Here is a 142,677-nt window from a genome sequence, read left to right as displayed (position 1 = left end):
GGGGGCGCTGGATGCACATAAGCATCTGTGGGCAACTCAGAGGAGCTATTCCAGTCTTGGGGAGGTTTCAGGATGTTTCAAAATCCAGTCTCCCCTGAGGCATGTGTGGCACTTCACCTATAAAAGCCAGTCATGGTAACTGCCTCCCACAATTATTAGAAAGATCAAGGGTGATTACGTAGGCGAAACTAAGAAGAGTTATTTGGGAAAAAAGGGTGCCTGGAGCCAGGACAACCAGATGGCAAGGGGTCATTAGACACATTACTGTCCTGAGCCAGCCCTTGCCATGCAGGGGAAGGAGCATCTGGGGTCAGAGAACTGTGGTCTCAATCCTGTCTCTATCACTGTGGGGCTGTGTGACTTTAGGCGGACCACTGCTCCTCTCTGGGCATCAGTTTCCACATCTGTAAAATGGGCATAACACCTTCCTCAGTTGCTGTGAGAATTCAATGAGAAACGTGTTGGTGCATCCATGCTCCTGGAGTCCACCCGCGGGAGGGCTCAGTGAATGAAAATGAACGGAATAGGAAGGTGTATCAGCCTCCCAGTGTCAGCGTGAGGAGGCTGGGAGGAGCACCAGGCTTGGAGGTTCTGAGGTGACAGAGTGGCTGGAATCTGAACTTCACTGGTGGAACTGGGCCTTCTGAGGAGGACCCTGCCCAGGGTGGGGCCTCAAAAACCATGGGAGCACCTGTGCCCCTGTGCTGAGTATTTGGCCTTGGATCCACATCCTGGTCATGCTGCCTACAGATTAGGGGATACTAGTCAAGTGTCTTTACTTCTCTGTACCTCAGTCATCTCTTCTGTAAAGTGGGGCCATTATGCCTGCATCACATGGTGCAATGTGCGTGGCTGGGTCCAAAGTTAGCATGTTCCCAGCAGCCTCTCTCCAAGTCCAGCTTTGCCCTCAACTCCTCCATCCCAGGGACTATAGGGGAGCAGATGTGAAAGGCCAAAGAGAAAATAGAGGCCCTGCCTGACCAGGCCCAGAGAGGGGAAGGAGCCCATGCAAAGTCTCCCAGGAAATTAGAGATAGAGCCAGGCTGCTTCCTGGAGGGGGTGGCCTTCTGAAGGCTAAGAGCTTCCCTGAACTTATTAGGGTTGTGATGTCTGAATCCATGTCCCAGGCCCTCACTCTGTGACTTCCCAGGGCTTCCCTCACATTCACCAGGGAACCTGCATTTCCTGAGCACGGGGAGTGAGTATCTGTGTGGGCCTAGGGAACCTCAGCTGCAGACACTGTACAGTCCTGTTATCAAGAGACCAGAAAGAGAGGAGTTCCCATTGTGGCTCAGTGGGTAATGAACCTGACTAGCATCCACAAGGACACAAGTTCGATCCCTGGCCTTGCTCAGCGGGTTGGGGATCCGGCGTTGCCGTGAGCTGTGGTGTAGGTCACAGACGTGGCTCGGATCCAGCATTGCTGTGATGGTGGCGTAAGCCAGCAGCTACACCTCCAATTAGACTCCTAGGCTGGAAACCTCCATATGCCACAGGATCAGCCCTAGAAAACAAATTTAAAAAAAGAGAGAGAGAGAAAGAGAGAGACCAGAAAGAGCGACTTTGGGCAGGAGCTTCCAGTGGGGAGTCCACACCTATGTCCCAAGACCAAGTTCTGAGGAGCATCACGCTAGGAGTGCCTGCAGACAGGAGGGTGGAGACAGGAGACCTGAGGAGGAAAACACTAGAAAGCTGTAGGAGAGGTGGTCCTAAGACCTGGGAACTAACTGCCCAGCCATGGATTTCACAAGGTCAGGGGCCTCCTCTCTCTCAACAGCTGCTTAAACTCTGGAGGCAAATTCCTAGTGGCTTCTGCTTCAAAATACATCCAGGCCTTACCATTCAGTGATACATACTGACACATTTATGATTGAAATAATATGATATCTGGGATGTGTTTCAAAATAATCCAGTTGTCAAGAAGGGGGACAGGTTTCCACTACGGAAACAGAATTGGCTGTGAGCTGAAGGTTAAAATGGGCGATGGGGACATAGGAGTTCTTTGTATTATTCTTGCTACTGCTGTGCATGTTTGGCATGTTCCCTAACAAAAAGTTCCTACGGCCAGAATCAGCCATTTCTCTCCAGCGCCAAGCTCACTGCCCTGGCCCTCTGGCCTGGACGGCCCCTGCAGTCACCTCACAGGTCTGCCTACCCTGGCAGGCCCCTCCAGTCTATTCTCAACACCACCACCAGAGGGAGCCAGTTACAACTTGAGTCCCCTACTCAAACCCTCCCGTGGCCCCATTTCATTCAGAGATCCTCAGCCTTCAAGAGAGCACTCCATCTTGCCCCTGTCACCTCTTAGGCTCCTCTCCAGCCACACTGGCTTCTCTTCAGCCTCCCAGAGTCTCCTCCATGACCCCTTAGGGCGTTATGTGCCGAGGGGGATTTGTGGGAAGGTCTGATCTTCATTCACCCATGACACAGACATTACAATATTGCATTGGGACACAAATACACTTAAAAAAAAAAAAAGTGTAGTTGTTTATCTGAATTTCACATCCAACTGGGCATCCTGTATTATATCAAGCCACCCTATCCATAACAAACTATAAACCAGTCCTACCAAAAGAACCATGCTGTCACTTTAATGTCCCCAATGCTCAGCATGCAAAGGTGCCTCCTCCTAGCAAGACCTATGCAAAAAAAGCACCCTCTAGGCTGATATAGCTCCCTGCCCCGTTGCAAGGATTTCCAGTCCACTTGCTTCAGTGTCGAGGTTCTTTTGCAGAGCACAACCTGCCCAACTCTTCATAGCAGCCCTGCAGGAGGCCAGAGAAGCAGGTGCTTCCAGAATGGGAGAGGTTGAACCTGCCTTCCCAGCTCTTTCTCTCCCCAATAGTGGGTAGGGACTGAGAGGGAGTGGCAATGCCAGGGCCTAGACTGGTAGCCCCCTCTGAGCGCTTTTGGATTCGAGCCCATCTAGGGTGAGTCTGAACTCTGTGGTGGTGGGTAGAGGGGCCCCATGCCAGACACCACCAGCTGCCCCCGTGGCTGGAAGGTGCCCACTTGAACCATTCCAAGTAAACATTTGACCAGCTCGGCCCTGGCCATCATTCCACGCCAACACTTGGCCCTTGTTCCTGGACAGGCCCTTCTGTGTCCCGTTCTTTGTGGCTGACATTTCAGCCGGGCTCTTCAGGGGCCGGGGTGACCCGATGCCCCATTCCCATTCTGCAGACAGGCTCCAGGGAGGTGGTCCCTGCGGCAGCGGGCACTTGGCGGGGGAGTCCCAGCAGACGGGCCGTCGCCAGGCCGGGCCAGCCACCCCCCTGAACACCCCACGTGGGCCTCGGGGCTGCAAAGCCCACAGTCTAACAGTGGAGCCATGGGGCTGCCAGCTGACTCGGCTGCTTTGTTCCAGGCCTGGAGTGGTCTGAGGGTGGCTGAGGACTGTGGCTCCTTCTTTGCTGAGAAGCCACAGATAACGCCGGCGACAGGGCCTGATAAAGCGTCTGTCAGAGGCTCCCTCCCAGACAGGCCTTGCTGTTCCCGCCGGCCCCAAGGGCCCCTGCAGCCCAAGCCTGTCTCCAGAGGTCAGCCCCTCCCTGGGGTCTCAGCTCTTCTCTTCCAGAAGCTGAAGAACAGGCTGGTGGACCCCTCCCCACCCATATCTCCAGTCTGGCTCTCAGAAGTTCCTGAGGCCTCTGGGCCCAGGAGCAGAATAAACTAATCTTCTGATTTACTCCTATGAAGAAAATGTCAAGGCACACGCCTCTCTTGGTGGAATTCCAGACTGTGGCTTCTGGGGAGCTAGGGGGAAGGGAATCACGGGCCTGGAATGTCTTTCTAGAAGCCCTCAAATGATATTCTATGTCGCCTCTTTCATGTCACAAGAGCCCCCTCTATGCCAGGCTCTGGTGTGGATTCGGGGGCACAGGAACAAGTAAGATGTCATCCACGACCAGGGGAACTCCCAGGAAGAGGGCGCTGGAAGACCTAGCCTCCCACACCCCGCTCCCGACCTGACCCAGGCCTGCACCCCAGGCCTCCAGAGGGCTCTGGCCTGGAGTAGGAGGTGTGTGAGGGGACCTAGACAGCCTCGGGTGTCGTGGGATGAGACTCAGCGCAAAAGGGCTGGAGAGTGGAGACCAAAGAGTCCTGGAGCTGATGGAGGAGGCACAGCCTTCCCTCCCTTCCCACTTCTCCAGCCAGGAGTCAGAAGACACCTTTACAGCCCAGAAAACAGGCATTTCTGAAGTCAGCCCTCAGTGTCCTGAGCATGGCGCACGTGAGCAGAGGGTGGCTGCGGGCACAACCAGAGAAGATGCCCTCCGCAAGGCAGCGGCACTGATCCCCGAGATTGCCTGGGGACACTGGGCTTCCAGTTTAATTGCAGACAGAGTGTGGGATCCACGGTTGGGGCTGCCTGCTTCGTGCTGACCAACCTAACTAAGGCCCTCAAGCCTCACATGGTGGACGACGGGAGCTGGAGGCCTTGTGCCTGAAGCGAGTCCCAGCTCTGTGGCTCTGTGACCCAGGCAGGCCTCTGGCCCTCACTGGGGGTTAGGCTAGAGGCCTCTTGCCAGGGAGAGAAGCTCCAGGGGAGAGGCCCTGTCTAAGGGCCAGTGTGTCCAGAGGGAGAAGGCCTGGGCTGCCTCTCCTCCCGCAAGGGAAGGACCGTCTCTCCAGAGCCACTTGGAGTGCTGTGGAGGGTGGGAACCCAGGTTGCCTGCATCTGGGAATCCAGGCGCTGCCTTTCCAGATGCAGGGACCCCTGACCCCCACCCCACACAGCTTCCCAGGGGGCCTCTGGCTCATAAAGGAAGGACCTGAGTTTCAGGGTATCTTTCAGGAGAGGCCTCCTGCTCTCCCCCACCTAGAGCAGCTCCCTCTGAAACCTCTGCAACCACACCCACACACCAGAACAAACCCTTCCTTCCCCGCTGTAGTATCTACATCCCTGCCAGAGCAGTTCTGCCTCACGCATTTATTTATTCTTCCCTCAAACACCTACTGTTACATGTATGTGCCAGGCAGCAGGGCCCTGTGGGGAACAGACGGTCACAGCTCCTGCCCGGGAGGCGCTTACAGGCCTGTAAGGCAGGACAGACTGCTGAAGACAGAAGTACAGGTGAGTGATGATGGGGGCCCTGAAGAAAGAGCAGAGGCTGTGGGAGAGGATGGGGAGGAGGACATAAGGGCAGGTTGTGGGGCGGGGGGGGGCCCTTCTGATGAGGTGACATTGAAACTGACACCTGGAGGCAGTGAGAAGGGAGGTTCCTGCCCTGGTCCTGGCCTGGGTGACATTGACCTCTGGAATCTCCCTCCGGCTGCCCCCACCTCACACCTAACGAGGTGCCAGCGGAGTCAAAGGAAATTCACACAGGTTGAAAACAGGGCCAGTCTGTGACATTTCTGCCAGAAGCGAGGCATGGAGGGGGACCAGTGGGATTGAATTGTGACCCCAAGACAGGAAGGGCTGAGGAGCTGGCACTCACCCTCTACAATACCTGGCAGAGAAGTCCCCGCCCCCCATGCCAAGTACTCCCCCAATAATACAAGATGCACTCTCTCTGCAGAGCGGGAGGAACACCCCCCACCCCAGCCTTTGCTCAGGAGGGACCCTGCACCCCTGGGCAGGAGAGAAAAGCCTGGCTGGCAGCCCGAGCCTTCAGTCTCTCGCTCCTCACTCTGCCTGTGGCCTTGCCTAGCTCTGCGGCAGACATCCTGTGTGGCCTTGGGGATGTTACTCCCCTTTCTGGGCTTGGGACAGCAACTTTGGGACAGGGTGGAAGAGTGGAAGTGGTACAGTGGTCCCCAGCCAGTTGATCCTGGGGGCACTTTGGACATGGGCCAGTGAGAGGTGGGGTGGGGCCCTGCCACTCCATTGCTGGGTGAACCTGGGATCCTCAAAGCGCCCTCTGGGGCATCTTGCCCATCCGCAACTAGAGGGGCTGCTCTCACTGCCAGGAAAGCTGAGAGCTCCCCACTCCAGGGTCTCCACTGCACACCAGCTTTTGGAACCTGAACGCCAGCAAGTTACCACATTTAATGATAAAGACTATAATCTCATCACAAATCAAAGCACCAGGAAAAAAAAAAAAAAAAAGGACTCGGTCCCCTTCCATCCCTCAATTCCAACAGCACAGCATTATCTGATCCTAGCTAATGCTGGGTCCATGACAGGACCAGGGTGCTGGAAGGTACTCCTTGTCCCTCAGAGTGGCACATGGAAGCAGGGAATGTCCCCAGGTGCCAATTTTGAGACAGGATCAATGACATTCTCCACCTCACTTGCTCTTCACCAGCTCTCCAGGTAATGCATTTTTTCCTCTTACCTTTTTTTTATTTTTATTTTTTGGCTGCGCCTGCGGCACATGGAAGTTCCCAGGCCAGGGATCGAATCCAAGCCACAGATACAACTTACACCCCACAGCTGCTGCTTACATCACAGCTGTGGCAGTGCTGGATCCTTAACCCACTGCACCACAGTGGCAATTCCTCTTTTTACCATGTTTATTGAAATATACATAGCATGATGCACATGAATCTCAAATCGTGCATGAAGCTCAAGTTCAATGAACTCTGACATGGATATAAAGCTGTGTGACAACAGATCAGGACAAAAGAACAGTTCCAACATGCCAGAGGATGCCATCGAGCCCCCTCCCAGTCAGCACCACCCAGAGATAACCACTATCTGAGCTTTTCTTGATCTTGAACTTTTTTTGTTTTGTTTGTTTTTTAGGGCCGCACCTGAGGCATATGGAGGTTCCCAGCCTAGGGGTCGAATCGGACCTGTAGCCGCCAGCCTACACCACAGCCACAGCAAGGCGAGATCCTAGCCGCGTCTGCGAACTAGACCACAACTCATGGCAACACCGGATTCTTAACCCACTGGGTGAGGCCAGGGATCGAACCTGCAACCTCATTGTTCCCAGTCGGATTCATCTCCACTGTGCCACAATGGGAACTCCGTAACTTCTTATGAATGGAATAAAATGTAGCTATTCTTCGCACCTGGCTTCTTTCACTCACCAAGCCAGTTCCATTCACGCTGTTGCATTGATCTATCAGCAGTTTCTTTGTTTACGTTGTTGTGTATTATCCCACTGCATGGCAATACCATACCCCATTTAGCCATTATTCTGCTGATGAACATGAGTTGATTCCATTTGGGGCTATGCTGACCAACCCCCAGGACCATCATGCCCATGCTTTTTGGACATGCACTGTCATCTCCCTCGGTTAGGTACCTAGGAGTGCACCCACTAGGTCACAGGGTGGGTGGTTGCTTAGCTTTCATAGCTATTTAGGCAGTAGGTATGTTTAGCCCCACTTTACAGACATAAAGGCCAAGGTTCACAGAGTTTAAATCACTCACCAAGCTCACACAATTACTAAGTCATGGCATCTAGAGATTTCTGACTCCAATCCTTTTAAATCTGGCTCTTTAGAACAGGTGAAGGGGGTACAAGGATGGAGAGAGCCACAAGAGAGAGGAAGCATTGGGGTCTCAGCCTGCTCTGTGATCAGCTCCTGGGATGTCCAGGTCACCTTGGGAGGCCACAGTTCCACTGCCAGGCAGACATGGAATAAGTACGGCAGCTCAGAGCCGCAAAGAACACGAACAGTGGGGCCCCTCCACTCTCCTAATTCCCTCCCTCTCCCTCCTGAAAATGCCAGCCAGGTTCCTGCCCCAAACGCCCATGTGCTGCCCGCCCCCCCACCCCACCCGTTGTGACCTCTGCTTCATTTCTCAATTGAAAAAAACACCCCCACCATGCCCTGTCTCATCACCTTTTACCTTCATCTGACCTAATAATGTGTGCTTGTTTATCGCCTGTCCCCTACCCTAGAATGTGACCTCCAGAGGACCAGGCCTCACAATCTTGTTTGCTCCACCTTCAACATGTGGAGCAGTGCCTGGCGCCTGAGAGTCCCTACAGAAACATTTGTTGAATGAGTGAATGGATGAATGAATGGGTGGATGGATGAATGAAAAGCAACCCCTTGGAGCAGCTGGTGGCGACTCTCAAGCCAGAAGCTTTTGGTGCCAGACCTGGTTGCTATGCTGAAGATCTGAGATAAAGCTCCTGCAGGCCAGGGCACTGGTCTAGAGCCACTGGGTGGGACGAGGTGGTACCCAGCCTGACTGTGGTGACCTCCAGGCATTGTGGCAACTCAGCCATCACAGCTGGCTCTCAGTGGAGCCAGATGGACGAGGGCACCAATGTGCACCTGGGTACCTCCTGGGCTTGCCCTTCAGGATAGGGCGAATTTAGGATTCCTGGGTAAGAAGAGGGAGCCAATGGCCACGGCTTTCCCCAAATGACCTCTCCCTTAGGGGGTCTTAGATCATCTTCTTGTTTAGATGGGCCTGGAATTCCAACCATGGCTCAACTGTAACGAACCCTACTAGGATCCATGAGGATGTGGGTTCGATTCCTGGCCTCGCTCAGTGGGTTAAGGATCCAGCCTTGCCATGAGCTGTGGTGTAGTTTGCAGACACAGCTTGGATCCCAAGTTGTCGTGGCTGTGGTATAGGCCAGCAGCTGTAGTTCCGATTCAACCCCCTAGCCTGGAAACTTCCATATTGTGCAGGTATAGCCCTAAAAAGAAAAAAAAAAAAAAAAAGAAGATGGGTCTGGGAATAATTTGAGGAACAGGAAGGTGCCCCTCACCCTCCACACATGCCTGGAATACATTCTTCATTCCTCATTGCCATTTGCTGGCTTGGGAAGGCTTTGCTGCTTTACCTTACAACCCTGGGCCTCAGTTTCTTCCTCCTGTAAAATGGGTAGAATCTGGCCATGAAGTACAGTGAAGATATAACTCTAGATGAAAGGTCTGCAGGCCCAAATTCTCATACCCCAGGACTATTGCATGTTTTCTGGGAACATCCTGCCCTCTCTCGGCTTCCAGTTCCCATGTGTCAAATGAGGGAGTGTGGCAAAACTATCTCCAAAGACTGAAATCCTCCCTCAGGTAGGACTAACTCCTGTTCTTTCTCAAGGAAGGACAAATTCATGCAGGGATACAGGGAGAGGGAGCCAAGGGAAGAGGGTAATGACATTCAATGTAAACTTTGCCAGTGTCATAGTTTTACTCTGACCTGGGTTTACTGGAGGTTTTCCTCTCTGAACCCCACTGAATGGCTGGCGGGGCCTTAGATAGTCTGGCCAGGTAGGTGGGGGAATTGTGTCCTACTGCTTCTCTTGCTGTAAACAGGGCTCTGAGGCCCCGAGGTGACCAACATCAGACCACAGCTAGGAACTGTCTTGGAGAGTTTGCCCAAGCTGCTCATAATTCTACCACATGTCTGCCCATCACCATCAAGACTGGGAAAAAAATTAGCCCCCCCCCCCGCCTTTTTGCCTTTTTTCTCTTTAGGGCCACACCTGCAGCATATGGAAGTGCCCAGGCTAGGGATCAAATCAGAGATGTAGCTGCTGGCCTACACCATAGCCACAGCAATGCCAGAAATTTAACCCCACCGAGCCAGGGCAGGGATCAAACCTGTGTCCTCATGGATACTAGTCAGATTCGCTTCCCCTGAGCAACAACGGGAACTCCAAAGTTAGCCCACTTTTTACTCCAAATCAGAGAGAGACCCAATTTTCAGATGAAGAAAACTGAGGTCTTCCTAAGAACCCCACAGACTATTCGCTGGAGCACATATATACCCCCCCAAGTCTGGGCTTGCCACATGTCAGTTTTACCTCACTGACATCTCACGCCAGCCTGTAAGGAACACGCCCTTATTCTCTCCATTTGACAGATGGAAGAACTACCACTCAGAGAGGTTAGGTGACTTGTGTAAGGTCACACAGCTAATGAGTAGCAGAGCCAGGATTTACAACCAGGTCTGACTCAGATCGGCCCTTCAGGCTTCTTTCCTATGGTCTAAGGGAATAAAGGGAGTGGTTTTGCACTTTGGGAGCCCAGGAACCTAAAAGACGAATTCGGCCAGCAAGGGATTGGGAGGAAGGGAGGGCCAGGGCCTTTGCACCCGCTGTTTGCTTTACCAAAAAGCCTTCCCCAAGATAACTGCCTTGCTCACTCCCACACTTCACTCAGAACTCAGCTCAAAGGGCACTTGACCATGAAGACCTTCCTTCTTAAGACCACTGAGTCTAATAAATAGAACAACCCCTCCCACTCTCCTCAGCCCATTTTAATTAACACCTCTCACCACCTGAGCCACTATAATATCTGATGAGAATAGTCATTTATGGTTTGCTGGTTGGTTGTCTCCTCTGAGAATGTAAGATTTTTATCTGTCTTATTCCTCACTATAACCCCAAATCCTAACAGAGCACCTGGCACATAGTAGGTATTCTATTCGTTGTAGGAAGGCATGACAGACTGAGTACCTCTTCCCTTAATAAATACAAGAAAATGGAGCATCTGCTAGGTACAGAGGAGAGGGTGGGCCGACGCTCATCTCATTCATCCTTAACTGTTAACCCATTTTATGGACGCGGGGACTGAGGCTCCCTTCTCCAGCATTAAGGGCCCACCTGGGCAGACAGCGCGTGGCAGATGAAGCAGTCCATCAGGCTGGGGATGTGCGACCCCCACGGGTCTGGCTCCTAGCCCAGGGCTCCTTGCAAGAGTGGAGGCAGGGCCCAGAAAGGGGAAGGGGTACTGCAGACCCCCACCCCCCACCAGTGCTCGCAATGTGCTGTGGACTGTGCGGCCGCAGGGCCCTGGCCTCGCGCCGGGGCCGCACCCTGGGCAGAGCCGCCCGAATTCTTCCCCGCCCGCCCCCGCGCCGGCGCCTCCTGCGGCCCCTGCCGCCCAAGCCGGCCCCCGCGAGCCCCCAGCTCCTTCCCCTTCCCCGGCTCGGCCAGGCGGTGGGTGGCGAGGACAGGCCAACCCCGGCGCAAGCGCTGGTGCCCCGCGGGCTCCCCCGGCCCTCCCGCCCCGGGCCCCCAGACTCGGGGCGCCCGCAGGCCCCGCGGGTCAGCGGGAACCGGCAATTTCCCGGCCGCCCGCCCCGCCGCCCGCTCTGTACTTAGGCTGATGACGGGTTCCCGCGGCCCTGGTGGCGGGGCGGGCGGCGGATTCAGGGCGGGCGAAGCCGGCCCAGCCGGTCCCGTGCTCCGCTCTCAGGCGGCCGCCGGGCCTGTGTCATCCACCAGGAATTTCTGTTTTCCCCTCTGCGGGGCTGGAAGAAAAAACAATAATTAGGTCACTGGGCAGGCGGCAGAGAGGGTGTGGGACAGGCCAGTGGCGCCCTGTTGGGCAGGGAAAGGGTCTGGGAGGACGGCGGGAAGGAGAGGCCCCCGCAGTGCTCCCTGCCCCCTTCCTGCCCTCCCCAGAATGCTGGCTGATGGAGCCAAAGGCCTGTCTGACTAATGCCACTGTCCCCTCACGGGCCCATTCATTCCAAGAGCATCAGTTGGGCACCCTTTTGTGGGCCAAATTCTGTGCTAGGCGCTGGGGACAGAGCATTGAACTTGAAGGAGAAGGAAGGATTTGATTGAAAAGACCCACAAGCAGCCTTGCAAAAATATAGTCATTCCTCCCCTGTGGGGGTTGGAGGGACTGGTTCCAAGACCCCCGCTGATATGGAAATCCAGGGGTGCTCAAGTCCCTTATATCAAATGAGGTAGTAGTTACATATAGCATACACACATCCTCCATATACTTTAAATTATCTTTAGATTCCTTATAATACCTAATACAATGCCATGTAAATGCTATGTAAATAGTTGTAAATACAATGTAAATGCCATGTAAATAGTTGCCAGCCAGCAGCAAATTCAAGTTTTGCTTTTTAGAACTTTACGGATTTTTTTTCCCAACTATTTTCCATCCTAGGTCGGTTGAATTGCAGATCCAGATGCCATGGGGAGGGGGAGGGCTGATTGAATAGTGGGATGACCACTGCATAGAACTGAGGAGTTTCGGGGAGCTGTGTCTGCCTAGACAAAGGGGGTGGTCTTTAGTCCTTAGGAAAGGCTCCTCTGAGGAAGTGCCACCTGCACAGAGGCCTGAAAGAGGACCTAGGATTGGCCAGCCAAGTGGAGATGAGGCAGGAAGAGGGGGTGGGGAGGGATGGAAGGAAGAGCATGTGGAGAAACTTGGAGCTAAGAGGTAATGCATGATTCAAGGACTGAAAGCACACTAGAGAAGTATCAGTAAACTTTTTTTTTTTTTGGTCCCACCCACGGCATGTGGAAATCCTGGGACAGGGATGGAACCCACGTCAGCCACCCGAGCTGCTGCAGTGACAACACTGGATCCTTAACCAGCTCTGCCACAAGGGAACTCCTCGATGAACTTTGAATTCTGAATGTGATACTGATAAAAGACACATCGTTTTGGTCCCATGAGGCCCCTGAACACAAACCAGCTACTTTATCTGGTGCTCAACTGAAGATACAGCCACTTGTTTCTACACTGGAGGACAACTGTTTTGGATTTAACTCACTGAGGGGTACTAGGTCTTGATACTGTACCTGTGGGCAGTTTCAAAGGCTATTTGGACTTAGCACATTTCTCACCTTTTACTCTGACCTTAGGCCAAGTCCCCTAAGAAAGACTAGATGCCAGAGCAACTCTATTGGGCTGTATAGATGAGAGTATGAGCCATAAGACTAGGGAGGCAGTCAGGATTAGAGCATAAAGGGTCTTAGGGTCCATGGTAGGGAGGTTAAGTGTTATCTTAAGGTAATTCTTGGAGCAAGGGTTTCAAGCAGGGTGGGAGGGAAAAGGATCATATTTCTGAAAACTTACAGCGGATAATATCTACCATTTATTTTGCTCCTGTTATCTGGACAGAGCTAAGTGTTTTACACATATCATCTCACTAAGCTTGATGAGAGTCTTAGGAGAATGTTTTTTAAGCCCCATTTTATAGAAGAGGTCAGGGCGGTCATGTGCCTCAGGTCACCTACTACTAAGGGGCAGAAACAGAACTAAAATGTGCTAAACTCTAGAGTTCCCTTTGTGGCTCGGCAGTTAATGAACCTGACTAGGATCCATAAGGATGCGGGTTCAATCCGTGGCCCCATTCAGTGGGTTAAGGATCTGGCGTTGCCGTGAGCTGTGGTGTAGGTTGCAGATGCGGCTCGGATCCCGCCTTGCTGTGGCTGTGGTGGAGGCCGGTGGCTGTAGCTCTGATTTGACTCTCAGCCTGGGAACTTCCATATGCCACAGGTGTGGCCCTAAAAAAAAAAAAAAAAAAGGGCAAAAAATAATAATAAAATAAAATATGCTAGGCCCTATTCCCCATAAGCTGTCCAGGCACCCAGCTCCCTTCTCCCTATTGCTCTGCTATCTTGATATGTCCAGGTTGGTTCCCCTCCATATTCACATTTAGGGTAGAAGGAAGGAGGAGGAGGGAGGATGTCCTTTCCCCTAGGGAACATCACTGCTGCATCCCCATCTATATCTGTATAGATACACAGATGTGCAGCTGCATCTGTATTCACATCTAAAATCACATATAATCTATATCAATAGCTCCACCAGTTACCTGGTATCCAAAGCATCAGTTTTAAAGATAGACCCTTCAACTTTCCAACGAGGGACGGGAAAAATGGCTCCCACAAAGAAGGGTGGCAAGAAGAAGAAGGGCCAGTCCACCATCAATGAGGTGGTGACCAGGGAGTACACGATCAACACTGACACGCGCATCCACGGCGTGGGTTTTAAGAAGCGTGCCCCTTGGGCACTCAAAGAAATCCGGAAATTTGCCATAAAGGAGATGGGGACTCCGATGTGTGCATCGACATCAGGCTCAACAAAGCCATCTGGGCCAAAAGAATAAGGAATGTCCCATACCAGGTCCGTGTGCGGTTATCCAGAAAATGTAATGAAGATGAAGACTCGCCAAACAAGCTCGATACATTGGTCACCTATGTACCTGTCGCCACTTTCAAGAATCTACAGACAGTTAACGTGGATGAGAACTAACTGCTGACTGTCAAATAAAAGTTGGTTGTAGAGGCAAAAATAGATAAATAAACAAAAATAAAGACAGACGCCGCAGTGCCAACAAAATAAAATCCAGTGATGGATAAAGCCAGGCCCTAGTGGCAAAGCCTGGAAACAGGAAATACTACAGCAGAGTTACTTCACCTCCTATTGACATCCTACTGGTCATTTCCTTAAGAGAAATATTCCTGCATATAATACTTGATTCACCTGAACAAAATAAAATACTTTTGTTACGGCTTTTGATTAAAAAGAAATCAAATGTTTTTCAAAAAGACTACCTTATAAAAATGTGGAATGTCATGTGTATCTGTGGGTTTTATGGGTCAGCAAATAGTTGCAAAGATGAACAAGACAGGGCACTGCCCTCTGTGGTTCTCTCAACCACACCCCACTTCCTCAGAGGAGACTGGTCAAATTGCCCTTGGTCTGTGCTTTGGGGGCCCATTGGGAGAGTGATTCGGGAGACAGAGAGTCTAGAGCAGTGGCTCACAGTATGGTGCCTCCACTAGCCAGATCAGCACCACCTGGAACTCATCTGAAATGCAAGTTCTCAGGCCCTGCCCAGGCCTACAGAGTCAGAAACCTTGGGGGTGGGGTCCAGCTCTCTGTGTTTTCATAAGCCCTCGAGATGATTCTGGTGTAAACTGAAGTTTGAGAACCACTGGTCTAGGGCCCTGCACACTGGCCTGAGAGATTAAAGACCTCGGTTCTAGTCCTGATTCTGGCAGTCCCAGGCTCTGTGACCTTGGGCAAGTCAGTTTCTGAGGGTCAGGAATCTGGGCAGAGCCTAGCTGGCCCTCTGCCTCCTGGTCTCACGCAGGCTGCAGTCAAGCTGTCAGCCAGGCCTGCAGTCATCTGAGCTCAAGTGGTGATGGCTCTGCGTCCAAGCTCACTCACGTGACTGTTGGCAGGATCTGGGGTCTCGTGGGTTGCTGGACTGCAGACCTCTGTTCCTTGCTGGCCTCACTGGTCCCACTGGCTGTTGGCTGGAGCCCCGTTGCATGAGCCTCTCTGTTGGGCAGCTCACAACATGGCAGCTGGCTTCACTCAAAGAGAGCAAAAGCATGCCCCAGATGAAAGGCGTGGTCTTTTTGTAACCTAATATCAGAAGTGACATTCCATCCTTTTGCAGTATTCCGTCTGTCAGAAGTGGTCCCTGGGTCTAGCCCACACTGAAGGAGACGGGACTACACAAGGCCTTGATGCCAGGAGGCAGGGGTCATCCTTGAATCCCCACCTCACCTGCAAGCGCTTGTTCCAAGTGAACCCTAAGATGGAGGGAACTCCAAATGGAGGAGCTCCTGGGAGAGGCCAGAAAAATGTGCCTTTGGGGGCGGGGGGGTCCCAAGACAGGGTCCCCAGTGTCTGCCTACCCTGATTTTTATCTTCACTGCAGGCCTGTCTGATGGTGGGGGGTATTTGCAGCCAGCAGGAGCTGCATTCCAGGGCTGGGTACTTAACATTCCAGAGGAGCTCTCAGCTAATTATTGCCTTGCCCATCCCAGGCCTGGACCACCCAGCTCCCCTGAGCTCCCATGGCTTGGCCAGAGGACTCTGGTGGCTTTGTTCTTGGGTCATATTAAGAGGCCCAGAGATGGGCCAGACTTAACTGGGGTCACACAGCCATGAATCGGTAAGAACAGCGGGGCTGGAGCCCCAGGCCCTTTTACCCACCGTTTGCAGGTCAGGGGCACATGCAGCAGGAGTCTTGCAGCTGAGCCTCCTGGGGGTGAGGTGGACTAAAGCAGACCTCAGACAAATGACTGCTCTGCACCGCCATTTCCCCACCTGTGAAGATGTGAATTTCCGGAGTTCCCGTCGTGGCGCAGTGGTTAACGAATCCGACTAGGAACCATGAGGTTGCGGGTTCGATCCCTGCCCTTGCTCAGTGGGTTAAAGATCCGGCGTTGCCGTGAGCTGTGGTGTAGGTCGCAGACACGGCTCGGATCCCGCGTTGCTGTGGCTCTGGCGTAGGCCGGTGGCTACAGCTCCGATTCAACCCCTAGCCTGGGAACCTCCATATGCCGCGGGAGCGGCCCAAGAAATAGCAACAACAACAACAACAACAAAGACAAAAAGATTAAAAAAAAAAAAAAAAAGAAAAAAAAAAAGAAAAAAAGAAAATGTGAATTTCCCCAAGAACCCGTAACATGTGACAAAGACTCTCCTTGACCAAACTTCAGGACAGGCTCCTCTGAGCCCTCTTTTCAACTAGGCCTCATCCATGGGCCTTGTCTTTGGCCTGCCTAGCCCAGTTTTAGCAGGAATCCTGCTACATCGGTTTAGTGAGTGCCTCCCTGCCACCAGACACCTTGATAGCTGATCACGCTGGCCTGCCCTCAGCAAGAATCCTGTTCTCTTGGTTTATAAGAATGGTCCCTAAGCTGGATGTCTCCTCTCAGCAGTTGTCTATAAACCCCCGCTGGCTTTGCTGCATCCAGGGTTGGGCTTGATCTCGTTCCGATCTTGTTCGTCTTGACACCTTCTGCAATAATCCCGAATAAAGCCTTCCTTCCTTCCTGATTTAACCATTTTAACAAATGTCAGAGTAACTTTCCTATACCTATGCATCCTATTATATGCACATTCCAGGCCCATCCCTGTGTAAAGGGGTCCCAGAAGGCATGACATTCCCACAGCTCCTTGGGTAGTAAAAGGGGAAGGCAGGCTTGGGGCGGACAGCCCTTTGTCCCCACACAGGAACCAGCTAAGGGTGTGGGCAGCAGGAGGCCTTGGGCCTGAGCAAAGCCAGCAGGGCTGGAAATCTCTAGATGCCCTTCCCTCCTTCTCCTGCTTTCATAGTTGGGTCTGCTCAGCTCTGAGGCCTTTGGAGCTGCCACTGAGGGCTTCAGGGAGCAAGACGTCAAGACAAAGGGAGAAGCCTGGGGCAGAGGCGGGAACAGAGTGGATCCCTCAAGGTTGAGCAGGACTCAGCACACGAAAATAGAGGCAGGGTATATCCAGTGAAGTGGGTGCCATGAGATGCTGCAGGGCCCAGAGGATGGGACATCACTTAGGTGAGAGGTGCCTGTGGCGCTGAGGATTCTGGAAGGCCTCTGCACCCTGTGCTGCCACAGGCTCAAGGTCAGGGTCCTCCAGTAAGAGCCACAGACAGGCAGCCCAGGCTGCTCCTCCACTCAGAGGCAATGGTCACCTGCTTCTCCCCCTCTTTCCTCAGCGCCCAACTCCTGGGTTTCCCTCAACCACCAAGAGTGGGCGCTCTACTATAAATCTAAGTGTCATGATTTGTTAAAAAGGTTCACATCTTCAAGGCACAAACTCAAACACTCTCCTCCATGTCGCCCCAGCCCCCTGCTCCCCTCTCCTGAAGCAAACTGCTAGTCCAAGTATACATTCCTTTTCTCTGACACAAATACTAAGTAGCTCACTGCTTTCACTTACTGTTCAATCTTGGATTATTCCAATCCAAGTCACTCTGCAGAGTCCTCTGTCATATGAACATACCAGCATGTATTTAACGAGTCTCCAAAATGGCAGCAGATTTGTACTGGCACCTAAACTTTGGCCAATAAACACGTGTGGATGGTTCAGACACTCGATACATCGAGTGACATGGGGGTGGCTGCAACCTGATCTGTGCTGGACATTCTACTTCATTCAACTTTGCTACCTTTGCTGTATCTCTGAACCATAGTTGCAGACAGCATGGTATTCTGCCCTAAGTGTTTTAGCAAAACTCGCTCCGGAACGAGGCTGCTTCCTCCACCCTTCCTATACTGTGATGATGCTCAGGAAATTTAACACTGTCATACTGTTATCTAACGCACTCACCATACAAAAATCTGCCCACTTGTCTCAATAATGCGCTTCATAGCTTCCTCATCCTACTCAGGATTCAATCAAGGATCACCTTTTGCATCTCCTTTCATCTGGAATAGTTCTCCAGACTTTCTTTCATGCCATTGGCATTTCGTGAACAGTCCAGGCCAGTTGCCTTGCAGCACGTCGTGCTATTTGATTTGTCTGACATTTCCTCAAGACTCGATCCAGGGTCAGTGTTTTCAGCAGGAACCTTGGGGCTGTGTGCTTCTCAAGTGGGTTTGCCATTACAAGTAGTGCTAAATTTGATCACTGGCTGGGCTCCACCAAGATCTTCCATTGCAATAACTTAGGCTCTTAATGTTCAGTTCCACTTCATTTTGCAGATGAATAGCCTGAAGCTCAAGATGCCTGCCTCCTATTCTCTCTCCCTCCCTCCTTCTCCTTCTCTCTCTCTCTCTCTCTCTCACACACACACACACACACACACACACACACGCCACATAGCTGGAATGAGGGACGGCTAGGATGCGAACCCCATTCTGACTCTTAAACACTGAGCAGAGCCTCTTTGCCTGCCTGCTTGCATCTCTCACAAGCATCCTAATAAATGTATTTCTTGCCTAAATAAATAAATAAACACTGCACTGCTCTCTACCAGTAACACATAATGATGATAGAAAAAAACAGAAAATACAGAAAAGCAAAAAGAAAAGAAATCCTCTAGGATTCTATTACCTGAAAGTCACTTTTGTTAACTTTTTGGTGGATACCTTCCTAGATGTCCCCTCATGTGAATGTACACATATAAATACATATTTATTTTTACAAAAATGGGATCCTCTTGCTGTCCAAGCTGGTATTTTTGTTTAATACAATAGAGCCTGAGTGGAGAAGGCAGAAGGCCATGTGCATTCTGCTCTCCCTGTCAAGGATGCCCCAGAAGCATCAGAAACTCAACATGGAGAGTTCCCATCATGACTCAGTGGTAACCAACCATACTGGTATCCCTAAGGACACAGGTTTTATCCCTAGACTCGCTCAGTGGATTAAGGATCCAGTGTGGCTGTGGTGAAGGCCGGCAGCTGTAGCTCCAATTTGACCCCTAGCCTGGGAACCTCCATATGCCTTGGGTGTGGCCCTAAAAAGACAAACAAACAAAGAAATTCAACATGGCTTGAGGGACCTAGGGAGCGAGAGGACTCAGGGAACTAGCCTTGTCCAGCGGGTGGCTCTCAGGTCACTTGTCCCTAAGGGGCCAGCAGGTGGAGAGTCAGGAACATGGGTGCCAAACCCATAGGCCCATGCACTGGGTGGCCTGGGTATCTTCCCTCAGTTGGGTCTCCCTCCACTTACCCAAGGGCACAGCTCAACCTTCGTCATGCTTCCAGCACCTCTTGGATGTCATGAGGGCAAAACTGGGGCCAAGCTGGCGAGGTACGCAGGACCCCACAGAGGGCGAGTAGAGACATGGATTCTGGTCTCAGCTCTGCCACTGACGGCAGAGTGACCTTGGACAAGTCGCATCCTCTGCTTTCCTCTTTCATTCACTTGACAACCTGTTCTGCACTCCTGGCCAGGACAGGGCTGGCAACTGAGGATTCGAGGTGGCGTGGTAACTAAAATCCAGGGAGAAAGAGTTGAGTTGGAATCAGGAGAGGGTCCGGGTGTGGAAGCCAGAACTTTCTATAGCTCAAAGGCTGTTTTAAGAAAAAGATACCATGGAGTTCCCATCGTGGCGCAGTGGTTAACGAATCCGACTAGGAACCATGAGGTTGTGGGTTCGGTCCCTGCCCTTGCTCAGTGGGTTAACGATCCGGCGTTGCCGTGAGCTGTGGTGTAGGTTGCAGACGTGGCTCGGATCCCGCGTTGCTGTGGCTCTGGCGTAGGCTGGTGGCTACAGCTCTGATTAGACCCCTAGCCTGGGAACCTCCATATGCCGCGGGAGTGGCCCTAGAAATGGCAAAAAAGACAAAAAAAAAAAAAAAGATACCAAATTATGAATATAGAATTGGTTCCCGAGTCTTGGAAGGGCTACCACAAGTGAGCAGCCCTCAGTTTAAATGGCATTAGCTTTGGAGTAAATTCACCTCTGGCAGAAGGGACTCCAGAGAGAGGACAGACTCACCTGGAGGCTACCTGCACCTTCGCCACTACCCTAGGATCCCACTCCCCTCCACTCTACCTGGGCCTCTAGTTCGGACAAAGTGGAATAGTAATCCTGGGCTTCACCTTGAGCCTTGTTGCTCTGGACTTAATCAAGGATGTCTTTAAAACATCTGCCCCTCTCTTTGCTATTGGGGTTTGGCAAATACTTCTGGCATGTTTAGGATTCTTCCTCACTGCTTTTATCAGGAAGGGCTGCTGATCGGCGTGCAAACTTTTCTAGGATCTACTGAGAGGACGACGTGGTTTCCCTCCACTGTCCATCAGTGTAATGAATGCTGCTGGTGGAGTTTCCAATAGCAACCATCCTTGCATCCCTGAAAATAAACTCCTATTGGGTCACAAGGTAATTTACTATAGTGCTAGATTTCTTCTGCTAATATTTTACTTAGAATTCTTTTTTTTTTTTTTTTGTCTTTTTGTCTTTTGTTGTTGTTGCTATTTCTTGGGCCGCTCCCGCGGCATATGGAGGTTCCCAGGCTAGGGGTCAAATCGGAGCTGTAGCCACCAGCCTACGCCAGAGCCACAGCAACTCGGGATCCGAGCCGTGTCTGCGACCTACACCACAGCTCACGGCAACGCCGGATCGTTAACCCACTGAGCAAGGGCAGGGACCGAACCCACAACCTCATGGTTCCTAGTCGGATTCGTTAACCACTGCGCCACGACGGGAACTCCTTACTTAGAATTCTAATATTCACATTCACAATGAAACCAGTCCTAAGTGTTCATTCTATAGGCCATTAGGCAACTATTAACAAGAATGACATTGATCTCTGTCCATTTGGAAGGATGTCCATTGTCTATTTACAGATAAATATAGATAGATATAAAACATTTAGTATGATACTATTTATCTTGAAAACTATACATTTGTAGAATTTAAATGAGCAAATTTTAAAGTTGGTTTTAAAGTTGGTTTGTTTGTCTGTTTTGTCTTTTTAGGGCCATACCCAAGGTATATGGAAGTTCCCAGGCTAGGGGTCGAATTGGAGCTGTAGCTGCTGGCCTACACCACAGCTCACGGCAATGCCGGATCCTTAACCCAAGAGTGAGGCCAGGGATCCAACCTACGTCCTCATGGATACTAGTCAGATTCGTTTCCACTGAGCCACGACAGAAACTCCTTTAAAGATTTTTAAAGAGGAGGAGGCAGTTGGCCTCCATCTCTGGAGGACCTAACTGTCTGCGCAGAGCCAGGACTGTCCCTGAGTCCTCCCTGAGCTGCCAGGTCCCCTGCTATTTCCTCTGAGACCTCAGGGCTTTCCACAGTCCAGCCAGTGCTGGGTCTTCTCTCTCTGTCTCCAAGGACAGTCCTTGGACAAACCCCAGGGTGGGTGTGTGGAGCCAAGCTTGTCCCAAATGTCAGCTTTATCCTGCATGACCCTTCACCAGGAGAACAAGCTAAGGGCTCCAGAGTCCTGAGATGGGAGAGACCATGGCAAAGTGAGTGTCAGGATAAACAGAGGAAAGAAGGTCGCAGTCACCCAGATCCTGAAAGACCTCCTGGAGGGGGGTGGTTCAGATTTGGGGTCTGGACCATCTGCCCCAGGCTGGCTGGCCCGTGACTCAGATGCAGGCCTCAAAGCTGTGGCAGGACGTGATGTCAGCATCCTCAGCTGGCCTGGTCCGGGGGCTCAGCCAGGCTCTGGCTGGGCTCCCCAAGGAGGTCACCTCCAGCCTAGTACTGAAAACTTAAAGCCCAACCAGCTTGGCTCTTTCTCAGGATGTACAAACCAATTTAATAGGACAGAGTCAGATAAGCCCAGAGAATAGCGGGCTTTGCAAGAGGCCCAACGGAACCCCCAGGCCAGTGACTTTCAAATGCAACTGCCTCCCACAGGGAGGGTAAGTGCACCAGAAGACTCCTACTTGGCCTCTAGAAGGAGCCAGCCCAGACTTATTGCTGTTAGCTGTGTGACTCTGAGCACATTGCTTAGCTTCTCTGGGCCTCAGAGTTCTCATCTGCCAAAAGGAAATAATAACCAGGCCCACCTCACAGAGTCATCGTAAGGACTTAACGAAATAATGCAGGTGAAGCAGCTGGCTCAGTGAGTGGCAGTCATTGCAAAATAGATCTCACCATGCTTTTCTTGTCTTTTTTGTAGGGCTGCACCTGTGGCATATGGAGGTTCCCAGGCTAGGGGTCTAATCTCGGATGTAGCCGCTGGCCTACACCACAGCCACTGCAATGCCAGATCCGAGCCGCATCTGCGATCTACACCACAGCTCACAGCAACGCCTGTTCCTTAACCCACTGAGCGAGACCAGAAATTTAACAACTACCTCACGGTTCCTAGTCGGATTCGTTTCCACTGCGCCACGATGGGAACTCCTGCTTTTCTTACTATCAGGTGGGATTGTTTTAGTGGGAAACACAAACTCTCTTAAACTAGCTATGGCAAGAAAAAGAAGATATTGCCTGGGGAGGGGTATGGAAGTTACTGAAAGGAACCCAAGGTACCACCTAGAATCCCAGTCCAGGACCCAGTCAGCCTCTGGAAAGGGTGCAGTCAGGGCTGAGCGCCCAGTGGGTGCCCAGTGGGGCTCCCCGCCTTTTCTTACCTGCTGCTCTGTTGTCTCTTCATCTTCTTCACAGCCCCTGGCTCCGTCCACCCCTCCAGCCAGTAGTAGAAAGCACGGCAGTCAATAGCCCCAAAACCTCTACATGTGAAGACAGCCAGCCTTCGCTGAAGTCTTCTGGGTTCTGATTCCAAATTCTCTGAAGTCACAGATTGGCTCAGCATGGGTCATGTGCTCACCACCTGGAGAAAATCAGTACAGCAAATCCCACCTGAAACCTGTGGCCAGTGAGGATGGGGAGGAGCTCCCGCCAAGGGGTAGCACTAGGCAAGGAAAACCATAGATGTCTCTTGTTTGCTCTGGGTTATACCCCCCACCCCCCCGGCCCAGTCAGACCCAGGACCCCCACCCCGACCTCCAGCACAGAAGCGAGGCAGGTGGGCACTGCCCTCCTCCAGACTGGCTGATTTTATTGGTTTGTAAAACACACACACACACACGCACAAATGCCCTCCCTACCCCCTGACACACAGAGCAGAGCCTTGTGATTGAGAATCCAGATCACAAAGCCTCTGATCTGCAGTTCTGCCTTTCAGTGCAGGCGCTTTGAATACAGTGTATAAAAACACTGTGTTTGAGGAGTTCCCGTTGTGGTGCAGCGGAAACGAACCCGACTAGTATCCACGAGGACTCGGGTTTGATCCCTGACCTCGTGCTCGGTAGGGTTAAGGAGCTGGCATTGCCGTGAGCTGTGGTGTAAGTCTCAGATGCGGCTCGGATCCCATGCTGCTGTGGCTGCGGTGTAGGCCGGCAACTCCATTTCGACCCCTAGCCTGGGAACCTCCACATGCCGGGGTGGGGTGGGGTGCTAAAAAGCAAAAGAAAACAAAAAAGCAAAAACAAAACACCACTGCGTTTGAACTGGGTGGGCACACACACCCACAGTCTAAAACAGGCTGCCTGCTGCCCTCTGAGCCACCTTCCACATGGGGTGCCTGCTTGGTCCCTGTGGGCATGTGGGTGGGGAGCCTTCACCGGGTTCATCTTCACTCCAGCAGTGGGGCTTTCTAGCCACCATGTCACCTCTGCCTATCTCCAGGCTCCAGGAATACAGCCTGGTCGCAGGTGTGAGCTGCTGGCTGAGTCAGAGCCTATGAAAGGCAAGGAGGGGAGGGCAAGGGGGGCTCCCTGAGAAGCCAAGGCCCCTGCTGAGCCCTGGAGGCCAGGCAATCCTGCCTTGTTGAAAGCCCAGGGACGCGTGGGAGGCCCTGCTTTCAGACATCTCCACAGCACCTGAGCTCTTACGCAGGCCTTTCCCACCCTCATCATGCTCTTGAGAAGCATGGCCACATTAGAGACGGGAAAACTTGAGGCTTCAAGTCACCCAGCATGTCCAAGGCAGAACTGGAGTTCCACAGCAAGGCCTGTGCTGGGTGGATCTCCCACTCTGCCTCCAGACCCAGAGGGGGCTCAGAGTGGGGCCTTGCCTCCCTTTGCCCACTCCCAGGTCCCATCCTCTGTGGCTCCCATTCTTCTCCAACAGCACTGACTCCATGGCCCCCATGTGCTATGGCCATCCACCTGTGCCATGTGATCTGGGCACAGGGGTTCTCAGCCCTAGCATCTGGCCTGTCAGGCCTCAGACCCCCGGGACTAGCAGGACAGCTCTTCTCAAGGGCCCCCTAAGTGCCTTAAGAGCCACCTCCTGGCCTTGGTTTACAGCATTCCCCTGGTCTGGGGGCCCTCACAGCCTCCTGCTCTGCTGTCCAGGCCAAGGTCAGAAGTCCAAGAAGAGCCCCAGCACCCCCCCTGCGGCCTCTTCACTCACAGCTCCACCTCCTCAGGAACCACAAGCTCTTCGGTGGCATCTCGATTTCTCCCATGGACACATGGGGTAGGAGGGAACTCCAGAACCACAGAGAGCTGGAAGGGGGATGTGTCTGCTTGGCAAGAAGCTAGTCTAAAGGCGAGTCCATGGAAGCAGCCAGTCGAAGCAGTGAATGTGTCAGGGAAGGAAGAGAAAGATCCTCAAAGGCCCTGTGGGGACAGAACCAGCCATGTGCTTCTTGTACACAGGCCTTTGCATATGCTATTCCTTTCAGTGGGAACACATTTCCTATCGTCTGTCCTCTGTGTGGCAAACTTGGCCAGTTATGACTTCCAGTGCTTATTCCCCAAGTCCTCCTTAGTAATGAAGCCCCAAGTCTTAACTAGTGGGGCACATGGCCACCCACAATAAAGAATATGTTTCTTAGTCTCCCTTAAAGTTAGATTGGCCATAAGATGGAGCCTTGCAGTGGTTAATGAACTCCACTAGTATCCATGAGGACACAGGTTCAATCCCGGGCCTTGCTCAGTGGGTTAAGGATCTGGCATTGCCGTGAGCTGTGGTGTAGGTCGCAGATGTGGCTCAAATCCAGTGTTGCTGTGCCTGTGGTGTAGGCCAGCAGCTATAGCTCCAATTCAACCCCTAGCCTGGGAACCTCCAAATGCTTCTGGTGCGGCCCTAAAAATACAACAACAACAACAACAAAGGAGGAGTCTTGACAATGACTTCTAAGTGCAATGTATAACTTCCAGGAGTGTCCTTAAAGAAACACAGTTGCCGGAGCTCCAACAGCCAGCTGACACCAGGAGGACCGTGTGGGCCAGAGGCCAAGCACATGGAACAAGATAGGGGGAACCTGGGTGTCAGTCATCACAGAGCACCCTGTGAGCCCTGGACTTCCCACCACCTGATTTCTAGTCGAGTCAGAATAAGCTTCTGTCTTATTTAAGTCACTGTTGTTCTATGTTTTCATTAGGACCTAACTGATAAAGTCAGCAAACTCCTTATCCATCTTTCGAACCCAGCTCACTTGTCGCCTCCCCCAGGAAGACTTCCTAATTCCCAGGTAGAATAAAATCCCCCCAGACTTGACCATGCTCCTATTTTCATTTTTATGCCTTTACGTTACAACTTACCTGTTTAAGTGTGAGCTGTACTTCTCAAAAACACTGGAATATCTAGCTTGGAATCCCTGGACACTAGTAATCATAAAAGTAGTGAAACAATAATGTTTCCTGAGGACTTATACTGAGTCAGGCACTATTTTAAGAGTTTGTTTGTATTATTTAATTTACTCCTCATAGGAACTTAAAGAGCTGGGCTCAGTTTACAGATGAGAAGGCACAGAGAAGCTAAGTAAGTTGCCTAAGGTCACACAGCTAGAAATTGACAGAGCTGGGATTGAAATCCCAGGAGTCTGACAACAGAGTCCAAGTTCTTAGCTTATCATTCTTGTCATAGGAGCTCCATTAACTTGTCATCGGAAGAACTTCAAATGGGATATGGGGGAAACCACATAAATCCCCTCACTTTCCTTCAAAAGAGTAAAACAGGAGGAGAGCCCTCACCATCTGCCTGGGAACCATGGAAACCAGGACTCAGGGCTCTGAAAGGGGTTATAAGTCCTAGGAATCCATAGAAACCCATGCATATCTGTATCTGCCATGGATTGCCACAATAATGCTGTGTAACAAACAACCCGGAATTTCATTGGCAAACCTTCACTATGCTCATGAGTTGGTTCATTCATTTGGCTCCCCTAGCTGGGGTCAACTGCTGACTTACAATGGCCTTGACTGGGATTATGAGGTGACTTGTCCCAGCCATATGTCTAGCTGGCATGTCCTTGTGACCATGGCAGAAGAGAAAGAGAAAAAGAGGAAACTTGCAAGTATTTTGCCAACCCTCTGCCTGTACCAAGTGGCTAGCATCCTATCAGCCAAAGCAAGTCACAGAGCTGAGCCCATCACCATGGACTGGGTCAAACATTCGATCCTGGGTTGGAGGGCTTTGCAGAGTTACTGGATGAAAGATGTGGATACAGGGAGGGGCGAAGAATTGAATACAATTGATCTACAATGTCCATGTTCCTTACTAGACCATGGATTCATTCTTCGAGGGATAATTTCTCTTCACTGGGCTGAAAATTCTGTCCTAGGATGGTTAGAGTTTGGTAGGAGGAGAAGGACCAGAGAACTCAGCCATTCCTATCTATCTGTGACTTTGAGAAAAACATTTGACCTCTGCTCAGAGTCTCAGTCTCCTCATTTGTGGAAAAAGGAAGAGGGATGCCTGCCCTCCCAGGGCACAGAATTCAGGGGGACAATTGAGACCTGGGCTCTGCCCAGTTTTTTCTTCTGCAAAATGGAGGTAATGATGGCTCCCATCTGGTAAGGACGCGGCGAGGATCAGCGAGAATCCAGTGAGTCAACATCAAGGGCTTAGGGAGCTGTCAGGCTTGTAGCAAGTACTGGCCTTCAGGAAGAGTTGGCCCTTGTTATGCACTTGAAATATCCCTTCCTTCCTGGCTCCTGTTAAGTGTTGTAACTTTGTGCTGATGTGTGCGGCTCTTTGTTGAAGGTCTTTGTCCCCCGTGTGGAGTGGGAGATCCCTGAGGGCGGGCACCATACTCAACGCTGTATCCGCCGTGCAGGGCACAGAGAGAGGCTCCAAGAAGTGTTTATGGAATGAGCAGCTGCATGAAGGGGGGGATGGATGAGGACAAGGATCGGGGAGGGCGCGGTCTGGCAGGGGTAGAAAAGCCTTCATTATCCAATCAGGGTAGCCTAGTTCAAGGTCCATTACCAAATCCAATCTCTTTCCTTCCACAAATCTTAGATTTACTGAGAATCTGCCCCACATACTCCCAGATCCCATGCCAGCGGTGTACCCTCCTAGGAGAAGTTGGTCCCTGAGGGCAGCCACCTGCTCTGTATTCCCATTCCTTAGTGCCCTGAAACATGAGGTCTCTCCTGCATGGTGGGAAGGATCACAGAACAAAACCCGCTGACCATGCTCCCTACCGGACCCAACAGCTCGCTGAGGAACTGATGTGGCTGCTGGGCTCACTTCACAGAGGAGGAAACTGAGGTTGCTAAGTGACCTAGCAAGTCAGTTCTGCACTGCACAGAAAGAGCCAAGGGACCAGCCCAGAGCACCCCAGGGGAGTAGACACTGGGCAGAGCCAAAACCTGGGGATCCAGTGTCCTGCATGGGCCTCAAACCCTGGAGAAGAAGAACCTGAGGCTGCAAGGGCCGGCAGAGGCAGTCTCAGCCCTGGTTCACGCCAGCCAAGCATCAGCAGCATTCAAAGTGCCGCCCCAGAGGGTCACTCCAGCCGGGAGGTGATATACTCACAACTGCTGGCCAACTGGCCACCCCTACTAGGACCACTGTCACCCTAGGGGGTCTCACAGTTATTTTTTGCTGACCACAGTGCTGATGGGCAGTTCCGATGGTCCCGGATTATTTGAAATGAAAAATGAAGACTTAACGCCATGTGGGAGCAACACTAACCTGCCTCTATGAGCCTCTGCTAGGACCCTTCATGTACATCTTAGAGGACCCTTGAGGCGAGGCTCAATATTTCCAATGGGCAAATGGGAAGCTGAGGCTGGAGATATTAAATTATTGGCCCAAAGTTACCCAACTAGGCAGTGGGAGAAGCTGGGGTATCCTAGCGGGCAGTGACTTTGGAATCATCTCCCACTCATTCATACAAACTTTGTTGCTTGGTCTGCCCTAGGGGGAGGGGGAGGGAGGTCATTCCCTTTCATCAGTGGAATTTTTCTTCAACCATTTGTCTGGCAAACATAAAGCTTTCAAAATATTCGATCACACCAGGAAGGAAGAGGTAGCAGGGTTCCTTGGTGGACATACAGCTCGTGTGCAGGGCTCAAGTCCCCAACAGGACCATGGCCCTTGCTCCATCCTCTGGTAACAGGAAGCCCAATGCCTCCAGGGGAACATGTCCATCCTGGCCGAACACTTTGGACTTGCCCTTCCTGGGGCTTGCAGACACCGTCCTAGGCGTTCTCCAGAGCCAGCCGCCTCCAATGCGTCTCCTTTTCTGGGGCCAGTCGCCTCTCTTCTCCCAGGGAGATCATATGTGCTCACGTAATGGGGCTGTGGTTTCCACCCGGGCTCTGAAGCCAAACTTCATGGAGTTTCAAATATCCCCAAGGCCCGGGAGGAGGAAGGCCGCCGAGCAGGGAAAGGGCTGCATCTGGTCTGCGTTACCCAGTAGCTGCCACCGTCTCAAACCCTGTTGGGGAGCAGGGCAGGATGGGGTGCAGGAGCCCAAGGGGGAGGGCTGAGCTCCCTGCCAGCCTCCCTCCAGCCATCCCAGCCCTTCCCTTAGGACCTCAGGGCTGAGAAGGCCCTTCCCAACATCAAGGCCAGATGTCCCATTTCATAGGGGTGGGAGCTGAGGTCTGAGGTGGTACAGGCAGCTACACGGCAGGACCGTGAGGCATTCAGGGCTTCTGATCCAAATCAAGAGTTCTTTCCACTGGCCCACACCAGATACTTAAAACCTGGCAAGTCCAGGGCAAAGCCTTCTTGTGGGGGGGGACACTGCCTCCTCCTCCGACACTCACATGCCCTCAGGATGGCACAGACCAGTGGCTACTGGTGGCCAGCCCAGGGGGAGCAGAAAGTGGCGCTACAGACTCACGTGACTTCACCATGAGGTGAGGAAAACGCCGGTGCCACGAGAGTGATTCACAGAGGCTTGTGAGAGTGCCAAGCAGAGAATAGAATGGGGGTGGGGTGGGGGGAGGTTCTCAAAACACATGCTTTTTGACCAGCAAAAACTAGCCCCCACCCAGGCTCATCTTCACAGACTGGGTTCAGCTCTTGCTGCTTGAGCTCCTGGCCCAGCCTGGTCCTCCCTCCCGCTGGGCCCATGGGTCACCCACTGGGTTCTCACAACAGCCCCCGTTCATAGAGGAGGGAACTGCGCCCTCTCCTCTCTGAGCTTGGACCCTCTGCTGGGTTGCGGGGAGCCTAGCTCCTCACTCCAACCACTTCTCTCCACTTCAGAGCCTGAGTCAGGGCAGGTGGGGCCTCCCCCCACCGCAGGGGATGGCTTTGCTTCCTGGTGCCCCCCAGACCTTTGCCCTGGGCTCCACCCAGGGTCCAGCTGAGCAAGGGGCAGAGAGCAGAATGGTTATGACCTGATTTTGTTTCTGCTCTTGTTCTTTGGCCACAAGACGCCTACAGGATAAAGTTGCATATAAATAAGAAAAAAAGGAGATGTGTTTTCCTATCTCTGCATCCCCATCCCAACAACTTAATGATTAAACTTTTCTAAGCACAAAAAATTTGAGTCGTGCTAGAAAAATGTAAACAATGCTTATTCTTTATCCTTGCTTCCTGGCCAGAAAGAGAGAGAGAGAAAGGAAGGAAGGAAGAAAATTAAAGAAAGAAAGAGAAAGGGGGAAGGAAAAAGAGAGGAAAGGAGGGAGGGAGGAAGGAAAAAACGAATGAAAACTTCCCCCAATTCATGAGAACGCAGATTAGAGAATGAGGGATCAGGAGAGCTCAACATTACACGGTTCAGATCGCATCTCGGGAGTACAGCCTGATGTGGGTTGCCTGCTCCTCCACAGAATTTTTAAGAAAGTGAAGTCCTCAGGGCACATAGCCCAGCCTAACATTAATTCTCTAAACTTTTGGCTATTCCTTAAAATTTTTTCCCCATTATGCCTCTGAAACAAAGTTAGAAATATTGAGAACATTGGAAAGGTTGATTGCCAATATGCCTACCAGCATAGGTCAATTAAACACAAACATACACATGCTCCCATACACAATTACATATGTACAATTCAATATGTATCTTTTTTTCATCTTGCTAAAGACCTTGCATTTACCTCTCAGCTCTGGGCATGTCTGCGCCTCAGTTTCCTCATCTACAAAAAGAGAAGACTGGTGATACCACCGAGAGCACAGGTGGTAATGTGTGGGGAACATCCTGTTACTGTTGCTGATGTCCCAGGCTCATCCACATCTTCAAGGACCCTGTTCATTCCTGCCTCTGCTCTGCCATCTTCAGTGTATCAGACTTGTTCTCTCATGGACCCAAAGTGGCTGCCATAGTTCCAGCATCACATGTAGACACCATAATGTCCACAAGTGGAAGAGGAGCCGTCATATGTTCTGTGGGTCTCTCTTTCTCACATCCTTCTCTCTTACAATGAGGGAACTCCTTCCAGAATTCCCCTAACTTCCCTCCACTTCTAACAGACCAGGAGGCATTACATGCCCACCCCTGAACCAGCCTCTGGAAGGAGTGGACCATCACTGCTGGCTGAGACCAGTGAAGAGCCTCCCCTGAAGCCAGCGGCGGGACAGAGGAGTAGCGTGGCTGCTCAGCCAGCAAGGGAGAAATGCCAGAGTGGATGCGGATCAGGTGGGAAGTGGTGACTGCTAAAATTCCGAAAGCACTGAAGAGTCATTGATAACCTCTCTGTGTCTCAGCTTCCTCAACTATAAAAGGAAAATAATAGTTGCTACCTCTTAGGGTTACTTCAGTACCCTTATAGTAGTGCCTGATACATACTCCTCAGTCAATATATATCAGTGTGTTATCATCACTAAATCACTCCTTTCTAATCAAAACGCTCATTCTTGGAGTTCCCACTGTGGCACAGTGGGTTAAGGATCTGACTGCAGCGGCTTGAGTCCCTGAGGAGGCACAGGTTCATCCCTGGCCTGGTGCAGTGAGTTAAAAGATCCGAGAGCTGCGGCTCGGATTCAATCCCTGGCTCAGGCTCTTCCATACACTGTGGGTGTGACCATTAAAAACAAACAAGGAGTTCCTATCGTGGCGCAGTGGTTAACGAATCCGACTAGGAACCATGAGGTTGCAGGTTTGATCCCTGCCCTTGCTTAGCGGGTTAAGGATCCGGTGTTGCCGTGAGCTGTGGTGTAGGTCACAGACGCGGCTCGGATCCCGTGTTGCTGTGGCTGTGGTGTAGGCCGGTGGCTACAGCTCTGACTGGACCCCTAGCATGGGAACCTCCATATGCCTCGGGAGCGGCCCTAGAAAAGTCAAAAAGACAAAAACAAACAAACAAACTCTCGTTCTCTAATTAGTTCAATGAGGTCCCAGGAGGAAAGCAAATCTAGCAGTGGGACAATTGGGTGGTCTCTTCTTCTCACTCTGGGTCTCAGTTTCCTCATCTCTCTCCCATGACCAGCATTGGGGGGTACACAGCAGGGGTTCAGATTGTGTTCCTTTTCTCTTACTAACACCATGAGTGAGCAGGAAATGTTTATTGAGGTTTTTCTTACCGTAAGCCAGGGAGGTTTTAAATCACTTTCCATGGGATGTCTTATTTCATCCTTGTAACATCTTCCCATGAAGAAGTTACCAGTAGTGCCCCCACTCTACAGATGAACAGATTAAATATCTGGCCCAAGGGTCAACAGCTGGTAGGTGATGGGCCCAGGATTATACCCCATATCTGTCAGGCTTCAGAGGCCCTGTTCCCTAAAAAATAACTTGAGATCTTGGGAAATAGAACCAAATGGCCATCCCCCAGATATTGTTCTTTCCAATTTGTTAAGGTGGGTTATATGGCCCCCAATATGCGGTTGGTCTTGGTGAATGTTCCATGGGAACGTGAGGAGATGGTATATTCTGCTGTTGTTAGATGATGTATTCTCTAAGGTAGTTCTAGTTTGTTGTTGGTACTCTTTAATTCAATTGCATCCTTACTGATTTTCTGCCTACTGGATCTGTCCATTACTGATAGAGAGGTGTTGAAGATTCCAAAAATAATAATGATTTTGTCTGTGTCTCTGCAGTTCTGTCAGTATTTGGTCTGAGGTACTCTGATATTCTCTTGTTTGATGCATACACACCGAGGATTATTATACCTTCTTGGAAAATTCATAGCTTTATCATTATGAAATGCCCCACTTTATCCCTGATCACTTTCCTTGTTTTGAAATCTGCTTTGTCTGAAATTAGTGTAGCTACTCCAGCCTTTTCTGATTAGTGTTAGCATGGTATAGCTTTCTCTATCCTTTTACTTTTACTGTGTCTTTATTTTTAAAGAGGGCTTCCTGTAGACAACAGATAGTTGAGTCCTGTTTTGCTATGCCTCTGATAGTCTCTGTTTTTTAACTGGTATCAATTTACATCATTCATATATAAGGTAATTACTAATATATTTGGATTAATATTTACCATGTTTGTAATTGTCTTTTATTTGTTGCTCTTGTTTCTTTTTTTAATCTCCCCTTCCTCTCTTGCCTTATCTGAAGTTACATGATTTCACTTTCTTGGTTTTGGGACAAGATGGCAGAGCAGAAGTACTTAAACTCACCCTCTCGCGAAAACACCAAAATTACAACTAACCACTGAACAACCATCGATAAAATAGATTGAAAACTACCAAAAAAGATATCCTACCCAAAGACAAAGAAGAAGCCACATGGAGACGGTAGGAGGGGCAGTTATGTGATATAAGCAATCCTATACCCACTGGGTGGGTGGGCCACAGACTGGAAAGTAACTATATCACAGAAGCTCTCCCACAGGAGAGTTCCAAACCCCACATCAGGTTCCCCAGTCTGAGGCTCTGGCACTGGGAGGTGGAGCCCCCAGAACATCTGGCATTGAGGGCCAGCAGGGCATGTGCACAAGAGCTCCACAGGACTGGGGGAAACAGAGACTCCACTCTTGGAGAGTGCACACAGGGTTTTGTGTGCACTGGGTCCCAGGGAAAAGCGGGGATTCCATAAGACTCTGGATTAGACCTACCTGCAGGTCTTGGAGGACAGTCTGAGGAAGCAAGGAGCAGCTGTGGTTCCTTGTGGGGCAGGACACTGGAGGCAGAGGCCCCAGGAATGCTCATGAGTGTATGTTCCCCTTGAGGTGGCCATTTTGGAAAAATCTGGCCCCACCCATCAGGGCTGAGAAGCCCCAGGCCTAACAACAGACTGGGTGGGAACACAGCCCCACCCACCAGCATGCAGACTGCTGACGGGTCTTCCTAGGCACACCGCTGCCCCTAATCACACCCAGAGACAAAGCCCCACCCACCAGAGGGAGGAGAATCAGCTCCACCTACCAGGGGGCAGGCACCAGCCCCTCCCATCTGGAAGCCTGCAAAGAGCCCCTCTCTCAACTTCACCCGCAAGGGACAAACACCAGAAGAAAGAGAGGCTACAACTGTGTATCCTGCAAAAAGAGACCAGATGAAAAGCTATACAGAATGATCACTTTCTCCCCCCTTATTAGCACAACAATTAAATTTCTTCAAAAAAATTTTTGTAATTGTTGCCCTATTGTATAGTTTACAATATAGGACATTTACAACTAATTTAATCCACATTCAATAACTCTGTATTGCTTCATGGTAACTTACAGCAGAGTAGTCTCAATTTTTCTTCCCATCCTTTATAACATTGCTGGTATTCATTTCCCTTCCCATATGCTATAATCACCCAGTACTTATGTTACTTATTTTTGCTGTTTTCACTTTGAATAGTTGTCCATTAAATCAACTAAGAATAAGAAAAATAAAAGACGGAGTTCCCGTAGTGGCTCAGCCGTTAACAAACCCCAACTAGCATCCATGAGGACTTGGGTTCAATCCCTGGCCTTGCTCAATGGGTTAAGGATCTGGCGTTGCCAAGAGCTGAGGTGTAGGTCACAGAAGCAGCTTGGATCCCGCGTTGCTGTGGCTGTGGTGTAGGTTGGTGGCTATAGCTCCGATTTGACTCCTAGCCTGGGAACCTACACATGCCTCCTTTCAACCTTAAAAATACAAAAAAAAGGAAAGAACGAAAAAGATTTTATTTCCGTTACTACTTCTCTAATAGTCATCCTTTTCCTTTTTATTTTATTTCCATTACTCCTTCTCTGTTATTCTTGCTTTCCTTATGTAGAGCTGAGTTTTTGACCTTCATAAGTTTCTTTTTGTTTGTCTTTTTAGGGCCGCACCTGTGGCATGTGGAAGTTCCCAGGCTAGGGGTAGAATCGGAGCTGTAGCTGCCGGCCTATGCCACAGCCACAGCAACGCAGGATCTGAGCCACATCTGTGACCTACACCACAGCTCACGGAAATGCGGATCCTTAACCCACTAAGCGAGGTCAGGGATCAAACCTGAGTCCTCATGGATACTAGTTGAGTTCATTACCACTGAGCCACAACAGGAACTCCTGACCTACATAAGTTTCTTTCTCTCTGAAGAACTTCTAACATACTTTAGAGGGCAATTCCACTGGTGACAAATTCCCTCAGTTTTTGTTTGATAAAAGTTTTTACTTCTCTTTCACTTTTGAAGTATAATTTTGTTGAATACAGAATTCTAGGTTGTTTTTTTTCTTTCAATACTTTAAAATTTTCACTCCATTCTCTTCTTGTCTCCATGGTTTCTGGTAAGAAGCCTGATAGAATTCTTATCCTTATCCCTGTGTGGTAATGTGTATTTTTCCTCTGGCTTCTTTTGGGATTTTTTCTGTCATTGGTTTTCTGCAGTTTGAAAAGGATATACTTAGGTGTAGATATTTTTATATTTTGCTTACTTGGTATTCCCTAAGTTTCCTAGATCTATGGTTTGGTGTCTGCATTAATTTTGGAAAATTCCCAACCATTATTACTTCAAATATTTCTTCTGCTTCTCCCTCTCTTTCTTTTCCTTATGGTATTATGCATATATTACACCTTTTGTAATTGTCTGGCAGTTCTTTGTTGTTGTTATTGTTGTTGCTCTTTTTCCTCTTTTCATTTCAGTTTGGGAAGGTTTTTTTTGTTAGTTTTTTTGTTTTGTTTTGTTTTTGTCTTTTGTATTTTTAGGGCCATACCTGTGGCATATGGAGGTTTCCAGGCTAGGGGCCAAAGTGGAGCTGCAGCCACCAGCCTGCACCAGAGCCACAGCAATGCGGGATCTGAACCACATCTGAGGCCCATACCACAGCTCACGGCAAAGCCGGATCTTTAACCCATGGAGCGAGGCCAGGGGTCGAACCCACTTCCTCACGGATGCTAGTCAGATTCATTAACCACTGACCCACAACGGGAACTCCCAGTTCTAATGACACATCTTCATGCTCAGTGATTGTTACCTTGGCCATCCAGTCTACTGATGAGCTCATTGAAGACAGTCTTCATTTTGGTACAATGTTTTTGATTTCTCACATTTCCTTTTGATTTTTTTCTTAGAGTTTCCCTCTCTCTATTTACATCACCCATGTGTTCTTGCTTGCTATTTACTTTTTTCATTGGAATATTAACCATAGTTACTTAAAATCCCCTAATTCAGAGTTCCCACTGTGGCTCAGCAGGTTAAGAACCCAACCAGTATCCATGAGGATGTGGGTTTGATCCCTGGCCTCGCTCTGTGGGTTAAAGAATCAAGTGTTGCTGTGAGCTGAGGTGTAGGACGCAGGCATGGCTCAGATTCTGCCTTGCTATGGTGGTATAGGCTGTCAGCTTCAGCTCTGATTTCCCTAGCCTGGTAACTTCCATATATTGCAGGTGCAGCCCTAAAAAGACAAAAATAAGTAAATAAATACAATAAATTCTCCTAATCCCATAAATCTTTATGATATCTGAGTCTAGCTCTAAAGCTTACTTTGTCTCCTCAGGCTGCTTTTTCTTGTCTTTTAGCATGCCATTTAAGTTTTGGTTGAAAGCCAGACATGCTCTATGAGGTTATAGGAACTGAGGTAATTAGGCTTTTAGTGTGAGGTTTCATGGCAATCGGATTGGGAGCTGGCCCGTGGTTAAGGTTTGCTGTAGCTGTAGGTGCCAGAGGCTTCAGTTTCCTAGACTTTCCTTGTTTGTTTTTCCCTCCTGTTATCTTTGGGTTTCCCTAAGAACTCCTTCTTAAAAATAGTTTGTGTCTTGCAGCTGTTTCTATTGTAATCTACTGTTATTATACTGAAAACCTACTGTATTAGTAGTAAAATACTGGGGGCAGGAAGCATTCCATATTCTTATCATTAAATCTCAGATTTTTAGTTGGCATGAGTCCCTGGGCTGCAGCCTTTAGAAGCCTATCTTAGCCCTTATTTTTTCCTCCCCTTAAATGAGACAGACAGGAAGGCTCAAGAGGACTGGAGTTATTTAATTGCCCTTCTTGAGGTCAGACAAAGCTCTGTTAAAGCAGTTTCTCATGAGGCCTTTGTTATGGAAAACACTCTGAGCACATTTCAAAGTGTCATTTCTCCTGCTCCAAACAGAGGGAGTTATTCCCTGATCTTCACCATGTGAACCCATGAATATATGGTCAGCCTAAGGCTGTGCTCACATTAGTTTTTAACTATCAAGCTAGTCCACACTGAGCTTTCCGCAGTTCATCAAAATTACCACTTAAAAATAACAGCAATAATTAACAAAGAGGGAAGGAGGAAACTTTTGGAGGTGATGGATATGTTTATAGCATAGATTGTGGTGACGTTTTCATGGTTTTATACATATGTGCCAACTCATTGAGTTGTATACATTAAATATATACAGCTTTTTGTTTGTCAACCACACCCCAAAAAAGCAGTTTTAAAAATTAGCATTTAAGTGTTCCTACCAGTTACTGGCTTTGGTGGCTTCTCCTTTAAATAAGGCGATCTTGGCTGTGAGTCTCAATATTCACCTCTCTTCACAGATGTGAGAGTGGCAGTTTGCCCTGGGACTTTAATTCTCTGATGCAGGAGTTCCTGTCATGGCTCAGCGGTTAATGAACCTGACTAGCATCCATGAGGACAGGGGGTCAATCCCCAACCTCCCTCAGTGGGTTAAGGATCCAGCGTTGCTGTGAGCTGTGGCGTAGGTCACAGACGCGGCTTGGATCCCATGCTGCTGTGGCTGTGGTGTAGGCCAGCAGCTACAGCTCCAATTTGACTCCAGCCTGGGAACCTCCATATGCCAAGGGGGCAGCCCTAAAAAGACAGAAAAAAAAAAAAAAAAAAAAAAATTCTCCGATGGAGCTGAAAGTTGTTCATTTTCAGTTTGTTCGGCTTTTCCTGGTTGTAGGGATGGGAGTGACAATTTCCAAGTTCTTTATACATCAGTGCTATAACTGGAAGTCTCCTCGACGGGCTTCTAACATATCTACCCAATGGCCTGCCTTCCAGTCATGAGACAGAGGGACGAGCAAACTGTGTTGGGGGAGCAAAACCAAGAGCAGCTAATCTCACTGTAGTTCCACTCAGAAGAACTTCCCTGCTCCTTGCAAGAGTAAGGCACCACCTCACCTTTTTTGCTTTTTTAGGGCCACACCCACAGCATATGGAGGTTCCCAGGCTAGGGGCCGAAGCGGAGCTACAGTGGCCAGTCTATGCCACAGCCACAGTAACGCCAGGTCCAAGCAGCGTCTGTGACCTACACCACAGCTCGCAGCAACGTGGGGTCCTTAACCCACTAAGCAAGGCCAGGGAGCAAACTGCAACCTCACGGTTCCTAGTCAGATTTGTTTCCACTGCGCCACGATGGGAACTCCAGCACCACCTCACTCTAAAGTGAGGTTCTAAGGAAAGAGCCATGACCACATCCCTAGGACCCATCGGCATCCCCATTCCTCTGCCAGCTCTGACCCTTTGGATCCCCCTTTCTCCTCAAGGGACCAGCTTGAGCTCTGGTAGAGGTGGAAGCATGGAGTCCTGTCGAGTGGGTAGGACTGAGGTCAGGCTGGCCAGACAGATCCACCAAGTGCTAGCTCTGCCTTCATTAACCATTACGTTGGGTTGGTCACTGCACTTCTCGAGTCTCAATCCTTTCTATAAGCTCAGAAAATAACAGTACTTTCCTGGTACAACTGTAGAGATGAAGGAAATACCTGGCACTGAGACTGGCATATCACAGGTCTCCCACAAACATATTTCCTTCTTCCCCCCACAGGAGCCCCCGTCACCTCCGGAATCCAGTCCTGTAGCCCCTGCCTTGGCATTGATGCCACACAGGTCAGCACTGCCTCTCCTCCACCTGACCCGATCCCAAGGGCCAGTCAGAGGAGGGAAAGAAGGTAGGCTGAAAGCAAGCAGCTAATGTACATGTAGTTATGTGCCAGGCACCACTCTAATACTTTATGGGTATTCACAGATTTAATCTGTACACACACAAAATATATGGTCTAGGAAATACATACCCTATTTTACAGAAAAGGAAAATCAAGGCACTGAGATGTTTATAACAATAATCATAGTAAGTGGCAGGGCCTGGGTTTGAACCCAAAGTGCAAACCTCTTTTTTTTTTTTTTTTTCCAGGGCCATACCTGCAGCTCATGAACATTCCCAGGCTAGGGGTGGAATCAGAGCTGCAGCTGCCAGCTTACCCCACAGCCACAGCAGCGCAGGATCCAAGTCGCATCTGCAACATACAGCATAGATCTCGGCAATGCCAGATCCCCACTGGGTGAGGCCTGGATTCGAACTTGCATCCTCATGGGTACTAGTCAGGTTTGTTACCACTGAGTCACAATGGGAACTCTGCAAACCTCTTCAAAGAAGAGAGGGTAAGGGAGTGAATATTTTCGAGCTTGGGAAGAGAGGGCTTGGCAGAAGGAGAGTCTCTCCTGCTATGTTAGTTTAGCAGCGGGTTTTAAGGACTGGAGGCCCTGAGGGGATGCTTGTGCTAACACAGGAGCTGAAGCCCCTAGGGAGCTGGGCTGAAGCTGATGCAGGTCCCAGTTCCTGTTATCCTGTCCCCTTGGTGGCAGGAAGAGGCTGGGGGATGTGCCCATGTGCCCCAGCCTGTGCTTCTCCAAACTGGAAATGCACACAGCAAACCCTGAGGGATTTTATTAAAATGCAGATTTGGATTAGCAGGCCTGGAGCAGGGGGCTAAATTCTGAATCTCTAACAGTTTCCTGGGTAACGCTAATGCTGCAGGTCAGGTCCAAGGGCCGCGTTTGGAGAAACAAGATTCTACAGGACCCTGCATCTCAGGCCCAGCTTCTTTCATCACTTCTTGTTTCTCTTATTCCACCTGCCTGATCCCCCCTGTGTTCCCCAGTGCTGGAGTGAGGGATTTCCCCACCGCCACCTCTTAGGAGGCAGCGCAGCCTCTGGAGGGCATTTAAGAAAAGCCACCCAGGGAAAGGTCAGCCTCATAAACCATTTAACCAAGCTGGGCCAAATCTGAGTTGGGCCCAGCAGCTTCCATCACTTCCGAGGTCCCAGAACGCTTCTGGCCAAAAGGCAGTGCTCATGTCACCTGTAAAATGGAGAAATGATCACAGAACCTGACCTCACAGGGTTGATGTGGGGATTAGATGGGTTAGCACATGTAAAGCGATTAGCCTGGGATGTGGCACACAGGAAGCGCTCCTTAGGCGTTACCTCTTAATTTTGTGGCCACATGAACAATGGGCAGATGCGGGTTTGAAGCTGACTTGCAGACAAGGAAGAGCAGTGGTCCTCACATTTACGTGTGCAACAGAATCACCTGGAAGGCTTGTTAAACCCCGGATCGCTGGCCTCTACCCCTTGGTGTTTCTGATTCATGAAGGGAGCCTGAGAATCTGCATTTCTGACCAGTTCCCAAGTGATACTAATGCTGCTGATCCAGAGACCAATTTTGAGACCCATTGACCTAGGGGAACTCCTTCTGCCCCTGTCCCATGAGGAGGAGCCCCGAGGCCAGGCTGGAGCTGGCAGCGTTAGGGCAGGTCACACTGGGAAGTTAGGAGCCTTCCCAGCAGCCCAGGCTCTAAGGACGCCAGAGAGGGGCTCGTCTGAGGCCTGAGGCCCCTCTGCGGGCCTCTCCTCCGGGCCGGTTCCCTCCTGCCTGGCCCAGTGCCCTGGCCCTCAGAAGGCCCCTCCACCCAGCTTTGTTTGCATTCCTGGAGCCTGCGTCAGCCTGGGCAGCGGGCATGTCTATGCGGGCAGGCCTGGCGCAGTCCTGACGGCTGGCCCTGTGCTCCAGGCCTCCTGGGCAGGGGCTGCAGTGGCCACGCAGGGCTCACTTAGCAGGCTGGTGACTCACACTTCCTCCTGGATTCCGGGAAATGCTTTCCTCCTGTTGCTGCTGCTGCTGCTGCTGCTTTTTTCTTGTTTAATGAGAAGTTCTCTGCAGACTTCCATGGCAACCTCAGGATGAGGAGGCAGGGGGAGAAGGTGGACAAATCTATTCCCAAGAGGGGCCCTAAGAATTCCCACCACACACACACACACACACACACACACACACACACACACTCACACACTCATAATCTTGCCAGCTCCGGCCTGAGCCCCCAACCCACCATGGAGCTTTGGTTCAGGAGGGCCAGCCCCAGAAATGCTTGCTTTTATTAAAAAGGAATGGCCTCACAAAGGCACGACTGTAGGAAAGGTTGTAATTTGCCCAAATAAAACTTAATTTGATCCATGAAATAGCTGTGGTTTATTGTGTAATAGATGTGCTATGTATTTCAATTTAATAGAAGCCAATATAATAGGGGGCCAGCTGGGGCCTCCAGAGGCCAGCCTCTTTCCCACCATGCACAGTAGGGCCATGCAGCCCGCCCTGATGGCGGGACCCTCCACCAGGAGAGGATGGAGAAGGGCTGGCCACAGACTCCTGGCCCAGACCACGGAGGCCCGTGGGAGAGACAGCCCAGGGACAGGCGAGTAAGAGTGCTTGAAGGAAAAAAAAGGAAAAGGAAAAAAAAGGAAAGAAATGAAAACCACCCTTTTTCCAAAGCAATGCTGTGAGTGTGTGAGTCTGAGGAGGGGGTGTGGGGGCTGAGTCACTTTCCTGTCCCCTGCTGGAGTGGGAGGGCCTCCGCCAGGGGCTGTGGGAGAGAAAGAAGGATGGGTCTGTCACCTGGCATGTGCAGGGAAGGAACTTCTGGAGATGCCCTCAGGGACAGTCCCCGGGCCAGCGGTCAGCCGGCTCAGCTCCCAGAGCCTTTGCACAGGCTCAGCGCAAAGGTGGTACAGGCTGGGGGGGGGGGGGAGCTGGGGGTAAGGGGCTCGCTCAGGTACGGGGGGATCCCCCACCAGTGATGGTCCAGTCAGCACCCCCTGACCCCAGTCCACCCACCCTGGCAGCCCAGACTGAGGCCCAGAGAGGATAAATGAGCTGCACAAGGTCAAACAGCCAGGGAGCCGCTCAGCTGGCTCTCATTCCACAGACACCAACCACATCGGTGCTGGGTCAGGGTCAGCGGTAGGTAGGGTGCCATGCCAGGCTGCTCTCCCAGATGCCAGGAATGTGGACCAACTGACAGAGACCAGGAAAGAAGGGAAAGCGGGTAGGAGCAGAGGGATCTCCCATTTGTCAGGTGTTCCCTGTGACCTTGGCATTGCTCTAAATATGTCACATGCATTACCTCATTCAATCCTCTTGACTACCTATACAGTAGGTAAGGGTGGTCCCATTTGTCAGATGAGGAAATTGAGGCTGGGATGGCTTATCCAAAATCATCATTACCTCTGTAGCCTCTGCTGTCTCCTGTGGGTGGAGACAACATCCAATGAGCAGCCCCGCCTACTCCCTGGTCCTTTCTGGCTTCTGGGCTCTGATCCTGGGTCCAGGTTGCTCCTGATTCATTCTGCCCAGGAGAGCGTCCCAAAAAGGCCTTTATTTGGCTCAATGTGACCTTGGACAAACATCTGAGCCTCAGTTTTCTCATTTGTAAAATGAAAATAATTACACATACCTGACAAATGTTGTTCTGGAGATTAAATGAGATGCTGTATAAAAGCACCTAAGTCAGGGCTTGGCATTCAGGAGGTATTCCTTAAGTCCATCATTCAAACAATTGCCATTGAGAACACCATATGCCAGCTAAGTTCTGGACATTGGTTGAGGAGGCAGAACCACCTAGATCTGAATTCCCACTCTGACATTTACTTGCCGAGTATCTGGACAGGTTATTTTACCTTCCCGAGTCTCAGTTTCACCATCTGTAAACTGGACATAACATTACCTACTTCACAGGGACAATTAAATTGGGCAATAGATGGTGCATACTAGGTGTTCAGTGAACGATAGTTGGTATTTCACCATCAACCATATTATTATTATCTTTCTAAACTTTCTACTGTGGCGTGGCCTCCAGTGGGTAGGACCAACATGTCTAGTGCAAATCTGCCCCAGAGTCTTGCTTGTGCGGTGTCCCGCTCCCCCGAAGATTTCTCTGTAAACTGGGGTTTCTGCACTGAGGCTCAGAACCTCTGTATCTGGAGCAGCCCAGAAACAAAGCGCGCATGAATCCAAAGACTGAAAGAACACAAAGCAGTTACCTGGAAGCATCTGCAGGATATGGTCTTCTTTTCTTCCAAGGAAATGTCCCCTGGTTGCCACGTCCACTGTCGGGCTGAGAAGGTCAGGTCTGGGTGGCCTCTGGAGGGGGCAGGAACCTCATTCGTCAGGGTGGGTCCTCCAGGGACAGCAGCAAGGAGGTCTTCTCTGAAAGCCAAACAAGTGGGGAGGCGAACCCCGTCACCTCTTGAAATGAGAGCCGCTGTCTTCTTTTCTGGGGCTATGGGTATGCCCTTCTCCTCCCCCGCTGCCTTGCCAGCCCCCACCTGTGCCTGCCAGCCCAAGGTGAGGCCCGGAAGCCCAGTCAGAAAGCCATGCTGTGCCTGGTCATCTAAAGCCACAACATAGGACTTCTGTGGGATTGGTGCCCTGGAGACTGTGACTCACCCAAGGTCACAGCAGATGTGTGTGTGCACTTTCCCATTATGTCTTGTCGAGTTCCCTTAATCTCCGGAACTTGCAGGGGTGCTACCCGGGTCAAGGGAGGAAGTTAAGCGTGGAAATCCACTGTACGAACACGAGGTTCATTTATTGCTATTTAATACAGTCAAACTTCCACTAAGCAGAACCCTGGCAAATAGAAATGTTTAAGACTTAACACCAAATCCCTTTTGGTTCAATATTTATTGTGGAGAATCTGTTTTTATAATTACAATTTATAATAAAGTTGAAAATAATAAAGACAATACAGGCTCATTGTACAAATTTTGAAAAATGTGGGAACGTATACAAAAAAGAATACAAAAATCACCTCTAACTCCACAACCTGGAAATAGTCACTGGTTAGCTTTTGCGTACATGCATATGCATTAATATCATAATATTGATAGGTATGAATTATAGTTAGCACTTTATATGTGCCAGGGAGTGAATTCAGCACTTAGGACATCATCTATGTATATATGTAAATGAAGAAACATACATGTTCACTTATGTAGGTTTATCGCCTGCTTTTTTTTCATTTGGCATCACGTCATAATTTTTCCAAATAATTGACAATATTCTAAAACATAATATTTTTCTTTATAAAAAGAACACATCCCCATGGTAGGGTAAACAGTCCAGAAAAATAGAAAGTGGAAATAAAAAACTCCCCAGGCGTAATTTGATCTCCCTTCCCACTCTCCCAGGTACGACTGCTATCAGCAATTAAACATGATTTTAGAAGGGTGCATAATATTTTGTTACATAGACATGCCATCATTTCTGTAATTCCTTATTTTTGGACATTTAGACTGTTTTAGAACTTTTGCTGCCATGAAAAATGAATATTTCTCAGGAAAGATCCCCAGAGGCAGAATTGCTGGAACAGAGGGCATAAACAGTTTTAAGCCCCTTGATACATATTGAGAAACTGATTTCCTGAAAGCTGCCACATTGCAGGCGCATCAGCCTAGAGGACATTCATCTTATTCATCCTACTTCATCTCAGCCCCACTGAGCACTACTTTTTTTTCCCCTTTTTTGGCCACCCCTTGGCATATGGAGATAAGGAGTTCCTGGGCCAGGGATCAGCTCTGAGTCACAGTTGCCACCTATGCTGCAGCTGCAGTAATGCCAAATCCTTAACCCACTGTGCAGGGCCAGGGACCAAACTTATGTCCCAGTGCTCTAGAGACACTGCCAATACCATTGCACCACAGAGGGAACTCCAGCACTACCTTTTTTTTGTTGTTAATAGTCTGGCTGAAGTGATGAATGAAAAATAACACCTCTCAATTTTAACTGAGCTTTGTTTTCTTATGAGGTTAAATATATTCTTTGTCACTTACTTTTAAACATAACCTTAGTCACATGTTTTTCCTTTTGCTAATTTTCATTTTGTATCCACTGCCCATTTTTTTCCATTAAGGTTCTCAATTTTTTTCTTGTTGATTTCCAAGTGCTCTTTACATAGATGTTGTTATTTGAATTCTACTTATGGGATGTTTTGATGTACAGAAGGTTCCAATTTTAAGCACACAAACATACAAATCTTTTTCTTTATAATTTCTCCCATGACTGCTGTGCTTAGAGAGACCCTTCCTATCCAGAGATCAAAATCATGAGCATTTTATTCTAGTTACTGTATGGTTTTCATATTTTGCAGTTTCATCCATCTGGACTTTATTCTGCTCTATACAATAGTGTGAGGTGAAGAAGGACCTATTTGATATCTTCCTCTCCCTACTCCTCCAAATCCTCAGTTTCCCCAGCATCACTCATGAAGCAAACCTTCCTTTCTGGGGGACTTTGTGGCGTGTAGTAGCCCCAAGTACTGTGCCATCACCACCTAAAGATGCCCCCAGTCCTCCAGCAATACCTTTAACTTATATACCCCAGACTAAGACCCTCTGCCCTCTCCCTGGGGACACAAAAACCACCCTAGCACTGTTACCTCTCAAGCAGCTCCCAAGCCAGAGAGAACACAGGCCAGTCAACCAGCAAGGAGGGATACCTGGGTGCCGTGTGCATCTCAGTGGGCAGGGTTTACCTGGGCCAGGCGAAAGGATAGAAAATGATGGGTCCCAGAGGAGCCAATAGGTGAGCTGGAGTGTTGAAAAGCAAACATATTAAAGGATATAAAGACACCCAAGAAGCAGGGGACCTTAAGGGTGGGAGAAGACAATTCTCACCCTGCCTTTTTTACCATGGGCATGTGTCTCTTAAGCCATTAAATACTCATAAGGTCACTACTTTTTTTTAGGGCCATACCTGCGGTATATAGAAGTTCTCAGGCTAGGGGTCATATCGGAGCTGCAGTTGCTGGCCTACACCACAGCCAAAGCCACAGCAACACCAGATCTGAGCCACATCTGTGACCTGCACCACAGCTCACAGCGATGCTGCATCCTTAACCCACTGAGTGAGGCCAGGGACCGAACCCGTGTCCTCATGGATCATTTCCACTGAGCCACAATGGGAACGCCAAGGGTTGCTACTTTAAATGAAAGGAAAGGAGTTTGACAATTAAACACTGGAGTGGGTGAAAGGCATCCAGGAAGAGGGAATAGCATAAACACAGGCTGGGTGTCACAAATCAGTTGGGCCACAAATCAGTTGTTGGATCAGCCTGAGGAGCTGCAAGCCAAGGAGGGCCTGTCTGTCCCATAAGGGGCTTGGACATTGATGGGCAGCCCGCAGATGGCTAGATGCAGGGGAATGACCTGGCAGGGCTGCATTTTAGGAAGACCCATCTGGCTGCAGCACAGAGGAGGGAGAGAAGGAGTTCCTGAAAGCCTGTGGAGGGACCCATTCTGAGGCAGCCATGACGATGTCACAGAAAGATTATGACTTGCTCAGACCTCGGTGGCCTGGGGCTGCTCCTTCCAACCCATCCTTGAAGAAGTTCTGCCTGTGCACACCTGGCCTTCGGTCACTTTGGGATCCCACCCACGAGGGAGGATTCTGGGCCCCCTCTGCCCAGGCCCCAGCCTCAGAGTGTGCTTGGCTTCCCTGGGGGTAAGAGTCAAGGGTATAAAACCAAGGAGCTGGAAGGCAACCTGATTGTGAAGCAAGAGCCATCTCAGTCGAACCCTAGGCTTGTCTATCCCTTACCTCCCGTGAGACCTTAGCAGGTTCCTGAGCTCCTCCCAGGCTCACGCTCCCATATCTGTCAAATGGGACAGCCATGAAAAGACCTTGAGTGTGAGAGTCCAGTGTTAGTGTTCCGTTGGATTATGTATGTAAGGTCCCTGCCCTTGGGAGGGGCTCAGGAAATGTCAGCACAATACCCCGACCTTCAAGATGAGAGTTGAGGAGTTCCCGTCATGGCGCAGTGGTTAATGAATCCGAACCATGAGGTTGCAGGTTTGATCCCTGGCCTTGCTCAGTGGGTTAACGATCCAGTGTTGCCGTGAGCTGTGGTGTCGGTTGCACATGTGGCTCGGATCCCATGTTGCTGTGGCTCTGGCGTAGGTCTATGGCTGCAGCTCTGATTAGACCCCTAGCCTGGGAATCTCCATATGCCATGGGAGCAGCCCAAAAAAATGGCAAAAAGACAAAAAAAAAAAAAAAAAAAAAAAAAAAAAAAAGATGAGAGTTGAGAGTTTTAAAAGGAGGGTCTTGAAAAGGCCCAACTTAACCCAGGAATGTCCAGGATTTCAGGCACAGGAAGGTAGGTGGCATCGCCACTGACAAACAACAGCTTATAAAAGAAGGCTGGGGAGTTCCCGTCGTGGCGCAGTGGTTAACGAATCCCACTAGGAACCATGAGGTTTCGGGTTCGGTCCCTGCCCTTGCTCAGTGGGTTAACGATCTGGCATTGCCGTGAGCTGTGGTGTAGGTTGCAGACGCGGCTCAGATCCCATGTTGCTATGGCTCTGGTGTAGGCTGGTGGCTACAGCTCCGATTAGACCCCTAGCCTGAGAACCTCCATATGCTGCGGGAGCGGCCCAAAGAAATACCAAAAAGACCAAAAAAAAAAAAAAAAAAAAAAAAAAAAAAGAAGGCTGGAGTTCCTGTCATGGTTCAGAGGTTAATGAACCTGACAAGTAACCATGACATTGAGGGTTCAATTCCTGGCATCACTCAGGGGGTTAAGGATCTGGCATTGCCATGAGCTGTGGTGTAGGTTGCAGATGAGACTTGGAACCCAAGTTGCTGTGGCTGTGGCATAGGCTGGCGGCTACAGCTCCAACTCGACCCCTAACCTGGGATCCTCCATATGCTTTGGGTGTGACCCTAAAAAAAAAAAGAAGGCTGGCACCAGCTCTGTGTCAGACTGGCCCTTTCCACTCTGCTTTCTTTGCATCCCAGGACCTCTCTCAAGCCCTTATTCTCTCCTGGGCCGTGTCCAGGCCACATCAAGGCTCCCATCAGTACCTCCAGTTTTCCAAAGCACTTTCTTGCTCCTGAGTTCATTTGCGCCTTGCAACCACTCTGTCGAAGCGGGTCTTAGACCCATTTCACAGATGAAGAAGCTGAGGCTGTGCCCCTATGGGGAGGAAATGGTAGGGGGCCCCTTGGCCACTCCATTCTCCCCCAGGCCTCTCAGCCTCCCAACCATGATGTCCAAAGCCAGAGCACAGGCTAGAGGCATGAATTTCTATGAGTCAGGGTCTCTGAGGCATCTGAACGAATCCCAGCCCTTTGGATGAGGGAAAGCTAGTGAGCACTGGAACAAGAGTCGGATAGACTCTTACAACCCAGCACCACCACTTGGCTGTGTGACTTTCTGGTAAACGCTTAGACCTCTCAGAGCTTTGGCTTCCCATTCACAAAGCAGGCATCATCTCGCAGAGGCTAAAACATTGCTGTGAGCAGGGAATGAGAAAATTGGAGGATTTACTGCTGTGTCGCAAATTGCCTAGTTTTGTTGGTGTTCTTTTTAGGGCCACACCCACGGCATATGGAAGTTCCCAGGCTAGGGGTTGAATCGGAGCTGTAGCTGCCGCCCTACACCACAGCCACAGCCACACCAGATCTGAGCTGTGTCTGCGACCTACACTGCAGCTTGTGGCAACACCGGATCCTTCACCCACTGAGTGAGGCCAGGGATCGAACCTGCATCCTCACGGACACTATGTTGGGTTCTTAACCCGCTGAGGCACAACAGGAATGCCCAAATTGCCTTTTTTTTTTTTTTAGAGAGACGACTACCCCAAACTCATCAACCCACCTGGCCGTTTGTCAACACCCCCAGCTAGATGGCATTTATCAGCCTCACCAGAAGCCTGAGTGCTGGGAGTGGGGTGGGGCAGACAGACATTCATAGGTGCCCACAGGTATTCTGCATGGGAGGCGCGGGAGTGGGGCTCTCTCATGCTGTTTCTCCTAACGCCTCCATTTGGGACGATCAGGGAAATGGGGATAAACCCTGATCAGAGCTGTCTGGCAGGGGATGGCTCACCAAACAATCAGGAGATTTGAGGCATGTTGCCCAGGGTGGGAGGGCTGGGCAGGGCACTCTCTATTGTGCAGAAAGTCCTGAGGTCCGAGGTGTTCCATTTCCAGGTGCTGGGTTGTTGCCCTTCCACCACTGCCACAAAAGCTGTGTGTTCTCTCTCAGTGCCTATAACTTCAACTTTTCCTCATTCATCCCCTATTCATGCCCAGGCTTTCTGCCGGAAGAGCCAGGAACACAAATGACAGAGCTTTATAATAAAATTGGGCCAGAATTCCATTTGAATCCCCTGTTGGTCAGACTACCAAGCAGAGGTTGCATTAGCGAGGCTGGCCCTTCAGGACAGTAAGAAGCAGCTGGCCCAGGAATGTCCAGGGCAGAATCTCTACATAACCCCCCCACCCCTTTCATCCTGGTTATTACCTCGGAGGTGGCCCACAGTGGACGGTCTCTTTCTGGGGATAGTCACAATCAGTGACCAGACTGCCCTCCTCAGGTGTGTGGACCAAGAGGAGGCGAGGGAAATAGAGCTGAGAATATTTGTTGACTCAATAAGACCATCCTTGTGGATGGCCAGGAGCGGGGATGGGTATGAACACCTTGACGCAATCTGCGATAAAGGCGCGCCATAGTCAAATTGTAAATGGTCCCGAAAGCTGAAAACATGACCCTGATGAGTTTCAGGGGCCGTGACGCTGCAGCTGGGATCAGCCGATCAGACTGAAAGAGCAGCACCGTAACAGGAATGTACGTCAACAGCAGGAAGGTGCTCACCCACGGCCCCAAGATGGGTCAAAGGTCCAAGGTCGTCCATCTCCAAGCAGGCAGTGCTCGTGACCACTGCGAGAGAGCCAGTCAAGTGTGGGCAGTAGTTACAAGCCTGGTGTGCTCTGGTCTCTCAGGGTAGTCGCTCTGCTACGGGGATAGGTCCAGGCAGCAGTGGCGACAGGCAGGGCAGGGCAGGCACACCACTGGGTCTCATCAGAGAGCAGACCCTTCCCATCTGTTCAAGGAGACCCACACAGGGTCAGGAGTAACCCACGCAGTTTGATCAATAGCCTAAGCTTGTCCCCACAGTTTGTGACACTTCGGTGAGGTGTCTTTAATCTGCCTGAAGTTTACCAGGTGAAACAGCCAGGTCACTGGCTAGATCCAAGAGACAGTAAAAATGTAACAAATTCCATCAAGAATAGTGTTGGGAGGAACATTGGCATTGAGTTCTGCTCACTGAGCCGAGGGGCCGTGCCCATTCTCGGTCTGCAGAGCTGGCGTGGAGGCAGGGAAGCTGTAGCCGCCCACTGGACACCATTGGGACAAACTTTACCTGCAGCGGTAAGAGCCCTAATACCAGTCCATTCTCCACCAACTGTCTCCTCTGGGAGTGCGCCTATCTCGGGGAAATTCCCCAACATGGTCAAAATTCCCTGACAGCAGCCAGGACCCACTTATGGACCTCCAACTGTCGTCTCTGCATGGGTGGGAATTTGGTATGATAGACGGCATGAGAGGCTTAGCTACCATCCTCCCCAGAGGGTGTGACGTGATTTTGATGGGGAGGAATTGAGACTGGGATCAAACCCCATGCCTCTGCAGCAACCCAAGCCACTGCAGTTGGATTCTTTTTTTTTTTTTTGGTCTTTTTAGGGCCACACCCACAGCATATGGAGGTTCCCAGCTAGGGGTCCAATTGCAGCTGTAGCCGCTGCCCTATGCCAGAGCCACAGCAACTCAGGATCTGAGCCACATCTGCGACCTACACTGTAGCTCACGGCAATCCTGGATCCTTAACCCACTGAGCGAGGCCAGGGATCAAGCCCGTGTCCTCATGGACACTAGTCAGGCTCATTAACTGCTGATCCATGACGGGAACTCCCTGAGCATGAGATTGATGAGAAACTCCTACCACCTGGAGGAGAGTTAGCCTTACCGGGGCACTGTTTTGGCAGCTGTCTTTGAATCTGCATCCTAGTGCTCAGCCTGTAACCACCTCCCCAATTCCTCCTCATTAAAAGGCAATAAAGTAGAGGCCATCTGTTGCCTACTTGGCCAGACAACTTGGTCAACATCTTTGCTACTGATTTCCATGTAATTCCCTCAAAAATCCCATTAATTGGCTTGTAGAGGGCCTCCTTTTTTCCAGAAAGCCATGTCTCTCTGAGCATCCCATCCTCATCACTATCAAGAACTATGAGGGATCTGAGATTTTTACCCTGTTTGTAAGACAACAAGTTAGCTTGCCTGGTTTCCTGGATGCTGGCACAAGACACGAGACTCCTGGGTCAGAGACACGAGACTTCTGTTATTCCTGGTGCAGCTGGCAGCATCATGTCTGCAGTGGTTTGCTTGCAGTGCAAAGATAGACAAGTGACACTTGCACACCAGTGGGATGATTTATAGGAGAGGAATCCTGCACTTAGGGAACCCAAATCTTTTATAATGGGTAGTAAACATGCCTACGCTTTGCACCAGAGGGAGATATGATCTCTCTTTTTTTTTTTTCTTGTTTCTTGCTATTTTAGGGCTGCGCCCATGGCATATGGAGATTCCCAGGCTAGGGGTTGAATTGGAGCTGTAGCCACCGGCCTACGCCACAGCCACAGCAACGTCGGATCCAAGCCACGTCTGTGACCTACACCACAGCTCACGGCAACACCGGATCCTTAACCCACTGAACGAGGCCTGGGATCGAACCCGCATCCTTATGGATCCTAGTCAGGTTTGTTAACTGCTGAGCCACAAAGAGGACTCTGGATCTCTATCTTCTAAGGCTGTTGGTTATCATATATCCTTAAAGAGAGGATGTAGAAGACAGGCAGTCAGTACCTTCGCTTGCAAGATTCTCAGGGAGACCCATAGAGAATTGTCCCCCAACACTACAAGCTTTCTCATCTGGTCCCCACACGGTAGAGGAGATCATCCCCATTTTACGTATGAGAAAACCAAGGCCCAGAGGAAACATGTAGAAAATCCAGGCCCACAGAGACGGAAAATGGTGGAGCCAGGATTCCAATCTATATCCACAGCCTTTCACTTTTTTCCCAAGCTGGTCCTCCACCTTCAGCAGCAGCTCAGACAGGAGGCTTGATGGAGAAGGTGGTAAAATCGCTCTGTTCAAACATGGTTTTCAGTAGCTCAGTGTCCCCTCTCTCCTCAGCAAAGGCAAATTCAAGAACAGACTCATCTCAAAGGCCTTTGGCTTCTCCTGGTCATTTGGGAGCCCACCCTCGAGGACTAGAAACTGTCACAGGACATGTCTGAGGACATCACCTGCTTGGGCTGGGGGCTGGCCCAGCCAGAGCCCTCCCCTAACCGGATAACCCCGAGAATCTCCAGCCTCAGACTCAGAACGGGATCCCAAGGAGGCAGACGGACAAGTCCTCAATTTAAAACATCGTGTTGCTCAAGCTGGTTCTTCTTCCCTGTGAGTCACAGCAGGGACATCCCTCAGCACAGTCAGGGCCTGGCAGAGATCCTGGCTGTGGGCCTGCAGGGGACCAAGTGGCCCCAAGGGTCAGACCTCAGTCCCCTGGAGCTCCGGGGTGAGGAGAGCCCAGGATCCAGCCAAGGTCTGTCACCAAGGCGCCACTCGGCTTTCTGAGGATCGGATGTGGTTTTTGACGTGTACTGACATTTTATTTTGGGCAGGACAAAACAGGGGATTCTTGGGAGTCAAAATAGTTGTCCTCAGGACGAAGATAGGCAACCATGCTCATTCCATGGATGGACAAGGAGAGACAAGAGGGAGCAGGGGTGGGGATGGGGTTTCCATTTCCAAAGGATCTGCTTCCAATACACATACTTACAAAACAACAAAACACTGCCCGCTTTAGACAATTTAAGGAACTTGGCCAACATGCTATGGCTTACGGATGAGATTCCACCCCCCCTTTTCTACAAAAACTCATGAATAGATATATTTCCGTTAGAATGTTAAGGAAAATGCATCTTGGACTGCTCATGTGTATGCAAGTGTCATTTATGCGTGTTTTTCTAGGCATTCCTAAAGCTCCATTTTGTTCATTGCTCAATGATGAGGAATAGAAAGTGAAACTATTACAAATAAATATTACATTTTTAATTAATTTGTTGATTCAAACAGAACTCACCCCCCCCAAAGCCCACAATAAACATAGTACTTTACAAATTCAACAAATGCTAAATATTACTACAAGCAGGCCCTGTTCTAACTGCTTCACAAATATAAGGCCATCTAATTTCACTTTCCTAGCCATCCTAGGAGATGTCTCTTCTGACAAATGAGGAAACTGAGGCTCAGGGACCTTAAGTAACTTGCCCAAGGTCACTCAACTGGAGGCATAGCTGGGCCTGGAACCCTGGGAATTGCCTCCAAAGTTTGTGTGCTTGGCAGCCGTGGAAAGTCAAGTTCAGAAGTGCTGTCATTCACTAGCAGAGTGGGTGGGTAGGAAGGCCAGCTCCAGAACCAGAGAGATCTGGGTGGGTATCTTCCATCTGATACTTACTAGCTGTGTGACTGTGGGCAACCTGCTTAATTTCCCTGAGCCTCATCCAAAAAACAGGGATAAGGATTAAATGAGATGATACAAAGGGCCTGGTATCTAACAAGTCCCTGGGTAAATAACTCTTACTCTTATTGCTAAACGAAGTAAGGGTTCTTGTTCCTAACCATTACTCAGCTCTCAGAAGATCCAACAAAGTTCCCCCCAGCTGCCTTTCCTGGGACATACAATTTTGGGGTGAGCAGCAGAGGCTCTTTAGAGCTCCTGGGGTTCCCCAAAAGGTACCACAAAACATCTGGTTTGGACTTTTCATTCCTGAACGGAAATTACAACCTGATAAGGGAGGGGATCTCTCCCAGTATCACTCAGCCAGGTCGCCCACGGGCCCCCGCCCCCCCGGGAGTCCAAGGAGCTCACGTTAAAAACCATCTGTGTCCTCTGCTCGGCCCACGAGTTCCCAGTCTCACACTCAGAAATTCTAGGCATTTCATCTGCACAGCGAGGCTGTGAGGCTGCTCCAGTTGATCTCCCTGGTGACTAGGCATCCTATCAGCCTTGACTGGATACCCCATTCTGCAGTATCCTCTACCAAGCCCCGACCAGGCCAAGGTGACACACAGCTTCCTCTGGGTTATTCAGGCTGCTACAAGTCAGCAGAGGCCTCACAATCCCAGGGTGAAGAATTTTAGAACTTTGTCTTCATTTGCCTTTTATTTAAAAGCATAGGGGAGTTCCAGTTGTGGCACAGCGGAAACAAATCTGACTAGGAGCCATGGGGTTGCGGGTTCGATTCCTGGCCTTGCTCAGTGGGTTAAGGATCTGGCATTGCTGTGAGCTGTGGTGTAGGCCAGCAGCTATAGCCCCGATTTGACCCCTAGCCTGGGAACCTCCATATGCCATGGGTGCGGCCCTAAAAAGCAAAAAGCAAAAAAAAAAAAAAGCATAGGGAATGCAACAATGAGAATGTACTTAATGCTACTGAGTTGTACACTGAGAAATGGTTAAAAAGGCCAATTTTATGTTATGCATGTTTTACCACAATGACAACACCAACAACAAAAGCCTAGGGAAGATGAAAAAATTCTTAGGGATGGGTGGTGGTGATGATAGTTGTACCTCAATGCAAATGTCCTTCATGGCCTTGAGCTGTACAATTAAAGATGGTTAAACTGGTCAATTTGATACTATGTATGTTTTTCTTTTTTTTTAACCACAGTTAAAAACAAAACCAAACAATGATCTGCACCCGCACCCCCCCCCCTTCTTGCCTCCCTCTCCACTGCTTTGCTCAAGCTGATGCTGGCTTCCTAGAAGCCTTTGCTGCATCTCTGAGAGGTCATGAGAGGACAGCTCTGGAAGGAGACCCAAGTCATGGGTTTGGCCTTGCTGTGTGACACTTGTTAGCACCCTGACCTCTCTGAGCCTCAGTTTGGTGACAGTGATGGAAGTAGATGCCTTCTAATGGCCCATTGAGCTGAGATGTTCTCTGAGTCTGTGTTCTAAATCATCAAAGGAACACCACCCGCCACCTCCAACACCTGGAGTTCTGGCAACCATGACCCTAAGAGGGTAGATTAAGACTGTAGGGTCTGCAGAAGCTGGGGCCTGAGGATGGGGAAGGGGGGAGGGTTCTTAGGGCCTGTAAGGAGAAGCCAGCTGGGGTTGTCATGGAGACACATGATACTAATAAACACAGCCCCTTTGGATGCCTGCTTGTTCCTTTAAAGTTTATAAAACACACCCACATCCATTACCTCCATGACCCCTTCATTCCATAAACGTCCAGGGAGCCCATCCTCTGTGCTCCACACTGGGCTGGCCCAGGTCAGGGGGACCAGTGGGACATGAGACATCTCTGGCTTCTAGGAGGTGCCCAGGGAGGAGAGAGGGGACAGCAGCCTGTCAGCTCTTGGATTGGGCAGGCTGGGGCATGGTTGGGAACAGGGGATAGTTTGGGCAAAGGACTACGGAAGAAAGAGAGAGAAGCCTGGAATGTCATTTGAAGGGGCTTGGCCAGGTAGAGCTGGAGCAGGGCCAGATCCTCTCAAAGGGAGTTCTTTTTCCTGAGAGCACCGGCAATCATCAGAAAGGTCACTGTCACTTGGGAGTGGGGCACTGTCAGATTTGGGTGCAGACCGTGACTCTGGGTGAAGAGTGGATTGGAGGGGGCAGGAGAGGGAAGGAGGCCCAGTTAAGAGGCCATAGCAGCTGTTGGGGGTGGGGGGGGCCCTGGCCTCCCCGACTACAGATGTCCCAGTGGATCACTGACTCCGTTCCTGCTGGGGAAACTGAGGTTCATACAGGTCAGGTGACGGCCCCAAGCCTACAGCCTGTTTAGGAGATCTGGATTTGAAGCCTCATACTTGCTGAGACCCCAGCCCAGGCTTTACTCACCAACCTGAGCCACCTTCTAGGCTGCAAGATAACACTAGGGAGCCCCTGCTTAATACACACCAGTCGTGAGTGCCTAACAGGCATTCATTCATTAATTCATTTAATCCTCCTGAAACCTGAGGACATAAATACACTTACTGTTATCCTGATGACGAAACTCAGGCACCGAGAGGTTAAGGAACTTGCCTCAGATGACAGACCTGGTAAGTGGCAGAGTCTGGATTAGAACGACGCAGCTGCAGCCAGGAGCAGCCGGAACAATTAAGTCCCCTGAAATGTGAGTGCGGGATGGGAGCTTCCGGGATGGGGGAGGGGGCACAGGGGAATTTCCCAGAGGTGAACAGAGGTGTGCGCATGCCCTCGGAGCACCGAGAGCATCTGCGCCCAGACACAGAGGAAGCAGCCAGACCAGGAGTCTTGAGACGTGAGCTTTAAATTCAGCTCTGTCCTGAACTTGCTGTGTGACCTTGAGCTCCTCATAGCCCTCTCTGGGCTTTGGGTTTTCTCACTGAAAACATGAACACAAGATCTCAGGCCCCCCAGCCCTGCTTCTCTCACTCTGAGATCAATCCCTCCAGCCCCCGGCCCAGGACACTCTCAGAGTCAGAGGCAGGAAAGGGACTGGACATGGGGGTGACGATGGAGGGATTAACCCCTCTCTCACATCTACGTCCACTGCAGAAAAGTCATTCCCCTTCCGCCCCCACCCTGGGCCCGGGCTTGGGTTTGGGGGCAGTGAGCCCCACCCACCTCGCTTCCCAGGGCCTGCAGGGACCAGGCTCCCACCACACTCTCCAGAGACAGGGCCTTGTTTAGAAAGTGTCTTCTTTGGAGCCTGAGTCACCAGATCCCTGGGTGGTCTAGGGGAAACCACAGAGTTACCGCAGGCACCGTGATGGGGAGTGGGGGGTGGGGGGGAACAGCAGGTCCTGTCGCCGCTTGTGACCTCAGCAGCTCGGCCTCTTCTGCCTGGGACCCAGTTTTCCCACATGAATTGAGGGGCTAGAACTGGAGTCCCCATGAACACCCTCGAGGCCACCTGAGGACTTAGGGAAGTCCTCGGCCTCCAGATTGGGCAGGCCTGGGAGCAAGATCACTGCGAAGTTGAGGCCCCTGGGCCCTCAGAGTTCAGCCCTCCCAGCCTGCAGACTGTCCCCAAGGGGCAGGCCAGGCCACTTCGGCAAAGCTGATCACGGCCAGCACATGAGAGGGCTCCCAGCTGACATCTGAAACCAAGCCTTGGTCTTACCCCCAGGGAGTTCGGGCAAATGACAGCATTCGTGTGAGCATCCATTTCTCCATCTGGAGAAGGGAGCTGGCTGAGGACAACCCCACAGGGGTTCTTGTGGCGATTTGCTGCATGAAAGTCGCATTGTGTGGAGTAAGGACTCACCAACAGTGAGTTAGTGTCAGTAGTCATTGACTTGAAAAGCAGACAGATGCGGTGACTCCTAGCCCATCCTCACACAGCTCAGCCCGGGGAGGACTGCTCCCCAGGAGGACAAAGGCCTGGAGCATGGGGAGAGTGGAGGGAGTGGGGCATCCGAGGAAGCTCCGGCCTGAGGGTGGTGGACTGGGCTGGCTGGCCTGAGGCTTAGCTCTAGAGAGAATATCATCTAGAGAATGTCACTGGCCAGAGTGGGCACCCTCTGAGAATCTGGGAGATGGGGAGAGGATGCCACGGTTTGGGGTGCACGCAGTAGGTCTGATGGGAGGCAGGAAACCAGGTCCTATCTGAGCATCCGTGATGAGGTAAGCAGGTCCTTGCTCTGGGCCTGTTTCCTCATCTTTAAAATGGGAGTGTCACCCCCTGTCCTCTGGCTCCTTGATGAAGGAGCATTATGATCATCCTTCCACACCCAGGGATTGAGGGGTGACTGTCTGCTTCCTTTAAGGGTGAGGAGTCCCTCTCAGGAGACCGACACTGGTGGTCTATGCTCTGGGGAGCCAGGAAGGGCTCAGGGCCCAGTCGACCCGCTCCTGCCTGCAGCCTAGCCCTTCCGGGAAGCCCCTACAAGGAGTTTCTTAAAACCCAGTTCTGCTCACCTCCCTGACCCACCCCACTGCCTCCTGAATGTCACCCCAGCTCCTCATCTTAACATGAAGGGTCCCTCAGCCTCCCTTTCCAGCCCTGGCTTGTATAATAACAGCTGATATGCACTGATTGGTGGACTGGGTAGGGTGTGATGTGCTTAAGTCTCCCAATTTGTACCCACTTCTGAGGCAGGAAGTTTTATTCCCATCTTACAGATGGTAACACTGAGGCACACTGAGACGTCTCTGAAGTCACTCTATAAGTGGCAGAGCCAGGATTCCAACTCAGGCAACCTGGCTCCAGAGCTCAAGAATTTAAAGACTCCCCCTCCCGCTTCTTAGGTGTTCCAAGCAACGGATGCCACCTAGTTTCTGCTCCTCCCATGACATCAGCCCTTGGCTCCTGCTCTCTCAGCCACCCCAGCCTGTCAGCTGGCCACTTATTTGTCATGTGAGGACCAGAGCACTGAGCCCTCCTGGGAAGCCTGCCAGGTCCCCTCCTTGGAACCCCCATGGAACCTCCTCCTTGTGCTCCTCTAAGGCCTCCCATGCTGGCCCCACACCAGGAACACACCGTTGAAGAAAGCAACCCCAATGGGCATCTTCAAGGCCCAACAATCAGCAGTGGCCAGCCCTGTGCACCGCTGTGTCTTGGTATGAGAACAGGATTACCAGGGGTGGGGAAAGAGTCCACTGGCATATAACTTCGGGAAACAAAGTGAAATAGTATAGTCCTTGGAGGTCGCGGTGGCCATGACTCCCACCTCTAGGCATTCACACTCTTACATAGCCCCTCCACACTGTAGCAAGAATGGTTTGTATGATCGACAGAATATAGTCGAAGTTGCGGCCTGACACTTCTGAGACAAGGTTATGAAAGACGGCAACCCCACGCTTGGTCTCTCTCTTTTGAATCAGTTGCTCTAGGGGGAGCCACATCACGAGTAGCCCAATGGAGAGGCCTACGTGGCGAGGAACTGAGGCCTCCAGCCAACAGCCACGTGAGTGCGCTTGGAAGTGGGTTCTCCAGCCCCAGTGAAGCCTCAGATGACTGCAGCCCTGGCGGACAGCTTGACTGCATGCAGCCTCATGAGACCCTGAACTAGAACCACCCAGCTAAGCTGCTCCTGCATTCCTAAACACAGAAACTGTGTGATAATAAATGTGAGTTGTTTCAAGCTGCCAAAGTATTAGGATAATTTATTATGCAGCAATAGATAATACACAGGACTTCTCAGAGCATTTAATAAGCTAATGTAAATCTCCAAGAAAGAAGATACACAGTGTAACATTCCCCTTAGTTATCTGGCCAGGAAGGCTTCTTTTTTGGGTTTTCTCAGGAGAGAAAACAGATTTAATATGGCTCGGGTCCTACAATTAGATGTAATTTCTAACCTTGATCTGTCTCATGAACTAATCACTTACCCTTCCAGAACCTCAACTTTTCCCTTTTATAGAGTAGAGAGAAACCACCTGCCTTTGCATAAATCATGACTAAGTCCCCAGATAAGCAGGTTCTGAGCTACTTGGTGGCAGTGGGAGAGGAGGAGGGCAGCTCAGTTAGGTCCTAAAGGGAGTTTCGCCCTGGGGCTCAGGTGGGTTCTACAGGGTGGTAGGTGGGCCCAAAACCCACCACCTCAGTCTTTCTTCCTCAGGCCATTTCCCCAAAGTGGTGAGAATCAGTGTCTTCTTCTAGACTGTGGACAACTCAGAGATGGTAAGCATGGACTTGAGGCTTCTGCTTCAGCCTGAGAGTTCCTCTAGGCCAGAGCATGAGCTTTGGCCATCAGACTGGAAGCGCTTACCCAGGATGGATGGCCCATGTACTCTCCCTCCTCCCCTCTAAGTCCTGTGGACACATCACAGCCATGAGCAGGAAGGAACATCAGAACCTTCTCTGGTCTTAAGAGCAAGTCCTTCCTCCCTTTCCCTTTTTTTTTGGTTTGTTTTTTAGGGCCGTACCCGTAGCATATGGAGGTTCCCAGGCTAGGGGTTGAATAGGAGCTATAGCTACTGGCCTATACCACAGCCACAGCAATGTGGGATCCGAGCTGCGTCTGTGACCTACACCACAGTTCACAGCAACACCGGATCCTTAACCCACTGAATGAGGCCAGAGATGGAACGCACCATCTCATGGTTCCTAGTCAGATTCTTTTCTGCTGCACCACGACGGGAACTCCCTTCCTCCCTTTTCAATGTATATGCTCAACTCTTTATCTGGTAAAAGACTGATATCCAGTTTTAGGATGCCTGATGGTTTAGAAACCCGCACAAGCCTTGCACGTCCCTCTTTGTTAAAAAGAAGACAGTTAAAAAAAAAAAAAAAAAAAACTATAATGCGAATACTTTATTATCAACGAGTGACTGGTATTAGCTTTTTGTCTGGGCATTAATATTTCAAAAACCATACACCAAACCCAGGCTTTTCCACCTAGCTCTGCTGTATCATTCTCTTAAAAAAAAAGAGGAAGGAGGAAAAGAAAGAAAATATATCTGTATTATAAGCCAAAGTGCGTCTTTCTTGTTTTGTCCATATACACACATTGCACCATACATAAATAATTACATTGTAAAAATGACTCCATAATTACAAGTATAATATATATTTCCATATAATATATAAAACTTTATATTAAATCTAGGTAGATGATATCTGGGGGGGGGTTCTTCCGGTGGGGCTGTGTCTCTGGGCACCGGCCCGGCGGCGGGGCCGCTATCTGTGGTTGTTGAGAAGGATCTCGAGCCAGCAGGGGCAGGAGGTGATGAACTGCCGGGAGTAGCAGGGCCCCCAGCCCTTGGCGAAGCTGATGCGGACGCTGTTGGGGTCGTAGGGGCCGTCGGCGGCATCGGGCTCGGGCCCGTGCTGGAGGAGGCCGGAGCGCTCGAAGTCGAACACCTTGATGGAGTAGCCGGGGGGCACCTTGCGGACCACCAGGGCGCGGCCGCCGGGCGCATCCAGCGTGGGGGAGTTGACGAAGATGGGGTGCTCGCCGCGGTTATAGGCCCACACGCCGTCGGGCTCCTTGCTGAGCAGGATGCCAAAGCCGATCTTGCTGCGCGTGCGCCGCACCGACTCGCTGCGCTGCTCCAGGTTGAGCTGGCCCAGGCAGAAGCCGCTGCCCTGAGGTAGGTCGTAGAAGATGCTGACGGCCTGGTCGTACACCGCGTAGAGGCGGCCCACACGTGTCCGGTGCTCCCAGTAGGCCACGCTGCACCAATGGCTCGGCTTGGTGGCATCCGGAGACATGCTGGCGTCTGCAGGGCAAGCACAGGGCACGGGGATGTTATTCCGGGTGCGGAGCCCAGGTGGCACTGCTGCCTGGCTGCTGGGGCTGGGGGTGTGTGTCTGGCACTCCACACACACCGGAACACCTAATTCCTGCCAGGCTGTCCTCAAATTTGATCCACACACAGGCTACAAAGCTACAGAGAGCACAGCACCTACTGGGTGCCAGGTGCTGTGGGTACACAACCACAACCTATATCCGGCCTCCGCCCATGGAGTTTGACAAGCCAGCAGGAGACAGCCCAGCGCCCACACACCCAAAGGAGGGACTATGTGCAGCGGGCACCTACATCCTTCTAGGTGCTGTGCTCTGTGTGGCTCACTCTACACGTGACTCACTGGGTCCTCCCATCATTTTACAGATGAGGATCCATGACTTTGTAGCCACCGGCAGCCTACCCAAGGCCACCCAGCCAGTGAGTGGCACCTCCGGGATTTGAACCTGGTCTAAGCATCAACCTGAACAGCAAAGTTAAGCTATCAGGAGGCATAAATCACCCCTCCAAGGAGACTCAGGCATAGGAAGGTGGGGTGGGTGGGGGACAGAGCCCCCCAGGAGCCCTTCCAGCCTGGAGCTTTATGCCGAGTCTCCCAGCAACCCCCACGCCTCACCCCTCGAGTTGGCTCTCTTGGCAGGAAGTACAGGTTTTCACCAGAACTGCAGCCGCTTCTGAGACAGAGAAGCTGAGGATCTCAAAGTGCTAACGGAAATCGCTCCTCAAGGCCTCCAGTTTGCCAGCTCTCTCGGGTGTGTGCTGCTGCTCCTCCTCCAGCCTCAGTTTCCCCACAGACAGCAAAGGGGTGGCCAGGAATGATGACTTCAATCCCTTTTCACTCCAGCTTGGAGCATCTCTGCTTGTCTGGTTGAATTTAGCAATGCTCTGAGCCCAGACCTAAGACCACATGGAGGCTGGAGCCTGTCCCTCACTGCTCTCGTGTGTGGCCAGCTTCTCAGATTCTGAAGTGTTTTGACGCCCGGTCTCTCCTTTGAGCTCCTGGCTCTGAGAAGCAGGTGGGCACCCATGACTGCCCAGTGAGCTGATGTGTTCCCACACGGGCCCCTGGCTGGGCTTTCTGCAGAGGGAGAAAGCCTGCTGGGGGCCTGATGGGGACATGGCGAGGCCCTTTCTGGGTCAGCGCCTTCAAAAGAAACTGATCAAAGTCCAGTCAAAGCCAAGGGAGAAAGCACTGCTGACAGTTTCGTTCAGGAGCCTGGATGAGGTCGGCTCTGCCTGCCTTCAGCCCAGCCCTGCCTAGAAGCCCAGAGCAGCAGGGTGACAGGGCCCCTGACACCCTCTTATGTACTGGGAGGTCCGCCTGAGGGGCCTCCTGTAGGCTGCCCGCTCTGCTGTGGCCTCGGGCTGGGTATAGCCCCAAAGGGTGTCTGCCTTGTCCTCTGCCTGGCTTTAAGGTCCCAGTCACAGGTCCTCAGGCCAGCCTCTGGGGATGTATCATTTTGTCTCACAGCCCCCACCCAGGAGGCTCATGGTTCTAGTTAATGGTCAGGGTGGGGGAGAGGCCCTGCTCCCTGCCCTCAGCTGACTTACCCCTCAGCCAGCGGGCAGAGAGACAGCTCTAGCCTGTGGTGGGTGATGTGGCTGTGGGCACTAGGCCAGTCCCAGCAGGTGGGCAGCCAGGAACACCCCAGCCACTGCCCCTTTCTCCGTCCATCCATCTGGCACTGGTCTAAGTGTTCCCAAGAGCCGGGAAAGCAGCACCATCCCGGCCTGGCTGTGAAACTCCAGCACCAACCTTCTCACCCAGCAACAAGAATTCCATTAGGCACCGAGAGGTGGGGAAGCAAAGAAGCTGTGCCCGGAGAATGCTGGGTGAGAAGACAGGCAACAGGCAGCCCTGAGTGCCTTCCACGAGCCTGGTGCCGTCTTCACCACAGCCTTGGTGAACTTCTGTCATCACTTCAGTTCACAGGTGTGGAAACTGAGGCCCAGGGAGGGGCCGTAACTGATAAAGGACACACACTAGTGAGTGCTGGAGCCAGCATCAATGCCAGGCCATGCTTGGAGCCCTTCTCCATACTCTGGCAAGGCTCCCCCCAGAACCCATGCACCAAGTGAGTCCCTCCTGCTTCCTGAAGCCTGTTTCCCTACCTGTAACCATGAGGCTCTCGTGGTCTGTGAGTCCTAGATGTGCTAAGCTACAAGCCGGCGAGTCACCTCCTGCCACACAAACGAAAGGCCTCCCCTCCCTCAAGACCCACCCAGTCTCATGAGGCGAGGGATTACTGCTGTTCCCCTCTGCAGATGAGACCCAGAGAGGTCACCCTAGTCATAAAGTGGCCGCTCTGTCCCAGGGTGTGGCCACTCTGCTGTCAAAGGCAAAGAAGCAGTTTCACAGTCAGAGTGTGCGAGAGGGTGTGCAGCGCTAATGGGACTGAGGGGGTGGGGAACTTCCTACCTCCCAGCTCCTAAAAGGCTTTCAATTCGAGGCCAAGCGGGTCTTCCTGTCCCCCTCCCCTCGATATTTCCCAGCCCAGCCACGCCCAATGCGCCTTCATCATCCTTCCCCACCGCATCAAGACCTGTGTCCCTGACCTTCCCGGTCTGGCTCAGGGGCCAGGCGTCACCTCCTGCGGCCTACTGGGTTGAGTGGACTGGGTAACACCTCACTGGGCCTGGGCTCCCGGCCAAGCCTTCCAAATTCCAGGAGATGGACTGCCACCTCTGAGGAGCCCTCTCTGACCTCTCCCTCTTGTGCGCCTAGGGCCTGACATGCAGCCCCTCCCTTGGCCTGAGCAGGTGTCTGCGCTGTTGGTCAGTGCCCACCGCTGACCTCGACTCTCAAGCAGGAAGAGGTGGGTTTCGGTTCTTTCTGCGTCTGTCCCGAGTCTACATGTATCCCCAGGGTGCTCTTGGAACACCCTGCAAGGGAAGGAGGAAGGAAATAAAATATATCCCAAGTGTCGGCACACTGCCCTCACCCCTACCCTGCCTTGGAATCCTGCCCAGCACGTGCGGCTGATAGCTGCAGGCCCAAGGGCGAGCTGGGCAAAGACTAGGGTCTCAGGTCTGATCCCGAGAGAAGAGGCCAGTAGGTGAGCCTGTCACCATGCTTGGGCCTCCCCATCCTCAGGAAGGTCTTGGGGTCTCTAGGCTCTTGGGGTCTCCAGGCTCAAGATGGCATCATCTTGTCCAGGGGGCCCCAATGCTTTGGGCTTTCACAAGCCAATACACTGTTGAAGAGAGGACTTGAGAATGTCACAGGGTTACCATGATCTTATTTTGTCACATGCAGACTTATTAAAAACCCCAACACCATCTACGATCTCTAGCACAAAAGAATGTGTCATTTGATACTCACAAAATAGGTAGGACTTAAATCAGAAAATCTCAAGTTAATACATTTAGGTTATATGAAATTTTCTTCTTTCACCATGGGCCAATGAAAACTTAGTCCTGAGACTGGCCAACTGTGCCCTCAAGATGGCACCCTGGGGGGACTAGGGGACTTGCCCAAGAACACACAGCAGTGGGTGGCAGAACTGAGACCAGAACTGGAGACCCTGGCATTCTAATCGTATGCTTGTCACATGATCCAAAAGGTTTCCGAGTGAGACAGACCTAAGCTCTCACCACTGACTGGACGTGTGGCCATGAACCAGCCACTGACTGTCCCCAAATCTCAGTCTCCACATTGGTGAAATGGACTTATGCAAAATTGTGTCTCACTTATACAGCCCATCTTTGGATTTTCTGGCAACTCCAGCAGCAGATCAACTGGGAGCAGAAAGAAGCAGCTGTCGGTTTATCCATCCCAGCCTTGGCCTAACCCTTCCAAGGCTAGGGCTCCTTAGGGGTGTTGGGGGTCATGACCCAGGGTCACTACCATGGCAGGTTACCACAGGACAGTAGATGGCAATGCCCTTTGCAAACTGTGAAGCACTTGGCAAGTGTTAAGATTTAGCTCCCAGCCCAGTACCTGAGGTGTAGAGAGGGGCGCTCAGTAAGCAAAGGAAAGAAGGATGAAACAACGAAAAACTGAAGGTGGGAGACAGAGATGAGTGCTCCTGGGGCTCTATTTACACACACACACACACACACACACACACACACACACACGTATTCAGGTACCATGCCGAGTGTTCAACACAAGATGACACGTTCTTTGCAAGAAGGCAGGCACCCCCAAACCCAGGATCCCTCTCCACATCCCAGATACAGAGCCCCACCCCACCCACCACACCCCTTGTCTGCAGCCTGGGGTGCCATGCAGGTTGGGAGGGGACCGTCTCTTGCAGGAGATCTTTTTCTTCTCGTGGCTCCAAGGCTGTGGTCCTGCCATCAGTCTAATTAGGAACCAGCTCCTTAATTGCAAATAAATACCGGGGAGTCAGACCCGAGTGAACAACATCAAAGATGACCGTGCTCTGACCGAAACTCCTGCTCGCTACCCCCTGCTCAGGGCCTGGCCTAGTTCCCAGCCAGACTCTGGGTCCCGGCTGGGAGGGTTCTGGGGGGAGCAGGGGAGGAGAGGTGCGGTCTGGCATGATGTCTGGGGTAGATGTGGCAGGGCAGCACCAGGCCGGGAGTCAGGAGTCCTGCAGCCAGGTGTCCTGCCTCCTGGCCCTGATCAGGCAGGCTGGCTCCTTCTCCCAGCCTTGGTCTTTCCATCTCAACAATGAACTCTACATTTCTGTGACGTCCTGAATGTTCACAGCAGATCTACTGGTAATCACCCACACTTGGAAAGCAGCTCAGATGTCCATAAATAGGAGGAGGGATGTTATGGATCGAATATTTGTGTTTCTCTGCCCCAGATTCATGTTGCAAATCCTAATTCTGATATGACAGTATCAGAAGGTAGGGTCTTGGAGTTCCCTGGTGGCCAAGTGGTTAAGGATCTGGTATTGTCACTGGGGCAGCTTGGATCACTGCTGTGCAGGTTCGATCCCTGGCCCAGGTACTTTCACATGTTATGGGCCTGGCCCCCCCCAAAAAAAGTTAGTACTTTGGGAGGTAATTAAGTCATGAGGGTAGAACCTTCATAGATGGAATGAGTGCCCTTTAAGAGACCCCAGAGAGGAGTTCCTATCATGGCTCAGTGGTTAACGAATCCAACTAGGAACCATGAGGTTGGAGGTTCGATCCCTGGCCTGGCTCAGTGGATTGGGGCCCCGGCGTTGCTGTGAGCTGTGGTGTAGGTCACAGACATGGCTTGGATCCTGTATTGCTGTGGCGTAGGCCATCGGCTATAGCTCCGACTTGACCCCTAGCCTGGGAACCTCCATATGCCGCAGGAGTGGCCCAAGAAATGGCAAAAAGACAAAAAAAAAAAAAAAAAAAAAAAAAAGTTAGAGAGAGAGAGAGCTCCCTCACCCATGCTGCTATGTGACGGGATGGCAAGAATACAGCTATCTAGGAACCAGGAAATGGCTCTCATCAGACACCAAATCGACTGACACCTGGACTTCTTAGTCTCCAGAACTGTGAGAAATAAACAGTATTATTTAAGCCACCCAAATTATGACATCGCTGTTTTAGCAGCTCAAACCAACTAAAATAATGGATAAGCAAAAGGAAGGCACGTCCTTACAGTGGAACACGACTCACCAATAAAAAGGAACAAACTACTGACACACATCACATCTCAGATGCATCAGGCTGAGTGTGAGAAGCCAGACACAGAAGCACATGTGCTCTTTCCACTGATATGAAATTCTTCTTCTTTTTTTTTTTAGAGCCACACCTGCGGCATATGGAGGTTCCTAGGCTAGGGGCTGAATCAGAGCTGTAGCTGCTGGCCTACAGACACAGCCACTCAGAATCCAAGCTGCATCTTTGACCTACACCATGGCTCACTGCAACACTGGATCCTTAACCCCCTGAGCAAGGTCAGAGATCGAACCTGTGTCCTCACAGATGCTAGTCAGATTCGTTAACTGCTGAGCCACAGGGGGAACTCCTGACATGAAATTCTTGAGTAGACAAAACTAACTGACGGTGACGTTAACCTCCAAGGAGTGGGGATGAGGGAAGTTTCTGAAGTGCTGGAAACGTGTGATAGCTTGACTGGTACAATGGGGTCGCAGGTGTCCACCTTGTCAAAAATCACCACGGAGGCGCTAAAGAGCTGTGCATTTCATTGCAGGTATGATGCCTTGAAAGAATTACAGTGAAGAAACTGGAAATGTGCTGCTAGGCCAGCCCTCTGTGGCAGAGCTGGAATGGTCCCGGCAGGGTTCTGAGGTGGCCCAGGGGACAGCCCCTGTGTTTCCAGGCCCGGCCTCCCGGTGGTGCCCGCATTCCTGCCACCAGAGGGTGGTGGATGCCTGTGATGGGCAGGAGGAGACTGGCCGCAGGTCCTCTCCCCTGCGCGCGAGCCGGCCCCTCCAAAGGCCGGCAGTCCTTCCTCTTGGCCTCTATGCCCTGTGAGGGTGCCTCGAGCCCAACGTGTAATTTTGTGGGGGGTGCTGGGGCACCCAGGGGGCCGGCTGCAGTCTGGGGGAGGCGGAGAGAGCTGAAATCCTAAGAAAAGCCTTTAGCTTCGTCGCATCAGCAGTTTTCTGTCAAAACAAAGGGCAGGAACGTTCCTGTGTGGCTCCCTCGTGGGCCACACGCTCCAAAAGCCTGAGCACACGCAATGCAGCTTGTTTTCCTCACGATTCCCCCCTTTCCATTGGGCCAGACGGCCTTGGACTCGCCCATTTTGGGAGGCCAACCGGAGATGTGCCCAGATTCCAGTCTGTGGTCCATTAGACTCTAAGGAAGCCAGACCCGAAGGCTCAGAACATTCGAAGGAAGCTGGGCCCTGAGTCCCCCTGGTCTCCAGGACCTGGCTGGGCTGTGTATCCTCCTTCCCTGTTCAAAGCTTCTGTGGATGCCTCATACCCTTCTTGGGCCACAGCAGCCTCTCCTGGGGATGGATGGAAAGGGCTGGCCCAGCCACACCCCAGTGAGCAAGGAAGCAAGGGCAGACCCCACTGAGAGCTGGGGAAAGACTTGGAGACTCGGAGAACTTGAGCAATTTGCCCAGGGTCACCCGGCAAGTGGGTAGCAGAGCCAGAGAGGAGCCCAGGGCTGGCTTTTCCAATCCTCTTTGCACAGGGCCCCCGCTGGGGCCTCCTGCACCCCTGGAAAACTCCTTTCTTCTGTCCCAGGTCATGCTTATGGCTTTATGTTCCCGTCCGACCAGCAGCTTTTTCATCTGAGGCTCCCAGGCCTGGGAGTAATTACGTGGCCCTGCATCTGGTTAACCTAACACCCCTTTAAAAGCCTTGTTTGCCCATTAGATAAGTAGTTTTTGTTATCAAACTTAAGGGGGAAAGAGAAGTTTCCACTTAACCTTCCTTTGTCATTTTAAGCTGTAGAAATGGCTTCAGCTTTTGCAGCAAGTCCAGAGATGCAGCATTAATTAGAAGCTCTTTTTTTTTTTGTCCCCCTTTGTGAAGGGAGGGAGAGACCAGCCCTTTATCCACTGGGATCCGGCAGTAAAAGCAGAGAAGGAATGTGCACAGGGCCATGTTAATGGTCAACAGCTTAGAACGAGTGTCTCGCTGAACACTTTCCAAAAGCAGGGCCCAGCTGACACGAGTTTCCTCTTATTCCCTCCCACCCACCCCTCCCCACCCCCACCTCAGCTCCAGCACCTTTGGCCCCCAGAGGAAGCCAGGCTTCCAAAAGGAAGTTCCTAATCGGTCATTACATCACGGGCGGTCTGGCCACCGCTGCCGCCCACACAGGGTCCACCTCAGGGGCTCTTTCGGCCACGGGTCTCTGGGACCAAGGACTGGGCTTTACCATCATCCTCCAGATGGTCAACCAGCTGCTCTGCTGGGGGTGGTGGTAGTGTTACCCCCAAGACAGGGAGTGAATCAGGGGTGCAAAGGGAGAATGACAGCAAGGAGAGAAGGGACGCCAGGAAATGCGCAGTCCATGTGGCCAAAATTCATGATTCTGCAGAGGCAAAGACTAAGACCCAAAGCAGGAAAGTGAACTTGCCAGGGTTACAAGGGAAATTAGCAATACAGTGGCTAGGACCAGTTGGGAGTCCCCAGCAGAAGGCTGGATTAAGAAAGAGCATGGGCCGGTGGGCAAAGCTGTTTGTACCTGAATCTCAGCTCTGCCACTCACCAGCTGTGAAACCTTGAGTAAGGGACTTCACCCCCTGGGCTTCAGTTTCCTAATCTGTAAAATGGAGATACAACTGCCTCTGGCTGTTATGATTAATTTCAAGTGTATCAAATATACCTGGTTCAAAATAAGCACTCCATAAGTAACAGCTATCTTTTCTTTTTCTTTTTTTTTTTTCGGTCTTTTTAGGGCCACACCCACGGCATAAGGAGGTTCCCAGGCTAGGCGTCGATCGGAGCTGTAGCTGCCAGCCTATGCCACAGCCACAGCAACGCGGGCTCCGAACCGCATCTGTGACCCGCACCACAACTCATGGCAACACTGGATCATTAACCCACTGAGAGAGGCCAGGGATCGAACCTATATCCTCATGGATACTAGTCAGATTCATTTCCGCTGAGCCACGACAGGAACTCCAGTAAGAGCTATCATTTTTTAACTAATAGTATCTCTGGTGCACAGTCTTATCTCTCTCTGTTATTGGTATAAATTCTTTAATAGATTGACTCAGTCTGTATCATTCATAAGGGTATTCATTTTAGGTAATAATACCTGCAATGTGCCAATGGAATTGAGAATCAAGGGGAAATCATAAAAGCAAGAAAGGACCAGTAGTAATAGTAGTGGTAGTAGTAGTAATAGTAATAAACCAGCCAGTAGTAGTAGTAATATACCAGTCTACATTTAATGAGCCTTTAACAAATGCCAGAGTATGAAGTACTGTAAATGCACAGTCTCAACATACTGCTAATCCTCTCAGTAATTCCCATTTTAAGCTGCAGCTGAGTGCTGAAAGTCAGGTAGTGTGTCCATAGTCCTTGGCCAGGAAGTTGCAAAGCCGGGATTCCAGCTCACATCTAGCTAGAGACGGGGGACTTTGCATTACTCTCTCACGGTTGCAACCTACAGGCTGCAAAAGCCCAGAGGCCTGCAGGGTGATGGCACAGGGACTGTGCTATACTAACCCATCCAGGTCCATGCAAGCCAGCAGCTGGAGGCTGTATAAAGACCAGATGTTAAGTGGTCCTTGGATGTGGAAATGAGCGGACCCCACTACAAGCTACCCAACTTCTGGGAAGGCCTTGGGTTTTCAAAAACCATGCAGCTATCTATGGCTCCCCATGCAGCCCTGCAGACACATCTACTTTTTGTGTTTTAAGTACAGTTTCTCCTGAGCCCCACCCCACCCCCTGCAACACAAAGAGCACCTTCTCCATGTGCTACAATAACGCAAGGTGATCTGAGGAAAGGGCTGCTGATCCTGGCCGAGTCCCTGGAGGGTGGGAGGTGCCGGGTGCTCTGTGCTCCTCACCAAGTCCAGGAGGCAGAAGCGCCCCCATTCTCAGAGCACAGACTGGAAGTCACAGAGGCCACACAGCCATGAAGCATGAGGATCCTGACCAGATGGCCTAACTCTGAGCCCCCCTCCTCTCTGACGGGCCCTCCGTGCTGCCTCATCTGCTCCCTCTGCTCTTTTGGGGAGTCCTTGGAGCCCCTGCCGCAGAGGGGTTAAGAGGTATAGTCAGCAGCTGCCCAGCTGGGTCCGAACCAGTCCTCTCTAGGGAGAAGCCCGGCAGGAAGGCCCGGCAGGAAGGCCCTTCTTTTAGCCTTGGCACCCTGAACCTGCTCGGCCCCATATCTCTGGTGGAACTAAGTGGTGGCCTGGGCTGAGGTGGGTAAGGTTTCCATTTTCATCTCAGGCAGTATTCAAACAAATCCTGAAAAGATGAGCCTCTCTTGCAACCCTGACATAAAACAAGCTTTCGCCCAGGCCCTGACGCAGGTCTGCTCAGAGTCTCCTCCACAGGCAATTTCCCCAGCACCTACCAAAACCTACCACCTCCATCAGCATTCTTCTCATCCTACCAAGACTGTCCCAGGTTCTCTGGGCCCAGGGGGCTGTGGCTTTTCTCCCCAGGCCTTGGTGCTCTGTGGACCAAGCTCCCTTCTTCTTCTTCTTCTTTTTTTTTTTTTTTTTTTGCTTTTTAGGGCCGCATTGGCGGTATATAGAGGTTCCCAGGCTAGGGGTCGATTCAGAACTGCAGTTGCCAGCCTACACCAGTCTCAGCAACACCAGATCTGAGCCTCGTCTGCGACCTACACCACAGCTCACGGCAACACTGGATCTTAACCCACTGAGTGAGGTCAGGGAATCGAACCTGCATCCTCATGGATACCAGTCGGGCCCGAAACCTACTGAGTGACAATGGGAACTCCCAGGCCAAGCCCTCTTCTTAAAGACACTGAAGGCAGCTTCTGAGAGCCACAGAGGCTGCCATCAGATCCATCTCCATCGGAGGTGATCTTTCAGACTCTCCCCCTGAAACACTGGTGTGCCTGCCTGGCCCAGCCTGATCCTCCTCAATGAAGCCTGATGGCCTAGGCCAGCAAAGCAAAGACCTCAAAGAGGCAGGGCTGGGGAACCACTTAGACCTCTGGCAGGGAACTGAGTGAGGGTGGGAGAATTCTGGTTCCCTGTGCCCTGGAAGGAAGGACGGTGAAAAGCATCTGTCTGTGCAGGGGAGGGGAGAGCCGAAGATAAGCAGCTTATAAAATCAGCCTGCATTTTCTGAGAAGGAACCAGTTTCTGCAACAAAAGGTTTTGAACTTTGCTCCCCTTCTGAGTGCTCTTTTGTTTTATCACCACACCAAGTCAGACTCCGAGTGGGATGGGAAAGCTTGGCTTTTCATCTTGCCCCTGGAAAGATGCTAAAATAACACTGTTTGTGCAAGATAATGAAGCTGGGCTACCTTAATCCCCAGAAAAGAGGTGGCAGGTGGAAAGAGAGGGAACCCCCAAATCCTCCTGCCTGCGGGGCTGCACTGCTGATGGCCAAACTCCTGAATTCACATGAGCTGGGCCCCTGGCCTGTCTTCAGGGCTCCTGCCTTAGCGGAGGGCGGGTTTTCACCTCGGCCTTTAAGTGCCAGAGTTCGCTGACTCAACCCAACCTTGACTTCCCTGCTGAATATGAGACCACAAAGAACAAAATCGGCCCTTTGGGGGCTCAGATAGGGACAGCCTGGGCACACATCAGAGGTGCAGGGAGGCCAGTGTGTGGCAGTTGGCGCTGTGCTTCAAGGAAGCCCATCGAGGGGCACGTTCCTGCCCTGCAGGCTCCTGGGGCTGGGAGAATTCGGGGCACCTCCGTTTCTCTTTTATTTCCCAAGTACAATCTAAGTTTTATTGGTAAAGCTCCCACCTCAGACTTCTACTTGGACCCAATGTAAAGCCATAAAAGCAAAGTACCTTAAAATTGCCCTCAATCAGCCTGTTTCGGCAGCTCTCAGGGACAGGAACCCACAGAAACAGTGGTGCAGAAGCATTCCAGGAGGTAACCAGGGGAGGTTACCCACAGCCTGGGCCCCTCAAATCCCCGGCCCCACCCTCCCCTGCTACTGGGATCCCTTAGCTCTGTACCTTGAACACCTCACTCTGTGTGTATTTTGTCTATCCTACTCCCTTGATCTGGACGAGTCCCTGAGCCCACAGGCAGCAGGGAGGCGAACAGGTGCAGAGCCCAACAGCTGTGTTCCTGTGGGCAGGTGACTACATATCTGAGTGCAGGGCGGGACCAGCTACACACCTTCGAGGGCCCAGTGCAAAGTGAAAATACAGGGCTCCCTCTGCAAAAAGTATTCAGAATTTCAGTTGTGAAAGCAGAGCCTTAAACGGAGTGGAGGCCACTTCTGAGCACAGGCCCTGAGCGGGGCACACCTTGGCCACCCAGGAAGCCGGCGTAGGAACTCACCCAAAGGGTGGGGGTGGGGTTCATCATGGGCCTAACAACAGTAACTGGCACTTGATGAATAGGAGTTTCCTCCCCATTCCCCAAAAGTTTGTCAGATTCTTACTCAACCATCAAGACCCCAATGGTCACCTCCTTTGAAAAGCCTTCCTCAGTCCCTGCGTCTGAACCACCCGGTCCCTCCTCTGTGACACTCTTTGATGCTGTCATCAGGAGGGCATGAGAGAAGTGTCATGCACCTCCGCCCCTCCTCCCCTGGGACCTGGCACCCTGCCGCCTGACCAGGGTGCTCTCAACAATAGGAGCTGAATGGAATTTCACATCCGAGAAATGGGAGGGTACTTGGAAAATCACTGGGTTTTCCCCAGGTGTGAAAAAGACAAAAGCATTGCCGTTCCCATTGAACAGATGACACCACTGAGGCTCAAAGGCCAGCATATCGAGGTTGGGAGGGAGAAACAGCATCCTTACTTGCTGATCCTCATGATGCAGCCTGGATGATGGAATGACAGGTGAGCTCTATGTGTCAGGCTTGTTCAGTGACTCAAAAAGAAAACAAACAAACAAATCTCAAAACAAAACAAACAAACAAAAAAACTGCCTAAAGCCCACGGTCATTTCATCTGGCAATGGGGGTAGATTTAATTTCTCAGGCTTGCTAAGTCTGTGAGGGCGAACGGAACAGAGAGCATGGCTCTCAAAGGAAGAGCCAAAGAACAGGGTGGGGAGCTGGTTTTCTTATGTGCAAAAGCTCTCAAACACAAGCCTCTTCTAACACCAGCCTGTTGTTATTTACCACAGGGCCAGTACCAGAGACCTCTGCAAGTCAAATACGCCTGCCTTATTTACGTTAAAGACACACTTTGGGATAACCCCCCCCAAATTAAAGTCCCAGAGGTAGGGGTTTTCAATTTAAAAATAATCCCTGTATTAAATCCTTCCCTTTAAAATATTCTTTTGTAACTCAGAGGTCCAAAATCCACGCCTCTTTAGTGAATGTAAAGTCCTACATACTGGATTTTCTTAAAGTGAGGGCTGCCTACATGATTCTTATACATTTCTAGAACAAGCAGGATTGCTTTTACAAGAAGCTAAAAGCTAATATTGACTGGAGAGATCATTAAGCCACAATTAAATACTAATATTTGCTGTTAAGAACACAGTAACATGAGATTTAAGCTTTTCCTGCAAAAATGTTGCAGAATGACCCAGGGCTTAGCAGAAGATCACCCCTGCAAACCCTCCCTGTTTGTGGCTGTGCTACTGTGTGCGGCTGACTCTGAGCTGTCCATACCCAAGCTCCAAGAGGTCTGGAAAGGGCTGGCTTATTTGATATGGGGCTGCAGTCCATCCAACCCTTGAGGCTAGCAGGTGAACAAGCCCCACAGACCTGTGCCCCATGCCTCAACCCCAAGTCCAAGACTGGTTTCCAGAGCAGAAAGAAGCCAAGCTTGGGTCCAGATACACAGGGGCACACAGCGCACGACTCAAAGTTAACACAGCAATAATGTGAGAGCGATCATCACAACAGCCAACTGTGCTTCTGTTTGGTCTTCTAGTCTCAAGGCTAATGTTTCAGTCAAGAGGGGCACACGGCTTGTGTGCCATGATCCAGCTGGTAATCCTTCATGTCTTCTAGGAAAGACAAGGGGTCCAGGGAGACACCTGGGTTGAACCCAACTGGTGGCAGTGCCCAGATGCCTTGAGGGACTGCCTTCCCCTCTGGAGGGCTCTTTGCAGCCACAGGGACCTGTATGACATGGAGAGGAAGGAGCGCCTTTCCTGAATCATGGGGGAGCCTGAAGGGGCTCTTGGGGAGGGGGGCTAAATACGCATGTGTGTCTACCTGAGCAAGCAGCACACACCTGGCATGTGAGGGTCCAGCAAACCTTAGCAGAGCTTTGCTAAGTGATGATCCTGCGGTCACTGTCACCCTATGGGAATCTAGCTGCTATTGGGCACTGTCTAGCCACACACCCCATCTCATTTAACCCCAAGAACAATCCTAGGAGGTGGGTAGAATCTTAACAGAGGAGAAAATTCAGGGAGGTTAAGCCCCCTGCTCGAGGTCATACAGCCAATTAGCAGACTCCACTCCCACTCTTCTTTCCATCCCTCCCACAGAAAGTGACACGCTAGGCACCCAACTCCTAGCCTATACTAGTTCCACCAGGCGGTCGGTGCCGTCTCCCTGCCATCTCCTACCAGTGCGACTCGCACCGCACCTCCTCCACCAAGCTGGCGCCGGCCACACTGCCCCTCACCCCTGCCTCCTCCCTTCCCCATGGGCACAAATGGCCCTGCAGGCCGCCAGCGTCTGCATTCCTGGAGCACATGCCCAAGTTGGGCCCACTAAGGAGGATCCAAAGTAATGCAGCCCATAAATCATAGCCATTGTGAATTTCCCTTTTAGCCACAGGCAAAGTCAAACTTTTCCTTCCCCCACTGTAGTTAACCGCTCTTGGTTCACTGTATCTCTCGCGGCTCTGCCTGGCCGGGGGCCAGCGCTCAATTATTAATTAATCTGGGAGGTGCAGGTTGCATTCTTGGCCACCTAACCACTTCCTCCTCGGTCAGGAACTCACAGGCCAGGCCCTTTTCGTTACATCAAGCGTCTCACAACATCCCAGCCCGATCTTGTGGCCGTAGCTGCCAGAAAGGACGCTTAAAACCAGAGTTAAAAATAACAGCAGAAAACCCAAACCCCCAGAAGTGTCCTTTCCCAATTCCATCCTGCAGGGCCAACCCAACCTGCGTGCAACTGTCACGGTCAAAGCACCGCATGCCTCGGTTTCTCATCTATGAAATGGGGCTATATTCTCCTGAAACACAAGCTGCTCTGAGTGTATAGGAAGGGATGGCCGTGAGCCCTCCTCTCTCAGAATTCTCACTAGCCAGAAAAAGAGACACCAAGACTTAAAAGAGGCAATCCAGAGGCTGGGCCGGGAAAGGTGCTGCCTCTGATTTCATTTGCTCGCTTTGTCCTCACTGGCTGAAGAAGGATGACAGGCAGCTGGGTGAATGGACGACTGGCGAGGCTACAGTCAAGTTCAGGTTTATTCATGCGGTTTGGGCGACTCTGGGGGTGAGGAAGAGGATGGAAGGGTGAGCCCCTCTTTGTCTGGGTCACATCTTTGGGAGGGCTTTGCAGGGACAGACACGCCGAGAAATGTGGGGATCCAGAGAACAAGGTGACCAACCTTGGTGTGAAACACAGCCCCCGTGACAGTGAGGTCCAGTTGTGAAACCAGAGTACAGTTGTCCTGAGACCAGTGCCAAACCCTTGGGCCAAGCAGGACCATTCATTCCTGATTAGAAATAATGCTGAAGGGTTGATGCCAATGCTAGCGGCATGAATGTCAAAGGTCAGCTGTAAGATGGGTGAAGGACAAAAACAATAGAGGGAACCTATCAAGTCATAAAAAGGATAAACATCTGTTGTGGTCGGAATGCTATCAAGTAAGTATCCTTCGGACACCTTCTCTCCTCCATGCTCCACTGGCCCTGTACCTACCCCATGGTAGGCCAAGCTCCCTTGCAGTGGCCCTGTCAAGCTCTGGGGACTCAGCTCCTGAGGGTATAGTCTAGGAAAGCTCTTTGAAACCTCATGCTTTATCTACTCCATAACCTGTCTGCTTTTGATCAGATACAATCTGTCCCCCAAGTCCTCCTGTAACATCGACACTCTGTGGAGCAAGGGACACTTTTGGCTTCCCTTATCCTAAGTGCTGAGGCTCTTGGCTAAAACATGCGTACCGCCAAGATAAATGGTCGTGCATATACATAAAGTCCTATTCATTAGGACCCATAAATCCAGAGTTTGTAATAATTCCGAAAGCAGCTGGGTTGAAGTTAAGAAAAAAAGTTTTGATAAACAAATGCAAAATATAAATAAGGTTCAGGAGAACTGTTTATCCTACTAGCACTGTATAAACAACTGGCATACCAATTACAAATCGCTCTTATCTGTTCACTAAAGCAGAGCTCCGAATGACCTCTAACAGGAAACATTATCCATTAGCATCACAGTCCATGGAATTCGAAGATCACACAACTTGGTTTCTAGTAACCTTTCCCGACCGCCTGAATTGTTTGAGGCATCCCAGAGTTGTCCGTGTCCCCTTTCTGTGAATCTAGAAAGGAAGCCATTGGGCAGCTGTGCCCCCAGCACCCCCCTGCCCCCAGGTCCTTCGGTGGGCGCCCGGGGAAGGAGTGGTAGCCCTTGGTTCCATAACATGCCACCCAGTTATTTCTGTGCCCATGTGAAAGAAGCAGCGTTTCCTAGGGCGTTTGGCCAAGGGACCCAGCCAACTGGGGCATTTGCACATGGGAGCAGCTGAGGAGAGGCCCCACCCCGAGTGGAAACCCCTCAGGCATCAACTGCAGCAGGGGACCCCAGGATGTTTATGGCCTCCTTGGTGTATTTCTAAATGAGCCAGGCCCCATGTTTTCTCTCTCGGCGGAAGCGCATGTCACCTGGGGGGGCCCAGGGCACTGATGTTTTCTGAGAAGCAGGCAAGGTGAGGAGACCGCAGTCAGCGCGGGGACTATGGGGTGGCAGGAAGAGGCCCGGGCAAGGCTGGGAAGCCGTCAAGCTGAGAGGGTGTGTTGGTCCTGGCCCGAGAGGACAGACTGCGAGGCCCCAGAGAGGCGGGCAGAGGGCCAAGCTGGAAATACCGAGGGCTGCTCCAGCTCCAGGAGGTGGCCCTGCCAAATCGGGGAGGCGGCACTGACGGGGGAATGGCAGGTCCCGGCCGGGCGGGTCCCCAAGGCCACCGAGTCAGGAGCAACCGCCTGTGTCTCTGGGCACGTGGGGGCTGGAGCCCCGCCAGGGAGACCCAGAGCCGCCAGCTTCCCCGGGGTGCCCCTATCCTGGCGCTACCCTGTAGCCCACCTGCCTACGAACAGAGGAAGGCCGAGCCCCTCCAAGTGGCACTGACCTTGAGCAGGGAGTCAGGCTCAGCCTCCAGGCCGGAAGACCGTCCTCTTCCCTCCTCCTCCTGTCTCATGGTTCTGGAGTTGCCTGGCAGAGCCCTCTGAGACCACCGCCCTGTGGCTACCGCCCTCGGCGCATTCCAGGCATCTTCTGGCTCTCCAAGACACTGACAGCACCCACTGGGTGACAGAACCGGCCTCAGGGGGGCCTCCAAGGCTGGTAGGGGCTTCTCCGCTGTTTCCCCTGAGAAAGACTTAAGGGGCAGGGAAGCCAGGCGTGCTGGCGGATGCATCTGTTCCCTCTCCCTACCGATTTCTTCGTACCCCCCACCATGGGCTTCAAACACTGCGGTCAGGTATGACCAACAAAAACACAGAGGCTGGGGCTTGCCACGCTCTTGCATCCCGACCACAGATGGACGTCCTGGCACAGATACCATGGGTCCTGTCATTGACCCACAGTTTGACCAGAAGGATCTTCACCCCTTTGTTTGGAATCTGAGCATCCACTTGGTTTAACCCTCTCCTTCCTGACAGCCTTTACCATAAAACAGGCAGACCGACCCACATATAAAGAGCCACCAGGTCTAGGAAACCATAAGGTTGTGGGTTTCATCCCTGGCCTCATTCAGTGGGTTAAGGATCCGGCATCGCCGTGAAGCTTGGATCCTGTGTTGTTGGTGCCTGTGGCGTAGGCCAGCAGCTACAGCTCTGATTGGACCCCTAGCTTGGGAACCTCCATATGCCACAGGTGCGGCCCTAAAAAAGACAGAAAAAACAAACAAACAAACAAACAAAAAGAGCCACCAGGAACCACATCCTGGCAGGTCGCTCACGGCAGTCTGGCTATCTCTACCTTCCCAGAGCGCTACCTCCTGACTGTTCCCACCCAGCCACGAGAGCGGCTCTGCCTGGGCCTGGAACATGTAGGGCCCCACCCTGAAACCCTGAAAGCAAATTCCCTGAGGGGAAAGAGTGGGTAGGATGTTTTCAAGAACCACTCATTGTGGGTTTGGGGTCCAGCCAACAGAAGTGCCGCTGAGAAGCAAGAACAGTGTTTGCTTACGAGGTGAGGCTCCTCTCCCATGCTCACTAAATGCCTACTGTGTGCAAGGGTACACCAACCCAGGCTCCCCGGAAGAAGAAAGAATCCCATGGCGAGGGCCTCGCTGGAGGCTGAAGGGTGGGAGAGGGAACGGTGATGTCAAAGGAAATCAGAGGCTCTTGTTTCTGTAAACATCTTCCCTTCTGGTCAGTTCCAAGGTATTTCATGGGCTACACACACATATTTTTTTCCTCCAAACTGAAAGAGCCCTCCCTAAGACTTCCAGTCTGAGGGGAGTAAAAGAAATAGCATAAACATTCTTTGCAGCTGGCCTATAGGAGGTGAGCACTAGCCTGGGCCTGTAACTAACTGCAAGCCTGTAAAAAAGCCCTAATGCCCACCAGTTCCGAGGGCATTTCCCTGCTCCCAATTCAAAATGCAGCCTGGCACCTGGGAGATCCGCCCATCACCCCAGTGGGTCATGCGAATGTCTCAGAGTTGAGGGTGAGGGGGGCTACGCCAATCTGGATTGGTGGAAAGTCAGAAAATTACAGGATGCTGGAGAACATTCTAAGAGCAAGAGCAAGCTTATTTCAAAGACAGACTTGGGAGCTCCCTGGTGGCCTAGCAGTTAAGGATCTGGCACAGTTACTGCTGTGGCACCAGTTCAATCCCTGGCCAGGGAACTTTTGCATGCCAAAAAACCAAACCAAGCCAAACCGAACCAAAAAAGTTAGGGGAATCTAAGGGATTCTTGGGGAAGTGCTCAACATCAGACTCAGAGCTCATTTAGCCCAACCTCCTCCCTTTACAAAAGAGGAAACTGAGGCTCGGAGAGCAGAAATCACTTGCTGGAGGTCCAGCAGCCAGGCCCAGCCTCACAGTTAGGGCTCTGTCTCTCAGGAATGACTTGGTCTTCAAAACCACTGGGCTCAAGGAACAAATAATCCTGATGAGTCTGGCCCACATGAATTATTTTTGCAAAAGGGTCTGTTTGTTTGTTCTTGCGGGTAGCAGGGAGAGAGTCCTTCCTCGAATGGCTGTCAGAACGACTCCCCGCCTCTGCCTGAGAAGTGACCCGCCCCGGCTGGCCGGCACCACCACAGACTCTCAGGCAAAGGATGTGCGTTGCAAAAATGGGGCAAAGTTTCCTATTCTGAAGATAACATTGTAAGACACAGGAAGTCTCCGAGCAGAGCCTGCGTTTCCAGAAGGTCTCTGCACACCCATTCGCAACCACTTCCATTGTACCGGGTTCCTAGAGATTCAAGGCTGGGGGATGAGGATGGCGGTGGGGGGCGGGGTGGGGGGGTGGGGGAACAGTGCTGGGAAGGGACAGCAGCTGTGGCCCAGGAGGTAAGGGTCCAGAGAGGGCTTTCGAGGCCCCCAGGCTCACTGGGCCTCCCTGCAACACAGACCTCTCTCTGAAGCCTGCTTCCTCCACCAAAAAATAAAAGGGTTAAAAGAACTAGTGTTTCCCCTGCTTTGGGCCCTGGTGTCCTGATTCCCAGGCCCCGCCCCTGGAGATTCTGATTCATGGGTCCTGGGTGGAGCCCTGGAATCTATGTTTTTCACAAGATTTTAAGAGGCCCCTTTTCTGGCTGATATGTCACAATCCCACGAGTAGAGGGTTCAACAGCCTGGCACAGCAGTGAGTGAGCTGGCTTCCTCGAGGGAGAAATGACAGGGGCAGGAAGGAGACCAAACAAAATCGACTTCCTAGCATTAGACGGACGTGGCGGTCCCAGCCGGGAGACCGGCAGGGAAGGCGACACTCTGGAGCCACCGCGGATGGCCCTGACTCAGTGCGTCTGGGTGTGTTTGAGGACAGGCCCTTGGGACAGTGCGCACCTCCTCATGGGATCCAGTAACAAGGCCCTCAGCTCAAATTCCAGCTCTGCCACTTCCTAGCTGGGCATCGGGGACGAATGGCCTTAGCCTCCCTGGGCCTCAGGCTCCCCATCTGTGAAATGGGATCAAGAGCACCCAGGACAAAGGATCATGGGACAGGGAACTTACCGTACTAATAGCTGACATGTCCTGCAAGCTCACCATGTGCCAGGCACCTAGTGCCCACAACAGCTCTGGGGGGTAAACATTACTAACTGCCCGTTTGATGGACAAGGAGGAAACTGCGGCCTCCTAACACATCCAAGGTCACCCACTGGTGAAGGGGTGGTGCCAGGATTCACTAATACACAATCTGACCCCTCCACTCCTGGTGGGCGTGCAGCAGGCAGGGAGGCCCTCTCTCCCTGGATGCCGCCTTCCACGCAAGGTGCTACCCAGCACCTCCAGAGTGCACAACGCTGACCTTCTGCAGGGGCTAGGGGACTGGCCACAGGGTCTGCCCTCAGAGCTCCAAACCAGGGGAAGAGAGGCCACGACCACAAAGAATGTTATAAATGAGGGGCACCTAGGGGAGAAGGATGCTCAGTGCAACATCAGTGGAGGGATGGGATGAGGGGGAGGGAAAGTGGGGCTCCAAGGCTGAGGGATGGCCCAGGCAAAGGTGCATAGGCAGAAGTCAAAGTGGAAACAGTTCCCTGAGGCCAGATCACAGGTCATGGAAGAACTCATGGAGAAAAGATGGTCTCAGCGGGCAGCTAGGGTTGAGCCCTCAGGTGGGCTGTGGGCACAGGGAGCCACGGAAAGGTGGTAGGCAAGGAGGGTGAGGTCCAGACCAGTCCTCCCCTGTTTCATGGGGATATATATATATATATATGTATATATATATATATATATATATATATATATATATATATATATATCCCACACCTGACCTTGAGCTCGTTCGAGGAGGGGACCCTGCCTATACCTGGGTGTGATTAATACTGGGCCACAGGTGGACCTTCTAAGTGGGGACCCTAGAATTACAGCAGCACGCAATGCGGAAGAGGCAGAGCTTTTTTTTTAACCTCTTCATTTGTCAAGCCCATTTAGAGATAAGACAGACTAGTCTACTTAAATAAAAATCCAAGAGGTGAACAGGACCTGGCACACAGTGCAGCGGTTCAAGCATCTGTAAATAAATATACACATCTCGACATGTTTGCAGTGCTGTTCCTAATTGTCTGTCTATCGGATCTGCCAACTTCTGAAAACACTGCACCATAAACTCCCACTCTTTGGGGGGGCAGCTTGTCAAATTCCCTTTTTATTTCTATTCATCTTTGATTTAGAGATTTCAAAGCTATGCTGTGAGGATATAGCAAGGGTCTTTTTTTTTTTTTTTTTCTTTTTTTCTTTTTCAGGCCTCACATGCAACATATAGAAGTTCCCAGGCTAGGGGTTGAATCAGAGCTGCAGCTGTCAGCTACAGCCACAGCCACGCAGGATCGGAGCCACGTCCGCTGCCTATGCCACAGCTCCCGGCAACAGCAGATCCTTAACCCACCGAGTGAGGCCAGGAATCAAACTCAGATTCTCACGGATACTAGTCAGGTTTGTTACTGCTGCGCCACAACGGGAACTCCTCTATCAAGACTCTTGACTATTACATCCTCCTGACTACTTGAGCGTTGATCCATGTCAGGGGTCAGCCAGAGCCAAATTCAGCCTGCCACTTGTTCCGGTACCTAAAGTTTTACTGTGACTCAGTCACGCTGCCCTGTGTGACACGTTGTCTGTGGAGCAGTGGGACAGGGACTGAACAGCCTGCAAAGTGGAAAATGTTTATCTGGCTCTTTGCAGAAAAGTCTGCCAACCCTTGAGCTTTGTAAAATTTGCCTCTTTGTTCCTTGTAATGCTCTTTTGCCTGGAATTCTATTACCTCATGTTAATACTGTTGCACTTGCCTCGCTTTGTTGAGGATTGACTCAGTCTGTTCCCCCACCCCATGCTCTTTAGTTTCAACCTTCCTATATGGTTTTGTTTAGGTGTATCTCTCCTGGAAATCCAGCATATAACTAGATGTATTAAAACCGTCTGAGACATTGTGTGACATTTACTGTCACCAGCGTTCGGACCTGCTGTGTTATTTTTTAAATCTACCCTGTTTGTTTTCTTTCTCTTTAAATTATAGTTGATTTCATCAACCATGCTTTGTTGCTGTTTTCATCTTGCCCAGTTGAACAGTAGTTAATTCAGGAGGAAAGGGGGATGGGGTAGAAAGGGAGACTCCTGCTTTACCAGTATATTTGGAGTGTTATATGGAGCGGCTGTAACGATATTGCTTGTGTGACAACATACTACTTTATATGTAGCACTAAAAAGGAGAGTGTTAAAGAACCAAGGGTCATGAACATACAAGGATCCAGGCAATGAATTCCAGTTACGCTTTCCTTCCCATTACCTCCACCCGCAGACAGACACACAGACAACTTCACCTAAAGGGGGTTTATACAATGCGGCTTCAAGGAGGGTCCCCAGCCCTCTCAGGCAGCCTAACCAGAAGCCAGCCCCTCTGGGCCTTGGGACACTGCTCCCTGAGGTGAGCCAGCATGCAAGGTGGCCCCCCTCCCTCCCTGGCCATCTCTCTGTCTGCAGAGGGCCCGAGCCCCAGTGCCCCGGCCCATTGCGTTCCGCCCGCGGCTCTGTTGTCCTGCCAGCACTTCCTTCGCAGCTCAGTGGACATTCCGGCAGCCAGGGCGTGTGTGCGGAATGCGGTGATCAGGCCGGCCCAGTGCCCTCCAGCACTGAACCGCTGCCCCCGCACTCCCTGCTGGCCCCACCTCCAGAATTTCCTTTAGCCCGCTCCAGAGCTCAGAACTTTGGAGCCAGGCAAACCCTCCAAGAGACTGGGGGCGAGGCCCTGAAAGGGGCCAGGATCAAGATGCACCAGCCCCAACATGGGCAGTCAGGGACAGACTCACACTCGGGGGGGGCTGGACCCCCCCTGAGGAGCCACCTGGAGCCATGTCCCGGATTCAGGCTCTGCCCCTGGCAAGTGCCTGCCATCTCTGGGCCTCTGCCCTGCTCAGCAAAATAATCTGCCTGCTCTCTCCTGACTCCACCTGAGTCCCTGTCATTCTGGGTGACTCCTGGTTAAGGAAAGGGGGGCTGGAGAAGGTCCCCAGTGGAAGGGAAGGGGCGTGTCCTGCCCTGTCTGACACGGATCCTGGCACCCACAGACACCAGGTTCACTAGCATGTCACATCTCTCCTCCCGTGTCCTCCCGTGGGGACCGGAGTTGGCAGTGTGTGAGGATGTTATAAAAGCATTCCCTGGACACCTGCTGGGCTTCAGGCCAGACCTTCTCACACCAGCCTCCACCATTAGATCCTCACAGCAATTAGGAGACACGGACTCTCTGCGACGGTGTAACAGATGGGGAAACTGAGGCTCGGGGTGAAAAAGCAATTGCACCAGGTCACAGAAGCTAGTCAAGCAGCAGAAGCCCTTCCCCAGAACTTCAAGTCTCAGGACTCTCGGTGGGGTTTTCCTCTACTAGCCATGGCTGTCTCAGGTCGACAAGAAGTAGAACTTCCCTCCTTGTACATGAGAGTCAAACCCAAAGCTCGGGGGCGGGGTGGGGGGGGGGGAGGAGGAGAAAAGTCTCTTCCTGGGGTAAGCATCAGCTGAAACGGCCACAAGGCAAGACGCCCCCTGTCATTCCCTCTCACCTCTGTCCAGAGGACCCAGCTTATGCCTCAAGCCACTATGCTCCTAATCTGCTATGTGACTTTAGGCAAGTCACTTCCCCACTCCGAGCCTCTGTTCCCTCAAAACAAGGGGGCTGGACTCTTAAGAAATTCGGGTGTCCCTTCAGTCCAATTCTACCCATTACTAAACCTGACTGAGTCTCCTCTGGAAGAATCTGCTGTGTACAGGACCCCTCCCCTCTGTGGGTATGTGGGATGGAGGAGAGGGCAGACGGAGCAATGGAAAACAAATATTTTCAAGGGAAGGGAGTAAACACCACTGTTGGCATGGCAGGGCCAGTGGAGCTGCTGAACTAAAATCCTGAAACCGTTAAAAATAGGAAAAGAAACGGTACAGTTCACATATTTTGCAAAGCTAAGTTAAATCAACATCTGCAAAAAATATCCCTGTTAAACGGAATAGCAGGATTTCATTAAGTAAATTGCAAGTTGGCAAAAATTCTGAAAGAAAGGGGAAAAGCCACGGGCTGGCCTGTAATTTAAACCTTATTTTAACTGTGACAGCATGACTGCAAAGGGCTCCATTTCCAAACGAAAGGAAAAAATAAAATAAAACCTAAAAAAAAAAATTTTTTTTTTTTTTTTTAAAAAGGGCCTCCTGCACTCTCAGGCACAGCCCTCCCCCTAGCTTCCATGGACCCACAATATTTTCAGTAATTATAACGTTACCTAGTTTTCCCATGGATATAACAAATGAGGGACAGAGAGAGGGGGAGGTGTGGGGAAGAGGGAGGAAAAAGTGAGCACACAGACAAAGTCACCATTGTCACCTCTAATTAGGTTTTTTTTACCAAAATGGCTTGAAGCACAGAACTCTGGGAATCTTTTCCTTCCTCCAGGAGGCCTTTCTGTTTAACCCCACTGTGGGTTTCCCTGGCTGGAAGCCCCTTGCAGAGGTGGGGGCCAAGCCCAGCCCTGCACAGGGAGGGGGAGATTACTGCCAGGCCCCTGCTGCGAGGGCGCTGCTGCTCACCCAGCCCCTCACTGTGGGCAGGATCCTCCCACCACCCCGAGCCTCGAGCCTCAGTTCCTCATCCCGCAAAGGGGGTGATAACAGCAGCTGCCCTGCCCAGGCTAGTGCTGGGAGATTGGTGGTGAGCACCTTGCAAACCACAGAGCACCCCAAAGCACTGTGGGTTCTTCCACCTGGAGCCCAGGTAGAGCCATTTCTGCAGGTAAGCAGATGGCTGCAGTGGTGATTTCATGGACTGGTAGGCCATCGTGGGCACAGTCTTGAACACTCCGGACACTGCCCTGCATCCTCCATGTAGCACCCCATCCTCCCGCTTTGGGGTTCCCTGGGGCATCATCCAAGGATGACCTCAGCATAATAATATTCTCATCATAAGAGACTTGAACAGGAAGGAATCATCTGCTTGGTTCTTAACATTTGTTTTCCTATTTAGCAGGGGAACACTCACCGCCTCCTCCCACCCCCCGCCATATAGCATCTTACTGTTAATCCCAGGACCTGAAACAGGTAAAAGTACAGCTACTCCAGCCTCCGTGTTTTGGAGCAGCACCTGAAGGGTTTGAAAAGCAGAGATCCAAGCTGTCTCCTTTCCTCTCCTGATACAAAAGGGGGAAACTGAGGCCCGGCAATGGTGGTTTGTTGATTTTGGGGTGGGTGGGGACTCCGGGAAGTATGGCCTTGCATACTTGACACATTGACAGGGCCTGTGAATCCGCAAGGGCCTATCTGGCACCTTCCTCTGTGCAAACAAGAATTTCTGTTAAGCCTCCCAGGCTGGTGATGACTCCTCACTGTGAAGATCACCCTCAGAGCTGGGTCATGACCTCCACAGTCCTAGGGAGCTCTTGAAGAGTAAGGACATTGCTGGAACCAATAAAGAGAGCATCTTTCTGTACATGTTTGATCAGCTGCCAGAGTTTCAGGAAAATCCAAAGATAGACACAGTGTGCAGTCCTTATAGACCCAGAGAGGGAAAGGAGCTTGCCTAAGGTCACACAGCAAGCAAACAGCAGAGGGGGAATAAAGCAGCCCACCCCTAGCTCCAACTGAAGTTTTACTTCTTTGGTGAGACACACAGCACCCCTAAGCCACAGAACTGTCTCTGTCCCCCAGCTCCCCACTGTTGCCTCTGGGAGCCATAAGGAGTCTCATCTTGTCCTTTGTGCACTGCTGTCTTAAGTGGACTTTTTTTAAAACAATGAGATCTTTTTCTTTTCTTTCTTTCTTTTTTTGTCTTTTATCGTTTTAGGGCCTCACCTGTGGCATATGGAGGTTCTCAGGCTAGGGGTCTCATCAGAGCTGTTGCTGCTGGCCTACGCCACAACCATAGCAACGCAAGAACCAAGCCACGTCTGTGACCTACACCACAGCTCACGACAACACTAGATCCTTAACCCATTGAGCAAGGCCAGGGATCGAACCCCCAACCTCATGGTCCCTGGCTGGATTCGTTCCCTGCTGCACCACGATGGGAACTCTGAGACCTTTTCCTTTTTTAACGTAGGTTTTGTTTTGTTTTTTAAATTAAAGTATAGTTGATTTACAATGCTTCAGGTATACAGCAAAGTGATTCAGCTATCTATCTATCTATCCAGATATATTTTTTTTCAGGTTCTTTTCCATTATAGGTTAATACAAGATATTGAATATAGTTCCCTGTGCTATATAGTAGGTCTTTGTTAATTACATATTTTATATATAGTAGTGTGTATTTGCTAATCACAAATTCCCAATTTATCCCTTCCTCTGTGGTAACCATAAGTTTGTTTACTATGTCTGTGAGTCCATTTCCATTTTGTAAATAAGTTCATTCATATCCTTAAATGGACTTTTAACCTCTGCACCATTAAACCGACATGTGACTTTTCTCTGAGCTTCAGTGATCCCACTTGCAAAATGGGGATTATAATCAACTATACCCCCCCACCCACAGTAGTTATAAGTATTATAGGAGACACTTTATATAAAATGCCCAATGCTGTGCTGAACAGCTAGTAGGCACTTACTCTGAGCAACCAACTCTCTAATGCCTACCACAGAAGGTACACATCTGGTAACGTCATTGCTGTGGGACTAAAAATAAAGTGAGCACATGCACTTATTGAGCTCCTACCGAGTACTACTGGTTGAACTTCACATGAGGGATGTCAGTGAACCGCATGTGTGTGTTCGTGTGCCGGGGAAGCAGAGTGAACCCCTGCACATTGCAAACTGCAGCCAAGTCCTTTCAGCAGCGCAAGGCCTTTTTGCAAGTATGAGTTTGAGCGCCACCCCTGCCTTGATTAAGGAGAGTGTAAGCAAGAGGCCACTGAGGCCTCTCAGGAGGAGTGACTGAGTGAGTCCAGAGAACACGAGAGTCGGACGGGAAAGAGGAGGGATGAGAAATGTCCCCCATAACAATATTGCCCATTCATGAAGCACTTCCTACATGCATTTTTTTTTTTTTTTTTTTTTTTTTTGGCGTTTTAAGGGCTGCACCTGCAGCATATGGAGGTTCCCAGGCTAGGGATCAAATCAGAGCTACTAGCTGCCAGCCTATGCCACAGTCACAGCAACGTGGGATCTGAGCCACATCTGCAACCTATACCACAACTCACAGCAACTCTGGATCCTTCACTGAGCGAGGCCAGGGATCAAATCTGTGTCCTCATAGATACTAGTCAGGCTTGTTACTGCTGAGCCACAATGGGAACTTCCTACATGCATGTTATTAACTCAGGCCCCTGAGGTAGGACTCCTGTTATCCCCTCTTTTTACGGAGGGGGACAAATAAGCCTGTGACCACCCACAGTGTAGGTGACAGGGCTGACTTTGACCCCAGAGCTTGAACTCCCAGGAAGTTCCCCGACAGGTATCACCAGGCTCTCTGGCCCAGACCTGAAAGCGGTGTGACTGTGAGCAAGTGGCTTCCCTTCTCAGAGCCTTGGGCTTCCCATTGGTGCAACAAAATCTTGAGCTGAGTGACCCCGGGATGTTTTAGGCCCATGAGGCAGGACCCTTTAAAAAGGGCACCCAGAGAGCTGGGAGGGGAGCAGGCATGCAGAGGCCACTTTGGGCATACCTGCTTGGCCTGGGTGCATGTCGGAGGATCTCCGAAGGAGCCAAGGCAGGGGGAGAGCAGAGGTGGAGAGATGGTGCCCGAGGCTCTGGCAGCAGGGAAGAGCCCCTGGGACTCCTTGGAGAGGGTGGACCCCGCAGCTGGGGTGATACACGGGCAGGCTGCAGCTGGGGCTGCTGGCACCCAGGGGGGCAACTGAGATCACCAAGCCCTCCCCCCCATGGAAACATCATCTCACAGGATCACTCAGCTTCAACACCTTTTGCAGATCTCTCTCGGATCCTGAAAGTGCTGGGAAGGTCTGATCAGGCCTCCAAACCTTTGTGGCAGCAGCGTGGGAGGCTTCGGAGAGGCGGAAGGAAGACAAGGGTCTTTAAGACCTGCTTCAAGTGACCCCAAACACGTTATCTCCCCTCTGGGGCCCAGGGACCTCATCTGGAAAATGGCACTAAGTCAGTAACCTTCCCAGGGCTGCTGCTGTGAGAATTCAACAGGACGATACACACAAAGCAGGACTCACGTGGCACACGTTTCACATGCCACTGTCATTCCCCTGCACCTTTTCCCTGGAGTGTCCCTCACTGCCCCCTGCAGGGCGAAATGTCACCCCCTCCATGAAACTTTCCCATACTCACCTAGGCAACCCCTGCTGGAATCCCAGAACCACCCATTCAGATCTTTATAGTAAAGATTTCTGTAGGCAATTCTTTTTTTTTTTTTTTTTTTTTTTGTCTTTTGTCTTTTTGTTGTTGTTGTTGCTATTTCTTGGGCCGCTCCTGCGGCATATGGAGGTTCCCAGGCTAGGGGTCCAATCGGAGCTGTAGCCACCAGCCTACGCCAGAGCCACAGCAACACGGGATCCGAGCCGTGTCTGCAACCTACACCACAGCTCACGGCAACGCCGGATCGTTAACCCACTGAGCAAGGGCAGGGACCGAACCCGCAACCTCATGGTTCCTAGTCGGATTCGTTAACCACTGCGCCACGATGGGAACTCCTTTTTTTTTTTTTTTTTTTTTTTTAGGCAATTCTTTAAATAGATGTCTGCTTAATACCTAACTGTGAGCACTGAGGGAGGAAGCTAGGGCTGGAGGGGTGACAAACTCAAAGCACAGAGGTGATAGGACTCCTCGCAGTGACACAGCAAGCCGAAGCCAGAGGCAGTCTTGAAGCCCAGCCTCTGAGCACAAGTCTAGGACTCGCTCCCCAGAAGCCTTCCCCCTAGCAAGCAAGTCTGTAGCCTATCAAAAAGCAGGGAGGGGAGTTCCCATTGTGCCTCAAATCTGACTAGTATCCATGAGGATACAGGTTTGATCCCTGGCCTCCCTCAATGGGTTAAGGATCTGGCGTTGCCGTGACCTGTGGTATAGGTCGCAGACATGGCTCAGATCTGGAGTTGCTGTGGCTGTGGCATAGGCTGGCAGCTGCAGCTCTGATTTGACCCCCAGCCTGGAACCTAAAAGACAAAAAAAAAAAAGAAAGAAAGTGGGGAGGGTACCTCACAGCCAAGGCTTCCAACACTGCCTCTGGCCATCCTGGCCCACTCAAGTCCATGTACAGCAGAAAGATCACTGCCCTGGGCGTCTCAAGACCCCAGCAAGATTCCCCAGTCAGTTACTGCAGCTTGAAAATGGGTGATGCCTGTCTGCCCCTCAATGGATTTCCTAAGGAGCAAGTGAAAAGCTAAGTTATAAACCACCTTTTTTTTTAAAAAAAAAAAAAAGGCACCATTAAATGTAAGGGATTTTTACTATGTTTCTAAGCAACTATAATAAAACGTATTTCACATAGCAGCTTCCTACGGAAGGAGGAGGAAGAAAGCACGCTGGCTATCCGGGGCCTGGCTGCAGTTCTGGTTGTCAATAAGTCACTGTGACTTGGGGAAGTCACTGGTGTCTCTGAGACCGTTTCCTCTTCCCACCAAAACAAAGGTCTGGGCTGGCTGACCGCCAAAGCCCCTCCAGCACAACATCCCGCTCCACGCCCGGCATGGGCATGGTACTGAGGACACAGAGTGCTCGATCCTAGGGGACCTCAAGGCCTCGATGCAAGGACCTGCTGGAGACCCGTGAGTGCACAGCCAAAGCACATGGTCAGCCTGTCTCTCAGCCCCCATGCTGGCTCTGCGATTTGCTTTGACTTTGATACACACCTGTCACATCATGAAAGGGGTGTGGCCCAGGGGCTCAGGAGACCTGGGTTGGTGTTAGTTCCCATGCGCCTCAGTTTCCTATTGTGAAAGGGGCTGTGACAGACCCCTGCCACCAACCATCGCACAGCCTGGGGGAAGGGCTGCAGAAGGGCAGGTGCTATTGGCCTGTGCGAGACAGGGGTGGGAGTGAAAGTTTCTTGAGCATCTGTGTGCCAGGCAGCAGGCTGAGCACTGTACTCGGCTACCAATTAAGGCTCATGGTAAGCCAGCAAGGTGGGTTCAGTAGCTTCCTCAAGGCCACAGGCTACCGACTGGCCCCGTCTTCTGATTCTGGAGTAAGGTAGTCTGAACCCTCAGCGTAGAACTACAATTGCCACCTCTGACACACCCCAGAACAGAATTTAATAGTGTGCAAAGCACTTTGAGGCAGAGAACCTCAAATACAGGGCCCGTCTCAGCGTTTGCTCTTCAAAGGGCCGGGGCCCATCAGGCTCCCCTTCAGTGAGAACAAGGTTTGGCTCTAAGAGGCCAGGGGTAGGATCTTGGGGCCACCAGAGGCCTGGCACATGGTGGGTGCGCAATAAACACTGGGTGAGTGAACTGAACGAACACCTCGGTTGTGTGCCCTGCCCACATCCCCAGAGCCCACAGCCATTCGGTGCACGGCCCAGCTTCCGAATCCAGCACCTGCGCTCATCCCAGGACACGCCTGAAAGGTTGCTGGGGACTTGCGCTGCCTGAAAGCTGCGGGTGCTGGGCACGAACACCCCGGGAGGGGTGGAAAGGCACCCCGGCTCGCTCGCCCGCCCCTCAGCGGGGATAATTCTGAGGTGAGCTCCATGTTGTTTTCCAAAGTTCCCAGCAGGATTCCGTTGCAAGTGCCCACAGAAGGCTCCCTGCACCGGCATCCCTGCTTCCCTTCCCCACCCTCCACCGCTGCTTCCTGGGCACCCGCCCCAATCAACCGTGCACTTGAATTTCTGTCTCAGGGTCTGCTTCTAGGAACCCCCAAACCACAAAAACCTTGTGTCGGCACCAAGCAAATCGTAGCTACGAAACTCTTCCCAAGCCCCGGTTTCTAGAAAGATGGGGAGAGCTGTCAGAGCCAGGCCGGGTCTTCTCCCCCTTGTGCCCCTGCACCAGGCACAGGCCGGGCTCCTGGGAGCTGCTCGTAAATGGAGCAGGGTGCAGAGGAGATGGGTCACTCGCTGAGCAGTCACATGGAGGCGGCGCCGGTCTAGCCGGGAGCTAAGAAATAAAACCGTTCCTGAAGATGCTCACACAGGAAGAGGTACATGCTACCAGGGGGTTTCCTAGGCATCTAGATAAAGGTTATGAACCTCACCGAGAGCTGACTCACTCAAGGTCGTGCGGCCCTTCCGTCTTAGCGTGGAAACAGATTACAAGCTCAAGGGCAGGGCTGAGAGGAGCCCCACATGTCACCCACAGCAGCTCAGAGCGGGCCCTAGATGTGGCAGGAGGACCATAAAGGGCCACGGGTTGATCTCTGCGGAAAGACCGGGAGCCCTGGCCACGGTGAACATGCAAGGGACTGCTCTGTGCACCTGCTGCATGTACACATGAACCGCAAAGACAGCACCTGGCCAAGGTCGGAAGATGTGCTACAGGCCCATGATCTGGCCCCACTTTCTCTTGCGGGCCAAACCCAACCTGTCAGCAGGCACTGGCTATCTCTGCTGTCCTGGCATCTCAGAACCCACTCTCCAGGCACACAGACTCCACTGGAGGACACGGCCTGGGGCCAGGCCTCCTTGGGCAGCTATCAGCCTAGCCCACCTCCCACAGTTAAAATCGCAAAGACTCTAGACCCAAGAGGACTCACTGAGGCAGCAGGCACGGGGCACATGGCCAGGTCCCAAGAAGTGCCCAGTGGTCACAGTGTCCCTGCCCTCTGGTTTCCTAGACCCAGAAGCACCCTCTGGAGCGCCTATTTCAGTCATTTTTAACCAGGAAGGCACAATGGGAGCAGCTGGGGACCCCGCCGAGTCATTCTGGGCTCCAGGCACATGCACCGTGACCCGGTCCTCCAGAGGCTCTAATCCAAGCCCCTCTTTACACAGAAGGGAAACTGAGTCTCTGAGGGGAGCAGTGACAGGCCCCGGGTTCCAAAGCTAAGGCCAAGTCCCGGCAAAGAAAGCATTTGGAAAAGCACATCCCGTATGGGCCTCTCCCTATAGCTTTACAAAGAAATCCCCATCCAGTCTCCTTTTCCTGATGATCGTGGGCCAGAGTGAGTTAGGGCACAGCCAGGAAAGGGGAAAACCTGGGAAGGGGTGGGGCCGTGACCCCTCCCCTAAGGAGCCTTGCTCTCGAATGAAGTGAAGAGAAAGATTCAGGTGGCAGTTCAAACGCTCACGTTTTACAGATGAAAGCATGTGATTCAATTAAATGTGTAAGTGGTGTTTTCTCATACTAAATCACGGAATCGTTGGTGCATTCCTTGAATTTCTCAGGGCAATGTTCATTTTTATTTATTGTTGTAACCCAATGCCCTGAGCTGCGTGAATGGTGCTATTCGGAGGAAACTTGTTTTGCAACGGGGAAAGTTGTCCCAGGTCTCTTAAAAGGTTCATTATGTGCCTGGTAACTCCGTTCTATTAATAATCCCGGACTATATAGGCAGGGCTTATTTTCCATTTAGCATTATATTTTCCACAATTCTGTAAACAGCTCTGCTACATAAACCCTTTTGATATTCAATTCCTTTTTTTCCCCCCTAACCACTCTTCTCTCTGGGCCTACTCCTCATTTAAAAAAAAAAAAAAAAGAAAGAAAGAAAAAGAAAAAGAAATCACCAAGCACACATACTTTTTCAATTAAGCTATGCTTGGTGCCAAAATATATGGATCCCACTAATAGCCATAAGTAATCTTAAGGTTTTTTCCCCAAATATTTTGATTATTTTACAAATCCCCCAAGGAATGTGCTCTTAGGGTGATTTATGCAGCCCAGGCAGGACTCATGATTTGGGAAGGGGTCTAGCTGCAGTGGGGCAAGTGAGGATATGGAAGTGGCCATCTGTGCCCCCCGAAACACCCCCTTGGAGGTAGAGGAACCACAGGGCCTCTCAGGAGGAGCTTTAGGCCATCTCTGCAGGGCTGAGAAGAGTGAGTTTGTGGACAGATGGATGCAGTCAGTTCTCTGAGGAAACGGTGGCTGGACCAGAAGGGGCCGCCGCAGATAATCCGTGATGCTTGACGACCCCCAAGTCACCTGTGTTTGCCCTGCATTCTAAGGCGGGGTGTTCTGTTCAAACTCTAGCAAATTTCTGTCTTCCTGGCTGGATACTCTCGCGGAAGATCAACTGGATCAACTGGGTTGTTTTTTGTAGATTGAAAATCAGGCCAGAAGGAATTGAGTGTATTAGCAGTAAGAACAATAACGGACATACTCAAGTCCAAATGCAGAGCATTCCCCCAAAGTCGCTGAAATACACCTTCTCCTTACTTATGCTTAAAAACAAGGTTAACCCCACTGAGCCAAAGTCTGTGCATCCTGAGATCATCCTCCCAGCTCTGGAACATTCAATTCTTCACACTTAACTCTGACTCAATGTCCCATGAAGTCACCCTGGGGAGGACATGCTCGCCTCACTAGGAGGTGAACATGGCCCGTCACATCCGGAAGTGAGCCCCCTCTGCACCAGCTCCATCAGCTACTGTCGCACACAACCTCCTCCCTGACTGGCCCCCTGAGCAGTCTAATTACCACACCCACCAAGGGCACAAAATCAGTCACAGCCAGAAGTGGCCTCAGTTTGACAAAATTCAAGACACAAAAACCAGGCAGTCACTATCTTGGCCTCCCACACAGCAAGAGGGTGTCCCCAAGTGACGTTCTCCCTGAGCAAGCAAATGACTTCTCCTAAGCAGGTATGCACAGATCCCAACCCCCAGCCCCCCCACCGCTGACACCAGGAACCCCCACCCCAGCACAAACCCAGAGAGGAACTCGGAGCTTCTGTGTCAGCAGTGGGAACAATAGGCTGAAGTCAAGGTCCTTGAGGATGTGGAACAAAGAGCTGGCTCGCTGGGAAGGAGACCTTTAACTTCCAGAAACCACACACGTCCCATCCCACACGTTGTCCCACAGACCAGGAGAGCGCCTCAGGGTCACGTGGCCTTTTGAAGATCCCAGGTCTGCTGGGGCCAGAAAACTCCCAGGCTTGCAAACACGAAATAGGACAAGAGTCACCGAAGTTGCACAGCGGCTGGGGTCCCTTTCTCTCTGCATGTGTCCTGAGACCTGTCACCTGTACGAGGCCCCAGAGGGTGCGGGCAGAGGCTGGCGAAACTGGTGCCAGCCTGCCCCATCTCCCCCCACCCCCACCCTCAGCACCTCCAGCTGATTCATGGGGAGACTCGGCCTCTTATCAGGGCCCGCCAGTCAGGCACCAGCACACATCCCCACCGGCCGCACCTTCCGCCTGGAGCAGGCCTTTGTCTCTGGCTCCAAACAGGCTGCGGGAAGTGGGGCGCAAGGGAGGGGTAGGGGTGCCACAAGGCCCCAGAGGTACTGCAAGGGGCCTCCCCACCTGATGTCATATGATCCTCACCTGGAGACAGAGAAGCAGAGGTGGAGAGGAACTCAAGAGATCATCCACTTGCTCTGTGTATGAGCCAGCTGAGGCCCAGAGAGGGAATGAGACTTATCCAAGGTCAAACAGCAAGCTGGAGGCAGAGGCTGGGCTGGATCCCCAGCCTTCCCCTGCCCAACTCTGTCCTGTGCTAGACCGCTGGTGGGCTGTGTGCTCTGGGCAAGGGGCTTTGCTTTTCTGGTGCTTAGTGTCCTACCAGCAAAATGGATTCAACACTCAGAACTTGAAGATGTAAGTCCAAGATGGGAATGTGTTTTGCCACAATAAAAATGCTCTCCTGGAGAAGGAAGCCCTTCTCTCAGCCTGAGCAAAGGGTAGGTTTAGGGAAAGGAGTGGAGGGGAACAGAATAGGAGGAAAGAGGAGGGCCGTGAAGAGCTGGGGGGGGGTTGTTGGTTTTTTTTGGGGGGGTTGCTTTTTAGGGCCACACCCGAGGCATATGGAGGTTCCCAGGCTAGGGGTCCAATCGAAGCTACAGGTGCCTGCCTATGCCACAGCCACAGCAACGCCAGATCTGAGCGACGTCTGTGACCTACGGCAATGCCAGATCCTTAACCCACTGGCGAGGCCAGGGATTGAACCCACAACCTCATGGTTCCTAGTCGGATTTGTTTCCGCTGCACCATGATGGGAACTCCAAAGAGCTGTTTTATTGTGGGGCCCAGAAAGGGAGATGAGATGGGGTAGGGAGAGGATGGGGAAGTCAAGCTGAGCAACAGAGGCACACAGTGGCCAGCCTGGCCAGCCTGGCCAGCCTGGGTGCTGCAGAAGAGGGGCCTTCCAGGGTTGGGGGTGGGGGTGCTGAAGGACCTGGGGCAGCCTTTAAATGCAGGATGTTTGGCTGGGGCCTCTTCTCTCTCAAATAAACAATCCACAACCTTATTCAAAACAGAAGGGCACCTCGGGGGAAGGGCCAGATCATCTTATTTCCATATCCCCTCCCCAGGAGAGTGCCACCAGCTACCTCAAGGGCTGCCCTGTGGAGGTGGGGTGGGAGGCAGTGCAGGGATCAGGGTTAGACCGAAGCTCCCCTCTGCCCAGAGGTCATCTGAGGGACCCCCATCTTGCTGGATGTGTGGGGCCAGAGTCCTGCCAACTGACACCCTCCCTGCCTCTGTCCTGACCATGGGCACCCAGATTCCTGTCCTGGGAGCCAGACAGGGGCCCTGAGAACAAAGTCTCCCTGAAGAAACCAAGGCTTGGAGTTCCCGTCTTGGCTCAGCAGTTAACTAACCTGACTAGTATCCATGAGGACATGGGTTTGATCCCTGGCCTCGCTCAGTGGGCTAAGGATCCAGCATTGCCATGAGCTGTGGTGTAGGTCGCAGATATGGCTGGGATCCTGAGTTATTGTGGCTGTGGTACAGGCCAGCAGCTACAGCTCTGATTCGACCCCTAGCCTGGGAAGCTCCATATGCTGCGGGTACAGCCCTAAAAAGACAAAAGACAAAAAAAAGAAAAAGAAACCGAGGCTCAATCAGTGTGGCAATGGCCCCATCACACAGGAGCGGAGGCATAAAACTGGCACCCAGACTCCCTGCCCAGCTCTTTCCAGCACCTACGAGAGGGGCTGGGGGCTGTACGGGCCGCCTGATGCCTCATCTGCTTTCCGGCAGTGGTCAGGACCACTCCTCCACCTCCGCTGATCCCATGGAGCCTTCATTCACCAGGCCAGTGTTTCTGGAGAAGGGAGGTGGCTGTAGGCTTGGGCTGTAGCCAGCTGTGAACAAGTCTCAAACCCCACTTCAAAGAGCTCACATCAGCTTCCTCTGGTAACAAGCTGCTTTTTTGTTATTCGACAAACATTCACCACAGGTCTAGTCCGCGCGAGCCTGGAACCAGACACCTGGGACAAGCCAAGGCGCCGGGGCCCTGCCCTTGGCCTGAACTTGCCACACGTCCTGGCCCTACGCTCCTGGGGCCTTGCAGGTGCTCGTCGTCTTCCCCAGCCAGGTGGATGGGACGCCGCCTGAGACACGGACCAGGCCTTGGCCCCTCTCTCTCTGCTCCCGAATGGCCTGGCCAGAGGCGGGCTGCAGAGCATCCACTCAAAAACTGGGAGTGGACTATTTACCAAATGCCTCCCTTCCTCTGGCAGGAAGTCGCTCCCAGCACCGTGGTTCTTTTTTTTTTTTTTTTTTTTTTCCCAACTCTTTGGGCTCGTGGTTTGGAAATAGCAAAGGATTGTGAGTTACGAGATCCGGGCTCTCTCCTCCACGGCTGCTGGGAGAGAAAACGGATACAGCCTTTCCGGAGAGCACTCTGACCTTAAATGAGCATGGCCTTTGACCTAGCAGTCCCACTTCTAGGAATTTATCCTAAGGAAACAGCCAGTGATGCGTGCAAAGACGTACACACGAGGACACTCACCACACCACGAGGCAACGTTCACGAGAGTTTAAAAAAAAAAAAAAAAAAAAAAACAGCAACACTGCAACAACCTAAGAGTCCAGGCCTGGAGGATCAGTGAGTAAAAATGGCACATCCGCGGAATGGAATGCTAAGCAGACGTTAAAAAGCACAGAGGATATGTGTTAAATGAAGGAAACGTTCTCAATATTGCTAAGAGCAAAACAGGGCACTACACACAGCCCCATGAATTTTTCATAGCTCCCTTCTTTTTACCTAGCAATATGTCTAAAGCAAATTTCTCTTTCCCATTTTTTTGCTAAGAAAGAGGATGGCAAAAATAATATTCCAATCTAATGAAACAATAACAATGATTTCCTTTAAGGGTGGTAGAATTAGGGGTAATCTGTTTTTCCTTTGTGCTTTTCTTGGTTTCTGAATTTTTTTTTTTTTTTTAAAGGGCCGCGCCCATGGCACATGCAAGTTCCCAGGCTAGGTGTTGAATCAGAGCTGTAGTGGCTGGCCTACACCACAGCCAGAGAAATGCTGGATCTGAGCCACATTCTGCGACCTACACCACAGCTTACAGCAATGCCGGATCCTTAACCTACTTCCAGGGATTGAACCTACACCTCATGGATCCTAGTCGGGTTCATTACCACTGAGCCACGACGGAAACTCCTAAATGTTCTTTATTAACCCTGTATTACTCTGAAAAAGGAGGAAAGAGGATATGCTATTGGGGTGGGGCGGGGGCATGGCTCCTCCACCAATAAGCCATTGAACGCCTGTGGGAGCCTCCTTCCCTCGTCTAAGGAGGACATGGGTGATACTGATAGATATGAAGGTAACACCTGCACAGGTGCTAGTGTACATCATCCCACTCCACACCCACAAAAGCCCTTTTAAGCAGATACCCCTTTTACAGGTGCAGAAACTGACTCTGCAACAGCCCAGAGGCCTGGGCCACCCAAACCCTACCACCAGCCGCCCCTAGAGAACACAGCCCATGCCAACCTTGTAGGACTGGCTGGCAGTGGGGGGCTGGGTGGGAAACTGAAGGAAAGAACTAGAGAGCCACCAACGCTTCTAAGAAAGCAAACTCTCAGTTGCTACAGTTTCCCTGCACATGGCAGGGAACTCTGAGGATCCTGCAGGAACGGGCCCTGCAGGGTCTTTGGCTGTGGGCGCGTCCATCCATTCGCTCAGCCTTCCCTGGGCAGCTGCCACAGCCGGGGCAGGAGTGACTCATGGAAGGGCAGGGCATGGCTCCGTCCCGATGTGGAAACTGAGGCCCACAGAGGGAAAAGCTGCACAGTCAGGGTGTGGCCTACTGCACACTACCGTGGAGGGGCAGCCACTCTGGAATACAAGACCTCTAGGTACGGTGGGGGGACTCCAGGGAAAATAATTTCAGGGCTGAGGATTCAGACAAAAACTCAGTAAATGCACTTACCCAAGGCCAGAAGTAGAGCCAGGTCTTAGGCCAGAGAGCCAGGTGGGCACGTGCACCAACTCACTGGGCACCCTTAAGTTAGGCCGGGGGCTCTGGAAGGAGCACCGACTGTAGACAGGGTGAGAAATGCCAGGGGTGACCTGAGAACCACTAGCTGCATCAGGAGGGGCAGAGCCAACCAGCCACCCCTTCCCAGGTGAAGGGTCAACCAGCAAGAGCATTATGGCCGAGTCCCACTCTTGGGACTACCAATTACTGTCCAGGGGGCTGGCTGGACACCCTGTGGGACCCTAAGACCACAGACATTATGGCTGCAAAGGATGCTGTGTACTGCCTGGGGAGACCGTGCCGGGGTGGGAAGCAGGGGGGGGTGACCTTCCCAAGACCATCAGACATACTCTCAGCCAGGGCAGAACCTCCTGTGTCAGCTGCAGGCAGCTGAGGGCACACAGAGAAAGGAAAGAATTTATCCCTTGCACTGCCACGGTAGGACCTAAAGTAACATGCCCCTCACCCCAGGCTCTGTGACCCTCACAAAGGCCTGTCTGCTAAGGGGCAGGGGGAGTTTCCAGGTGGCCCAAGTTGCTCAGAGGGAAATTCTCAGAGGGTGTGACATCAGCAAGATGACAAAGACCACTGCCTCAGCCCCTCGTGCCTGGAAGAGGGGTGCTTGATCAGGGCAGCGAGAGGATGCTGACACCTGCCAAGAGTGGCCTGAGGAAGAAGATGGGCATGCTTGGGGGTGGCAGGAGCCCATGGACCATCACTGTGCATGTGTCTGGGCCATGAGCCCAAAGCTGCCCAAGCTGCCCCTAGAGTGAGTAAGTGAGTACTCCCCAGCTTGCAGGGTGTGGGTGTACTGGACAGGGATGGGAGAGCTGCTGCTCCCCTGGAAAGAGGTGGGGAAACAAGACCACCTCTTCCCCAAGCTAGTCTCCTCCTCTCAGAGACCCCCTCTTCTTAACCCACAGAGCACCTGTTTTTCTTAGCAAGACACTCGAGCAGAGAGCAGCCTCATCTCCTGGTGCCCAAGGGTTCAAATCAAAGCCTCAGGACCTTGCAGAAGTCCCAAGGGAGGCAGGTGGCCTTGGGCTCTCTCGGGACACTTGTCCAAAATGTACATTCCTTCTACAACTCCTTAGAGGTGATGGGTGCACAACACCAAGAATATACCAAGAACCCCTGAATTGTACACATTAAGATGGTGATGTCATGTCATGTGAATTTAATCTCAATTTTAAAAACTGTCCCCAAAATGTACACTGTGAGGAGTTCCCTGGTGGCTCGGAGGGTTAAGGACCTGGCATTGTCACTGCTATGGCTCGGGTTGCTACTGTGGTCCAGATTCAAGCCCTGGCCCAGGAACCTCCACATGCTGCAGGCACAGCCAAAAAAAAAAAAAAAAAAAAAAAAGTACCCTGCTAGACCCTCCTCTTGAGATTCTGATTCAGTAGACCAGGCCTGAGAATCTGCATTTAACAGTGCTGTGGGTGAGGGTGGTTCCCGGTCAGGACTGGAAACCCTCAACCCTGGGAGCCTGGTTCCCAGATAACGCTGGGTCTGAAAGTTACATTCCTTCCATCAATCTCCTCCCTCGTTTCACAGACGGGGAAACTGAGGCCCGGGGCCAGAAAAAAGACCGAGAGCTCTCGCGGTAACTTTTCTGACTGCCCCACACAGAGTCCCCGGGGCAAAGACATCCACCATCTCCTCACCTGGACCCAGAGGAACCAGAAGGCCAGAGGAGATGGAGGGGTTTTTAAAAATTATTATTGTTATTTTTTAAATACGAATTATTTCCAGCCGGAAGGCAGAGGGATGAGGGCCACTGGAGGCCTCCGGCCGCCGGCACCCAGCCAGCCTCGTAAATGTCTGGCAGCTGGAGGGAGACTCAGCTCATTGCTATCGAAATGAGCTCGTTACTGCTAACTTCCCTGGCCCACCAACTGATGTATCCAGTGTGTTCCTCAATCTCTGAAGACGTTTCCTAAGCCACCCTCACAGGATCTGCCAAGAGTCATGGAGTGTAGGCGGAACTTCAGGGTGGCCTCAGTTTCCCCAAGCAAAGTGTGGGCAGAAAAAAGGGAACAATGTTAGTTCATTCAACTGTAGCTGAGTCAACCACAGTCGGGGTCAGCCCTTCCCCTCTGGGCTGCTCACTCCTGGTGAACGGGGAGATGGCAGGACAGTACAACCTCGTGGTGACACTCGGAAGAACCCCCACCGCTTATCAAGTACCCAGCAAGCCTCTAGACAACACCAGGCACCTGGCACATATTATTTTTTCATTTGCACAACAAACAGGCAAACAGGATGTTATTACCACCCTCCTTTACAAAGAAACCAAGACTCGGAGAGGTTAAGAACTTGTCCCAAAGCACACAGCTGGTGAATAGTAAAGCTTTCCACTGAAGCCAGGACTTCACGAAGCAAGCAAGAAAAGAGGCCAGACGTGGCAGGGGCAATGCCCTTCCAGTGTGCAACGCTGGAAGCACACACAGCCCAGGCAGTATGTGCAAAGGCTCCTCTTTCCTGGGAGCTGACAGAGGAGGGCAAATACCCACTGACCGCCCCAGGCCGGGGTGGCCTGAGAGCGCTTCCAAGGAGGTGACCTGGGACAGCCACACCATTCGTGCCCAGGGCTGCAGTAGCTCAAAGAAGGGAGTGGTTCATGCCAGTTGGTGTGTCCACCTCCCCGGGGCCAGGCCCAGGCAGGGAGCAACCCATCCGGGAGGAGTGGTCGGGGCAAGAGCCGCTGCCTGGCCCAGGGGGCAGAGCCTCTGCACGGCTGGGGCTCGACGTCTCACCTGGGAGGCCAGGTGTCCAGCTCAGGAGCAAGTGCGTCAGCCCTGGGACATCCTTAGGCTGGAATAGAACACAGCCATCAAAAACACTGCCAGGAGTGTTAATGATGCGGGAACATTATTTACGTAATGCTGAGGGAGCAAGGCAGGATACAAAGTTGTATTTTTTAACAGAAAAAAACCAAAAAATCCAAAACAGAATAAGCCAAAACATTCACAGTGCTCATCTCCAGAGGGAAGGATCACCTCTTTGCACTTTTCTATGTTTTCCACATTTCCCATAATGACCCGTGTGCTTCTTCGAAAAAAACAAAAGCCAACAGGTGTGCTTTAAAGCGAACCAAACAATGCTACCACCGACCCCTGGCCCCCCGGCCCCCATCCCTTTGTGTGGAGGACGAGGGAGCTCGGCTGGGAGACGGGCAACCTGGGTGAGGCTCTCTTTGCCAAGAAGCCCTGGGAGTGACGTTCTGAGGCACCAGGAAGAAGGACACGTAATGCCACGTGCTCCCTGACAGCCTGGAGTGGCAGGTTGAGCAATCCACGCCCTGGGTTCCACATGCAGCCAGGTCAGGGCCTTAGCACCCCTCCCCAGGTGACACAGGACCCAGAGTGGAGGCCTGCGAAGGCACCGCTCGAGCCTGAGGATGCTGCATAGACAATCCCAGTGGCCACTGTCCACGAGCTTGCTCCAAAAAAGAAGATGCCCCACAAGCTGCCGAACCCCCCACCCCCACCCCGGGCTCCTCCTTCCAGCCCTGCCATCCGAACCTGTTCTCTGGCCCCAAATGGGGCCAAGCATCCCATGCCCACCCCACTCTTGGAAGGGGAGAGTGGTAGCACTGCTCCCTGGATCAAGCAGGGCTGCTTGTCAACATTTGGAAGCCCGGGGACTTCACACTTGGAAAAGTGGTTCTAAGACAAGGTTAGGTGAGGGCAGAAAGCAAAAAGTTATCTTCTCTGCCACTGTACTGCCACAGCGTGCAAATACACCTGTGAGGCAAGATTCTGAAGGACATGGGGGATATGGAGCACAGCAAGTTGTAAGGTTGATTTTAATTTCTATTTCTGAACTTCCTGGATTATTGTGACAATTGTTTGATGCACCACCATCCGCCACCCTGTTTTCCCAGGGATGATGTAAACAGAAGGGAGTGGCCTGTGGGCACATCACCCATGGTCCCATTCAGCCTGAGACCAGCAAGGTCCCCTGCCACATATATTTTGCTCCGCCCTCACCACTCCTCCCACCTAGCCTCCCTGGGCTCCTTGGTCCTAGCTGTCCCACAGGAAAGAGAACATCCTAAGGGGCAGAGGCTGTTTTATTTATCTGTGTCCCCAACCAATGATGTGAAAATAGACTCTCGGTATACATTTTCAACAGAACTTAATACAAAGCCATTCTCCTTTAGCGAGATAAAGAGTCTGTGGATGGACAGTGATGGTTTGCACACCAAGGCAAATGTAGCTGAGGCCAATGAATGGGACACTTAAAAATGGTTAAAATGGCAAATTTTATATTATGTGTATTTTGGATCAATTTTTTTAAAAGCCATGTTTTTAATGCCTAAAGAGCAAGCGCCTTGGGGCTCCCTTTCCTAAGTGGGGTCCTGGCCCCCCCTCCACCCCAGCTCCTCAGCCTCCTTCTGGGATATGGCCCATCTCAAAAGAGGGGAGGCTGCACCCCTCACTTCCGTGTTTATCTGGAGTGGAGTTCTGGGAAGCGGAGGCTCAGCCCAGGCTGGCTGGGGCCTGGCTCCAAGGCTCAGGGTTTGCCACACCGGCCTTTTTCCACCTGCCCAGGTCTAGAGCCGGCACTGTACAACTTCCTGACTCACTTGCATTTTTTTTTTTTTTCCTCCTTCAAGTCATTTAAACCTGTTTACCTCAGGGCTACACAGGGCCTAGGCTCCAGGCAAACAAACTTAGATGCCAGCCCAGAAAAGGAGCAGCAGGAAAGGGGGACCTTCCCGGGGACAATGGAGTGAGAAGGAAAGATAGGACCCCACTCCCTCAACAAAAATCTTTCCCCTTCTCCCTCCAATTCAATATCCATTTACCAAGTGCCTCCCCATGCCAGGTACTATCCTTGGACATGGAAAAGTACTGAGTTAACAGTGAAAGGGACCAACAGACCACTTGATCATTCCTGCTAAGACGTGAACTGCTCTCACTGAGTCTGTGCCATGAGTCGATGGAGGAGGGGGTGACCAGCCCTGCTGGGGTGGGGGTGAGGGGTCCGAGGTAGGCTCCAGAGAGGAGCTGATCTGAGCTGGACCTTCAGAAGGGTTAGGAGGAGCTGGCCAGGTGGACGAAAACAGCCTGGCAGGGCCTTCCAAGTAGAGTGAGCAGCAAAGGCTTGGAGGCTGTGAAAGAGCCCAGCGTTCTGGCAGTGTCGGGCACGGCCTGTGTGCCAGGCTGAACTTCCGCTGGCTGGTGGCAGGAAGCCATGGGAGGATGCTGAATTGGGGGGCAGTGATGAATGGGGCCCAGACTCCCTGCCTCACCCCAGCACATTCCTGGCCCAAGCCAGGGCAGGGGCCCCGGGTACTTTCCAGGCACCAGAGCCAGGCTCCCTCTTGGTCTTGTGTATTCCTTTCCACATTCATCAACAACGAAAGTGGTGCAGCCCAGGCATCAGTATTTTTCAAACCTGCCCAGATGATGCTAGCTGGGCTCTGCTGTCAGGCAATACCTTTTTGAGGCCCTAGCAAGATATTGCCTCCAGAAACCTTTTGTTAGTGCTGTGCCCATAGGGGCTGAAAAGCAAGCTTTGGGGGCTGCTCCACTTGAGTATGAGTCTTAGCTCCGCCACTTACAAAATACGTGCCCTGGGTAGTAAGGTTGTCAGGTAAATTACCAGATGCCCAGTTAAAAGGTGAATTTCAGGTAAACCACAAGTAACTTTTTAGTCTAAGTCTGTCCTAAATCAACTTTTCCATTTACATCAGGGAACTAAGCCAGGTGAAAGAAGTCAGTGAGATGCTTGGTATAAAGCCAGCACTTGGTGGGTGAAAGCTACCTTTTTCCTCCTTTCGTCTCAGGACCTTGTCTCAGTAGAGACATTTTTTTTCATTATGAAAAATTGCAAGCACACAACAAAAGTAGAAAGAATAGTAACAATAAACTACTTACCCATGGAGTGGATGCTGTTACATGCCCCGCCCAGATCCCCTTTGTCCCCAGCTACTGGGAGGTTTGGGCTGCTAATGGTTCACAGATGCCCCTCGTTGGGAGAACTGTCCTGGGTCAGGGGATTATAGTTCCCCGCTCCTGTGTGCACACCCACAGCCAATGACTAACTGACTTGGGAACAAAAGGCTGACCCCTTGCCTCAAGGTGTGACCAACTCTGAGGTGCAGTTCCTATTCCACAGCTCCCGATGGACCAGACTGAGGCTGGACTCCAGCTAAGCTCACATCCTTGCTGCCCCATCCTGCTTTCCTTACACTCGCTTCTCTGGAAAACCCGCCCCCTCAATAAGCTGCATGCGTCCAAACCCCCATCTTAGGCTCTGCTTCTCAGAACCCAACCGAAGCTAAGTCTCTCTTGGATCCAACAATTATTAAGATTGCTTCATTTAGCTCCTTTTATTTAGTTATCTGCTTGTTTGTTTTGGCTAACGTACCCCCGATCATTCCCCCCCTTCCCTCATTATGCATCTCTGAAAAAATGTGAGCAGTTAAGGTTCTGACTTCCTTCCCCAATTTCCCTCCCAAAGGGAAAGGCTCTTGTGGGGGAAAGAGTCATAACGCCCCACAGTGCCAAGGGACAGAGACCAGAGGCCAACTAGGCAGGCACCAGGCCATCTACTCTGGCTCTAGCCCAGCCCTGGACTATGGTGTGGCATTGGTGGCCAGCAGGCCGTGGTCACCCTTGGTCCTACCTCTTTTGTGTGGACCAAGAGCTCTGGGACAGTGTCCCAGCATCCTCCTGGGGATGCTGCCAGGGTTTAAGTGTCTCTCTATTCTTAAAGAAGGGGATGGCATGGAAAGGCCAACCCAGTCATGGCTATGCACTGGCCAAAGCCCCACCTGCCCTTCTGCCTGGATCCTGGGTGGCCCCCCCCAACCAGAAGGCACAGCAGCAGCAGGGGCCCACACTCCTCCATGCCAAGGAGTCTGCTGTGGCGAGAGGTACCATGGATGGGGGAAAGGGCACGCCAGGTTTTTTTTTTTTTTTTTTAATTGCAGTAAAATACACGTAATTACAGTTAACCCTTTTATTTATTTATTTATTTTTGTCTTTTTACCTTTTCTAGGGCCACTCCCGCAGCATATGGAGGTTCCCAGGCTAGGGGTCAAATCGAAGTTATAGCCGCCGGCCTACAACCTACACCACAGCTCACAGCAATGCCGGGTCCTTAACCCACTGAGCAAGGCCAGGGATCAAACCTGCAACCTCATGGTTTCTAGTCGGATTAGTTAACCACTGCGCCACGATGGGAACTCCTAAAGTTAACCCTTTTAAACATTTTTAAACACACAGTCCGGTAGCACTGGAAACACTCACAATGCCGTGCAGCCACATCACACCACTGTCCATTCTAGAACTTTTTCATCACCCCAACCTTGTGCCCATGAGCAGCCCCTCCCTGCCCTCAGCTTCGGAGTTCAGAGAAAACGTGGGTTCCAGTCACAGCTCCTTCACTTGCTCCCTGTGCAACCCTGGCAGGTAAGTGAAACCTCTCTGGGCCTCAGTTTCTTCATCTGTGAAATGGGATGAGCACTCACAGAGGAGCCATGAAAATCAAAGCTAACAGGGATAAAATGCTGAGCTGCTCCTAGCACCATTAAATCAAGGCCAGGCTGGGGCCTCTACGGCCAGAGGTGCCTTCCCCTCCCCAGCTCTCTCCTCCCTGCTTGTTCCTTTAGGTTCCTGGGCCGTCTGCCGTGACTAAGGGGAGAGGAGGCTGCCTCCCTCTCCCAGAGGCAGAGCAACTGGAATGAGTACTAATGGGCTCCAGTGTTTTCCCTTCGCCATGCCCAGACCCTGTTCCAAACCAAAGAGTTACAAAGGCCTTTAAACTCCACACTTGGGGTGAGGTCAGCCAAAACCCGCATTTCCAAGCACGGTGCTTTTATACTTTGAAAACAGCCAAACGTGAACTGGCCATTTCTGAGGGTCATAGCTCCCAGCGGCCTCTTGGCTGCTGGCACTGATAGCCGCCTCGCCCGCCTCTCCCTCCCTCTGTCCTGTGGAGTCACCTCTCTCCGTTGCCGTCCCCATGCTGGGCTGTCCTTCCCCACGCAAATCAGGGGTGAGGGCCTGCGTCTGGGAAGAGGAAACCTGTCTTCTCATCAGCTACTGTGCAACCCCAGGCAAGGCCCCTACCCTCTCAGTTCTGTGAAATAGGGGAGGGTTCCCTGAGGGAAGGACTCAGCTTTCTTCTAAGTCACCCACCCTGTGGTTTCTGTGAACATCAGGCTCAGAGCTGGAAGGGATCCCACCGGGTCATCCGATCCAGTTCTCTCCATTGCCTTCCATTTTACAGACAGGAAACGGACCCCCCGAAGCCTGAGGCAACTCACCCGAGTTGGCAGGATAAACTCACACTTGACTATCTCAGGGAATGGCACGGGGCAGAGGCCATGCTCCTGAGAGTCCAGGAGAAAAAAATTCCCCATCGCACCACTCTCATTGAAACACAGCACCCAGCACCAAGCACCAACACCATTAAAATCCTATGCGTGCCAGGTCAACATATAAAATTAACTGCATTTCTAGATACTAGGGATAAATAACTGGGAAATGCTTTACAACTTAAAATAGTACCAAGAAACATGAACTACACTAGTATAAATTTAACAATAATGTGCAAGATCTCATTTTGATCTTGAAAATGACAAAACACCAATGAATCTAAGACCCAAGTATATGGAGAGATACACCCTATTCACTGACTGGAAGACTAAATATTTTCAATATGTCAATTCTGTCCAAACTGATCTCTATATTCGATGCAATCTCAGTCAAAATCCCAGCAGGATTTCATAGAAATCAACAGCTGATTCTAAAAGAAATGCTGAAATGCAAACTTTTGGAATAGCCGAAGCAACTTTAAAAAAGAATGAAGTTATAAGACTCATGGTACCCTCTTTCAAGACTTACTGTGAAGCTACAGTAATCAAGACAGCGCTGGAGTTCTCTTGCAGTACAGAGGGTTATTAAAGATCTGTGTTGATGTGGATTTTTTTCTTTTTTTTCGGGCAGCACCTATGGCACATGGAGATTCCCAGGCTAGGGGTCTAATTGGAGCTGTAGCCACCGGCCTACGCCACAGCCACAGCAACATAGGATCCAAGCCACATCTGTGACCTACGCCACAGCTCACGGCAACGCTGGATCCTTAACCCACTGAGCAAGGCCAGGGATCGAACCCGCCACCTCATGGTTCCTAGTCAGATTTGTTTCTGCTGAGCCAGGACAGGAACTCCTATGATGTGGTTTTGATTCCTGGCCTGGGAACTTCCATGTGCCATGGGCGGTGCCAAAAAAAAAAAAAAAGAGCACGGTATTGGTAAAAGGATAGATATATAGATAATGAAACAGAATAGGATCCAGAAAGAGAACACACATAAATGATCGATTTAACAAAGGGGCCAACATAATTTGAAAGAGAAAGGGTAGACGACTTTTCAACAAATGGTACTAAAACAGCTACACCTCCATAGGCAAAAAAAAAAAAAAAACCCCAAAATTAGACCCTTATCTCACACTTTACAACAATTAACTCAATATGGATTATAAACCTAAATGTAAACCTGAAAACTATAAAACTTCTAGAAGAAAACAGAGCAGAAAATCTTTGTGACCTTAGGTCTGACAGAGTTTTCCATATGGCACAAAAACACGAAAAGAACCAATTGATCAATCGGTCTTCAGCAAATATTAAAAACTTCTGTTCTTCAAAAGACTCCATTATGAAAAGGAAAAGACAAGCCCCAGACTGGGAGAAAACATTTACAAGGCACATATCTTTGAAAGGACTGATAACCAAAACATATAAAGAAATTTCAAAACTCAGTTAAAAAGCACTCAACCCAACATAAAAAAAAGGTGCAAAGATCTGAACAGACACTTCACCAGAGATACACAGACAGCAAATAGATGTTCAGCATAACAATCATTAGGAAAATGTGAATTAAATCACAGTGAGATACCTACTACACACCTGTCAGAATAACTCAAATATGAACTGACCATACCAACAGCCGGTGAGGATTCGGAGCAACCGGAACTCTCATACGCTGCTGGGGAGAGGGCCAAATGGTACAAACTTTGGAAAAACACTCTGGCAGTTTTTAGTAAAGTTAAACACACCTTTAACCATGCACCCAATATTCTTACTTCGAGGCATTTACCCAAGCGAAATAAAAACTTATATTCACACAAAAATCTGAGCATGACTGTTTACAGCCCCAAACACTGGAAATAACCCAAAATGTCCATCTATGCAACATCATGGATGAATGTGAAATCATTACTCTGAGTTAAAGAAAAAGGTACAAAAGCCTATTTGTGATACAATTACATTTGTAGGATGTTCTAGAAAAGGCAGAACTAGAGAGAGAGAAATCACTGGATGGCTGCCAGCAGCTGGGGAGTGGGGTGAGGGACATCAGGGAACTTTTGGGGGGTGATGGAAATGTTCTGAATCTTGATTATGTAATAATGTTTTGTAACAGTTGAAATTCATAGGACAGTACATTTTCAAAAAGTTGTCCTCTATATAGATTGTATCTTAATAAAACAAACCAAACAAATCCTATGCAGCCTCAGGAGAGCTTGTCTTGTTTCTGCAACCAGTCTAATAGAACATGGGGGTTATTCTGACCCAAAGACGTACAGTAGCTTGTCCAAGGAGACAGTCCCTGGAGTCAGATGGATCTGTGTTCAAACCCCAGCTCTGCTATTTATTAGCTTGTTGCCCCTGGGCAAAGTGAGTCTCCCCTCTGAGCCTCAATTTTCTCATCTGAAAAATGGGGACAAGTAATAACAGAACCCACCTTACTGGAACTGAATGAGCTTAAGGAATAAGAAACACAATACAGGAGTTCCCACTGTGGCTCAGCAGTAAAGAATCCAATTATCCCTGAGGAGGCAGGTTCAATTCCTGGCCTTGCTCAGTGGGTTAAGGATCCGGTGTTGCTGTGAGCTGCAGTGTAGGTTGCAGACGCGGTTCGAATCTGACATTGCTGTAGCTGTGGCATAGGCCAGCGGCTACAGCTCTGATTTGACCCCTGGCCTAGGAACTTTCATATGCCTTGGGTACAACCCTAAAAAGACCAAAAAAAAGAAAGAAAGAAAGAAAACCAGTACATATCTGTCATGTGTTTCACAGTACTCAACTCTTAGCCATTAATTATTAATTTTCCTACTGCTCTTGTCATTATTATTGTCAAAGATCCAGGACTGAGTTGCAGGGAATGACTTCAATCCATGACTTCCTGCACAAGATGGGCAATGCCAAGCACCAGGACCACCAGTTTCCCTAAGGGGCAGAGGCAGGCCCAGGCCCTGCCCAGAAGGAATTCACAGTCTGAGCAGGGACAGCAGTTCAGCTCAGTGCAACATCAACCCACAGCAGGAGAGTCGTGTAGAGATGAAAGCTAATGAAAGTCCAGAAAACAGAGAAGCCCCCCTGGACTACGAAATCCCTGAAGGCTTCCTGGAAAAGGCAGGCTTTTACTGAGCCTCAAGGGACAAATCAGATATAATTAAATTAAAGGAGAGCTGCTATCGGGAAGGGGGAGAACCTGAAAAATCCCTCTACCCCTAACTACTCCCTCACCCATCCCTGGCATAAGGCAGCAGGCAGCCCACAGCCTCAGCACTTCCTCCCAAGGAGCAGCCCTGGGCCAGGGGGAGGTGTGGGCACGACAGCAGAAAAGTCCGGGCCCCCACACGTGCCCCACATCTGGGCAGGAGGGTCCAACTGAGAGCTGCCCCGGGATGCTGGGCTTTCACTTACCCTCTCTTTTTTTCCCAGGGGGCTGAATCTGGGCTTGTCTGGGGAGTGTGTTCTTAAGCCCAAGTGTTTTTCCTGCAGCCCAGGCCTGCCCCTCCCTGCCCCTCCAGGCCTCGTCTGGAGCTCTGGGCCAGTGAAGGCTGCCTGGCGGGGCTGCGGCCGCCTTTGATGCGCGCCCCTCTCCAGACTTCAATGTCGCTGTGTGCACGGCCCCTTTAATAAGTTATTTCCGTGGAAAACCCTGGTAACTCGGTCGTGAATCAAGCCTATAAACACCTCAAACCCATCAAAGCACCCAAGAAAGGGAGGGGGTAGGCAGGCGAGGAAAATCTCTTACGGTAAGTCACACACTGCTCCCTCAGAAGGGCCCGGCTGCCCCGCCGTCAGGGCCAGCCCACTGGCAAAGGGACATGGCACCCAGAGAGCAAGGCTCCAAAGCCCCCAAGGACACTGCCTGTCTGTGTGTCCCCGGACGAGGCGAGAGTCCCGATCCAACGCCCGCAAGATTTACAACCCGGAGAGGCGGACCCGACCGGCTGCTCCCGCGGTCCAGGAATGTAATGTTTTGGCTACCGGTGAAAGGCCCAGTTTATTGGAAACACACTTCTTTTCCAGTGTTTGGTTTCCTTTCACTCTTTTCTCCTCTTTGTTTTTCCCAGAGTGCACTGCCCAGGGCCTTCAGAAAGGATGTGGAGCTCAAACGCTGCCTGGGGGGGGACATGGAGACATGGGGAATGGGACCTGAGGTCAGATATTTGAGCGGTGGGCTGAGCACCACCTCTGAGTGGGCATAGGCCTGGACACAGAGTGGGGAGACCCTAGCCTGGACCAGGCTCTGCCACTGGGAGCTGCGGGACCAAGGAAGGCACTGCCCCTCTCTGGCCCCATCTGTAAAATGGATGGGATGAACCAAGAGCCCCCTAAAGTGTTTCTGACTGAATGCTGTGGTCTTGGGCAACAATCTGGTAGAGCAGGGTGTAAAGCTGACCACATGTTTGATGGCGAGCACGGTGATGCCACTCCCAGGTGTTGACCCAAGAGAAGTGTGTCCTTATGTCCCCAGGAAGGCTTGTCCAAGAATATCTATTAGTAACATCATGATAGGAGCTAGAAACTGGGAACTGCCCAAGGGCCCATCAGGAGTAAAATGGATACATTAGACTGGGAGAACCATGGCTGTGCCCAAAGAGTACCAGCCAGCACTAAAGGAGCCATCACAGGTGTTCACAATAATATGCATGTGCCATCCAAACGTTCTCCTGTGTTAAAGAGCCCACAGGATGAGCGGTGGCCAGAGGCTGGCAGTGAGGCTAGGCGATGAATGAAGGGGGTCAAACTTCCAGCTATAATAAGATAAATAAGTCCTGGAGATGTAGCGTACAGCCTGGTGACTATAGCTAACAATATTGTATTGTGTAATTTTGTGTGTGTGTGCTTTGTTTTTAAGGCCGCACCAGCGGCATGTGGAGGTTCCCAGGCTAGGGGTCGAATCGGAGCTACAGCTGCCGGCCTATACCAGAGCCACAGAAACTCAGGATCTGAGCCACGTCTGTGACCTATATCACAGCTCGCAGCAATGCCAGATCCTTAACCCACTGAGCGAGGCCAGGGATTGAACCCAGATCCTCATGGGTCCTAGCTGGGTTCATTAACTGATGAGCCATGAAGGGAACTCATGTATTGTGTATTTGAAGGTTCCTAAGAGGAGATCTTAAGAGTACTCATCAGAAGACAAAAAAACATTTGTCACCGTGTAAGGTGATAGTGTTAGTTAAATTTATGTGGTAATCATGTCATAAGATTATACATATATCAATCATTATACCGTACACCTAAAACTAACACAATGTTAGACGCCAATTATATCTCAATGAAAAAAAAGAAAAAAGAAAAGAGCCCACAGTGTATGCTTCTACTTGAAACCAACTTCGGTAACAGGAAAACTAGTCAATGGTGTTCCAAGTCACAGAGCCACACAAACCTATTCTCTAAAGCAATGGTCAACCCATTATGAAAAGTATTCTGGGATATGGAGCTCCCATCGTGGCTCAGTGGTTAATGAAGGTTCAATTCTTGGCCTTGCTCAGTGGGTTAAGGTTCCAGCATTGCCATGAGCTGTGGTGTAGGTCACAGACACAGCTCAGATTCTGCGTTGCTGTGGCTGTGGCACAGGACGGCGGCCACAGCTCCAATTCAACCCCTAGCCTGGGAGCCTCCATGTGCCGCAGGTACAACCCTAAAAGACAAAAAGACAAAAAAAAAAAGGATTCTGGGATGTGCAGCCATGGCCCACCAAGAGGAAATCGTGGCTCTCCCTGAAGCAGTGTTGAAGGTCCTCCCAGTGCCTCACTTCTTACTGCCCTGCCAGGACTTCTCCCTTCCTGAAATAAGCATCTTCACATCACCCTGCCTTTACCCAGCATTTCCCTGGGCCTGGGGGTCCCCTTTCCCCTCAGCCTGGTGAGCCCCCACTCCCAGCATGCCCTGCAGCCGCCCTGGGCAGCAGCTGTCTCCCAGCCCACACTGTTCACCTAGGAAACAGCATTTACCCTGCCTCTCTAGGAAGTGATGTCCCCCTAGTCTTTGCAATTAGATTCTAAGTTTCCTAAGACGACCCTACCTTGGGTATCTGCTTCACACAATCCTACCCCTCATGCTCATACATGGTTACCCATTCACTTAATCACCATTTAAGGAAACTTAAAAGTGCCCCTGCTACCGTGCTGCCGACAGCATGAAGGGGACCTCCATGGCGTCCGTGAGGCGCTGCCAAGCCCACTGGTCCGAAGCAGAGTGAAGTGGTGCTGCAAAAGGGAGGCTAAGCGAGTCAAAGCACAGGGCCGTCTAACCAAGCCTGGGCTTCTCACCCCTGCCCTCTTGGGTCCCCAAGCACCCCCATCATCCACACCTCTCACACCACATTCCACTCCCAGGTACTGGAGCAGGGCCGAACAGCTCATTTTACTTGTCAGTAGCGTTGTTCCAACCCAAAGGAGGCATCAGGGCAGCAAGGAGAGACCTAAGGCTCAGGTGGGGCTGCCCTGCTTTCTTGAGCAACCATACAGAGCCCATTTTCCTGCAGAAGATGAAAACAGCGACCTCCATCCTCTGAGAGGTGCTGATCAGACACCCGGCTTTAACTGAGTGTCTCTGAGCATTGCTTTCACCACCTCCCAGACTTGGTTTTCTCCTCTGAAAACTGGAGGTCACAACACCCACTTCACCAGGTTGTGTCGAGAATCAAATGTGGACCTTCAGAGGGAGGGTCAGAGGTGACCTCACTGGTGCTCTCTCACTGCTAACCCCGGGAACACACTGATGTCACTAGAGCCAGCAGCCTACAAACAGAACAGGCTGCTTTAAGATGCCACGCATTGCGCCCCCCCCCCCCAACAGAGGTGATCAAGTACAGGCTGGGGGCCCAGATACAGAGAAGGCTCTGGCCTTGAGGGGAAGATGGCCCAGATGCCCTGGGTCCCTTCTAGGACCATCTAGATCTAGGTTCATAGCCCTGGTTGCCTACTAGCATCACCTGGGGAATTTCTGAAACCCTGATGCTCAGGCTCTCCTCAACCATTTCTAGAATGAGATCTGAGCTCTTGAAAAGCTCTTCAGAGGACTCTAAGGTGCAAAGAGGGTTAAGAACCAAAGAGCGAGACCAACTGACCCATTGTACGCATAGAGAAGCTGAGTGGAAGCAGCCGGAGGCCACCAAGAGATGGGGGAGAGAGCCAGGACTGGGACCTGGGTCTGCTGGCCCCCAGGCCAGGTGTGGCACTAAATGTGGACTCAAAGGAAGCCGCCGGGGCTCTGTCTGGTCTTTGCCCTATGAGAAGGAGGGCAGGCAGCTAAGACACAGCTTCTGGGTGCAAGTTCCAGAAGCAAGGCTTCCCCCAACCCAAATAGGGTCTCCTAGGACCTGAGATAGACAACACGAGCTGGGAGTCCAGGGATGTGGAAAAGCCACATCTTCTTTGTGAAATCTGTTCCATTTTGTTTTAAACCCTTTGGGGGGCCTTTCTGTGAATCACAAAACAATCCCAACATCTTCCGCATGCCAAGCCCTGAGAGGGGTAGCTAGGTGGGAATGACCCAGGCCCTGCCCTCCCAGATCCCATTCCCAGCGTCTGCCCTCAGAGAGCAGCCTGGAGTCCTTGCTTTGGAAACACTATCCCCTCTCTTCCTGAGACCCTGTGTGCAGCCCTGGAGCAACCCTGCACGTCCCTCGGCTCAGAAGGGCACAACCAAGGCCCAGAGTGGACGTACGCTTGGAGAAGGCCACATCGCTGCTGAGGGGAAGGCTGGGACCTAACGCCGGGCCGGGGGGCTTGTCCCCTAAGTGCTGGACATAAGGTGGTGGACAGGAGGGCTGGGGGAAGAGGGAGAGATGGGAGACAGGCTGGGACTTGCTGGGCACGCACACTCTGACAAGAGCAGCCTGTGACAGAGGGGCTGCGCCCTGCCCTGGTCCCACTCCCAACACGCCCCACTCACCGCATCTGTCCAGCAAACCTTCCTTCCCCTCAGCTGCCTTCCAGGGCTGCTCAGGAGCCTTGCAGCTCCCTGCTCTGCCCCACTGGGCTTTCCCCTCCTGATTTCAAGCTGAGTGACTGGGTGAATGGAGCCCACCTCTCCACCTTCCCCCCAACCTGGTACGCAAGGCCTGGCAGCCCAGCTCCCCCCCTGCTCTGTCCAGAGCCAGCACTACTCCGGACAACTCAGCGATCCAAACAGCTTCCAGGCCCCTGTCTCTAAGTGTCCTCTTCTCCTTTCAAATATCAGTTAAAGCCTCTGCAATGATTCACCTTGCAGTCTGGGACAGTGCCTTTGATGTCTGCACCAGGCAGGAGACCTCTGGTTTTCCAAACCCCGAGACTTCTACCATGGGAGGAGGGCAATGTCTCTCCCTGGGGCCGGAGCGGCCCCTGCTTTGCAGAGGGGCCATCCCCCTAGGTCTCGAGCTGGGGATGCCAGGCCCTGACTGTGGGAAGTGGGAGGGGGGGATGCAAAAGCCGGTGAACACCAGCAATTCTCTCCACAAGGGGCAACTGGAAAAGCCATGCATCTCCCCTTCCCTTGGCGGCCAAGGGCTATGGAGGGAGAATGTTTAATATAAAAACATCTGACAAAGTACCTTCGGGATGTATTTTCTGCATCAAAGAAGGAGCTCTTGGCAACAGGCGCTCTACCCTGACAAGGAAACTTTCGAGCACGGCTCCCGATTGTTACAGACACCCAGGGAAAGCATGCCAGCGGGGACAGGAGGAGGGTGAGCCATGGGGCCCGGCAGACAGATGGTTGTGATTAGGCTGGAGGCAACCAAGTGCATTTTCTGGAATTTCAGGTCTCCTCAGAAAACCTACCGGTTCCCCCGGGGATGGAGGCCACCAGATGCGGAGTGATGATGGGTAGGGTCTGCCTACATCCAGCTCAGGGCACACAGCCCTGGAAGGGCACAGGACACCCCCTCAGCCCAGAAGCCCACCCACCCATCATCTCACTGGTCACCCAGCAGCCATCCAATGAGCAGAATCTCTCTGGGACCCGATGACAACAGTTCGTGCCAAATTCCGGGTACCCAGGAACACAGAAGCCCCAGAAGAACAGGAACAAAGGGGGCCCTGTACCTTCCAGGGGGCAGAGATGGCACTACACCAGACCCTGGGGAACCCAATAGGGGCCAGACTGCCTGGGTTCTGATCCCATTTTCACTGTTCTAGCTGAGTGACCTTAGGAAGTTCTTTAGCCTCTCTGAGCCACAGTTTCTTTAATTTGGCTAATAAAAGGGGCTTCTTCACCTGGTTGCTGGGAGGATTCATAAATGAAAACGTGCATGGCACTGAGAGAGTGCCTAACACAGGGCTCTATCCTTGCTGTGATTATTAAATGTCTTATGATCTCTCTGTCCTTGTTTGTGTGTGTTCTCTCTCTTTTGGAGATCGTTGTTCCAGGCAAAAATTCGTTCCTTCATTCATTTACTCCACAATGACCTCCTGCTATTGGCTAGGTCCAGTGCTGGATGCCAGACAAGGGCCAGAACTCCTTTGGTACCAAGTATACCCCAGAGTTTCTCTGGCCCAGGGACTCTCTCTCCATTCCCGCCCATGCCTCCAGATTCAGGAAAACATCTCTGGATTCATCTTACCTTACTCCCCCATCTCTCACATGTTAACCTTCTAGCCACAAACAAACGCAGAACACACAGTGCTATTTGCATAGCTCTCCACTTCTGCACAAGTTCTTCCTTCTATGGGATATATCCTGCTGTTCTCCTGAGGAAATCCTAGTTACCCTACAAAACCCAACTCAGAATTACTTTCTCCTTGAAATTTTCCCTGAACACCTCATTCCCAGTCCCCTGCTCTTTCTCGTTTTTGTGCTAGTGCTAAGGCTTGCCCCCATCTCCACAGCACTTAGCACAATCAGTCACCATTCCCTACTTGCTGTCTACCTCTCCTCTGGACCATCAGCTCCTAAAGGGGAAGGTCCTGACCTTCTCCACTATGTATCACCTGCAGGGCACGCTGTATGCTCTCCCCCTCTCGCTTTTAGGGCTGCACTCGCGGCATAGGGAGGTTCCCAGGCTAAGGGTCGAATCAGAGCTAGAGCTACCAGCCTACAGCACAGCCACAGCAACGTGGGATCCAAGCCACATCTGCGACCTACACCACGGCCTACAGCAATGCCAGATCCTTAACCCAGTGAGTGACCTCATGGTTCCTAGTCGGATTCATTTCTGCTGTGCCACGATGGGAACTCCAGCATGCAGAAAGCTCTTAAAAAGGGTTCAACACATTGACTCATCACCCCAAAGACTACAGTCAGAAGGAGTTTCCGTCGTGGCTCAGTGGTTAATGAGTCTGACTAGGAAACCAGAGGTTGCGGGTTCGATCCCTGCCCTTGCTCAGTGGGTTAAGGATCCAGCCTTGCCATGAGTTGTGGTGTAGGTCACAGACGCGGCTCAGATCACACGTTGCTATGGCTCTGGCGTAGGCCATCAGCTACAGCTCCGATTAGACCCCTAGACTGGGAACCTCCACATGCTGCGGGTGCAGCCCTAGAAAAGGCAAAAAGACCAAAAAAAAAAAAAAAAAAGAAGACTACAGTCAGGAAACACACCAGCCCTGGGGTCCTTTGTCAGGGACACTGGAGGGTATAAAAGCTGTGTGATCTCTGGTGAATCAGTCACCCTCTCTGAACCTTGGATTCTCCATGGTTTATGTGTACCCCTACTCTAGCCTCAAAGTTTCCACACTCTGGGACTGGAACTGCGGAGAGCAGGGGGGGGGGTCCCAGACACCAACCCTCTCCCTCTGCATGGCCTTGTTACAGGCCATGGTTTTGTTTAGGACAATGATGAGACGCTAAGATGCTGCAGGCCAGAAGCTCCAGCCCTCGGCACAACCCCTGAAGGCTCAGGACCTGATACTCTCTGCCTGGAACACATTGGCATCAAGGGACCTCTAAGATCAGTAGCCCAGTGGCCCCAGGCTTCAGTGTACAGCTGAACAAAGTGAGACTAGGGAGGGGAGGAGCTCGCCTGAGGTCACACTTGAAACCCACATAATTGCGCTCCTCACCACCCCACCTGTTTCTTGGCAAGTCAGGTACGCCAGGCCTCGGCCACAACTGCCTGGTCCTCCCAGACCTGCTGGAGTCACCTCTGTCACTCCTGCCCTTGACCCCCTCTCCACCTCTACTCCTGCCGCAACAAGCAGCCCAGGAAGAACGGGTCCCTCTGGGAGACCCTGGGAGGCTTTAAGGAGAGAAGAAGGCTTTTTTTTTTCCCCCTTCTGTTGGTCAGAGCTAAAGCAAAAACAAGAACACATGCACATGGCAGAGACATAAGGGAAGATCCAAACGCTGCCATTCTGGAACCAGAGGGGAGTGCACCCTCTCCCTCACCTCAGCCCCAGGAGGAGACAAGAGCCTGGGGCCATTCTGAAATCGGACATGGCAAGCTGGTCCTGGCTCTGGTGCTCAGTGTCAGCCCCACAAGCCAACTACAAATGTCCAAGCCGGGGCCTGACCTGAAGGGTAGACAGAGCAGGAATGGGCCACATTCAAGGCCTCCTCCAACTCAGGGGGACCGATCCAGGTTCAAAGCGAACTATGTCAGGGATCATCTACCCTGGTCTCCCTTCCTGCTCTCTAAAGCCAAATGAAACCCTCTTTTTTTTTTTCTTTTTTTTTTTATTACTCAAATGAATTTATCACATCTGTAGTTGTATAATGATCATAACAATCTGATTTCACAGGATTTCCATCCCACAGCCCAAGCACATCCCCCCACCCCCCAAACTGTCTCCTCCAGAGACCGTTAAGTTCTTCAATGTCTGTGAGTCAGCATCTGTTCTGCAAAGAAGTTCCGTCTGTCCTTTTTTCTGAAACCCTCTTTATAGCTAAAACGGAACCCCCTACCCTCCCGCTGTCTCTTCTAAACCACTCACTGAATACGTAACACTCCTAGACCCCCAGGAAGTGAGCCCTACCATGTCAGGGGAGCACTGTCACAGGACAGCAATGTTCTCCAGGCCCTGTGTTCCACTCAGGTGTGATCGACTGGTAAAAAGTTCACCAAGCCGAACATGTGCCTGTGCCCTCTGTACATTATAGAGAAAAAGACTTTCAAAAATATTACCCAGGTCCTGGCCTCCTCAGGCCTCGTCTCCCACCAATTCTGGGTGCTTGCTTCCCAACCCCTCTAACCTTCTTTGGGTTATCAGCATCAGGCTGTTTTCAGACCTCCAGGCCTTTGCACCCAATTTTCCTTCCACCTGGAAGACATCTCCCACCCCCAGAACTTGTCTCTTTGGTAGACACCTATTTGTCTTGTAAAAGCCAACTTGTAATTTTTGTCTCTGTGCCTCAGCCCAGGCACAGTGCCTGGGCTACTATAATGGCTACATCTACCACGTGTGAGACAAGCCTTGGCTGATGCACTTGGCACCATCTCATTTCACCCTGTTACCATCCTCATTTTACAGGGGAGAAAACTGAGGGTCAGAGTGCCCCAAAGCCCCACAACCTAGGAGATGGCAGAGCCAGGACTTGAACTCAGGACTCAGTGGTGCACAGCCCATGCCCCTCAGCCCACCTTGCCCTAGAGGTTCGGCACACACTGACTGAGCTGAACTGAGAACCTCGGAGAAGGAGGAGCTCGAGTATGTGTTGGAACAGAGCCTCCGAGGTGAGCAAGTTTGGGCCCTGGGATCAGGAAGCATCACGAAATGATTCTGCACTAACTCGTTCCTCTCCTGGCCTCCAGGGCCACTGACAATGCCTATCAGACAGCACTGACCCAAAGGGCTCCTCCTCAGGGACTGCTGAGAGGAAAGGTGATCTGGCTCCACCTGCTAGGCTTGCTATGTGGCCCTCAGCCACTTTCCTAACCTCTCTGAGCATCTGTTCCCAAACTCGGCCAATCTACAGAACTCACGAATCTTGGAGAATGAGCTGTGCCCTCAAGGAGCTTACAGTCTGGCTGGTGGAGGAAAGACACCCACATCCAGCTGAGCCCCCAACTTTCTATGTGGTCCTGCATAGCAACCTTCTTTCCCTGGGCCTTCTCTTCAAAACGAGGGGCTCGCCCTCACTGATGCAACTCTAAAGAAACCAGCATGCTCCAAGGACTGAGATACTGGTACACATGGCCAAGGTCAGACAAAGGGACTGCCTGGTCCCCGGGACAGGCAGCTTACACCATGCTTTACATACAGTGGGTGTTTAATAAAGCACTTGAACAGTTAGCCAACGGGCTGGAAGCCCACCCAGTGCTCCACTCCCTAACCCCACAGCACTGGGGTCAGGCAGGCCTGGCTTCTACAACAGCCAGTCACCTTAGGCCCTGGTCAGTGGCCCTGGCCCAAGAGCTCACTTAGCGCCCAGCACTGAGCCTGGCCTGGCCACTCCTTCTCTTATCCAGAGCAAAAAGCTCCTTATGTCATGTTCATCCTGGTCTTCTAGCTGAGAACCACGAGAACCCTGCCCTCCTCAGAATGGTCATTCCCACGTGGCCCTTCATCCTGCAATTTCTTTGAACTGTCACATATCCTGCCTTTAAACTACCAAGAAGAGCTACCTACCAGCCACTCACACCTTAGTATGAATTTAACTAGCTAATCTTGCTTTCCTCCCCAAACTAAACTGAAACCAAGGGAATGGGAAGGGGTGGAGATGATGCAGAACGGAAAGGGATGAGCTGAAGGAGCTTTAGATAGTCGGGAGGCAGCAGTTAGACGTGGAAACCAAAGTGTCAAGGACCTGAGGGCACCCTGGAGGGACTGCTGGGTTTTCCATTTTTTCCCAAATCCAACTGAAGCCTCCAGGTGTAAAGGTTTTTACTAGCAGAAGCTCTGAGTTTCACCCCCACCCCCACCCCAGGTGATCTTGGCGAGGTCACCTGCGCCCCTGAGCTTCGGAGGATCATGTGTGGCCACCTGGAGCTCTTACGGAGATCAGCAGAGGCCTAAAACAAGGTGGTCTCCTGTCCCACTGCCCCCACCCCTGCCCACTGATGCATCCTCGACGTCCTGGGCTGCGACTGGGCCACAAAATTCCTCCCCAGGCCCCCTAAAGCAGCCTCAACAACCGGACAGGAAAGTGAAGCAGAGACCTTGGAGCTGGATAAAAATAGCAAGCCTCAGGCCCGGTGCTGGGATTGTCATTGTGCGAGACAAACAAGGGCGGTCTCAGTCCCGGGGCTGCAGACACTCTGCTCTAGTGACACCCATCCCAAGACGCTGAGAGAGGGCAGGCTTTTCAGGGATGGTGGCGCCCCCCCCCCAGGAGGCAGGGAGGCAGAGGGGGCTGTGGCAGCTGCCGGAGCGGTCTCTGGGTGGTCGGCGGGGTTCACCTGGAGGGGGGCAGATGAGCATGGAGCTCTGTGCCTCTTGCCAGACCGTGCCCCGACCCCTGGTACTTTAATCAGGACAGGGTGCCCCTAGCCTCCTTCTGATCACTCTACCTTGTCCCCTGTTCCCCGTCAGGTGTGGCTCGGGGAGAGGGATGGGGAGCCTTCCTATGGAAGGCTGGCCAGCTGAGCAGTTGCACTGATCAGTCTCCCCTCCCAAGCCTGCCACTTACAGTCTGGAAATTTGGGCAGCGGGCCCAGCAACGAGCCTCGGTTTCCTCATCTATAATACAGGGGAAAAGCATACCTGTCTCACTCGGCTGTGGTAAGAAGTCACTGCACTGGAGAATGACCAGTGGTTAGCAAAGTGCTAAATAGTCAGGGTCTCAATAAATGGTAAATAAATAAATAAACATCCAAAGAAATGTTTTGGAGAAAAATTAAAAGCAGAAAGCAAAACTGAAAAAAAATTAAAAATTAAAAATAAATAAATAAATAAACGTCAGCATCAGCACCAGCATCCTTATCATCTGTCCTTGCACATCGAACACCTGGCCTGGCCCAACACATCCCACCTGCCTGTGCCTGTCACCTTTCTCACCTCACCTCTTGCCCTGCCCTTGGGCATCACCCTGCCTCCCATCTTTGCAGGTTGAGTCTGGCGTCACCGTCCACTGAGACCCCTGTGAGCCTTCTTCTCCCCCTGCAGGGCCTCCCTCCCTGAGCCTGTCTTCTAGGATGACAGCCACCATAGCCCCAACTCTGTGTGCTCCCAGGAGGCAGGGCAGTGTCAGCCCATCAGCCCTGAGACCCCCACAGCATGAGGAAGCTGGAAAAGATGAATGGTGAGCCCCCCAGGGTGGGAGAAGACATGTACCACCGGGAGGTTGGGGGGCTGGATTACTTTAATGGGGAGCCCTCTACTTGCCTACCACCTGCAACCCAGAGCAATCAACCCCCAAAAGGAAATTCCAAACTTCCTCCTCAGTTCCTTCCCAGCCCCTTTGAATTCCAAGGCACTGGATACCAGCTTTTCTCATGAGAAGCACACACTCCTTGTCCACAGTAAGGAGCAGCGGGGCCTTCTCACTGTCAGCACCAGAGACCACACTGGGATAACTAGTGGGGGTAGGATAGGGGTCCCAAACCCAGGCCCAGTGGGCCCCAAAGGCAGCCCAACCTAATGGCCTCAGGGTCTCTGGAGACCTCCCAGCCTCCAGGGGGTGCTCTCTCCTGGGAACCAGATGAAGGCAGGGTCCTCCTGCAGGTGTTCTGGGGTCTGCTCCTTCCAGCTTGGGCCACACACCAGGCCAGCTCTGGGATAAGAGAGATCAAACGAGATCGCACCTGCCATGAAACATGCCAAGAACCTGGAAGGTACCTCCATACATGGCAGTTTCCACTATTAACAATGAGGAGAAGGGGACGCTGAAAAATTACCCATCCGAACACACACCCAATGCCAGTGCAAGCCTTCGAAACATTCTGAGGGTTGGCGGGGACATGGAATCCTGCATTCAGAAATGTGAAGTTTTGAAAGCCTCTTGCTTCAAAACTGTATGTGGCTCCCATTCACATAGGCATACAGGCAAAAGAAGGGATTAAAACACTTCACCTGGTTAGGTCTTTCACAGGGACATTTTCACAAGTAGGATTAAAAGGCAGAGAAGAGAACAAGGGGCTCAATTAGAGGGGCCACCAGAGACCAGAAGGCAAGAGGGACCAGAGGACCTGGACCCCAAGACCGGCTGTGCCGTGAGCTCCGCTGAGCCCCTGGGCAAGTCACTCCCTGCTCCAGCTCCTGTTTCTCTCTCTTGGAAACAGATGTACCCTTGTGATCTCCCATGGTTGTGACGGGATATGGAATGGATGGGAAAGGCCCTGCACATGGGAACTGGCCAGGCAGCTGTGAGGAGCCAACATCGTGACACCCTCAGAGTCACGGAGAGAGCACAGCAGGAATGACAGCCAGAACTCTGTGCGAAATGAGTTCATCGGAGGTACATCCAGCCTTGTGGAGAAGGGGTTGGGAGCAACGTGGCATAGTGGCGAATAGCTTTGCTCCTATGTGAACCTGGGCAAGTTATTTTACTGCTGTTCTGAAGTGATGTGTGTCAAGAGACCTGCATACTGGATGTGGCCCCAAGTAGACACTCAAGAAATGGTTCCAGGGAGTTCCCATCGTGGCTCAGAGGACACGAATGTGACTTGCATCCATGAGCATGCGAGTTCAAAGCCTGGCCTCGCTCAGTGGGTTTGGGACCCAGCATTACCATGAGCTGTGATATAGGTCGCAGACGTGGCTCAGATCTGGCGTTGCTATGGCTGTGGCGTAAGCCAGTGGCTACAGCTCTGATTCAAACTCTAGAACCTCCATATGCTGTGGGTGCAGCCCTAAAATAACAAGAAAAAAAAGAAATGGCTCCAATGACTGTTGTTGCCATTATGACGTGGGGGTGGGGTCGGGGAAGAATCGCTCAGATGGAGACAAAGGCCTCGCAGAGATCCAGCCATGTCTGCTCAGGAAGCATCTCCAGCCAGAGAGGCTGCCACCCCACGCGGCACAGAGCCGGGCCACAAGCCCCAGCCATCCTCACACTGCACCCCACCCACTGTGCTCCCAAAGGGCCCACAAATCTCGGCACCTGAATCCCTCCAGGGGCCTCAAAACCCCTGGGGTCACCACCAATCTCTCATGTCCTAAGGAAAGCCAGATTTAGGTCCCTTATTTAGGGACCCCCCCCAGGATGTGAGGGTCCCTGTGGCCAACTCTTAACTGCAGGGCGGGGGTGGGGGAGGGGTGGCGGTGCTCCAAACCAGGGTTCTCTCCCTGCTCCCTAGCCCAGCATCTCCTGCTTAGGGAGAAACAGGAAGCCATCGGCCTCTGGAAAACTCCTCGCTTGCCAGACTCACCCCCACGTTTCCTCCACCCACTCCATTTTCCCCTCTTCTGACCCTTCACATCAGTCCTTCCCCAGAGTGGGGACAGAAGAAACCCACAAAAATAAATGTAAACAAACATCCATTCTGCTGCTTCTCGGCAGCTGGGAGAAGATTGCTGGTAAAACCAGGATAGAGAGTTGGGCTGGGTTTTTATCATTTCCACAAGAGACAACCAGTTAAGATGTGCATCGCCAGGCACTTGAAAGTTCCCATCCTTAGGTGTCATTCATACCAACGGTTCTCAACCCCAAGAACCACCAGTGATGAAGACACTGACAGTCTTCTCCTCCAGGGGTGGGAGGCCAAGGGAAAAGAAAAGGTGGGGGGCATTGAAAAGCCCTCTGTCAAGCCCTGGCCATTGGTTCCCACCTGGAAAGTCCAACACAACGGCAGCGTACAAGACAAAAAGAAATTCCAACCTGAGAATTCACCCGGAGCCGTGATGAGGGAGTTGGTGGCCTCCGTTTCAGTGTAAGACAATGTGGAATCAGATAGATCTATGGAGGGAAAGAAAAAGAGAACTTAGTTGGCTGTGGGGTGTTCCTCTCATCTTTCTCATGCATGTTGTAGGGGGAGGGAGGGTATGTGGGGGGGTGCACACATGCACATATGGGCATGCAAGTGCTTGCAAAGGGCAGCTTGTCCCTCGCAAATTTCTGCTGCCACTCCCTGTCCCCGATCGCACGAGACCAGGCCAGCCAACCCTGGAACTCTTCTGGAAAATGCTGACGGCTGCAGCCCTGGCACCTGAAAAAGTTTCAATTGCTCTGACCACAGAAATAACCCAAGTTCAGGGGACCGAGCAAGTAGCAACTTGGAGCCTCCTAGGGTAAGGTTAAATTAAGCCCCTAAACAATTCATAGCTGCTGTACTTAATTACAACCATTAAAATTCTTGAAGTTGTTCCTTCTTGCTTCCTTCCTTCCTTCCTTCCTCTCGCTGGAGCTGGGGAAACTCTGTTTTAACAAGTTACCAGCCAGCCTCACTCTGTCCTGCTTACACCCCTCTAATTAAGGGCTCAAGCATTTGCTCCCAGATTAACTTCTTTTTCTCTCTCCCCTCCCCCACTCCCTCACATCCAAACCTGCTCCCAGAGCAACTTTCAGTGCCTGGACGGTTTGGGTTGTGTTTTTGTTTTTTTTTTTTCCACTGGCATTCATTGTTGTTTAAGTAGTTTTAAGTGCTCCGTATGGCGCGCGCTATTTGTTTTCTCCTGTCTGCAGTTCACTTAGATGGGGAAGGGAAATTCTTTTGCACGTTGTCTCTTGAAAGCTGAGCTGTAGCTGGACAAGCCAGTGCCTCTGGGGGCAGGCCGACTTGGAAAGTGGTTCCTGGGCCTATGCCTCTGCTACCAGCAAGAGGGTGGTGTCCTCGTGAAGGGTCAGGTCCATCCAGGAGTCGGAAGGCATGTCCTTTCTGTGAGGCCTGTAGTACTTGCATCTTCTCACCCAGTGCAACCCAGGGCTGGCTCGGCTGGTCCCACCTGGCTTAGGAGAGCCACTCCAAGCTGGGGATTCCTCGGACAAAAACCGTTAGCCTGGGCCCTAGCTGGCTAGAATTCCATTCGATCCTGTAGGAATTTTTTCTTTTTACCACATGGCTTGGGGGAGGCGGGGCAGCGGGAAGATGAAACATTAACCAATTTGGCCTTTTTCTTTTTCCTCTTTTTTTTTTTTTTCTTTTTCGTTACCCACTTGCCAGATGCTGACTGGGTGTTCTGGATTTTATTTTGGTTTTTGGTCTCATGTGATCACAGCGGCTTAGAAGTGAACTGACTTTTTGTTTATGAAAAAGTAACAATGCAAGGAAAAGAAAATAATACAAAAAATACCTCTTTATTGTTTATCAGGACATAAAAAAAGTTAGCTGCTTGTCGAGTGTGTTAGGAGGAAAATAAGGACAGACGGAAAATCTCTTTAAGAAAAACGAAATAAATAAATAACCACAATGCCTAAGTGGGAACCTTTCAAAAGAATTTTGCTTTTCAGACCTAATCCTCCCAAAGTGTGCAGACCCTGAGCCTTGCTGGCACTTCTCGCTTGAAGTAGTAACATCCCAGCTGAACCCTGTTTCTGAGTGTTCCGCTGTGGGGCCAACACAGATAGCTTTGTGAAGTCCCCAGGAGTGGGGGCGATGGGTGGTCTCCACCCTTCGTAGCTAGTAAGTTCCTGCCATGCACTCTCCAAAGCCTGGCATCTAGTGAGGCCCTCAGGTCCAAAGGGCCATCTCAGCTGTTGCAGAAAAAGAACATTCCCAACCTTGATCCCTGCTCAAAGCCCCAAGGAGGAATCCCATCTGGAAGTGGGAGCCCTAGGTCCCAAGTTCCACCTCTAGTCTTAGCAAAATCAGGGGTCACCAGCACTGACTACAAAGGTCCCCGGAATGGGGATTTTCGGCTCCGCGAGGCATACACTCTCTGTTGCAACTATTCACCCCTTTTGCTGCAGTGGGGAAGTGGCCACAGATGACCCAGCTAGGCTCCAGCAGAACTTTATCACAGACACTGAAGTGTGAATCTCATAATTTTCATATGTTACAAAAGAGTCTTCTGCTTTCTGCTTTTTAGAAAGTGAAAAACCAGAGTTCTTGTGGTGGCTCAGGGGAAACACATCTGACTGGTAGCCATGAGGACGCAGGTTTGATCCCTGGCCTCGATCAGTGGATTAAGGATCCAGCCGTTGCTGTGGATCCAATTTGACTCCTAGTCTGGGAACCTCCATGTGCTTCGGGTGTGGCCCTAAAAAGATGAAAAAAAAAAAAAAGTGAAAAACGATTCTTAGCTCTAGAGCCACTCAAAAGCAAATGGTGGGCTGTCGTGGGCAGACTCCTGAGCTATATGACCACCAGCAAGTGTCACTTCCTCTCCCTCCATCCCCGCTGTCCCATTTGTAAAAGAACCAGGACACATGTTGATTTCCAAATGGTCACTCTGCCCATTTGAAAAAGCTGGACGGTGTCCTGATTTTTTGTGGCTTTATCACTGGCTGACCCATGATTCCTCAGGGCAGTGAGCCTCAAAATTCAAACTCAGGTCTTACACTTACTAAGAACATTTGGCGGCGGCGGGGGCAGGGGTCATCCGGCTATTGGAATTGGGGATCTTCTAAGCCATTAGAGCAATAAGGTTAACTTACAAAATGCTGAGCCGGCCTGGGAGGGGAGGATGGGGAACCACTGAGCAGAATAGGGGCTTCTCTGGGTTTCCATCTCAGCCCTACTGCTCATCAGGAGCCGCCTTCCCTGCCCCTCAGCCTGATTCTTCATCTATCAAAAGACCGGGTTCCACCACACGACCTCTCTACTTCCCCAGAGAACTAAACAAAGCTCCGCCATCCATGGGATGACCATCCTTCAGGAAAAGCAATGAGGAAGTTGCCATCATTAAGCCACTGACTCAGACACTGGCATGAGACGGCCTCTGTCCTCCTAGACTGAGGGGGACAAGCTCCTGAAGGGACCCAGTAGACACTTTTGACTCCCCAGGGGGGCCTGGAAGGAGAACTGGACTGGATGCCTGAGAGTCTGTGACACTTAGAAGGGACCTCCCAGATGATGCTGACACATGCTACCGGGAAGAGGCCTTTATGGAAAACAAAACAAAACAAACCCCACTTTTTGTGGTCACTTGGTGGAATGTGTTAGCATCACTGCCACGCCATCTGACTTTTAAAGCTTGAGTCCCACGGGAACTGCCTAGGTCACAGGGCTGCCCTTCTGGTACTATTAAGGCCATACTCACTCGCCCTACCACAGGGTCTCTCCGCTGGAGGAACCAGGAGGACCAGAAAACAAGCCCCTCTACTTTTATTTTTATTTTGTCTTTTTAGGGACACGCCCACAGCATACGGAGGTTCCCAGGCTAGGGGTCCAATCAGAGCTGCAGTCACCGGTCTACGTCACAGCCACAGCAACTTGGGATCTGAGCTGAGTCTGCAACCTACACCACAGCTCACAGCAACGCCAGATCCTCAACCCCCTGAGCAGGGCCAGGGATTGAACCCACATCCTTATGGATGATAGTAAGGTTCCTTAATCCCCGAGCCACGATGGGAACTCCCCCTCTACTTTTTGTTTTTTGTCTTTTGTCCTTTTTAGGGCCACACCTGCGGCATATGGAGGTTCCCAGGCTAGCAGTCTAATGGGAGCTGTTGCTGCTGGCCTACACCACAGCCACAGCAACTCGGGATCCGAGCCTTGTCTGCAACCTACACCACAGCTCACGGCAATGGCGGATCCTTAACCCACTGACTGAGGCCAGGGATTGAACCTGCAACCTCATGGTTCCTAGTCAGATTCATTTCCACTGAGCCATGGCAGGAACTCCCCGCCTCTACTTTTAAAACCACATGCATCTTCCCCAGAATACAAGCTGCGCACTTAGCCCCAAGGCTTTATAGAAAACACATTCTACCCCTGGGAGGGACCTGCCTACCACATTACCAGTGAGGGGTACTGCATGTGCCAAGAGCTTGGGGTACCAAGACACCTGCTTTCTGAAGCTCCCCACCCCCCGTTCTTTCTGCCCAGGTGAACTTCTTGGCTTAAAAGGAAACACACGGCTCCTCTCAACAGTGGCTTCGTGCTCCACCTCTTTGCCACAGTGCTAATTAACACACACGTTAATAATTAATACCAAGGAGAACCACCTAAGGCTGGGAGGGAAGGAAGGGAAAAGAGACAGAAATACCAACCCACCTCCAACGGGATGCTGAAGCCGAAACCCATTCCTCTCCCACAGGCCCATGTTTAAAGGTCACAGAGAGGTTAATGGTGAGTGAGGAATTTCGAGATGTAAATAGCCCGCCTCAGAGGCTGGCTCGGCTCTGGCCCAACTGGGGGTGTGTTTGTAAAACTTCACCCCATTTCAAAGGCAACCAGGCTGGTGATCCCCCCCTCTCCCTCTCCAACCCTTGAGTACCGAGGCGGGGCCCTGGGGGGAGGCCTCCCCAAGGGTCAGAAGGAGGACACACTTACCCAGTGGCTTGTACTCGTCACGAGGAGACAGCCGAGAGTAGGGGGGTGGCGGTGATTCTGGAAGACAGGAGACAACGTGTCACTGCCGGGAAGGGAGAGTTCACACACAGAGGTTTTACGTGCTTTTGATGATTGGTGTCCTCAAATAATAGCCCTAGCTCCCAGGAAATCAGCGCCTCTATTGCCCAAGCTCCCTGGAACAGCACTGTCCGACAGGGGAGGCCACAGGCTTGGGGTACAGACTTGGGCTCAATCCTTGCTCTGTCACTTTTGGCTGTGTGACCTCAGGCAAGTTACCTTACTTCTCTGAGCCTGTTTCCTCAGTTCTAAAATGCAGACAATCACAAAGACCTCCCAAGTTTGCCAGGAGGGCAAAAGAAGATAATGTGTGTAAAACGCTTAGTATAGCTCTTGGTACTGTGGAAAAAGAGCTCCACAAATAGTAACTATTATTATTATTATAACACAAACACAGGTACAGATCAATTCAGAGCTGGGCTGGCCTGCTAAGATACAGGATGCTCAGTTAAATTTGAATTTTGCATATACACGGCATACGTTTTTAGTATAAGTATATCCTTTGCAATATTTGGGACATACTTATACTAAAAAATTATGTGTTGTTTATTTCAAATTCAAATTTAACTGGGCAATCTGTATTTCTCTTTGCTAAGTTTGGCAACTCTAGTCAGAACCAAGGGAGTGCTATTCATTCCTTGTTTTTATGAAAGTATAGTTGATTTACAATGTAGAAACTCATTTCTAAACAAGCTGCATTAGAATGAACCTCCTTTGGGGCGAGGAGGGGACAAGATTGGTTGGAACCCAGGAAGCCAAACCCTGCCTCACAGATGGGAGACCTTAAACCAGTCACTGCTGGCTCTTGGCCTGAGCCTCCCCCTCTGTAAAGAGAAAGAGCAAAACACACCATCTCCTCAGCCTTCCAGCTCAGACCCTCTGTGATTCCTTATTGTCTAGGGTATTTTTCTTTGGGTTTCCTTTCATTTGCCTAAAATACTCCTCCTTAAAAACATATACTTTGTCTTCAGAAGAATTCCTTAGCCTCCTGCTTTATGGGAAGTAACAATTTGCTAAACTAAGTAACAATTTGCATGAATGAAATGACCCTTCATTTTCCGTAAATGAAACTAAACACCATCAAATCGCAAACTAAAACAAACTCTCAGTGGTAGTAAAGTGGTAATAACTATTATTAGGCAGGTATCAGGAATGACACAAGGGGTAATAAGCGTTTTTCGCAATTATAATAAGGCGCAATTAGTCGTAGGCGCAGGCAGCTTCACCTCCTCCCCACCCCGGCCTTTCCAGCTAGAAGTGACTTCAGCAAAGTGAAGGCTCTGAGGTCTAGAAACAGGGAATCTTTTGTGCTCTGGAGTGAGGGAGAAGGAAAATGAATCACAGAGTAGCCACTGGGAGCGAAGCAAACATTTGCTGAATGCCTACCCTGTGTCTCTCTGTGCTGGGACCTTTCATTTCATTCACTGCATTTTATTCTTTTGGACTTTAGGTACAAAATGATGACTCATGTTCATTGGGCACCTATTTGTAGTTCATCCTTTCTTTAAAAAAAAAAAAAAGATAACCCTTATTATCCCCATTTCGCAGATAAGAAAACTGATGTGCCTAATATCCCCCAGCCAATCGTGGGAAAGCTGGGACCTGAGCCCAGGCTTGACTCTGCTCTGTACCCCCACAAGACAAGTACTCAAGAGGCATCCACCCTGTTCACAGCCCTTCCTCCCAGCTAGATTGGGTACATCACATGCACAGAAAGTGTTCGGCAAATGGATGTGGACAAAGACAATGATAGTGAGGATAATGGTCAAGTTGGGGGCAGCAGAGGTCAAAGGTGTGGGGAACCAGGACCTAGGGGGCCAAAGGGGTGACCCAAGGGAGACCTCAAGCAAGGCGAACTATCTGCCTTCAACAGAAGCTCCTTATCCACCGGCCTTGGAGGGGCTAGAGATCAGACTCGAGGGAGGATCAGACTCTCAGGACCAGAGGCAACGTACAAGAAGGGCTAAGGCTCCATGGGGAAAGAGAGTTGAGACCAGTGCTCCCACTGTACAGACAAGAATACTGAGGCCTGACAGTAGGCGTGACTCCCTCAGGGCCAGACAGGGAGCTGGGGCAGAGCCAGAACCAAAAGCTAGGTCTCCTGACCGGCGGCTTCATGCCCTTCCTGCCACTCCCACTAACTTATCAGAAGGCCTGCAGCTCCTGTGTCAGGGTTCCTTTTGCAAACATCTGATTGGCTGAGGCCCAGGCCACACATGGTGGGGTGCTCTGGACATCTGCCCCAAGATCTGCCCCCCAAAAGTGAAACCTGGCAGCAACGGGCTGTGGTGGCTGGAGTCAAGCCACTGTAATCGACCCCAGCATCTCCTCCAGGGGCTGCTTACCTGGGACCCAAAGGGGGTGGCTGGGGGGTGGGGGGAGGCTGCTCATGAAGGTCCCCCCTCAAAGGAGCCACCCGGGCCTTGAATTTGGACACCCATCACCTGTGGCCACACCTGGGATGGGGGCTTCTAGTGTGTGAGTATGACAGAAGGCAAATCTACAGACCTGAGATGTCAGACATACCAGCCAGTGAGGAACCGCAAAGCCTTCAGGAGGGACTTTACCAGGCAACCCCTCCACTCTAGAAAAATGGTTTGCACAGAACGGTTTAACAACTAGAGAGATCAGAGTTTCACCATTAACTTCCAGCCTAGGAGAGTAAAAAAGTATGAAGGCCTAGAGAGCCCACCCCAAGACATGGAGATTTAGAATGTCGGAGGTTCACCCAACTCAATGTCTCCCTTTAACTGATGGGGCAACTGGTATCCAACCAGGTAAAGGGCCCACCCCAGGCCACACAGGAAGGTGGAAGATGTTATTCTGCCTCAACTAAACAAAGGGGAAGAGCAACACCAAGTTACTCTAAGAACAAACAAGTTATCCTGCACATACGCTAAGATCCACTCTATTAAAGTATACAATCCAGTGGTTCTTAGTACATTCAGAGTGGTGAGACCAACACCACCATCTAATTACAGAACATTTTCATGACCCCAAAAGAAACCCTGCCCCCATGAGCAGTCAGTCCCCATTCTCCCAACCCCAAACCCAGGCAACCACAAATCTGCTTTCTCTCCCAGTGGAGATGCCTATCTGGACGTTTCATACAAATGGATTCACATAACACGAGGCCTTTTGCTCCTGGCTTCTTTCACTTAGCACTGGTTTCCAGGCTCCTCCATGCTGTGGCTTCAACCGTACTTCATTCTTGTTTATGGCTGAATGATATTCCCTAGGATGGCAATACCACATTTTTGTCTATCCATCCTTCAGCTAAGGGACAGGCTGTTTCCACTTTTGGGCTCTCAGGAATATAGCTGCTCTGAACAATACTCAGTAACCTTTAACTGGCCCCTCTGCCTCACTCCAACACCTCCAGCCTCTCCCCATGGATCTGGGAGGATGGAGCCACAAGACATTAACTCAGGTGGGACAAAAGGTCCAGACAGAAAGTGTAAGCTGCCTCCAGGCCCTCACTCCACTGTGCTCTCAGAAGCTATCTCAGTACTTGCAAAAGTTATGTTGATTTCTAAACAATAACTTCCATGCTCTAAACTTTCAGGGGAGATCTCTTAGAGCCCTGCAGGCCCCTCAGAAAGAAAGGCTCAAGGGCGGGAGGGAAGGAGGGGGGTGAGAGGAGAGAGAGAGATCTGAAAATCCAGCTCCTCATACGTCCAGCCTCAGGCATCAACCTCAGGAATCTCCTCCAACTTCCTTCAGAAGTAAGAGCAGTCAGCCAGGGGCCGAGTGTACCAGAAGGCTAGCACTCAGCCCAGCTCAGCTCAGTCCAGCCCAGACGTGCCTCTGGTTAGCCCCCAGGGGGTACTTAGCCTTTTGAGATCTAGACCCTAATTCTAAAGCCAGGAGAGTTCACAGCCTCTCCCACGGGCTGGTAAAGTTTCAAGTTGAGATATTACCTTCCACCCCCATCTGTGCAGCCTAGCATCTTGCTTAGGAAAAGGTCCACCCGCCTCCTTGGACCTCCCAGTTTCCCACCCTCCCAAGGGGTGGCCTCCCCGGTGCCGTCCCCTCCACCCCCAGAACCTGAAGGCTCAACCCCAAGCCCCGGGGTGGGAGCCGCAGAAAAGAAGCTCCTGGCACTTTAAGGCCGGCGGAGCCTAATTGCCCAGATTCCCCCGGCAGCCAGATAAACAGCGCGGCCGGCTGGCGCCAGCAAGAGGCAAACTGCACATTATCACCCCTTCCTCACCTCCAAGGAGGAGCTCGGAGGAGCAGGGCGGGCAGGCCGAGGGGCCGCCGGAGGGGCGGGGCGGGGGCTTGGAAGCCCAACTTGAAATTGATCTCATTTCAAAGGGATAATGCCAGGCCAAATAAAAGGAAAACTTTCTAGCCCGTTCTAATTCCTATAGTCCTGGCCTGGGAACCCTGTGTTTTCCTAGGCGGCCTCCTCCAGTCGTTTAGAAATTCTCTCTCTAGCTCTGTCTCTCTTTCCCTGGCGCAATTTGGATAATAGTAATTTACGGAATATAATTACAGAAAAAAAAAAAGTGGTGAAGCAAAGAGCAGGAGATTTATTCCAAAGTTAATGGATACTTTCAGGAGAAAGGAGCTCTATAAACACAGGTTAGAACTGTGATTAAAGTATTTCTCCACATTTCCGTCCACATAGGCACCAAGCTCAGCGAACTGGCTTTTCCCGGGACAGAAAGACACACGAGAGGGAGGGAGTACTAAGGCCTGACCCCCAAGGGAGGGCCGGGGCAGAGCTGGGCACAGAGGACCCCACTTTCTGGGAAAGCATGGGGGAGAGGGGAGGCCTGTGTCACCTGGAATCTACTGGTCAGACCCTCTGGGATTCTGTTCACCCCCCTTGCTTTACAAATGGGAAAAGAGGCCCAAAGACTTGGGGAACTGGCCCCAATGCCCCAAGGCATGTGGAAGGAAGGAGCAGGGTTTGTTCTGAGCATCAGGGGGCCGCAGTGCTCAGAAAGGGGCCTCCTGTCACTAGCGATCCCTGTGGGGTCAGGGGGGCCCTGGGATGCCAAGTGGGTGTCTGTCGGTTGGCTGGCTGGATGTTCCAGCGTACTCTCTAGCTGTATGCCCCCTCTGTGTGTAGATCTGTCCGTCTGCCTGCCTGCCCCAGCCCTCTCCCCCAGAACCCTGGAAGGAGCAGTCTCCTTATCAGGACGCGCACGGCTGAACTCCAGCTATGCACCCGCCCAGCTCTGGGAGCCAGGCTGGCGGCCAGGAGGCGGGGGTGGGGTGGGCCCCAAAGGGCTCCCCCAGTTCTCCGTCCTGGCGGCCCAAGCCATCAGGCAGGGGATGAAGAAAGAGGGTCAACCTGGCGCCTACCGGAAACTTACCAGACCACCAGTCCTCCCAACTGTCCCCCACCACCCCAGGGTGGCTGGAGTTGGGGGTGTGGGGGGTGGGGAATCTTGGGCTGCTCAAGAGGCAGGAGAATCCATGCAGCCCTTGCAATAGCGCCTCCTTCTGGGAGGAGGAGAGGAGTCAAGCACCAATGCTTAGTCTAGAATTAGATGTGGAGAATGTTTCTAGAGCCTCCCCCACTGGCCCATAGGGAGACTGAGAAGGGGGTTACTCCTCCAAGGTCAAGTTGTCAGAGCCTAGGACCAGGTCTGTGGGTAAGAACCATTCCACTGCGGTTTGCCTTTTAACTTAAAACTGCCCAGGTTCACCAAACTCAAACCACGACCCAAGCTGACTTACCCAAGGAGTAGGAACAGGGTGGGTCCTGTCTATTGCCTCGAGTTTTTTTACTCCACCCCACACACCTGAGCTTGCCTGGCACCGTGACCAGCCGTGGACCCTCTCCTCCTCCCCTGATCCATCCACCCTCTAAGACTCTGCTCCTGGTTGGAGCCCTGAGGCTCCTAGAGGTACTCCTGCTACATGCACACCCCACAGTCCTGTGAGATCAAGCCTACAGGCCATCATGCTTCCTCCATCTATGTCCCCACCCCACTTAAGGATTCTGTTTCTTAAGGGCATAGATCCTACTCATATTCCACTCTCCCAACTATAGCACCCAGCACAGTGCCTGGCACAGGGTAAGCACTCAACAAACACTCACTGTCAGACTGACGTGCCTGGCAGGGCCTTCTAAAAGAGCAGAGGAGACTCCCCTAGTTCTCCCCCACTAAAAAAGGGACCAGAGACAGGGCAACCGCACACAGGGCCCTCTTCCCCAGAAGCAGGGAGGAGCCGGGGTGGAAGAGGGGTGAAAGCCACTTCCAGGGGAAGCTGTCAGAAGAGGAACAAGAGGCACAGAAAGCCCACAGTGGGCCACAGGTCAGGGACCATCTGAATGCCCATGAGGGGAGCAGGGCAGCAAGATCAATGCTGCCTCTCCCCACCCGACTCCCATCAGTGCTTTCTCTTCAGGAACCACCACTGAGGCAACTTTTTTCCTCTCCAGCCACCACCCCAGACACAAACAAGACACCTGGGACAAATCCATGCTTCTAGCCCCACCCTCCCCTCCACACTGGGAGTCAGGAGACCTATGATCTGACCCTCTCCTGTGTCCCCAGGCTGGGTGTGACTATCTCCAGAGGGACCAGACTGGAGGAACCCAGAACTGCCCAACAGTCTACAACCCTCTGAACCCCCTCCCCCAAGAACCCCCAGTGCTACCTGAGATGAAAACACCCAGAAGATGCTACAGGCTAAAATGTGTGATCCCTGCAGTGCAAGAGGGGCGGGGAATGCAAGCTTCTGACCTGCCAGGAGTCTCCACCTGCCCTCACCTCTGCTCCAGGACCCAGAGTCTGCCCGGGTAAGCAGGCTGGGTAGGTGAGTGCAGGAAATCCCAGGAAGAGAACAAAGAAGGGGGTCAATTCGCAGAGACACTAAAATATCCAGCTTCCTTGCCTACCTAGACACCTCCAGGAGGTGTCTCAACTCTCTAGAAAAGCTAGAAAGAGAACTGAGAATGATGCTAACAGAGGGCCCTAGCATTTGACACACCCAAGGGAGGCTGGCAGCAACGGGGGTAAGAGGGTGGTCTCCACTCTGAGAGAAGGGTTACCCTGCAAAAGTTTTGCTCCAAAGCAGAGAAAGGAACAAGTGGAACAATTTACAAACACTTTTGACTCTAGCCATGAATTGTCTACACTCCCCAGTTTCATAACTTACAATACCTGGATATTTCATAACTTACATACCTGGATACAACCAAGTATACCGGAGGCAGAGGCATATGCACACAAATGCCACAGGCCCGGGGAAAAGAGGGGGTAAATGGGGGTGGGGTGGGGTGGGGGGTGGCACTCCCGTCTTTGGCCTCTCCCGGACCTGCCCTTCCCTTCCACTGTCTTAAGAAGTTGGAGCCCGAGTTAAGTCTCTGAAGCTGCACGGAGCAAACCCCATCGAGTACCCTTTTGAGTTTGCCAGAGCCCTAAGATGAAGCTGCCCTTTGATGTGTGCGCCCACATACCCACTCCTCGGCTTTCCTGCCAAGGTGAGGTGCCCCCACTGGTAGTTCCCACGCTCCAGAGGAACCTGAGGGAGCACCCGAAGCTCCGCCCGTGCGCCCGAGGTGTCAAGAAGAGAGAGAAGGCTACGGAAGGGGGCGGGAGGGGAACCCCGAGGGCCGGCCGGGCGCGGCGCGCTCACCTGGCCCGCAGAGCCGGCTGAAGTGGTAGGGGTTGCAGCACACGGTGGGGCCGTCGGCTGCGGCGGCGAAGCTGTGGCAGCCGCACAGGGGCTTGAGCTCCACGGCGTGCTGCAGGTCGGGCCAGCGGAAGAGGCGGCCGAGCAGCAGCTGCGGCGGCGCGGGCTGGCCGCCCAGGCGGAGGTCTGCGCGCGGCACCAGCACGCAGCCGCCCGGCACGCCGCCGCGGGACTCCACCGCCTCCAGCAGCGTGTCCAGCGAGCGCTCCTTGAGCCGCTTCAGCAGCGAGTACGTGACCGTCTTGAGTTCCTGCTCGAGAAGCAGCAGCCGCGAGCGGGCTTCACGACTCCGCCCGCTGCCCGCCGCCTCCAGGGCCGCCCCGGCCAGGGGGTCGCCGGCGTCCCGGGGCGCGCCAGCAGCGTCCCGCTCCGTGAAGAGGCAGCAGGTCACCGTCTCGCAGTCACTTTCAGGCAGCCAGCCCCGGCCTCCTGGTTCCGAAACGTCCAGCGGGGAGCCCCCAGCTCCGGCCCCCGGCTCCGACATGGGCCTCGGGGGGCCCCCTGCGCGCCGGCGCCTCCCCGCGCCCTGGGCGCCTCGCTGTCCCACCGCGTCCCGGGGCCGCCGCAGGGCTACCGGGCGGACTTCGGGGCGGCTGCAGCCTCCGCCTTCTCGTGGCCTCGGGGCCGGCTCAGCTCTGCTGCCCTCGCTCCCATCCTCGTCGCCGCCGCCGCCGCTGCCGCCGCCTTCCTCCCGGTCGGGGACCACACGACTTCGCCAAAGTCGCCGCACCAGCCCCGAGCGTTTGGACCTGAACATACGATATCCTTTGGCGCCAGGGGTGGGGGGGAGGCGGTCTCCGGTTACCGGGGTTCAGTTCCCTCAGCGAGGCGCCGGCTGCGCGAGCCGCAGCCCCACATGAAGCTCTGCCGCCGGGCGCCGTGCAGACCGCGCACAGCCTGTCGTCGAAGGGGCGCCGCAGGGCTGCAACATGAGGGAGCTCGCCGGGGCGGGACGGCGGGGAACGCGCGCACGCCGAGCCGCAGTCCGCGCCTGACCCGCGGCTACATGGACCCCGGCGGCGGGGCGGCTCAGCAACTCCAGCCCCGGCGCTTTACAGGGACTGCAGGCGGCGCACCGCCAGAAGGACCCCGCATGGGCCGGCAAGCCTTCAAAAGTTGCGCGGCTGGTCCATGAGCACAAAGCGCTCGCGCCGAACCCCCCAAATGTGTCTGGGAAGCCCTGCTTTTAAAACCCAAGAGCTTCACTACATGGGCTTTTCCTGCAGGATCCGAAAGGCAGGCTTGTTGATACCCTCGGCTTCCTTCTTACTCCCTGCAAAAGGGGGGGGGGGGAGGGAAAGAAAGAAAAAGAAACCCCAAACAAAACCAAAATCCCTGGAATTGCATGCACGAAAGGCCAACTCCGTCTCAGGTCCCGGGCGCTAGATGCACTTGGAGCGAATTTCTCCTGAACGCGGGTGTCAACACATGAGTGGAAACTGTAAAAATCCCAAAGAGCTGCTGGGAATCCTTAATTAAAAATGCAATCCACCGAGGAAGAGGTCGCAGCCCGCCCCACGCTGCGCTGGGACGCCCGGGACGTTGCGGCTGCAGAGGTCGCCCCCCTCCCCCCTCCACAAAAAGTGCCTCCCGGTGGCCCCGCGGTCCCAGCGAGGTCTGGCGAGGCAGCGCCCGGCGGCTCTTTCTCTCGGCTCGGCTCCCTCGCTCGCTCCCCAGATCGGCTCTCTCTCTTTTTTGTTCTCCTCAAACGCACACTGAGGGCCCCCGGAGGAGCGCCGCGGAGTCATTGGCTGCCTCCCATCATATGCCAGTCTAGACACTTTGGCGGCTCCGCGGCGCTGATTGTTGCGCAAACAAGGTTTCAAGTTTCTTAACTCTTAAAGGAGAACACGTCCCTTTGCAGGGCCGGAGGCTCTGAGGGGCCGGCTCCCGGGGCGGGCCGAGCCCTGGCCCCCGCCCCGAGCTCGCCCCCGCGCCCCCCTCCGGCCCCGGTCCTGACAGCGCCCACGGCCAGCTCTCTGGCTCGCGTGCGCCTCGGGCACGCATGCGAGCGAACAACACACACACACATACACACGGTTACACAAACCACTGCGGGCGGTGCGAGGGCTCGGCGAACCCACAGAGACTTGGATGCAAACGGGGCGCTTTGCCTTTCCTCGGCTTGTGCACAAACTTATACATTGCACTTTAGAGTTGTTACATACCCCCAGCCCAGAGAAGGCTTATAAAAATGGGTGTGCGTGTGTGCGTTCGTGGCTTGCATCTCTTGGGGTGCAAAGGGGGCTGCTGATTTGTGCAATAGCGGGATCTTCCGTGAGAGGACGCGGTTTACACACCCCCTGCGCAGTCAGGGGTTGTCCGCTGGGCCGACCGCGGAGCGTGGGACGCCTCCCGCATGGGGGCTCCAGGCTTGCAGGAACAGGGAGTTAGAGAGGGTGGGGTAGAGGCAGGAGATGTCTTCTCTCGGCTCTTCTTAGTCGCCAAGTCTCTTCCTCAGAGCTAGGCGGGCCTCCAGTGTCCCGGGCCCCCTCGAGGCTGAGTGATTCTTCCACCCCTTTCCCTTCCCCAGTTTATTCTCTGCACAGCGAAGAGGAATATAGGTAGTAGGGCTCGTGATTTCCCCAACAACGTTTCACCATGGGAATGGGGGTGGGTTGGGGGAACCGCTTCCCCCCCCCCCCCCGATCCAGGATGAGCCGGTGGGGGCGCAGCAGCAGGCCTCCCGGCGCGGGAAGGGTTAAGGCCGCTCTTGCCCCTGGAGCCGGCGCGGCGGGGTACCTCCTCGGGCGCGCTAGCTCGTCCGAGGGTGGCAAAAGTTCAAGCTTGTAAAGTCGGGATTGGCCCCGAGCGGAGGGAAAAAAGACCTGGTTCCCCCTCCCCCCTCGGGCGCGGCGCCGATTGGCCGGGCCACGGGGCGGGCACCGCCCTCTCCCTGGCGCAAGTCGGCCCCGCCCCGGGCCTGGCGCCCCGCCCCTTTCCGGGCAAGAGCCCGGCCCTGCTCTGAATGAAAGAAATTCCGCTACTCTCATTGGCCCGGGGCTGGGCGCCATTCCCCAGCGAGGGCAGAGGGGGCGCCTGCGCGCGCGCCTCCCTCGGGGGTTCCCACGTGTGGGGCTGGCCTTGTGAGCGTGCGGTGGTGTGAGTCCCCGAGTGGGCCCGAGTTGTGTGTGCCCTGGGGGAAGGGCGGTGTTTGTAGGAAGGACTCAGAACCTTTTGCCGAACTTCACCTGGAGCCAGGCACTGTTCGCTCCGCACCCTCTGGGAGAGGCGGTTACTCTGGAGAACTGAGGGCAGGACTTAGAATCTTCCCCACCCTCATCCCCTTCTACTTCGGCCTAATGAAAACAGCTGTCTTGACCTCAGTTTCTTGTTTGATAAATGGGGTTGTTGATGCCTGCCCTGCTTTCTTCACAGAACCATGAAGATTCTACAAGACAGTGCATTTTAAGTTCACAAATCGCAAGTAAACAGGGTGAATTTTCACAAGTGAACAAAACACCTGTGTAAGCAACACCTAAAGGACAACTAAAGAATAAAGGATCTTGTACCCCCTTTTCGATCACTTCTTGCCCCTGGGGAAATTAATGTAAGGAGAAACTCAATGTAATGTAGTTTTTTAATAGCTTGTTTTAATTAGGGTATCTGCTGGTTTGACCATGGATTGCAATAACTTGTGTTTACTATGGGCAAGGCCATGTTTCAAGCATTACAAAGATTTTAGTCATTCTCACAACAACACTGATACTCTTATTTCCATTTTATAAATGAGGAAACTGAGGAATAGGAACTTGCTCACTTAATTTGCCATTGAAAAGAAGATAGTCTTGAAAGTACTGAAATGCTAAAACCAGAGAGGTATAAACCATTGTGCACCCTCCCCCAACAGCTAGAAAGTGGGGTGGGTCTGTGTTGCCAGAGCACACCCTTCAGGACAGTGTTTTTCAAAATGTCCACTGGACGTGCTGAATCTGTTGTGGAGTGAGGCCCCAAACTCCATACAACACTTTGGGAGGTAGGCATGGTTGTTAAGCACTAATTTACAGTTAAGGACACTGAGGCACAAAGACCTTAAGTAACTTGCACAAGCCTGTAGTTAGTGGTAGAGGCTGGATTTAAACCCAGCCACTTTGGCTGGGGGGAGGCATAAATGGGTGTGAAGCAAAGGTAAAGGGAGACCAGCAGGCAGATGGGCTACCCTTCAAGTCTTCCTCAAATGCTCAGCCCCTAACCCTGGAGGCAAATCTGTGAGCTGTGGCTCTTTCCCCCTTACCCCCATACCTCCCTGAGGTACCAGCTCACCCCTTTCTGCAGGATTCCTTCAGGGATGCCAGGTCTGTGCTTGGAGCCTCAGGCCAAGGAGCAACTAAAGTAGTAACCTTCCAAGGGAGGGCTACCTTCTCCCTGGGTGGTAATTCAGACAGAGTTTGCCTTCTGCTCCTGCTCAACCCAGAGATGTGCCAGTGGGGTGGGGCGCCTTTAGGTCCCAGCTGGATGATGCCTGGTAGGCCTGAGTCCAGTACTGACCCTACTTAACTTCCCTCAGCTCTATTAGCCTCAGGGCTCTCATTTGTAAACTGGGAATAGGAATCATGCTATAGGTGGTTACCAAAATTAAACAACATGAGGTCCCAGAGTCATCCCTCATTCTAGAAAGACTGTGTCACGGTGGAGATAGGATCAGAAAGGGATACTAAAAGGATGGTGGCAGTCCCACTGTCCTTGGATTTCTAGGGCCCATCCAGCCTACTGCCTGACTTGTGACCACTAGAGGGTGTGTGTCGCAGTGCCCAGAGGGCATGCTTCGGAGCCTCAGCCTACAGGCATCCTCCTAGATCACCCTTCTGGAGAACAAGCTCCAATTCCCTGGGGTGCAGGAGAGGAGATAAGTGAGGTCCCAGTTGCTGCTCCACAGGTCTCTGCAGCCAGGTTACTCACAAAATAATGAAGAGGTAACCCCTCAGATTCAAATCTGCCCCCTCCCCATCATTCTAGTATTCCCCTCAGAGAACCCTGTGTTTTCTCACAATTCGTAAACCTTGCAATCCTCTGCCTCTGGAATGTAAGCCCCCTGTGGCTAAATAAGCTGAAATGCCAGGCACAGGCCACTCACAGCCCCATTGAGCGAAACAGGACACTTGATGCCACTCTGCACTATCAGAGAAGCTAATGTACACAAGAGAGGGCCTGTCCCATTTCGTCTCCCTAGTCCCTAGCATAACTCCTATCACATAAGGGCACTTAATGTTTGTGATATGCTGGAATTAAAATTGTTTTCTTTGCCAAGTTCCATGCTGTTCATCATCCTGTACCAAACACCTATATGCACTATCTCATCAAATCCTCCCAACAACATGAAGAAGTTCTTATTCTTATAGGATCCATTTTTAAAAAAGAAGGAAACAGAGAGATTAAATAACAAGTGGCAGATATGGGACTTGAACCCAGGGCTGCTTGAGTGTCCATTTTCTTAATATCTGGTCCCAGAAAAACACGATCTTTTGCTTTGGGATGTTTCCACATTAGCTGGGAAGACACAAGGCATGAAATGGCAGAAATCATTCAAGACAGAGCTTGCTTCTCAACGGTTGGAAGAGGCAGGCTCTAGGAGTCACTGCATATGAATGGAGGTATCATAGAGGGTGTCTGGGCCACCTCTTGCTATGTAGAGATGGAAGGGCAGGGAGACTGATTCAACCCAGCCCACTTCACAGAAAACTAATGGATAAAACAATGCTTCACTTATTAACTCTCAGGAGAACACTATAGGCCCAACTGGCTATGTGATGTCTGCATCTCTAGAAGGTCAATCTACTTGGCCAACATGGTCCAGAATGGGGGAGCTGTTGCCCCCTTTGGTGGTAGACAACACTTCTGAGACTTTGATGAGTACCCTGGACCTTCTTTCTTGAAAAATGCACATGTGGGAGTTCCCGTCGTGGCGCAGTGGTTAACGAATCCGACTAGGAACCATGAGGTTGCGGGTTCGGT

At 51.8% G+C, this 142,677-nt stretch overlaps 1 protein-coding gene and 1 pseudogene across 2 annotated transcripts; one reads left to right on the top strand and one right to left on the bottom strand.

The window, feature by feature from the left end:
- Positions 1-13,483: 13,483 nt before the first annotated feature.
- Positions 13,484-13,915, top strand: LOC100516844 (large ribosomal subunit protein eL31 pseudogene; annotated as a pseudogene).
- A 45,553-nt stretch (positions 13,916-59,468) lies between these two features.
- On the bottom strand, positions 59,469-138,492 carry SMAD6 (SMAD family member 6). 2 transcript variants are annotated; one of them, XM_003480446.5, is made up of 4 exons: positions 136,669-138,492; positions 128,989-129,045; positions 124,434-124,511; positions 59,469-60,391 (listed from the first exon to the last, which is right to left on the bottom strand). In XM_003480446.5, the coding sequence occupies exons 1-4, from the start codon at positions 137,480-137,482 to the stop codon at positions 59,850-59,852; spliced, it is 1,491 nt and encodes a 496-aa protein (XP_003480494.2). In that variant the 5' UTR covers positions 137,483-138,492; the 3' UTR covers positions 59,469-59,849. The 2 variants fall into 2 exon arrangements, 1 of the variants encoding a protein (XP_003480494.2); XR_014817222.1 differs by lacking the exons at positions 59,469-60,391; positions 124,434-124,511 and adding an exon at positions 125,737-126,751 and having other exon boundaries at positions 128,125-129,045.
- Positions 138,493-142,677: the final 4,185 nt, after the last annotated feature.

This window comes from Sus scrofa, chromosome 1 (genome assembly GCF_054392235.1).
Source record: "Sus scrofa isolate SSC_HxYL_T2T_F1_AM1 chromosome 1, Sscrofa_HxYL_maternal_Yorkshire_Landrace_v2.0, whole genome shotgun sequence".
NCBI lineage: Eukaryota > Metazoa > Chordata > Mammalia > Artiodactyla > Suidae > Sus > Sus scrofa.
Note: the sequence above shows the minus strand (reverse complement) of the source record. Positions and strands in the feature narration are given on the sequence as shown.

Coding starts and splice junctions, on each gene's coding strand:
- SMAD6 (XM_003480446.5), bottom strand. CDS start 137,482: ATGTTCAGGTCCAAACGCTCGGGGCTGGTGCGGCGACTTTGGCGAAGT. Junction 124,512..128,988: donor TGACGAGTACAAGCCACTGG/GTAAGTGTGTCC, acceptor TTCCCTCCATAG/ATCTATCTGATTCCACATTG. Junction 60,392..124,433: donor GGCTCCGGGTGAATTCTCAG/GTTGGAATTTCT, acceptor CTTGCCCTGCAG/ACGCCAGCATGTCTCCGGAT.